The sequence below is a fragment of the Neofelis nebulosa genome, chromosome 3 (assembly GCF_028018385.1).
Source record: "Neofelis nebulosa isolate mNeoNeb1 chromosome 3, mNeoNeb1.pri, whole genome shotgun sequence".
Classification (NCBI taxonomy): Eukaryota; Metazoa; Chordata; class Mammalia; order Carnivora; family Felidae; genus Neofelis; species Neofelis nebulosa.
In genome coordinates, this window is record NC_080784.1 from 96,712,139 (window position 1) to 96,856,317 (window position 144,179).

The following is a 144,179-nucleotide window of genomic DNA, read 5'->3' on the forward strand; positions in this document are numbered from 1 at the left end:
CATTCTTTTTACATTGCTCACTTCAGGGAAAATTAGATTGAAATAGCCATTGTAGACATAGATTTGCCAAAATGTATAAAAATCTTTTAACACTGACCTTCCAAATCAACTACTTTTTTATAAAGAAATGAATGACAATGTACATAAATTCTATGTGCAAAGAAGTTCTTAAAAGTGTTTTTATACATATTCATTTTAGAAAAAAATTAAAATACAGAAGAGTATAAAGAAAAAAGTAAAAATGATAAAAGCTGTCAGCAGCAGGTTTATTTGTTAGTTAACAAGTTAATTTATTTTATTTAACATATCACTGACATTTTCCCATGCCACTAAATATTCTTTTAAAACATGATTTAAATAATATATTGTAGTGGCGTCTGGGTGGCTCAGTGGGTTAAACATCTGGCTCTTGCTTTCAGCTCAGGTCATGATCTCACAGCCCGTGGGGCTGTGTGCTGACAGTGCAGAGCCTGCTTGGAATTCTCTCTCTCTCCCTCCCTCTCTGCTCATCCCCTGCTCTTATGCATGCTCTCTCTCTCTCTTTCCCTCAAAATAAATAAACAACAACAAAATAATAATAATATATTGCATATCTTTGGGATGAGGTTGGGCAATACTAAAAAATAATAATAACAATGGGTCAAACAAAAATATGTTTATTTTTCTAACAAAAAAAAAAATTCCAAAGGTTGATACTTTAAGGTTGTAGAGTAGTTACATAAAGTCAACAGACACTCTGAGCCCCTTCAAGCTCTCTTCTTTACCATTTCTGGGATATGGCCAGCAGCATTATCAACCATGATGGCTCCTAGAACACGAATCACCACATTTATATGCCAGAGAATGAGTTGGCCAAAGGGCAAAAGAGAGGCATGAACCCTCCTTTTTTGCAAGCACTTTCCAGAAGTACCACGTAACACTTTTACATCTCATGGGCAAGAACTTTATCATAACCACCTTGAGGAGACTTTGAGAGATATAGTCTGTTCAACTATATGTTTGTGTCTGCTTAGAATCTGGGATTCAGTTACAAAGAGAAAGGAACTAACAGTCTGTGCCTCAAGAAGTTTTATGTGTAAGGAGTAATTTATTTAACAAAAGCCCTTATTTTGTAATATGTTGCTTTCTTCTAGTTTTTTATAATAAAAATCTTTTGTAACAAATCCAATTTCTAAAAATGTGTTTTCATATCTAAACCACCTGATAATCCTAATTATATTGAAACCCTCAAAATTCAGTATAGATATTAAATTTGTAGAGAGTTCTTTGACAAAATCCAGCACCCTTTCTTAATAAAAACCCTCGAGAAAGTTGGGATAGAAGGAACATACTTAAAGATCATAAAAGCCATTTATGAAAAGCCCACAGCTAACATCATCCTCAATGGGGAAAAACTGAGAGCTTTTTCCCTGAGATCAGGAACACGACAGGGATGTCCACTCTCACCGCTGTTGTTTAACATAGTGTTGGAAGTGCTAGCATCAGCAATCAGACAACAAAAGGAAATCAAAGGCATCAAAATTGGCAAAGATGAAGTCAAGCATTCGCTTTTTGCAGATGACATGATATTATACATGGAAAATCTGATAGACTCCACCAAAAGTCTGCTAGAACTGATACATGAATTTAGCAAAGTTGCAGGATACAAAATCAATGTACAGAAATCAGTTGCATTCTTATACACTAACAATGAAGCAACAGAAAGGCAAATAAAGAAACTGATCCCATTCACAATTGCACCAAGAAGCATAAAATACCTAGGAATAAATCTAACCAAAGATGTAAAAGATCTGTATGCTGAAAACTATAGAAAGCTTATGAAGGTAATTGAAGAAGATTTAAAGAAATGGAAAGACATTCCCTGCTCATGGATTGGAAGAATAAATATTGCCAAAATGTCAATACTACCCAAAGCTATCTACACATTCAATGCAATCCCAATCAAAACTGCACTAGCATTCTTTTCGAAACTAGAACAAGCAATTCTAAAATTCATGTGGAACCACAAAAGGCCCCGAATAGCCAAAGTAATTGTGAAGAAGAAGACCAAAGCAGGAGGCATCACAATCCCAGACTTTAGCCTCTACTACAAAGCTGTCATCATCAAGACACCATGGTATTGGCACAAAAACAGACACATAGACCAATGGAATAGAATAGAAACCCCAGAACTAGACCCACAAACGTATGGCCAACTCATCTTTGACAAAGCAGGAAAGAATATCCAATGGAAAAAAGACAGTCTCTTTAACAAATGGTGCTGGGAAAACTGGACAGCAACATGCAGAAGATTGAAACTAGACCACTTTCTCACACCATTCACAAAAATAAACTCAAAATGGATAAAGGACCTGAATGTGAGACAGGAAACCATCAAAACCCTAGAGGAGAAAGCAGGAAATGACCTCTCTGACCTCAGCCGTAGCAATTTCTTACTCGACACATCCCCAAAGGCAAGGGAATTAAAAGCAAAAATGAACTACTGGGACCTTATGAAGATAAAAAGCTTCTGCACAACAAAGGAAACAACCAACAAAACTAAAAGGCAACCCACGGAATGGGAAAAGATATTTGCAAATGACATATCGGACAAAGGGCTAGTATCCAAAATCTATAAAGAGCTCATCAAACTCCACACCCGAAACACAAATAACCCAGTGAAGAAATGGGCAGAAAACATCAATAGACACTTCTCTAAAGAAGACATCCGGATGGCCAACAGGCACATGAAAAGATGCTCAACGTCGCTCCTCATCAGGGAAATACAAATCAAAACCACACTCAGATATCACCTCACGCCAGTCAGAGTGGCCAAAATGAACAAATCAGGAGACTATAGATGCTGGCGAGGATGTAGAGAAACGGGAACCCTCCTGCACTGTTGGTGGGAATGCCAATTGGTGCAGCCCTTCTGGAAAGCAGTGTGGAGGTTCCTCAGAAAATTAAAAATAGACCTACCCTATAACCCAGCATTAGCACTACTAGGAATTTACCCAAGGGATACAGGAGTACTGATGCATAGGGGCACTTGCACCCCAATGTTTATAGCAGCACTCTCAACAATAGCCAAATTATGGAAAGAGCCAAAATGTCCATCAACTGATGAATGGATAAAGAAATTGTGGTTTATATACACAATGGAGTACTACATGGCAATGAGAAAGAACGAAATATGGCCCTTTGTAGCAACGTGGATGGAAGTGGAGAGTGTGATGCTAAGTGAAATAAGCCATACAGAGAAAGACAGATACCATATGGTTTCACTCTTAGGTGGATCCTGAGAAACTTAACAGAAACCCATGGAGGAGGGGAAGAAAAAAAAAAAAGAGGTTAGAGTGGGAGACAGCCAAAGCATAAGAGACTGTTAAAAACTGAGAACAAACTGAGGGTTGATGGGGGGTGGGAGGGAGGGGAGGGTGGGTGATGGGTATTGAGGAGGGCACCTTTTGGGATGAGCACTAGGTGTTGTATGGAAACCAATTTGACAATAAATTTCATATATTAAAAAAAAAATAAATTTGTAGAGAGTTGTATTCAGTTTTGTTTTGTTTTTGTTTTTTTTTTAGGGGCAATATATATCAAAATGCAGAACCAAATGCAAATTCTACATTTGGTACCACTATATGATGTTTTAATTCTCTGAAGAATTGTGAAACCATCAGTAAATACAGAAATAATTTCTGTCCATAAGTTGTTATATATGTATATATATGTATATATACTTTCCTCACAATTTGTTTAGAATTGTTTTTCAATTCTAAACTGTTTTCTTTTTCTACCTAAGGTGACTGATTGACACTCCTACAAGCAACTATTCTCATCACATTCAATTTTCAGATCCATTTGTCACTCAGATATATATGCACAGTATAATAATAAAACCGACTCTTGCACTAGTACAAGATATTTTCAAAAGTTTACATGTTAATATATTTGAAGATAGACAAAAATAACTGCTAACTAAAACATCAGAGCAAAATAATATATCAACTAAAAATGAAAATCCATCTTCTCCAAGTTTTTGAACAGAAAACAGATAAGCACAAACAACCTCACTTCCCTTGCATAGTAAGGGACATAATTCCATTAGGGAAAAACTCAAATCAAAAACTACTGGTTTTACCCTGTTAATAATGTACAAAAATATAATCTTAAAAAAGACTATAGTTCTGGTTTAGTAGCTGAAATATTAATTTAGATCTCAGGAAAATTCCATTACTCAAACTTTATACAAATACCTAAATTTGTCTTTTCCTCAATTTATTATCTAGTGGTACAGCCTGTCATAACATAAACTGTCCATTTCCATGATGCATTGCTTCTTTGAAGCAGGGTTTGATGTTTAAGGGTATATGGCATGAGTCACTGCCCTTGATTTTGACCTAGTTTGAAGAAATATTTAGTTCTCATTAAGCTTTTTTCATAGGTGAAATTATATTACTAACTCTTAACTTCACTTCTCTCAAGAACTGTGATTTTATATATATATTTAAAGATTGGAATTTCTGATGATAAACATGAAGTCAACATATCACTGTATTTCTTTAGTGTTGGCCACTTGGGAAAGTTCTCATTACAGAGTGACAGCCACAGGCCATTTTCCCTGTTATACTCAGATGAAAACTAAGCTACTTTGATCCAATCCTTTTGAAAAGATAAGACTGGTATTATGGCTAAAACTTCAGCTGACAGATTTCAAATAGGACCATAGTTTGAAGCTATGGGGTTTAAGAGAAAGAACAAAAAGCTTCTGAATCTTCTTACAATGGAGCAGCTTGTTTAACTGCATGGAACCTACACTTTTCTTATCAAACGAGGCATCCTTTACTTTTACTGGACAGTCTTAATTGCTCAAGCCACTTTGTTAGAATATTTTTCAAGCTAATTACCTGTCAGCCATCATTAGAAACATTAATGACACTTTAAAAATCACCTATTCCTCAAAGCTTCCTTTGTGGACTACCTCACAAAATGACATACAAATGCCGACCCACAATAAAATGCTCTGTATAATTGTTGAAGGGTAGGGTTAGTATAACCCAGTCAAAAGAAATTGTTAATACTCAATGTTATACAAAAACATGTAGTTTGAATTGTTAGTGATGTCTCAGGGTCCACTCTTTCTTGCCTGGCCCACCCCCCTTACTGCATGCTAGACAAGATGTAAACCCTCTAGGAAAACGCTCATTCTTTTTCTCCAGCTGGGGTCTCCAATGCTGATGATCTGACTCCAGAAATAGACTAATCATGAAGCTAATACAGCTTAAGCTTTAGGGCTTCTGATCTAATTGTTATTCATAACTTTACTATATTTTTAATAGTGTCTCACCCCTATCATATAATCTTAGAGCCACACAAAACCTGGCTTTACCTGGGGATTCATATGCATGATATGAAAATCAAACCAAACTGAAAATTTTGCTCCTTTAACTTAAGTATAGATTAAAGAAAGTCACGAGAAGTCTCATCCATATCCACACATCTACATAATACATTTATTTTTCTTCTTCCCCATTTCAAAAGTTTTCCCAAATGGGAAAGAGTAGATTTTGTATATTGTCACCACTGAATTCCCAGCATCTAGTATAGCAGTCGCTACATAGGCTAAGGTGACCATATAATTTATTGTCTAAATAGGGACACTTGAGAATAAAAAGGAGCATTATTAACAATTACACCAGGATACCAACTGTAGACTGTGCCAGTTTCAGGAAACTGGAACTAAAGTCACCCTACCCTAGGCCTACATTGAATTTATTGACCCTAAGCAGGAGGAACTGAGAAGAAATGACTTCATATCCAAAACCCTCTTCTTACATATTTTACCCTGAGGTCTGGCCTAAATTGCCTTGTTCTTCTAAGGCTGAGAGGAAACTCTTAAATTGGGAAACTCCCCTTAGTCTATCCTATTCTTCCACTAAATCAGTGCTCTCACCTGGGGGTTATTCACCATTGCCACCACCCCATTCCCACATAAGAATATTGTCGTTGGCAATATCTAAGGATATTTTTGGTTGTCACAATTGAAGGGTGTCATGGGCATCTAATGGATAGAGGCCAACGATGTTGCTAAACATCCTACAGCACGAAAGACAACCCACACCTCTACCAAAGAATTATTTAGCCCCAAATGTCAGTAGTGCTGAAGTCAAGAAACTGTGAAGTTCCAAAGAAGAAAATGGCCCAAGAAAATAATCATTCTTATTCAGTACAATTTTTAATCTCACTTTATAAATATTCTACTCTTTAATATTGTTACATAATTAAGTTTTCTGGAGAGCTCTTTTTTGACCTTGACCCAGGTCAGAACTGCTCTTTCTTTGACAGAGATTTTTGAGGGAATGGAAGAAGACAATAAGGAAAGAGTGGTTTGCAAAGATGAGAAAAGGTTGGGATTATGCCAAATTAAGTTGATTTCCTCAAGGAACCTAGGTGCATATTGAAGAGAGTGTGACCACATTCATATCATACCATACCATACCATACTGCTATTTATGAAATAATGGAAATATAGCAATTTTACCACAATAATAATAATGTACCATATAAGTTCCAGAATATTTACTAGGCTTAAGAATGTTTTGCTGTGCAGTTTCATTTGATCCTCAAAGAAACATTGAGGTATTATGATCCCTTGTAACAAAGGAAGAAATTGAGTGACACAGGAGTGTGATTACTTATCTAGAAAGAGTCAAATCAGTGTAATGACCCAAAAAAGAATAAAGGGGTAGGGAGTAATGAAGTTTTGGGGTGATGGGGGGGTTGTAGGGTCTGGAATCGATGGCCAAGAAAAAATTCTTGAAGATGTCTTTGGTGCAAAACTGTGATTTTATTAAAGCATGGGGACAGGACCCATGGGAAGGAAGAGCTGCACTGGGGTTATAGGGGATGACCCTTTTATGGAGTCTATCTGGGGAGATAAAATCAAGAGGGAGTTTCCAAAGAGATTTTCACATGCTAAAGACTTACTGGAGGCCTAGCTATTGTCAAATTAAGGTTGTTTTTCCCTCTAGCAAAACATTAACATTGAGGCAGTAGGGAGTTCCCAGACTTTAGGCTATGGTGGGATTGCCTTTTTCTGGTAAACTGGTGGAAACTTTTATCAGTTTGACGATTTGTCTTTTTGTCCTTTCTGGTTTTGGGTAGCTGGGAGTGTCCAAGGAATATCATACATTTCCCACTGTGGGGGGAGGGGGGTTGCTGTTAGCCTATACTTTGCCCTCAGCTTGCTCCATGCTTCCTCATCAGGGGGTATAAAGGTTGACCAAAAACTTAGCTATTGGGGCCCTGGGTGGCTCAGTCGGTTAAGCGTGCAACTCTTGATTTCGGCGCAGGTCATGATCTCATGGTTTCATGAGTTCAAGCCCCACGTTGTACTCTGTACTGGCAGCACAGAGCCTGCTTGGGATTCTCTCTCTCCCTCTTTCTCTGCCCCTCCTCCAATCACGCTGTCTCTGTCTCTCTCAAAATAAATAAATAAACTTAGAAAAAAAAGGCTTAACTGTTATCTGTTATCCAGTAGGTGCCACATAGTTCATGTTATTTCACTTAATCCTTAAAACAGTCATATGAGGTATCACCATCCCTATTTTATGAATAAGTGAACAGAGGCTGAGGCTTGTTTATCCTGAGCAAGGTTTAAAAGACTTATCTTACATATCGTATCTAAGGCTTATTCTAGAAAACTATTTATGTGAACTCCTTGCCTCTCTGTTTATGTAAACTCCTTTTGCTTATTTTCATTCACTTATTCACTTATTTAATTCAACATGTATTTATTTTTAGCATATCCACAAAAGGTAAGACACAATCCTAGGCCCAGGAGAAAAAGCCTTGAACAAAACAAAGTGTCTGACTTAAGGGAATTTAATTGCACTGAAAAACAAAACAAAAAACGTGCTTAGATATTCATTTCCTTCTCCCTGGGAACTGAGCCATTACCCAGCCATTCACCCTGAGAGCACCAGCTGGCACATGGCATTGAGAGGTGTTGGGAAATTACTGTGTAACTCTTTACAAATTATTTTTGCTATGTTATGTTGTTTTGAAATGTTATGATGTGAAAAAAGTGAGGTAAACCCTTTTAGAATTTTTCTGTAAGAATCAGACTGGCTTAGGAAACAAAGTTACTGACAGGGCTGCTTCTCTTTCTTGATAGGAAGTAAACTTTAAGGAAGCCCTGATCTGGAAGAATAAGAGGAAAGAGCAAATCTGGCTAAATAAGTATGAATGATCAGGGTAACCTAGAGAAAAATCATGGTAAGAGACATGGAAAAGCAGTCTAAATTTTCAGCAAAAAATAGGAACCACATAATTCTATCAGGTAATTATTTGTTCTTGGGAGTCAACATACCATCTGAAGAACAGGATAAGTATGATGGAAAAGCTTTCAGGCTTTTGCCTTTTTTGAGTCATGTAGAAAGAAACAGAATAAGTCTTCTGAATTCGGAGCATAAATCTAAATTCTAAATTAGAATTATGAATGAATTTATTTATGTGCCTACTATGTGTCTACTATCTAAAGTAAAGAAAAATATATTACAGGTCAAGTGATGATAAGTGCTATGAATTTAAGCTCAGTAGGACAGAGAGTGTTGGAAGATTCTATTTTCAATGAAATATTAACGGATGGACTCTCAGATAAAGTAATACTTGAACATAGACTTAAAAGAGGAATGAGCCATATTAAACATCTGGAAAAGGAGTGTTCCCAGCAAAAAAAAAAAAAAAAAAAAAAAAGCTGACCATGCAAAAGGTTTGAAGTAAGAGCTGTCATGGAGTACTTAACAAAAGCAAAGAGGTCAATGTGGTTGGAGTATATTTTGCCAAGAAGGAAAACATAATAAGTCAGGGGGTGCCTGAGTGGCTCAGTCAGTTAAACATCCAGCTTCAGCTCAGGTCATGATCTCATAGCCTGTGAGTTTGAGCCCCATGTCAGGCTCTGTGCTGATAGCTCAGAGCCTGGAGTCTGCTTCAGATTCTGTGTCTCTCTCTCTGACCCTTCCCTGCTCACACTCCATCTCTCTCTCTCAAAAATAAATAACATTAAAAACATTTTTAAAAATATTAAAAAAAAAGTCAGAAAGGAAGACTGGGGAAAGATCATGCAGAACTTTGAAGGCCATGGTAAGGACAGAATGAGATAAGAAGCCATCAGAGGATTTTGAAAAGAGAGGTAATATGATCTGGCAAACCATTGTGAAAGAAAAATTACTCTGGATGCTGTGCAGAAACTGGCTTTGTGGGATATGGATACAATCAGGGAACTAGTTAGCCTACTTTGCCAGGGTGGAGATGGTTTGGAGTGGTTAAGTTTGGACATACTTCAAATCAGGTCATTTAAGGTTGGGATAGATAGAATGTGGATGTGTGTATTAAGCAACTGGCTGAATTGCATTTACTGAGATGGAACAGACTTCTGGAGGAGCAGATTGAAGAGGAAGTTCAAAAGTCCAGTCTTTGATGTATTACATTTGAGATGACTACTTAGCATTTAAGTACAGATGCCAAGTTGAAAATTGAATAGATGGGACTTTGGTTCTGGACTGGGATAAGGGCTACACATATCAAATGAAGACTCACCAGGCAATAGATGCTTTGTAAAGCCCTGAGATTAGATAAGAACATATAGATATGTAAGAGGTGAAGACTGAGCCCTAGGGTCCCCCAATATTTGATGTTTGAGAAGTGGAGGTAAGTCCAGCAAAAGAGTGAAGAGTTGTGAGGTGAAGAGAACTAAAAGGCCAAAGAAGAAAGAAGATGTCTTTGGTGCAAAAGACATGAATAGAGTCAGCACTCCCAAATAAGATGTACAAGCCACTGGGTTTGGAACAAACAGCTATTAGAGACATTAATAAGAGCAGGTCCTATTGAATGGTGGCAACAAATGCCTCATTGAAATGGGTTAATGGAACACACAAAAGTAGAAAAAACTATAGACACTGTTTTGAGGTGTTTTCTGAAAGAACAGCAGTAGAAATGATATGAGAGCTGAGGGAGAATATCAGAGGCAAAGCAGTTTGTTTGTTTTTTATGAGAATATTACAGATAGAGATCGTGACTCCTGAAGTTAAAACCAAAATTTCTCAAACTGATTCCAATCTCTTTGCCACATAAACCTGTCTCTCAACATGGGTAGCATGTGTGGTGGTCACTGAAGGATTGGAAAACTGGCTATGAACCCTGATGTCTGCATCTTTTTCAATATCCAATTCATTTTAATCATTCACTCATGCAACAAGGTTTTATTGGGCACTTATAATATGACAGGAATAGTACTAGGCACTGAGGATAAAGAATCTTTAAAAAATACAGACAGGGTCCCTGTCCTCATCGAGTCTCTAGTCTAGCATGGAAGATTGTCACTAACCAAGAGCAAATCTAGCTAAGAAAGAGGAACACAGGTGCTCATGCGGTACCATCCCACACCAGGAGATGGGAGTGGGGCTGCCAGTCATGCAAGGTTCCTCTGAGAAAGCTTGAAGAATGAGTCCGAACTAGGCACATAAAAGAGAGAGTGCAATGAGATCATTCTCAGCACCAAAGGAAAGAACTTGTGGGAGGGAGTTAGGGAGAGCTGCACATATGGGGGGGAACCAAAGGAAGCTTCCTATACCATGAATAAAATGATGGAAGAGCCAGAGAAAGATGGGGGCTAGGACAGGTCAGGGGCACAATTCTTCAGTTAAATGCTCTGCCACTGAGCTATACCCCCTAAGGGGCACAATTCTGAAAAGGATTATTAGCCACATTAAGCATTTAGAGGCATAAGTAAGAGGTTTAAGTAGAGATAAATGCAAGCGTAGCTTTTATATTGGCCTTCTGGCAAATTCTTTCCCACTTCAATGCCTTTACATGTTTTCCTTTCTACCTGAAACACTCTTTCCCCACTTTTCACATAACTGATTTATTACCATCCTTGAGATCTCTGTTTAAATATCACTTCCGGGAACACCTTGCTTAATGCTAGACCCTCAATACTTTTATTCACAGCATACCTTTTGAAATATCTATCACAACTTGCTATCTATGACTTATTATCATATTTGTCATCTGCTTCTCCAACTCGACTGTAAGCTCTCAGAAGTCAGGGAGCTGCATGTTTTACTTACTACCAAATCTCAAGCACTTGGCACAAAGTAGGCACTCAATACATACACTGAACTGTGTGTGAATTTATTGGATCTAGTCATAGAAGAAGAAGGAAAAAATCAATGATGTTGCCAAACTTTCTTGTTGGAACAACACGAAAGTAAGAATATGTTGGTGGAGAAATAAGTTTTGAGAGAAAAATGATGTAAATGTTTAAGACATTGGACTTGAAGATGCTGTGTGAAAAATGAGGGAGAACTTGGCTGGAAGCAAAGACTTCACAGAGCCTTTGACATGCAAATAAAAATAGCTAGTCATGAAATTAGATAAGCGTTACCCATAGAAAGTACCGAGAGAGAGTGGGAACAGAGAAGGACCTAGACCAAATAAATACCTAAGAAGAGAAGGCAGTCTGACAAATAGTGGTAATAATTAGACAAACTAGGAAAATATAGCATTGTGAGAAGATGATGTTTCAAATTGTAGGAAATGTTCAAAAGTGGCAGATGCTCTAAAATTGTCAAACAAAGGATGAAAGTGCCCATTGGACATGGGGACACAGAGGTCTTTGGTAACCACTGTTGGGAGCAGTTTGTGTGGACAAGAGGCAGATTGCTCTACCATTTGAGCAGTGAGTGAGTGGCAAGTGTGACCAATTCCTTGAAGGGGGCAATTGTAGGAGTTTCGTGGGAACAGTGGAAGTTCACTGGTTGGTGGATTGGTGGGTCAATCATCGCTCTTTTAAGACTGACAGTAATAGGAGCACCTGGGTGACTCAGTCAGTTAAGCGCTGCACTTTAGCTCAGGTCATGATCTCAGGTTCATGGGTTCAAGCCCTGCATAGGGCTCTGTGCTGACAGCTCAGAGCTTGGAGCCTGCTTTGGATTCTGTGCCTCTTTCTTTCTCCCCCTTCCCTGCTCACACTCCGTCTCTCTCAGTCTCTCAAAAGTAAGTAAATGTTTATTTAAAAAATTTAGAAAAAAAAGACTGACAGTAATAGAGGGGCACCTGGGTGGCTCAGTCAGTTGAGTATCCAACTTTAGCTCAGGTCTCATCTCATGGCTCATGTGTTCAAGCCCCACATTGGGCTCTGTGCTGACAGCTTGGGGCCTGGAGCCTGCTTCAGATTCTATGTCTCCTTCTCTGCCCTCCCCTGCTTGTGCTCTGTCTCTCTCTCTTTCAAAAATAAATAAACATTTAAAAAAAAAGACTGACAGTAATAGAGCATATACAAAATCTCTTGGGAAGGAACTTAAGAAAGAGGAAGAAGAGGAACATTCAGAATACTCAGTGCTGGGGCACCTGGATGGCTCAGTGGGTTAAGTGTCCAACTCTTGATTTGAGCTCAGGTCATGATCTCACAGTTGTGAGATCAAGCCCCAAGTTGGGCTCCATTTGGGTGTGGAACGTGCATGGGATTCTCTCTCATGCTGTCTCTGCCCCTCTCATGCTCACACACTCTCTCTCTCAGAATACTCATTGCTACAAGGCCCATGACAATATGGAGGGTATGGGGGCTAGAGTACAGGTAGACACATTAGCCTTACATAGAAAAAGAGGTATACCTATGCCAGAGAAAAAAAGAAAAAGAAAAAATTAGTCAATACTCAGGTAGTTTTACACATTGAATGGTAGAAATTGAAGGTGTTGCTGTTTGGTTGTTTCTAATTTCTATGTGTAGTCAGTATAAATATTTGCCAACCTCTTTACCTCTTACCTGAACTATTGCAAGTCTCCTAAGCTTTCATGCCCCAAACATGATGCCCTGCAAATCAGTCCTCCCTGCTGCTGCTGAACTGTCTGTAGAACTGGCTGTCATTCTTCCTCCTCCAACCTCTTCCCTGTACTTTGTGTGTGTGTCTCTAAAAATATACTGACCTTATCACATTGTATTGTGCACTACCCTCATTTTGAGGGAGATTAGCTTATTAATTGTACCCTTGTTACCTAGTCAAGTACCTGACATATAATAGTTGCTCAGTTGAGGTGTCTTGAATATATTAACTAACATTGAAGAAATATCACAAAATGAAACATTTACTTGATTAATGGGTATTAGCCTACATGCTTATGTTTCTTTAAATCTTGTTCCAAATAATATTTATATTTGTCTTTATCATCTAGGAACTGCTTATGGAAGTTATACAGTTATATTTTAATAAATTTTAAGAAAGATATTTTAAAATATCTACTTATGCAGTAAATTATCTAGGTCAACCAAGACCGATAAAGTGATTTTAGATCATCTTAGTTACCCAGTGATAACACCGACATCTAGTGGCTGTTCATCTGAAATCTGGCTTCATATTTGTTCCCTTGAAAGACGAAGCTAGTTAAAAACATTTTAAAGTACTGTATAAACATTAGCTCACATATCACAGGGTTTTATTAGTCAAGTTCATAAAAATACATGTGGGATATAGGGCACTTAAAAAATTATTTTCTATAAAGAAACATAAAACGTGATTTAGATTGTGAGCTGCCCAAGGTTCCTGATGGTAGGTCCAACTCAATAATGGTTCCCAAAGTGTTTTCCACAGAAAACACCAGGTCTAGAAGCCTTAATAAGTATTACTTATGTACAATACAGACTCTGTGGTCAAATAAATATTCAACTTTTCCATCTCTACACACATTCCTTCACCTTCTTTCTCTCTCTTTTATTTTAATGTCCATAGCACTTTGCACTATTTGACTTAACTACTTATTTATTTGTTTGTTTGTTTATTATCTGTGGCCTCCACTGGACTGTGACCTCCATAGGGGCAAGGATTTTTACATGCTGTTCGTTTTTTTTCCTTAAAGAACCACTGATGAAGTATTTGTGATTGAATGAAATAAATTTGATAGATATTGGATAAAACAAAGTTAAATAAAATTACCTACTATAGGAATTCTCAAGGTCACTAATATGCTCCCATACATTACAAATTCCAGTGAGAGGCACATAGCATTTCTCAAATATCCTTCCTTCTGCCCACCCCCCACCCACCTGCTTCACACTCCAGGATTAATGTTATACTAAACTCATGTTGGCAAAAGCTGATCTGATTCATGCGCTTAAGACTTAAATTCATTCACATTAAATTCTCTGGTTCCTCCCATATCCTGTGGTACTCATATTTCAAATTAACATACCATATAATAGTGAGACTACACTAAATTGAAGAAAAAACACAGAGAACAAATTTCACCTCTGCTGGTGAGTCAAATAATGCAGAGAGGAAATAAAACCTATTCCAGGGAATGGCCCATGACTGACTCTATTTAAATGATACTTATTTGAATCCCATCTCCTTCTGACCTCAAGGATTATCAAAATGGAAGTCTGAATTACATGGGAAATAAAAGAAAGAGCTTGTAAAGTGGAGAAATAAAGGTTGGATGGAAAAGCATGGCAAAATAATTGCTCACCTTCATCAGAGAAAACACGGGCATGATACCCAAGAAAGGCAAGTCATTTCAACTGCTACCTATTTAAAGCAGCAAAAATCCTGTATGTTAACCTTTAGGGATAAACTTGCAAAAATATATAATGGAAGACCATGACCTCTTAGCATCTGAGTCGCATTTTACTTTAACAAAGCCCTTTCTGTTTTATTCCATTCTTATTTTAGTAGCTGCATTGGGAATAGAGAAGATCCATCCTGAAAATTGACTGCATGGTACTGTCATCACAGCATGCTTGCCATCTTTCATGAGGAGAACAGGTCGTTCACATAGCCATGTACAGTTTGTTAAATCCTTAGGAACATTGGGAAATGCAGCATAAAACTAAGGTGGTACTATCCATTACAACACAGGACCAGAGTCTACACAGCCAAGTTAAATTGCCTGTCATCTTTTTACATATTGAGCTAGTCATATAGACCTTGCATTACTATTAACAGCACTGTATATTTAACAGGTAATTTCTTTAAAAGAGAAATAATTTTTTAAAAAGCAAACTACAAAAAAAGTTGCAGGAACTTCTGAAATATGTCTGCTCGATTGGCAAGAATTAATCACCATCAGTCTGGGCTTGGTTTCAAAATCTTCCTAGGAATCCTAGAAAACAGATTGACCAAAAACAGTTCTTCTCTTCCTTAGGACTCTCTTCTTCTATAATTGGGTATGTGGCAATATGTTCTCATGGAGAGGACACGCTTTCAAGATCAGATTTCTGGATACCTGTGTTGAAGTCCAAGGTCAGCCACTAACTAGCTGCATGGCCTGCCCAATTCCTGTAGCCTCCTTGACCTGTATCCTCATCTATAAAATGGGGATTGTAATTCTGGCCCTATCTTTTTCACAGAGTTGTGAAATAATGGAGATAAAAGTCTCTTTTGAAACTGCAGATACTGTCCAAAGCTCTATAATGATGAGAGGAAAGGAGAGAAAGCCTGTTGTGAAGGAGAACATTAGATTGGCTGCACTGAAATTAGGTAAGGCATCCTAAACAATAATACCACCATATGCCATTTCAAATTAATCTGTAAGCAGTCTCAACAGCTGTTAGAACTTTCTAATAGGAAGCTCCTCTCCTACCTGGAAAATTCCTCAGTTGGCAACCAATGCTAATAAATGCTCCTTAAATTGTTCTCACGTCTCCAAATTGTTAACACATGGACCAACAATATTAGGACACTGGTTTAAAGACTATCAAGCATGAAGCCATTCAATAATCTGGTTTATAACTGACTGACAAAGCTAATTAGGTACCTTGAAAAAATGTTTAAAAACAGAATGGTTACAATGTGACCACATTTCGAGAATAAGGAAAATGTTCTCTTCTGACCTACTCTTCCTTTATTCACCTTGTTCTTTTGGGAAGAGCCAGCCTCTTCCCCACTGAACACCAACACTTTCCCTTTCACACTAATCTTGAGTAAAAGAGACATCACATCTTTCGTATATTGCTGTGCACACAGATCTGGTTTCCTCCTACTTTGCCCCTACAATCTCTGTCAGATGGTGTCCCTCATACTCAGCTTTCTGCAGCATTTGTGACTATATGGAATTACATTTGTTAGCTCCCAAAGCTTCCTATAGCCGTTTTTACATCTGGCTCGCTGTCACAGAAGACTTCTCTGAGAAGCTCTAAGTTGTCTTGAACTTCATGGCAATCTGCTCCTCTGCTACTGGCAAATGTGCAATGTTGCTGCTACACACTGTCTCCTCTTCACAAAAGCAAACAACTAGTCAAAAGGAAAACCATTTGTTTGGCATTTCCTCAATTTTTATAAGGCCTATAGATATCTGGGTGAGTGTGACCAGGAACGGGCATCAGGGCTGTGGGTGACACTAAGGCACGGATGTCCATGGAGATCTCCGACAAGATTGCTCCTAGTGACTGCTTGCTGTGAGAAAGGACTGCATTTGATGGATGTGTGGCAGCTCTCAGCTATGGTTTAGGATGCTCAAGCCGCCCTCGTTCACCTTCCCCATGCCCATAATCCCACTCAAATTAATAGCAATATTAATATTTGATATGGATACCTTATCTTTCATACAGTATAAATAGAGGCATTTCTTTAAGATCTTTGCTACTTTTATTGATAATCTAAGTAAAAAAACAAACAAACAAACAAACAGTGGGCTTGTTCTGTAAAAACAGCTCCAAAACTTCAAACCAATTCTAATGCCCCCTATTCCCCAAATACATCCTGCCAAGTCCATTCTATCTATATATTCATTCTGGAGGTCCCTGTTGATACAGAACTAGCTGTATCCATGACCCTTATGCTTTGACGAAGAATTGAGATAACCTTTCACTTTGTATGGTGTGAGAAAGGTGTCAGGGGCGTGAGGCGTGGAGGGAAGATGTGACTTTACTGGCACTTGAAGCCAAGGTAACAAGTAGAAAAGCCATCGGGACGCCTTTCTCAGGTGTGACCATGCCGGTTCTCTGAATTCCCATCAAGAGAGGTGCAGATCAATCTCTGGGGCCCCCAGGTACCTTTCATATAAAAGAATAGAGTTTTTTTCCTAAAATATAACAGTTGATGTATTAAAAGCTCAGTGAGTTTAGTCACTTTTTATCTTTCCCTTTAAATCTGAATGATTGTACTGAGCTTTTAAGGTCTGTGCCAGCTAACTAGGGCATTTTAGTAATCTATTTTTAATATGTACCAACTTCTGTTCTTTTTAGTTCTGCCTTAAGACATACTTTTATCTTTACTGGTATGCAGAGATCATCAAAAAATATAAGTTCTCTATTACATGACAACTCATAATGAGTCTTAATGAAGCTTGGGAACAGCTGTTTAAAAACTCCCGTTGAATAGCTTCCTAAGCAGCATTCACTTGCGATAGCCTTTCTGCTGCAACATTGCCTGAATCTCAGAACTCACCATACACATGAGAAGGGTGAGAATAAAATCTTTCTCTAGTTTCATTAGGTATTTTATTTTAATCAGAATGCTAATACACTGTTATGAATTAGTGCATTATGAACCATCAGCTCAATGCCTTTCACCCTGTTAATTATATTCCTTCATGGAGCAGAAAAGAAAGTAAATGTTACTATGCAAATTTTTAAAGAATTCATGCCCTCGATGAAAATGAGGGTGGGAGAGAGAACACAGAACAAACTTACTTTTTAATTATATCGGAAACATGTTGCAACTGCAAAATGTTGAAAATTAAGCTAAGCCCAGATGATTTCAAATGAGGTCCACAGTCTGAAATTTAAAAAATTTTAACTTCACTGTGTAGGTTAATATGTGTGAAGAACAAGTAAAACAAACTTCCAGTAGGAACTTAATCTCGTTCTTTTTTTCATTTACACTTTCAAATGAACTCATCTAGCTATCCTATTTTTTTCTCCCTACATGTCAAGAACCTTAGAAGAAAAATTAATGGTCATGATAGTTGCACTATCTTATTTACTCCCCTGGTCTTTATTACTTCAAAGGTCCAGTTTTCCCTTATATGTGTGTGTTGTTTTGTTTTTTTTCTTTATCTTTTTTTTTTAATTCTCATTTTAACTGATTCATTTTACATCAATTACATCTCTAGTTGAAACCATTTCCTCTTGCCTTTGGTAGAGTAGAATGTAATGATATGCTTAATGCTAAGTACTAGAATAAACTGGGACCTAGCACAGTGCCTTATATATATTTTTTACTGATTTACTGAACACGCATCTCTGACCTTTAGAATATTCAAGTCATTCGCATATTTCTTAAATTATCCTTCTGGTTGCTTAAATAATATGAGGAGTTTAATTAACCAACCACACAGGGCTTTGAGGAATTTTCCATGGTGTACAATCACAATAGCACTGTGTGCTTGTTAGACATTTATGAGGCAGTCTGGTGAGAATTTACTGTTCATTCACAGTAGTGACAACTTGCATTTGTATTTCTATCATCTTTACTATTTTACTTAACTATCTTTATTCTTAAAAGTTTTCTGGAAACATACTGCAAAGTAAGAATACAGGATTTTTATTAAAAAATAAATGTTTCATTTTCAAATTTGGGACTAGAATAGGTGTTTTCCTCTTCTCCTTTGAGCAATCTGATAAATACAACTAAGAGAACAAGAAATAGGAACCCAATGTCCACCTTTGATGGAACTAAATGATATTTGTAAGTCAAATGATAATATATGAGTAAAATCTGCAAAATGGGAAAAATCAAAACAAAGATTAGGGACAATCCATAGAATACACCCATGGATGCCGGTCTCAAATAAAAGCATTTGGGCACCATCCTCCAAAGCAAATGACATATACTTGTGAGCAAAATCAACAATCCTTCACATGTATAAATGAAAATGGTATGTGTGCTGATAGCAGAATACTTCTTTGACCAATTTTAGCATTCTCTCTAGAAGCAAGAAATAGAGGGCTAAATGATGAATCTCACACACACACGCGGTATTACTTAAAGAAAGCAGACTGTTTCTGAGGCAAGTTAAACAAGAGACATTGTCCATTGACTGATGAATGGATAAAAAAGATATGGTAAATATGTACAATGGAATATTATTCGACCATGAAAAGAATAAAATCTTGCCATTTGCAATGACGTGGATGGAATTAGAGTGTATTATGCTAAGTGAAATAAGTCCGTCAGAGAAAGAAAAATACCATATGATTTCACTCATGTGGAATTTAAGAAATAAAACAGATGAACACTGGGGAAGGGAAGGAAAAATAAAATGAGATAAAAACAGAGAGGGAGGCAAACCATAAGAGACTCTTAACTATAGAGAACAAACTGAGGGTTCCTGTAAGGGAAGTAGGTAGGGGGATGGACCATATGGGTGATGGACATTAAGGAGGACACTTGTTGTCATAAGCACTGGGTGTTATATGTAAGTAATGATTCACTGAATTTTACTTCTCAAACTAATACTACACTATATGTTAACAAACTTGATTTAAATAAATCTTGGAAATAAATAGATAAATAAATAAATAAATAAATAAATAAATAAATAAGAGGTTGGTGAGGACTTCTTTGCAGTGCTATCTCAATATTCTGAACTAAATAAAAGCTAACAAATTCATTAACAATATTTTGTTTCATTAAAAAGAACTGCTGTTAGCATGAAATGGGGATTGCCAAACTTTTTCTATAAAGGACCAGATAATATTTTTTGCTTTGTGGGCCAAATATAGTCTCTGTGACATTCTCCTCCTCTTCTCCTCCTTCTTCTTCCAATCCCTTAAAAATGTAAAATACTTTCTTAGTTACAGGCTGTTCAAAAAAAGAGTATGGGCCATATTAAATATACAAGTTGGTTTATGGACCCTGGACTAGAATATCCAATATATTTCCCACTACCCCTGCTCCCCCAAAAAATGTACAAATAATTGATCCAGAAGGAATTAATGTTATTCAAAGATGAGTAATAAAAGGGCCTATAATATACACTTGCAAAAGATTATACCACCAAAAAGTAAAAAATTAAAGAAGAAAACAGCAGAAAAATTATACTCAAAAGAATAATTTTGCATGGGTCAGATAAAAATACTGTACTGAATTTTGTAAAATTCAATGAAATGATCACTTATATAAAACAGAATCACAGGGGTGATTCTGGGTGGCTGGGTGGCTCATTCAGTTGAGCGTCCAACTCTTGATTTCAGTTCAAGTCATGATCCCAGGGTTGTGGGATTGAGCCCTGTGTTGGGCTCCATGCTGAGCGTGGAGCTTGCTCAAGATTCTCTCTCTCTCTTTCTTTCTCTGCTCCTCTATCTTGCTCTCCCTCTCTCTCTGTCTCTAAAATAGAATATTAAAAATATATATATAACAGAATCACAGCAGAGGTACAAAACGCAACTCTAATAAATTCTACTAGAGAAGAAATTTTTGTTGTCTTTTATATTTCTCTATCATTAACCCTAAGAATTGTATCTGGAACACATTAGGTTTCATATATATTTTGATTGACAACTAAAGAGAAACAATTTAAGCTGGCACAATTTAGAAAAATGTTGAAAAGAAACTAAGCTTATCACAGAAATGAAAGCCACTTTGATAGTAGCAGGAAGGATGTTAGCTGTAAAAACACAGTAAAAGACATGGAAGAGGCAAAAAATTAGGAAAATAATGAAAAGGAAAATGAATGATATATGTGGAGAAAAAGCAAAAGGTATACAATATTTGAATAGTTGGAGTTCCTAAATAAAATATTTTATAAGATAAAATGAATAATTATACCAAAATAAAATTCAAGTAATTTTCCTGAAAGAAAAGATTTAAATGTATAGGTTCAAAGAGTGCACCCTGTAGGAGTAAAAATAAACAAACAAGTAAATAAATAAATAAATAAATAAATAATAAAGAATGATACTAAGACTCATAGATTTATTGGATATCAAAGATAAAGAAATAATTCTTTGGGCATTCAAAATAAAAGATCAAATCATTTAAGGTCAGAAAACAGTACGACTGGTATCAGACTATCTTCTATATGACATCATTCAATGCTAAGTGTTTGAGGAGATAGGCAAAGTGTGATCCAAGAAATTAATTACCATTCACATTGTTACTCAAGTATAAAGGTAATAGTTGAATAAAGCAAATGTACAATACCTGAGAGAACAGCTCTCATGATGACTTCTTGAAGGAAATTTTAGAATAGCAACTTCAGTCCATTACAGTTTGAGTGAAGAAACAATGGCAAAAGGACTGATGATGAGCACCAAATATGTTTACATATAAGACTAAAACTAGAGCACGAGAGATTTTTTAAATTTTTTTTTAATGTTCATTTATTTTTGAGAGAGAGTGAACATGCTCAAGTGGGGAGGGGCAGAGATAGGGGAACAGATCACCTGAAGCGGGATCTGCACTGACAGCAGCAAACCTGATGTGGGGCTCGAAGTCAGGCCCTTAACTGACTGAGCCACGCAGGTGCCCTGAGAGATTACTATCACAGAAAACAATTAAGTACTAGAAATTCAGTATTGGGCAATGTTATAAATAACAAAAGCTGGAAGAAGAGAAAAGAAGGCAGAAGCTAGTATAAATATACTGACTATACAACTGGAGGTACAAAAGCTATGAGACACACGTACAAAAATATTCAGTGCTGTATTATTTGTAATGCAAAATATTGGCAGCAACATAAATGAGCATCAGTTGAAAACTGGCTGAAGGCATATCTCTAAAAGAAAATACCATGCCCACTTAAAGAATGAGGTCGCTTTATACACTGATAAACAATTTTTAAGACATATGCTAAGTTAAACAAAAGCAAGTTGCAGACTAGCATGTAGAGAATGCTACCATAAATTAATAATAGATAATAGATAGACAGACTCTCTAGAAAATTACACATGAAACTCATGTCAATTACATATTAGTTATAACAGAAACTGCCCTAGTAGAGGAGATATGGGACATTGGAATGTTTTTCAGTGTACACATTTTGATGCTTTTTGAAATTTGCATTAAATATGCATGAATTATCTTGTAAAAAATGCATTAAATAATTAATGTTACATGTATGGCCTGTCTCAGATTAGGTGGACTGGGAAGGTGACAAAGGCAATCCAGAAGTCTCTCCTGAACATAATAAGATTCAAGGAGTCCTGTCTGGATAAAATTGTGTGTTGGGGAGGAGGGGAATATGCAAGTGTCTACACTAGGGCAACATGAAAAAGGTCAAGTAGATTCATCAGACAAACATAAAGCAAAAACAAAATTCAAAGGGACAGAGGATTTCATACAATTTAAGTGGATGAACTGTCCAATTTAACACTTCATTTCATTCTACATGCAGAGCCCAGGGGAGGAACTGAGCAGCTTGAGAGTAACCACAGAAAACTAAAGGAGGCAGGGCATCCTTTGATACTAAAATGAGAACCTTTTCTACTCTCACATATTTTCTCCTGCAAAATAACAATGGAAACCCATGCTGACCAGGCAACCACAACTAGTCAAAGACTAATCCATTCCAATTTATTTGCTGTTTCCTCATATTAAATCTAAAAATATTTCTCTACTCCAAGAGGTAGCTGGGTACTTCCGGATCCCTGAATAGCTATCTCCCCTTTCTTGTTTTGATTGCTGCCATACAGTAAATGGTTTTTGCTTTAAGGGCTTCTGCGTCAAATATTTAATTTGATTGGTTCCATAAAGGTTAGAAGAAAATGATAAATGAGATTCAGGGCTAACTGCTGTAAGTTATCTCAGTAACTCAGACCCAACTGGCCATCTGTTGGAAATTTCTGTAGTCATTTGGGCCCACTCCATCTCTAGAGAGCTATTTAATTCAGGATTTTATGAAGATATGGTAGTGATTGAAATCCTTTTATGAAATGAAAACTATGTATAGTTTACACTTAGCCACTTCACTTTAGCATAATTGCATACAACTAAATATAATGAATATTGAGTAGTAAAATAAATACCCTATCTCCATTCATACAGACCTAATGAAATTCCTTAACTGATCTAAGGAATAGTCTTTCCTTTAGTTTGGCCTTGATTCTTCCACATATACTTATTAATACTTATTTTATTTCTCAACATATTTTTGTCCCATCTTTATCTGCACTAGTATGTTATTTCACTAGTATATCACTGACTTTTTTTTTTTAAATATCCCTTTTTCCGGGGCATCTGGGTGGCTCAGTCAGTTAAGCACCCGACTTTGGGTTAGGTCATGATCTTGTGGTTCATGAGCTCGAACCCCACATCAGGGTCTGTGCTGACAGCTCAGAGCCTGGAGCCTGCTTCGGACTCTGTGTCTCCCTCTCTCTCTGCCCGACTCTCACTGTGTCTCTGTCTCTCTCTTTCTCTCTTTCCAAACGCAATTGCTCATATTCCACTTTAGGTTCTCAGTTTTTGTCTACTGTATTTCTAAGGAGACTTGATTTCCTTCTTTCTGTTCTCAAAAATGACTTCTACTGATTCCTTGTGACCAGTAAGTGACCTTGTAGTTTCTCAAGTCTAGGCTGCACATTCCACATTTCCTGCCTACTTTCCTCAGGGAGATGCTTGGTACTCATTTTGCCCTGGATGTGAAGAAGGGAAACGTTCTATTATGAGTTCAGAACAGAGCTGCTGAATTGAAGTCTGAACTAAAACATATTCCCCACAGGGATGAATCACAGACTCCATGAGGCTTGATGTGTAAAAATATGAAATGTCCTCACTGAGTAGTCAACATAACTGTAATCTGTAAGCAGATACTATGACTATTCTTATTTAGCTATGTATTATTTTGTGCTAGTAAAAAACTTATTAAAATATCTATTTTACTGTCTTAGTTGCCCATTTTACACTATATAAATAGACACAACCCTAGCCAAGAATTTTACATATATATATATAATATATATATAAATATAATATATATTATATATATAATATAATATATTAATATATATTATATTATATATATATTATATATATTAATATATTATATTATATATATAATATATTATATTTATATATATAATATATATTATATTTATATATATATAATATATATTATATATTATATTTATATATATAATATATATTATATTATATTTATATATAATATATATTATATTATATTTATATATATAATATATATATTATATTATATTTATATATATAATATATATATTATATTATATTTATATATAATATATATATTATATTTATATATATGCTATGTAGTATTTCATCTCAAAGGAAACACTCAAAAACATATATAACGTAAATAACAGATATATGCATATATTTACACGTGTGTGTGGGTGTGTGTATATTGGAAGCCAAATTGGAAAACTCATTTTAAGTTTTGGTTATTGGTAACTCTACCATTATGTTTTTTTTTGTTTTTGTTTTTTTTTGTTTTAATTTTTTTTTCAACGTTTTTTATTTATTTTTGCGACAGAGAGAGACAGAGCATGAACGGGAGAGGGGCAGAGAGAGAGGGAGATACAGAATCGGAAACAGGCTCCAGGCTCCGAGCCATCAGCCCAGAGCCTGACGCGGGGCTCGAACTCACGGACCGTGAGATCGTGACCTGGATGAAGTCGGACGCTCAACCGACTGCGCCACCCAGGCGCCCCTACCATTATGTTTTTTATTTAACAAGGGTAAAACGGAAATTCAGGATGGGAAATGGAAAACTCCACTCCACATTTAAGTGTGGTTACTAAGTTTACTCAGTGCAACGTCACTTAAACATAAAGGCGTCATAAAAGGTACTCTCCCCATCTTCAGTCTTTTAGGTGCAAGAAATAGTGGTGGTTTAAAAAAGGAAAAAGGGGCGCCTGGGTAGCTCAGTCGGGTTAAGCATCCAATTTGAGTTCAGGTCATGATCTCGCAGTACATGGGTCGAGCCCCACATCAGGCTCTGTGCTGACACTTCAGCTTCAGATTCTGTGTCTCCCTTTCTCTCTGCCCTTCCCCACTCACGCTTCTCTCTCTCTCTCAAAAGTAAATCAACTTAAAAAAAAAAGAACGAACATGTTCAGTCCTGGTTGCAGATTAAAATGTCTTCATGTCTTCTCATACTTAAAACGAGCATATTATTTCTGGGATGAAAGCACTAAATGATTCCTGAATAACATGTTCAATCTTTGTGATAACTTATTAATATAAATCATACATTTTAAAGTGTTACCTTAAATCTCCATGCTTTTTGTTATTTATTCTTGCTTGTTTTGTACAGGATAAGGCAAAGATTTGGTTACAGGTTTATCTTACTATAAATTATCAGAATGATCAGCATTCTTTACCAACTGAAAGTTCTAAAGTGGGGCAGGGGATCATTTATGTATGTGTATGAAAGAAATTTTAAGTATTAATGTACACAAAATAAAAGATATCTTTAAAGTCAAAATGCTATTGCAATGCAAATGCACTTTGGATTCCAAGAGGATTGCTTGAATATCTTCAAAAAGGAATTCAAACACAAGAGTTATAGTTCCTTGCCTTTGCAAGGAAAATATGGATTATATTAATTTCCATCATAAACCTGTAGTTTTTGATAGCATCATTCACATTGATTTCTTTCCATGAGCACTGCCTTATACATAATAGTCACCTAATATATCTGGTAAATACAACTAAATATAAATTCTTTGATTCGAGGAGCAATCATTAAGGCAAATTCAGGAGAGTATTTGCCTTTCTTTTTCTAAGTCTAGTGACAGTGACAACAAGTACACTGACTCCTAAGAGAAAGAAAGGAAAAAAAGGTGGGGGGGGGGGGGGAGGGAAATTAAGAAGCCAGAAAGAAAGCTAAATCAGAAAAGGACAGTCCTATGAGAAAATATTCATAGTCAGAATCCTAAGGATTAAAACTTTAAAAGTTCATTATCATAGTCATTATCAGTCATTTCAATGATTTGAGAAAATTATAAGATTATTGTGTATATTAAAGGAAAACAAGAAATTCACAATGAAGCAATATAAAAACAATCTCTATGACAGAGAAAGTGTTCTTTGGTTAAGACAAAAAAATGAGTCAACTAAATGAATATTGCTAATAAAATTCAGAATTCAAAACTTGTTTGGGTTCTGCAGTTTCATAATGGGCACTGAAAAAAACCTGACATTATTACATCTATGTGAAACACTTTGGTTCCCATACTTCTTGCAAAGGAGACATGAGCTAATGGGAAGAACAATAAATAGACATTCCACTTACAAATTAAAATTTTGTAATTTTCAGGAATGTTTCAGAAACATTCCATAACGATACCATAATATTGTTGGCTAAAGAGAAAAATAAGAATGAACAATAAATTAATCTTTCTAACATGATGTGGTCCTTGGAGCAGTGGAGATTATTAGAAGACATTTGAAATTTTATTCCTGCCAGATTCTACTGAGGAATAATTTAAGGACTAGAACACTTCAGTTTTAATCTAGGTTTCCATTAAGTCAACTGTGTAACATTGAACCTCACCTCTTTAGACTTCATCTTTTCTAAAATGAACATGTTACACCAGATAATTCTCCAAATACACTTTTATTATACAACTTTCACTACATAAATTCAAAGATGTGGAAATTACAGTAATCATCCAAGTGATCTGATTAGTGTAGTCTGCCTGTCCAGGTGACCTGGGTGAACATAACTCTTTTATCCTAAATAGAATTTTTAAATGCCTGTGTTAGCCATGTAATTCGTGAAATTATCCTTTCAACTAACTCTGGATAGATAGCATCAGACACAAAGCAGTTCACCCCTTCAAGAGATTAAGCTTCTGCCTTGCCTGGAATGGTTGTAGACATATTTTTTAATATATATAAATGTATGGATTATGTGTCCTATGTTACCTATAGTCTTATCTTTACATTCTACCCCAATTTGTTTACTGTTGCCATTGAAACCCATGTGTAAGTAAATATCTTCTACATGAATCATAATGTGCCCAACATATGTATGATTCTCTCTAAAATAGGAGTTTCATCCATAAAAAAGTGCCCAAGGGATAAACAAGCAGCTGTCTTTGGTGAGCTCATTACTAATTTTGTGTTTAATACAGTGACAGAGAATGCATATGTCTATGAGAGTGATAATCAGTGACTTAAAAAATAAATAACCATATATAATCCCCGGCTATAAAATGGAGTTCCAATCATTCAATTGTTTTTATTTGAACTGTGATTTACAAATAGCAGACTCCTGAAGTAATTTGAGTTTATATGGAATAATTAAATGATATAGCCACATAGGCTCTTTATTCCCCAGCACAGGAAAATGTCAAAGTGGAGGAAAGCAGTTATTGGAGCAACTATGGCAGACCATGTAACAGGTATATATCCTTGTCCAAAACACAGAGATGAAACTAGTGAAGGTGTCTGAGCAAAATGGTCAAGACTCATACTTTTTTTTTAATTTTTTTAAGTTTATTTATTTATTGTTGAGAGAGACAGAAAGAGACCATGAGTGGGGGAGGAGCAGAGAGAGAGAGAGAGAGAGAGAGAGAGAGAATCTCAAGTAGGCTCCTTGCTAGTGCAGAGCCTGATGTGGGGCTCAATCCCATGAACCATGAGATCATGATCTGAGCCAAAATCAAGAGTTGGATGCTCAATTGACTGTGCCACCTATTCTTCAATGCCCAATAGAAATAGAATGCAAGCCATACACACAGCCTTAAATTATCTAGTACTCAAAACTGAAACAAACAGATGAAATTAATTCTAACAATATATTTCATTTAAACCAATATATCTAATATATTATCATTTCTACATGCAATCAATATTCTAAAAATTGAGATATTTTACACTTTGGTACTAAGTCTTTGAAACTCATGTGTATTTTATACATAGAGTATATTTCCATTTGGATTATATACCTGTAAAATGCTTAATAGCTACATGAGCTATTAGATATCTGTTCATTAGATACCTGTGAAGTGCTCAGTAGCAGTGTTTATAATGGGCAGCAAAGGTCTAGATACCACAGTCAAGACCACACCTATTAATTATGTTCCCTCCTCATGGAACTATTACATACACACACATTCTTCCTACCTCTACCACCAAAAGTATAAATTCAAAGATTTCTGAAGGTATAAGAAAAATACAGAGTCAACTTTGGAAAGATAGATGTATTGTTGTTATAGCTTCATGAAGTAAATGTATCACATCGGTCCCCAACACAAGGTGGACATAGATACAGAAAAGTTTTCTGCCTTCATTCACTCGCCCTGCCTTACTTCTGATACATAAAGGCAGTGTTATGACTCAATGGTATTATTTCACTCTACAGGAGATAGGAATTCTCCAGCCATCAACTCAGATGTGAAAAAAAAAAAAAGAAAAAGAGTTTTTTTTTTTCTATAATTCATGTCTCTTTTGTATAATCTCATTATTCTTGAGTCATTTGCTTCATTAAGTATTTATTGGGCAACTGCTATTGCTAGATTTTGTTATAAGTAATAAGAATGGTTAAAAATTCCCACTCTCCTAGAGTACATGTTCTAGTGGAAGGGACACAGATAATATGAAATAAATATGTGTAATATATAGTATGCTGTATGACAGAAAGTTAATTCTTTCTCTCTGGGATGGATGGCATCAGAAGGCTTATGTACATCTAGGCACTTTTTGACAGTGCCTAGAACAGTACCAAGAACATAGTAGGCACTAAATAAATGTTTTTCAAATGAATAAATAACAATAGGGGGAGGCTTATCCCCTATCATTGCCTATCTGCAGAGCAGCCAATGAAACATAAACATTATCCCATATGGATGTCTTCTGTTGTCATCCCCCTCCCCCAAATTGGCATCTACTGAGACACCTTCATCCCCATCTATTCCCTGGCTGGCCATAAGGTCCATGTGACCATTCACCACCAAGACCCCATGACAGCCCTGAATTCACTTCAGGTCTACTGCCTATCACTCTGTGGCACCTTTCCAGGAGCGCATGCATATTTATGTATTCTTTCATGACTGTTTGAGGTCACAGGATATGACAGGGTGTCTGAGTTGCCTTTAGACAACTCTACCCCCTTGTTCACATATCATGATGGCTCTAGGTTTCTAAATGGAAACTGGAATACAAATCATTATTATTTGTGTATCCACAGATGTAGCCGGGGGTTCTCCCTTCTCATGAGTTTACCAAGAAGGGAGGGAGTACCAGGCCACAGATCTTCTTAGAACCCTCAACCATATCTAATTTCTTGCCTCCCCATCTTACCCAGTAAGGATTTGTATCTCACCTTCTGTACCGGTTGAATGGGGGAACTGTTGATAAATGAATTATCAAATGAAATATTTCAAAGTTCTTTAAATAATACATGAACTTCCTACACAACCAGTCACATTTAGCTTGGAGAATCTTATGCTTTAGAATATGGTACTGTTTTTCTTTCTTATTCTGATTTAATGCTAATTTGTGATGGTTGAGTTTGTTAATATGCTGAGGATAAATAAGAGATTAAAATCAGCAAAACAGAAAACCATGTTAGTTCATACTGATTTTTCACAAGGTAGAAATCCTTTCTATTTCAAGTAACTCTGAAGGAAAGAGAAAAACACTACCCAGTTGAATATAGTGACCTGTATAAAAGGAATACGCAAACATCCATACAATTCTTCTTTCTTAATCTATTTACCTATATGCATTGGCCTAAGAGGGTATAATATGCTGTAACTTCGAGTTTACACACTTTTCCAGTTAACAATATTAGATAAAGCAATCCAAACATGATAAATAAACATTGGAAACCCTTAGATAATGAGGAGAAATTAAGTTAATAAAACCTTCTGAAAGAAATGAGAGAATATGTGAAAGCTCCAAAGGAACAGGCCTAAGGGAATCCATGGTATGCACTATCAAAGACAAGAGTAGAAACATAACAGAAACGAGAGATGGATGTACTACAGTTATCATTTTTTCCAAGGAGGATTGAATTGTGCTTGAAAAAGATTGAGGGTATGGACCATAATCCACAGGAAGGTACTACCCAGCATCTAGTCTCATTGCGGGCTCGAACAATAGCCATCTGTGTCAACTTTACGGTCACGATCTTTGCCTTAATAATTATGTCCTTCCTTCCATTTCTTCAGGATACCTCAAATACTACATTTCACCACATTCACTCATACCAAGCAAGCTTAATGTTTTTATTTCAAAATCAATTGTAATGCTTAACTATATCTACTGTAATATTACTGTATTTATTTGGAATCTAAGTAAGATGCTTCAAGTAAGTAAGATATGGTAGAATTTTATATTTTTTCAAATATATTTCTTATTAAAAAATAGGATTTGAGTTCCACCCCAATGTTATGTTTATAGCATGAAATTCTAAAATACAGTTAAATAACACACATCTATATTATGGGTTTAAAATTCCTATATATTTTTAATGATTTCCATTTTATCTGCACTTTCCCATTAGTTCTATCCTGTTGTATTATTAAGTTATTTGTCAGTCTAAGGTACTACTACACAGGAAAGCTGTGTTGTTTAAATAATAATTACCTCAGAAAATTCACTTTGTATCAGTAAGACACATGGAATATAGGCCTCAAATGCTGGATATAGAGCATCGAGAATCTATTACCAATCTTTGTCCCTTTATCTTTATATCTACTCTGAAATCAGTCCCTAACTTCTTGATGATAAAGGGATACATAAGCATTTCCTAAAAGTCTTGAGGTTGTTGAGATGATGAAAGTCTTAATCATGCAATGTCTGGGGTACAAAGAAGGATGTAAATAGGAAAGAAGAATGTATAAGGAAAAGCAATAGTCATGGAGAGAGAAAAATAAGAAAAAAAAATATTTGCAACAGTAAGAAAAGAGATTGCCACTGATATCTAACCAGAGTTGTTATCTACTTGAAGTATCAGCAAACTGGGAGAAAGAGGAAACAATGGTGACTCACATCATCTAAGTAATCTGTAAACTAGCATGCAAATATCATGTTAGAGTTTTGTCAAAAGAGTTTGTCAAACATGTTGACATGTTTGTCAAAAGAGTTCATTTGACATTATTTCTTATAATCCTTCCTTAGTTAAATAACATTATCATCATCCCCAATTAACTGATGAGGATACTTGGTGAAGTTCACACAGGTCACACTGCCAAACAGGACTAACTAACCCACATCCATGGACTCCAATCCATGTGCCTTCCATCACTCTACTGTCAAATGGAAATCAGGTGACCAAGTAGAAATGCTCTTCTATTCAGAGTTACAGAGAACACTCCAGGAAAGCAAACAATATCTGAAGTCTAGGAACTTTAGTGTTGACTAGCTAGATCATTTTTCCCTGAAATCCCATCTCTGCTGAGAAACTCTTTGCTATTTCCTTCATTCTAAACAAAACAGTATTCTTTCAACTGAGAGGCACATACTCAGAATTTGTTTTAAAAATATCAAATTATAATTTAAGACCTCCATCAGTGGAAAATAAAATATATATTCTTAAAATCTTAGCAATCCTTTCTACTTAATGAAGATCTACAAATAGGTGTGCTAATTCAGTTTGTGCAGTTAATTCAGCTTTTTACTTTTCATCCAGATATTTGGTATTGGCAAGGTCCACACGTAACAAAACAGTTGATTCAGCCAATCCAGTAGCAAAAATAAGAAGTCATATCGGTCATGAGTCATGCACACCAAATCATAACTAATGAGAATTTTACTAATCAACCAATTGTCAAGGAGCCTTGAAAATACAGCCTAATCAGCACAAGCAAAGTTCCTATATCATAGATGCACTTGCCTATTTCAAAGAATTCTATAGCAATTGTAGGAAAGAGAAGTCTATTTTTGAACTCTAGCATGTATTGGAAAAAAATCCAGAATGATTAAGTCTTCTGGCATGTATTTTAGCTATTACAGCTGTTTGCAATATATATGTGCTACATCTATATTTGAAATCTCTGCTGTTGCCATTCACCATCTGCCTAAAGATGGGTGAAAATGCCTATGTTTTTTGTTCATTGCTTATGAAACTGCACATAGCAATTTGCCAAACCTGTATTATTTTTCCTAGTCTTTTTCAAGCATCTAATCAATACCCTAGAAACGTTGAAGCAAAAACTAAAGTCTCATAAAGCCACAAATGTAACTTGCCTTTTAAATTTGAAGAGGGGTAGGACAGTTCTTACAGTAAATTTAGCTATCTGATTATTATTAACTGTTTAATAATATCCTAATTATCCCTCATTATGAGAAAACTGATTCAAAACCTCTGGAAGATAGTGGAGAAAGGAATGTAGAAACACTAAATGTAACAAATCCTAGAGTGACAAAAGTCCCATATTCATTGACATTTTTCTCCTAAGACAAAATTCTCACACTATTTGTTCTCTGATATCTAGACTTCAGGGGGAAATTAAGATCAAAAGGGAATGGCGATGGCAGAAAAACAGACACTCAGATAGATACAACAGAATGGAGAACCCAGAAATGGACCCACAAACATATGGCCAACTAATCTTTGACAAAGCAAGAAAGAATATCCAATGGAATAAAGACAGTCTCTTCAGCAAGTGGTGCTGGGAAAACTGGACAGCAACTTGCAGAAAAATGAACGTGGACCACTTTCTTACACCATACACAAAAATAAACTCAAAATGGATGAAAGACCTAAATGTAAAACAGAAAACCATCAAAATCCTAGAGGAGAAAGCAGGCAGAAACCTCTTTGACTTTGGCTGCAAAAACTTCTTACTCAACACGTCTCCAGAGTCAGGGGAAACAAAGGCAAAAATGAACTATTAGGACCTCATCAAAATAAAAAGCTTCTGCACAGCGAAGGAAACAATCAGCAAAACTAAAAAACAACTGACGAAATGGAAAAAGATATTTGCAAATGACATATCAGATAAAGGGTTAGTATCCAAAATCTATAAAGAACTTATCAAACTCAACACCCAAAAAAGAAGCCAGTGAACAAATGGGCAAAAGGCATGAATAGACACTTCTCCAAAGAAAACGTCCAGATTGCCAACTGACACATGAAAAAATACTCAACATCACTCACCATCAAGAAAATATAAATCAAAACCACAATGAGATACCACCTCACACCTGTCAGAATGGCTAATATTAACAACTAAGGCAACAACATGTTGGCAAGGATGCAGAGAGAGAGGATCTCTTTTGCACTGCTGGTGGGAATGCAAACTGGTACAGCCACTCTGGAAAACAGTATGGAGGTTCCTCAAAAGATTAAAAATAGAACTACCCTACAACCCAACAATTGCACTACTAGGTATCTATCCAAGGGATAGAAGTGTGCTGTTTCAAAGGGGCACATGCACCCCAATGTTTATAGCAATGCTATCAACAATAGCCAAAGTGTGGAAACAGCCCAAATGTCCATCAATGGATGAATGCATAAAGAAGATGTAGCATACATAGATATAGATATAGATATAGATATAGATATAGATATAGATATAGATATAGATATACACACATACACAATGGAGCATTACTCAGGAATCAAAAAGAATGAAATCTTGCCATTGCAACTATGTGGATGGAACTGGAGGGTATTATGCTAAGCAAAATTAGTCAGAGAAAGACAAATATATGACTTCACTCATATGCGTAATTTAAGATAAAAAACAGATGAACATAAGGGAAGGGAAGCAAAAATAATATTAAAAAAAGGAGGGGGACAAAACATAAAAGACTCTTAAATACAGAGAACAAACTGAGGGTTTGCTGGAGGGTTTGTGGGAGGGGGGATGGGCTAAATGGGTGAGGGGCATTGGGGAGGATGCTTGTTGGGATGAGGATTGGGTATTATATATAGAGGATGAATCACTGGTATCTACTCCTGAAATCCTTATTGTACTATATGCTAACTAACTGGGATGTAAATTTTAAAAAAATAATAATAAAAATAAAGTCAGATAAGTCATAGTAAGTACCTAAAGACAAAAAATATTTATAGATAATTGTGTCAAAACACTGCAATAAACAATAATGATTACTAAGAACTTAACTTTTCTTTCAGGTATAAGTAATTTTTTCAAAAATTATTTGAGAGAATATAAAAAGCAGTTTGGGGTCAAAAATTTAGTGCTAATCAAGCCATTAAATAACGTGGTAATTTTATAGATAGAGATTAAAATTATAATTTTAGCCTTTCTGTACATTATTCTTGAAACAATATGTAGTAAAGGATTTATTAACACACACACACACACACACACACGCACACGAAAGAAAGAAAGAAAGAAAGAAAGAAAGAAAGAAAGAAAGAAAGAAAGAAAGAAAGGGAAGGGCAAACAAAATGAGAGTTGCTGGAGGGGAGTGGGTGGGTGATGGGCTAAATGGATGATAAGCATTAAGGAGGGCACTTGTGGGGAACACTGAGTGTTACCTGTAAGTGATGAATCACTACATTCTACTCCTGAAACCAATACTACACTATATATTAACTAACTTGAATTTAAATAAAATCTTGGAAGAAAAAAAAAGAAAGGGAATGGTATTGTCCTAGAGGAAAATATAATGATATAATGCAATATGAACATCCTATGTTATTTCAGCAAAAAGGGAGACTGAAAAGTTCAAAAAGTTATTATGGATCTGTGAAGTATTATAACCCAATACAATAGTAAATGCTCATAACAATGTTCCTAAATCATTTCTAAAGCCATTATATTCAAGGCCTCTATTTAAAAATGAAAAAACAAATATTTTTTAAATTTTTTTAAACGTTTATTTATTTTTGAGTCCAAGAGAGACCGAGTATGAACAGGGGAGGGTCAGAGAGAGAGAGACACACACACAGAATATGAAACAGGCTCCAGGCTCTGAGCTGTCAGCACAGAGCCCAACGTGGGGCTTGAACTCACAGACCGTGAGATCATGGCCTCAGAGGAAGTTGGACGCTTAATCGACTGTGCCACCCATGCGTTCTGAAAAAACAAATTATTTTAATGTAAGTTTATTTCCACAAGTTATAAATTCCACAAGTTATAAATTTCCAAAATTTATAAACTTGGGGATTTTAAAGGTTAAGCTCCAGTTACCAGTAAAATTTATTCATTTATGTAAAAATGGGGATTAAAGGTATAATTTTAAAGTCACTTTTATAATATAACAATTATGTAAAATAACCTGTTATGTCATTAATATTTATAATTTAAATCCGTGTACACTAAATAAGGGTCCAAAATTCTAATATCAAGAATTCTGCCTAAAATAAAAAAAAATAAAAACTCCCCTATCCATTATCTAAAACAAAGTTCTACTCTAAAAAAGATGGTTCATATGTAGTTTACACACAAATCATAGCTTTATGAGACAACTGAATATGACTGATATTTAAAAATTAGAATTTTGACCACTTAGCTTCTTATATCTCTGTAAAATTGGCTTTTTTTAACACCTACTCTTTTTTTTTTAATATATGAAATTTATTGTCAAATTGGTTTCCATACAACACCCAGTGCTCATCCCAAAAGGTGCCCTCCTCAATACCCATCTCCCACCCTCCCCTCCCTCCCACCCCCCATCAACCCTCAGTTTGTTCTCAGTTTTTAACAGTCTCTTATGCTTTGGCTCTCTCCCACTCTAACCTCTTTTTTCTTTTTTCCTTCCCCTCCCCCATGGGCTTCTGTTACGTCTCTAATCTTAAAGAAGAATGTTTGTCACTACATTAAAAAACAGAAAACAAAAAGCATATACAATTACATATTTGAAGAAAAATGAAATTTTTGTGATAAATGTTGTCTCTGTACAATTTTTTCTGAATAAATGCAGCAATGACATAATTGCTCTGAAACATCTTAAGTTGCTTCTGTGTCTTCAAGATTACTTTTTTTCACATCAGATGAATCATTCTTGAGAATCACTGGCAGACTGGTCAGTAATCCATTCTTCCATTATTCTGTAATTATTCTGTAATAATTCCAATTATTCTGTAATTATTATCCTCTTATTTTTTTTTATTTTTTTAAGTTTATTTATTTATTTTGAGAGGGTGAGAAAGCGAGCAGGGGAGGAGTAGAGAGAGAGGGAGAGAGAGAGAGAATCCCAAGCAGGTTCTGCACTGTCAGCACAGAGCTCAATGAAGGGCTCAAACTCACCCACCATGAGATCATGACCTGAGCCGAAGCCAAGAGTCAGACACTCTCAATCTACTGAGCCACCCAGGCACCCCTATTATCCCTTTATTTAGATATTACCATCCTCTGGTTACTTATAACCATAAACATTTTCTAGGCCTCCATTTGAAAAGAAATGCCAAGACTTGTAACTAAGGACTCAACATGTTTCAATTTAATTTTGTAAGTAGACAAGCCCCTTCTTACCCAAGCATTATAATCATAGTCCTAATTTCCACCTAGCCTACATTCAGAAATATAGTTACACCTTCCAGTAGAAGACAATCAACACTACAGACACATTTTTCTTCCCTGCCAATTTTGTATGGTAGAAGGGCTTACTTGGCAATGAGTTTACTGAGAGTTGTATCTATCTGATAAAATATGTTAAAAACTTGTCCTCCTTTTGAAAATTCAAGGATTTGTTCTTTCAAAGGTCAAGATATATTTGCCCTTTTAAATATGCATTTTTTATAACCATATTGTCTTGATGAACCTTGGGTCTGGAATTATTCAAGATTTGACCAATAAATAAGAGGAAGTTAAAATATGACATTATATATATATTACAACTACATAAAATACTACATATATAAACTACTATATATATTAAAGTATGCATCAAGGGAAGTTAATAAAGAGTTTAGTTTCCTCATATATATTCTTGTTGGGTCTTGCTAGATAACAAACTTAAAAGATTTGAGTCTCTCCTTTACAATAACCCAATGTTTATTATAGGCCTCTATGTCACTTAACATATGATGAGGGGATGCTTGGCACAGTGAAATGGCGACATAAATCTTCACTGAACCAAACTGAAACAAATTGTGATATACACGTAAACAGATCAATGATAATATAGGATAATAACTGGTTAAATAGAGGTCAAATAGATTGTTATGGTAAAATAGATGATGTAGCAGCTAGTGCTGAATGGGGAGTTAAGAAGCTTTCACCAAAGAAGTTGCATTTGAACACATTCATAAAACATTTATTTAGAACCCTGTAGGAATTTTTTTTAACTTTGTAAAATATGACTTCACTGACTGTGTGGGGATTTCTTTTACTTTTCTCCCTTCAAGTTCCTGATTATCTTTACAAACTGCTTTTGAGTTTGTAGCTTTACTTGGTATGGTTAAAATCATAATTATCATATTAACCAAGACAGTGTGCTGTGAGAGAATCTAAGAAACAAGATGAAGGCAAGAAAAGCCTCTACATCTGTAATAGTTGTTACAAAGCCTATGCCCATTATACTTCCACAGAGCCTGCTCATTTTTTATGCTGTATGCCAACTACAAATTAAACACAAATCTCATCACTGACTACACAGAATTCATCAAGGCACTGCCATTGCTTGGATTAAAATCCAAACTCCTGAACAGGGCTTAAAGAGCCAATGATGAAATGGTACTTGTCTCTCCCTACAACCTCTTTGCTTACATCTCCCAGCTTATGCAACTCCAGAAATAACAACTTTCTTTCTGTTTCCTTTTCCCTCTGCCTGTCACATTTTCCTTTTCAGAAATATTCTAGAGCAGAGTCAATAGCCCTAGAGCCAAACTGTTGGGTTGTAAACTTCATTTTACCATCCCCTAGAAGTAGAACCTCTAAATATTTATACAAGCATTCCAGGCCTCAGTTTGCCCTCTCATACAATGGAATCTCATATGATTGTTGTGAGGATTAAATGAGATAATACATGGAAAGCACTTAAAACAATACCTGCCTACATAAGTAAGCACTTTATAGAAGTCAGATGTCATGATTGTTTTATTTTAGAAGGTAATCAAAAATATTTATTGAATGAGTGAATCTAATTACTAGTTAGAAAAATGGACTAGTTAGGAAAAGAGCCTGGGTTTTGGAGGCTGACAAATCTGGATTTGAATCCGAGTTTACATTCCCTTCCCATCTCTCTCAAATACACACACGTGTGTATACACATGTACACACACACAGGAAATCGAAAGTATAGATATCTGAGGCCATTTAGAATAGAGTTAGTGTCCTTCATGAACTCTTAAGAACCCAAACATGTCAATGAAAAAAAAAAGTAGTCATTGTGATCAAAAGTTGCAGGAAGAACCAAGATGGCAGAACAGCATGGAAGTTTTATTTACATCTTGCATCCGTTAAATACAACCAGATCAACACTAAACCATCCAGCACATCTAGAAAACTGATTTGAGAATTAACAGAATGAACCACACAACATGAACCATAGAACTCAGCAGGTAGATGGCATGAAGAGGTAAACTGGGGGAGAGAGAAGCCACTGAGGGCAGGGAGCTGTTTTTGCTTGTGGAGAGAGGATGGAGATGGGGGGAGAGTATGGGGAAAGCAACCCCCAAAAGCAGCTGGAGAGAAAATAGAAAAGTGGCAACAATCACAGAGACTGAACTAAAAAGGGAGAAAAGAGAAAGGAGACGATTTAAATTCCATTAAGACTATAAACAGGGGGAGTACAGAGTCCGAAACTCTGCAGCTCAATACCTGGTGGTGCTCTGGTGAGAAGGGCGAATTCCCAGGAGCAGAAAACGAGGTCTGGGGGGGTTCTCAGGCCACATAGGGAGAAGCGGTTCCCCTGCTGGGAGGACGTTTGGTACAGGCTGTGTGACCGCCCCACAGGCAAAGATCCCAGCAGATTCCAGAGAGCAACCACATTCACTGGTGCTGGAACAAGGTCATTAAGGGTGAAGCCTGGTGCCAGATGTGTGTTGTGATTTTCCATAATCCTTGAAATACTGCTGCTACATGATCATGTGAACTTTTTCTGGGACAGGCTGGCACCCAGCCACAGTCTCTGGGCATCAGTAGCAGCACAGTGCCTCGAACGTCCCTGGGTGCAGCCAGCACCAGGTCATTGCTTGGTGAGACCCTCCCCCAAGGTCTGAATGGGTCAAAGCCGCAGTCACTCAGAAGTGAAGGATTGGGAAACACAACCACATCTGAGATAAAACTCAGGAGGGATAGGCTGCCTAGCAACCTGACTGCTTGGTCACAGACAGTGTAAAAGCCAGGAGTGGATGGAGCCAAAGACAAAGGATGGGTGCATGGTTGCTGATCGGGGAGGCACAGAGTTCTGATACTAGAGACTGGGTAGCTGGGGGGGATGCCATTTTCACCCCTCCCATGCATGCAGATATGCACCTACAACCACCACAACGATCCACCCCAATAAGCTAAGCAGTACTAGTGGAGAATGGAGCCATTAGACTAATCCCCACAAAACTGTGCAAACCTCACCCTTCAGGAACACCACGAGTCTCTCTGCCTGATTAGTTTACGGAGTATAAAGTGCTTCACAGTTTGACTTTTAGGGGAAAATGATGTAGTTTCAATTGTATTCCAGTCTATTCATTGGTCTATCTATTCCATTTCTTTTTTTTCTTTTTTTTCTTTTATTTTTTTCTTGAATACAGAAAGAAAAAATTATTTTTATTTTCAATTATTATTAAAAATATTTTTCTTTAATTTTTTTCTTCTACTATGTTTTTTACTTTTTTGTAAATTTTTCAAATTCTACTTCCATCATTTCACTTTATTCTACTTCATTGTATTCATTTTTACAAATTTTCAAACGTTTTCCTTTTTGTCCCCCCTTTTTCTTCTATCAAGCTTCTTTCAACAACCATACCAAAACACACCTAGGTTCTAGCATCATTTATTTGATTTGTGTGTGTGTGTGTTGTTTTTAATTTTTTGATGTTAATTTTTTTACCTAATTTATTCTTTTTCTTCTCCAAAATGACAAAATGAAGGAATTCACCCCAAAGAAAGAGTAACAAAAATTACAGCTAGAGACTTCATCAACACATATACAAGCAAGGTGTCTGAACCAGAATTTAGAATCATGATAATAAGAATACTAGCTGGGGTTGAAAATAGATTAGAATCCCTTTCTGCAGAGATAAAAGATGTAACAGCTGACTAGCCAGGATGAAATTAAAACATGCTATAACTGAGCTGCAATCTCGAATGGTTGCCACAGCGGCAAGGATGGATAAGGCAAAACAGCAAATAAGTGATATATTAGACAAACTTATGGAGAATAATGAAACAGAAAAGAAGAGGGAGACTAAGGCAAAAGAGCATGATTTGAGAATTAGAGAAATCAGTGACTCATTAAAAAGGAATGACATCAGAATCATAGGGGTCCCAAAAGATGAAGAGAAATAAAAAGTGATAGAAGAGTTATGTGAGAAAATCATAGCATAAAACTTTCCTAACCTGGGAAAAGACACAGACATCAAAATCCAGGAAGCACAGAGGACTCCCATTAGATTTAAGAAAAACTGACCACTAAAAAGGCATATCATCATCAAATTCACCAAATACTCAGGCAAGGAAAGAATAATGAAAGCAGCAAGGGAAAAAAAGTCCTTAACCTACAAGGGAAGACAGATCAGGTTTGCAGCAGACCTGTCTACAGAAACTTGGCAGGCCAGAGAGAAGGTTATATTCAATGTACTGAATCGGAAAAATATGCAGACTAGAATTCTTTATCCAGCAAGGCTGTCATTCAAAATAGAAGGAGAGACTAAAATTTCCCAGACAAACAAAAATTAAAGGAGTTCATGACCACTAAACCAACCCTGCAAGAAATTTTAAGGGGGACTTTCTGGGGGGAGAAAAGACATAAAACAAAAAACAAAAAAACAAAAACAAAAACAAACAAAAAAAAACAGACCAAAAGCAACAAAGATTAGACAGGAACAGAGAACACCAGAAATTCCAACTCTATAAACAACATAATGGCAATAAATTCATATCTTTCAGTACTCACTCTAAACGTCTATGGACTAAATGCTCCAATCAAAAGACATAGGGTAACAGAATGGAAAAGAAAACAAGATTCATCTATATACTATTTACAAGAGACCCACTTTAGACCTAAAGACACCTTCATATTGAAAGTAAGGATATGGAGAACCATCTATCAGGCTAATGGTTGACAAAAGAAAGCCAGAGTAGCCACACTTATATCAGACAATCTAGACTTTAAAATAAAGACCGTATCAAGAGATGCAGAAGGGCATTATATCATAATCAAGGGGCCTATCCACCAAGAAGACCTAACAATTATAAACATTTATGCTCCAAATGTGAAAACACCCAAATATATAAATCAATTAATCACAAACATGAAGAAACTCATTGATAATAATAACATAATAGGAGGGGACTTCAACACCCCATTTATAGCAATGGACAGATCATCTAAATAACAAATCAACAAAGAAACAATGGCATTGAATTACACACTGAACCAGATGGACTTACACATATATTCAGAACATTTCATCCTAAAGCAGCAGAATATACATTCTTCTCCAGTGCACATGGAACGTTCTCCAGAATAGATCACATACTGGATCACAATCATTGTGATCAATAGATCACAATTCAGCCCTCAACAAGTACAAAAAGATCGAGATCATACCTTGCATATTTTCAGACTACAATGCTATGAAACTTGAAATCAGCCACAAGAAAAAATTCGGAAACATAACAAATACTTGGAGACTAATGAACATCCTACTAAGGAATGGGCTAACCAAGAAGTTAAAGAGGAAATTAAAAAATGCATCGAAATCAATGAAAATGATAACACCACAGCCCAAACCCTCTGAGGCACAGCAAAGGTGGTCCTAAGAGGGTACTATACAGCAATCCAGGCCTTCCTAAAGAAGGAAGAAAGGTGTCAGATACACAACCTAACCTTAGACCTTAAAGAGCTGAAAAAAGAACAGCAAATAAACCCCAAAACAGCAGAAGACAGGAAATAGTAAAGAATAGAGCAGAAATCAATGCTATCAAAAAAAAAAATCCAGTAGAACAGATCAATGAAACCAGAAGCTGGCTCTTTGAAAGAATTAAAAAATTGATAAAACCCTAGCCAGTTTGATCAAAAAGAAAAAGGAAAGGACCCAAATAAATAAAATCAAGAATGAAAGAAGAGAGATCACCACCAACACAGCAGAAAAATAAACAATAATACCATATTATGAGCAATTATATGCCAGTAAAATGGGCAATCTGGAAGAAATGGACAAATTCCTAGAAACATATACACTACCAAAACTGAAACAGGAAGAAGTAGAAAATTTGAACAGACCCACAACCCATAAGGAAATCGAATTAGTAATCAAAAATCTTACAAAAACCAAGAGTCTAGAGCCAAATGTCTTTCCGGGGGAATTCCACCAAACATTTAAGGAAGAGTGAACACCTACTCTCTTGAAGCTGTTCCAAAAAATAGAAATGGAAGGAAAACTTCCAAACTCTTTCTATGAAGCAAGCATTACCTTGATTCCAAAACCAGACAAAGACCCCACTAAAAAGGAGAACTATAGACCGATTTCCCTGATGAACATGGATACAAAAATCCTCAACAAGGTATCAGCCAACTGGATTCAACAATACATTAAAAAAAACATATTCACTACAGCCAAGTGGGATTTATACATGGGATGCAAGGTTGGTTCAATATCTGCAAAACAATCAATGTGATGTATCACATCAATAAAAGAAAGGAAAAGAACCATATGATCCTCTCAATAGATGCAGAGAAAGCATTTGACAAAATACAGTGTCCTTTCTTGATAAAAACCCTCAAGAAAGTAGGGATAGAAGTATCATACCTCGAGATCATAAAAGCCATATATGAAAGACCCAACACTAACATCATCCTCAATGATGATGAAAACAGAGAGCTTTCCCCCTAAGGTCAGGAACAAGACAGGGATGGCCAGTCTCACCGCTGTTATTCGACATAGTATTGGGAGTCTTAGCCTCTGCAATCAGAAAACACAAAGAAATAAAAGGCATCCAATTCGGCCAGGAGGAGGTCAAACTTTCACTCTTCGCAGATGACATGATACTCTTTATGGAAAAACCCAAAAGATTCCACCAAAAAACTGCTAGAACTGATTCATGAATTCAGCAAAGTTGCAGGATATAAAATCAATGCACAGAAATCGGTTGCATTCCTATACACCAATAATGAAGCGACAGAAAGAGAAATCAAGGAATTGATCCCATTTACAGTTGTACCAAAACCCATAAAATACCTAGGAATAAATCCAACCAAAGAGGTGAAAAATCTATGCACTGAAAACTATAGAAAGCTTATGAAAGAAATTGAAGACACACAGACAAAAAAACGGAAAACATTCCATGCTCATGGATTGGAAGAACAAATATTGTTAAAATGTTGATACTACCTAAAGCAATGTACATATTCAATGCAATCCCTATCAAAATAACACCAGCATTCTTCACAGAGCTATAACAAACACTCCTAAAATCTGTATGGAACCAGAAAGGACCCTGAATAACCAAAACAATCTTGAAAAAGAAAACCAAAGCAGGAGGCATCACAATTCCAGACTTCAAACTGTATTGCAAAACTATAGTCATCAAGACAGTATGGTACTGGCACAAGAACTGACACTCAGATCAATGGAACAGAATAGAGTACCCAGAAATGGACCCACAAACATATGGCCAACTAATCTTTGACAAAGAAGGAAAGATTATCCAATGGAATAAAGAGAGTGTCTTCAGCAAGTAGTGCTTGAAAACTGGACAGCAACATGCAGAAAAAGGAACCTGGACCACTTTCTTACACCATACACAAAAATAAACTCAAAATGGATTAAAGATCTAATGCAAGACAGGACATCATCAAAATCCTCAAGGAGAAAGGAGGCAAAAATGTCTTTGACCTTGGCCACAGCAACTCTTACTCAACACGTCTGGAGGCAAGGGAAACAAAAGCAAAAATGAACTATTGGGACCACATATAAATAAAAAGCTTCTGCACAGCAAAGGAAACAGTCAGCAAAACTAAAAGGCAACCAATGGAATGGGAGAAGATATTTGCAAATGACATATCAGATAAAGGGTTAGTATCCAAAATCTATAAAGAATTTATCAAACTCGCCAGCCAAAAAAAACAAATAATCCAGTGAAGAAATGGGCAAAAGACATGTATAGACACTTCTCCAAAGAAGACATCCAGATGACCAACTGATACATGAAAAAATGTTCAACATCACTCATCATCAGGGAAATACAAGTCAAAACCACAATGAGATACCACCTTACACCTGTCAGAATGGCTAACATTAACAACTCAGGCAACAACAGATGGCGGTGAGGATGCAAAGAGAAAGGATCTCTTTTGCACTGCTGGTGGTGCAGCCACTCTGGAAAACAGTATGGATGTTCCTCAAAAAAATAAAAATAGAACTACCCTACAACCCAGCAATTGGACTATTAGGTATTTATCCAAGGGATAAAGGTGTGCTGTTTCAAATGGGCACATGCACCCCAATGTTTATAGCAATGCTATCAACAATAGCCAAAGTATGGAAAGAGCCCAAATGACCACCGATGGATGAATGCCTAAGGAAGATGTGGTATACACACACACACACACACACACACACACACACACACACATACAATGGAGTATTACTTGGCATTCAAAAAGAATGAAATCTTGTCATTTGCAACTACATGGATGGAACTAAAGGGTATTAGGCTAAATGAAATTAGTCAGAGAAAGACAAACATCATATGACTTCATTCATATGAGGAATTTAAGATACAAAACAGATGAACATAAGGGAAGGGAAGCAAAAACAATATAAAAACAGAAACGGGGACAAAACATAAGAGACTCTTAGATATGGAGAACAGAGGGTTACTGGAGGGGTTATGGGAGGGTGGATGTGCTAAATGTGTAAGGTGCATTAAGGAATCTACTCCTGAAATCATCGTTGCACTATATGCTAACTAACTTGGATGTAAATTTAAAAAACAAAATGAATTTTTTAAAAGTTGCGTTATTTGGGCCACCTGGGTGGCTCAGTCAGTCAAGCAACCAACTCTTGGTTTTAGCCCAGGTCATGATCTCATTGTTCCTGAGTTCAAGCTCTGTGTGGTTATCTGCACTGGCAGTGCAGAACCTGCTTGGGATTCTCTCTCTTCCTCTCTCTCTATCTTTCCCTTGCTCACATGGTCTCTCTCTCTCTCAAAATAAATAAACTTTAAAAAAAAAGTTGTATTATGTTATATACCCTAAATGCAAGAAGGCATAGGAATGTGTAACACATTTTGGAACTCTATAAAAATGTGTTTTAAATGAATACACTTCAGAACATAAAGCAGTAAGTGTTTTATTCACACAGAACATTTTTGTCACCTTCTCTGCTGTGCAGCCTTCCATGAATTGTCAGACCTTCTCTACACTTCTGCTGCACTATCACGACATCACTTACCATGTTTTATGCATGCACGGTCCTTTCTCCTCTCCTCAAATCCATCCTCCAGCCCCTCCAATCTGGCTTCTAACCAAACCTGTCCACAGATATGGTATTGGTAATACAAATTGCTGAATCCAATGGATTCACATATCTCATTCTTACTTTACAAGACCTTCCAGAAGGATTTCTAGTTTTTGAAATCCTCCAACCTCTTGGCTTCTTTTTTCTCACCACACTCCCTAGGATTTCCCCAAGCCACCCTGACTTTTTTTCTCTTTTGTCCAGCTCTCTGTTCCTAACAACATGTAAATTACTGCTTTCCTCAGAATTCTGCTTTGGCTCTCTTCTTTCCTCTCTTTGTGTGCTCTCCTGAGGTGATCTCATTAATTTCTATGGTGTAAAATACCACAAATATGCTAATCGTTTCCAAATTTGTATCTTCAGGCCAACCAATAAGTCTGTTGACTGCATCAAAAACATGGCAAAATCTACCATGTCCAAAAGCAAATTCTTGATTCCTTCCTCCAGAAATGTGTTCTTCGTCTAGGCTTCCCTTCTATAACAAATGGTATCAGCATTCTTTTGTTGCTTATTACAGAAACCTAGAAGGCATTCTTGGTTCTTTAGCATTCCCTACATTTTCCCACCTTATACCACACTCAACAACTCCTATAAATTCTACCTCTAAGATATCTCTCTGATCCAATCATTCTCTGTCTTCATTTCCACAATCATTCTGGTTCAAGACAAAATCATGTCTCACTAGAATTACTACGATAATAGTATTAAATAAAATAAATAGTATTAGTAAATAGTAATTAGTAAATTAGTAAATAAATAAATAAATAAATAAATAAATAAATAGTATTAAATATTTTGAAGCAGTTTTATCGAGCATAACTGGTGCACTAAAATACTGGACTAATTGAATATTTATAATTGGATCTATATGCCCTTACCTTTGAATCCTTCCTATCCATTCTTCACACTACAGTCACGGTGATATTAATGTGTATTTTATGTTTACTTGGAATTTTCTTACTGATGCCTTCTCCACACTAGTGAAATAACTATGAATTACACTTTTTCTTATTTCCATTTTTCTTCTTGAAATATCTATATTATTTCTAAATATTCCTAATACATTCACAGTTTTCCTCAGAGATCATTAAAACACAGATTGAATTAATAGTGATATTTCAAATTAAGCTTCCCAAAAGAAACTATGATTTAGATTTAATAAGACAGCTATTATTTTACTATCCAAAAATAGAATCCAATCATGTTTACGAAGATATAATTATGCATTTTGTTTATTTATATTGGATGAGTTAACATAAAGGAAATATAATGACATATTTATTTTCTCCTACTAAGTTCTAAATAACTTTTTAATGCTTAAGTGAAAGACACATTTAGAAATAAATATTCTTATAATATGAACTCTTACTGAGAGATGGTCTTTTCCTTTTTGTTTTGAACACCACATATTTTGGCTCATATGAAACCAATATATGTAAAAAAAATCACATTAACTAATAGCAACATTTGTGGTGCATTATTTTATTAAAAAGATAAAGGCAGTTATTTTGGTTTCTGACAGGCCCTGACTCTATTTATATGACGCTTATGAAAGATAAGGATGATCCTGACTCAGCAGCACATTGTTATGGGTGTGCAGAAAAGTCTATAAGACTCTTTTCAAACTTACATACACCTGAATACAAAATATAAATGGATAAATCAAGGGAGAAAATAAATCATTCAAGTTATTTGACATTTCACAGGAATAAAATTGTAACTTTATTCTCTATTTTATTGCTTGATACAAGAATTGTGTTTAGTAGATACAGTGAAATGGAAATAGTGACCTGAGGCAATATAAAGAAAATTATTTTGCTTCTGCACACTCTAAAAATGCTTAATCAATGGTTGCTATAAATCATATATAAACATCATCTTCATCATGTATTTACAAAGCAACTTGTAAATTACCTAAATAATTTCAAACAAATGGCACTTGCATATTCTTCACCTGACTTATCTGTGTTAATCAATCATATTTACCAAATTCATCAAATATTTGCTCAGTTTTCCCATTCTCTGTACACATGGTAACAAGTATAGAAGGTAACTGCAATAATGGTTGTTCAGAAGTCACTTATTTGTCTCTGTTAGCTTAAGCAATATGGTGTGACCTGGTGGAAGTAAAGTAAGGGTTAATCAAAATGGTGGCAACTTCCAGAGATTAGAGTGAGGAAAAAAAGGCTCAAATTTTACTTACTAAAATGGTCAGCAGGAAATCAAGGGCAGAATGAGTTGTTGGTGACCATATAATTTATCATTCAAACCAAAAACACTGCTAAAAATGAAAAAGGATTGTTAGCAATTATGTCAAGACAACAGAAATAAAGTGAGACCTTCCCACACAACACAAGATGTAAGGTCACCCTAGGATAGTTTACCCTAAGGAGATAGAAAGTCAAGATCAAGATAAGAATGTTAAAGAACAAATGAGTATTTCTAAACTGTTGTCAGGCAACAGAGATCTAAATGATGGTCTGTAGTGATAAATGTGACAGGAGATACCACTCTGTAGTAAGGCTGCTAGATAATATACAGGACTCCCGTTAAATCTCGGGATTTTAGATAATCGGCAAATAATTTCTTATAAGTATGTCTCAAAAAGTATCGTATATCTTAAGAAATATTTGAGATATTTTATACTTAAAAATATCTCATTTACCTGAAATTCAAGTTGAATTGTGAGTCTTTATTTTTATTTGCTAAATTTGACAAGCCTATTGAAGGTCCAAGGTCTGTGTTCCTAGATAACTTTCTGTGCATGCAGAGATCACCCAGCAGGGCTAGTGTAGCTCTAAACTCAAGATTCCTTGCAAGAACTCCATTTTTTTCCTAAAATTGGTTTAATTCCTTTGCAAAATAAGTGGGGCCCTCTGAAGTGCTTAGCACAACTCTTAGAGCCTAGAAGCTGCTGGTCAAAATGTAGTTGTATAGCACATGCCTGGGGACTGACTGAGGGATCCTTTCTGAGCCAGTATGAGAATTGCAAATGAAAATAATAATTTGTAAGTGCACCAAATGCATATGAGCAAACCTCAAGAGAATAAGGCCAAGGCAAGAGCCAATACAAACTGGGATTATATTTTGATGGGCTAAATGGGTCAGCATTGAGTCTCCAAGTTCATTCAAGCAATATAAACCCAGGAAGAGGCAAGTCCTATGATGGGAACAGAGACAAAGCTCAAGACCAGAAGGCAGGACTGTATGAAACAGAGTCAAGAAGATTCAGAACCCAGGAAAAAAACAGAGGCAGGTTGGGAACGACCAGGGAGGGAACAGGCATGTCAAGGTTATGTCCTCTATTAGGATTAGAATATCTATAATTTACTTATATCCATCACTGAGTGACAGAAGCATCAATCTTTCTGAATAGTCTTTACTTATCTTCCATTCAATATACTGTGCTTAGAATTGATATAAAAGGAATGGTCAACTTGAATGACATTATTATAGGAATAATAATGTCAATAATAATAACAGTTGTAACATCTAACTGGTATTAAGCTCTTACTATGTCCCAGAAATAAACAAAGATTTCTCTTGGATTAATTCATTTAATTATCACAATCGTATGATGTTAGTACATTGTAATCTTAACTTTACCTTACTGTAAATTATTTTTAGGCATTCCAGGTAAGTTCGTACAACAGGACAAAGACGAAAACTGCAAAAGGTGAAAAACATCTGTAAGACCACAATGCACTGCTCACTTCTCTGCCACTGAGACTACCTGGAGGCCCACTAATTAGGTTTGAGTTTCTCTTTGTTCCATTGCTTCCCAGCAGTATAACTCTGGGCAAGTGCCTTCATCTCTCTAAGTCTTCATTTCATTCTATCTGTAAAGGAGGCAAAAATGTTACAGTGTTCTAAAGGCTAAATGAGATAATATGTGTTTAGCACAACACATGTGTTTAGCACAACACCTTGCATACAGTAAGTATGCAATAAATAACAAATGCTATAATTTAGGAAAGACTTGGTATTAAAAGAGTTGGAAAAGAAACAAAATTTCTTGTTACTGTAGTTTTTACATTAGTTTTCACCATTGTTTTCTATTTCAATATTGTATGAGATTTAATTTATGTGTGCCCAGAGGTTTCCTCCTTTGCGCCTACAATCTGTAGCCTCTGATATTTGTTCAGTGGAAAGTCCTCACTACCACCACATCAGAAGACCGACTAGAGTACCTAAAACTGGGTTTTGACCTGGCCTGCATTATCCCCCCACTTCCTAGCAGAGCAGCTATAATGCTCAAGTCCAATCTGAATGAATCCAAGGAGGGTTTACTTACTTGCCCCATTTCTAGGCTCAATTGAAGAGCCATAACACATGGCATTAAATCTCTCTGACTTCCCAAAGAGGATGTAAAACTAATTTGGAAGTGTAAGGAGGGGTGCCTGAGTGGCTTAGGCGGTTAAGCATCTGACTTTAGCTCAGGTCATGATCTCGTGGTTTATGATTTCAAGCCCCACGTTGGGCTCTGTGCTGACAGCTCAGAGCCTGGAGCTGCTTCATATTCTGTGGCTCCCTCTCTCTCTCTGCCCCACCCCCACCTGTGCTCTGTCTCTCAAAAATGAATAAATGTTAACAAAAAATTAAAAAAGGGAGTGTAAGGAAATTAACAATCAAAAAATAAACTAATATCATTGAGAGACAATGGATAAGAAACAGAAGCCCAAAGATCCAACAACCTCAGTGAACTCAAAACAGAATGAATATAAATACTCCACCCTCAAGAGGCAGAGATAACTCTCTACTCCTTAAGTAGATACAGAACATGGTGAATTTCTTCCAAAAAGTACAACATGGAAATGCAGGTGGGTATCTTCACATTGGAGAAATTGACAAGCACTGACTCAGCCAGGTGTTCAAGGTCAATAGTGACTACTTATGCTGATAACGTATACCCCTTATATGATATGATAAAAATAGCACTTTAGCTCTTTGGTCTTCCTCCCAAAAGTACATATCCCATGTTAATCCTGAGAAAACATCACACAAATATCAACTGAGGAACATTCTACAAAATAAATTAATCATACTCTTCAGAATTGTCAAAGTCAAAAAAAAAAAAAAAGAGGGAAAGAAAGTCAGAAACAAGAGCCTACAGAGACATGATGATTAAATGTATGTGGTATCCTGGAGCCCCCCAAAATGACATTAGGTAAAAAGCAAGGAAATCTGAATAAAGTATGGACTTTAATTATTACTAATATATAAATACTGGTTCATTAATTGTTACGGTGTACCATATCGATCTAGGATCTTAATAATAAAGGAAATTAGGTGAAAGGTATATAAGAACTCTCTGTACAATCTTTACAACTTTTCTATACATTTAAAACTATTCTAAAATCAAAAGTTCACTTAACAGAAAAGGCATTACTCATTGTCATAAAATATCTCCTTTGTTCAAACTTTATAGTCATCATATATGTCGGTATTAAAACTAATGGAGATCTTTATATACTTTTAGAATGTATTTCTCATGCCACACCTACAAATATACTGGTTTATAGCCATTCTGAAAGAACCCATCTTTTTTTTTTTAGGTTTATTTATTCAGTTTGGGAGAGAGAGAGAGAGAGAGAGAGAGAGAGAGAGAGAGCACAAGCAGGGGAGGGGCAGAGAAAGATGGAGAGAGAATCCTGAGTAGGCTCTATGGTGTCAGCATAGAGACAAAGGTAGGGCTTGAACTCATAAACCATGAGGTCATGACCTGAGCTGAAATCAAGAGTTGTATACTTAACTGATTGACCCACCCAGGAGCCCCCAAGAATCCTTCTTTTCAAGTTTTCAGGACATGAATCCCATGTTATTAACTGCTTGGCTCTGATCATAAAGTATTTTAAACAAAAGGAAGAAACAAAGTCTGTATTTGAAACTTACAAGCAATTGTTCTCTCTCTCCAGTAACTCCTAAGTATTTTTGCTACTTCTGGAAGGTTAATGAGGTAATAATTGGAATACTTGAGTCTTCTTTCTCTTTATTCTAGACTGAAGTTGATGACTTTATCACTGAGGCTCTGACCATTTACAACTCTATCACGATCACCACGAGTACATGTAACATATCAGAATAGCACTGTAATGGTGGTCTAGTGTATTGTGATCAATCTTCATTCATTCATTAGACAAATATTTCTTTAGAGCCTATACTAATAATCTCTGTGCTGGGTCATGGGGACAAGAAATATAGCACGTCCATTTTCACGGAGCTCACTTAAAGTTGAGAAGACAAACACGCATAACTGGGTCGTTAAGTGTAAATTTGATAGATGTAAAAACTGCTTTCAAAGGATGCCTTCATTTAAACATGTTCTATATGCATGTCCCATTCAGTGACCAGAAATTCTGAATCAAAATTCACATCTGTGAAGCCAAGAATATAACCTTGCCAAAGAGAGGTCTGGCCTTTTCCTCATTTGAGAAGTAATCTCCAGGGAGACTCTCTTTGTTTACTTGGGGGACTTGGCCACAAGACCATCTAACAATGTGATTTATGATGAGGGCTTTGGACCACAAAATAACCATTCTACTTCCAGAGGGGATGGATACTAAAGGTCAGCCATGTGGGCAGTGAACCATGGGACCCCAATTCACATTTTGAACAAGGTTCAGGTGATACTCCACATGTAGTGTCACACATTGATGCCAAATAGATAACACCATCTATGATTCCATGGGGAGAGGACAACAGAAGCTCTACTTTTGGTTCTGTTCCTCTTTCCTACGCACATTTCCTCTTGGCTGATTCTAATCTGTATTCTTTAGGTGGCATAAACTATAACTGTGACTATAACATCTTTCAGTGATATTTCTGTGAGTCCCTCCAACAAATTACTGAACATGAGGGTGGTTTGGGGAAACCCTCAAATCTGCAATCAGTACCAAAAGTTAAGGTATTCTTATGTAGACTGTATCCCCTAACTTCACAGTTGGGTAACCTCACAGCATTCAGTATAAAGCAATTGTCCTCCCATCCTACAACTGGGACCAACGTGACCTTGGCATAGGGGACCTACCTACCATGGGAGTGGAAAGCATTTTTCTTTCCTCTCTCTTCATGATGCTTCTTGCTCATTCAGTTTGGGAGAGTAAAAAGTGGAAAGGAAACACATGTTTTATGTGACACTGTTGTGATTTACTCCTGTGTGGCAGGCATCCTGTGTGATAAGCATTCTGAGTTGTACAAGTGTATGTTAAATGACCACAGGAGGATCTGTGCCCCGGCAGTATATCACATCATCTCTTATTGTTTGGGTCCCCTTATGCCGTCAGTTCACCTTCAAGACAGCTCTCAAGTCTTGCTCTGCACAGTGTATACATGGCCATAGGAACCTCATGCATTCTTGCCACACCAAATGGAAGTACTTCACACTGCAACACTGCTTCCTTGCCTCCTTCCCCTGCCTTCGTGGGCTGTTACAACCAACATCCTGCCTTCAGAATGTTCCAGGCAAGCAGTAGGCATTGGTCCTTTGTTCATCAATGACCCAAATCTCCAAGAACTATATGATATCCTCACCTAAGCACTCTCTCACTGTGTTCTACTTTGTTGCTTTGGGGGTGAGTTTATATGTAAAATTAGGCAACTATTTAGACAATGAATGAAATGTCAATCTTCCATACTCACAAACCACTCAAACTCCTGATAGGAGTATTAGTATTAGTCAGGGTTCTCCAGAATCAACAGGAGATATAGATGGATAGATGGATGGATGGATGGATGGATGCATGGATGGATAGATAGCTATCTTAATTTATTGCCTTATGTGATTATAGAGGTTGGCAAGTCCAAAATCTGCCCAGTAGACCAGCAGACTAGAGACCCAGCAATGCTGCAGTTCTAGCCCAAAGGCCTACAGGCCAGAGACCCAGGAGAGCTGATGGTGTAGTTCAAGTCTAAGGGCTGTCTGATGGCACAATTTTCTCTTGTTTGGGGGAGGTCAGTCTTTTCTTCTACTGATTGAGTGAGGCCCACTGCATATAGGGGACAATCTGCTTTATTTAAAGTCCACTGATTTAAAAGTTAATCACATCAAAAAGCCAACAACTCACAAAAACAGGCAGAATAATGTTTGAACACATATCTGGCACTGTAGCCAGCCAAATGGACACATAAAATCAACAAGCACACCCTCCTAATTGGCTTAGAGAGAGCCAAACTTCCCTTTCTACTTTTTCCCAAATAAGAGATAAAAATCCATAGCACTTCCTCTGGGTCTATGTCACACTATCTCTCATTGGCTTTTCTGTTTCAACAAATACCTCTGAACTATTTAGACTCTTCTTTATATAGATTGCTTGAATGGTTACTGGGGGATGAGAGTGAGGATGACAGGAAAGTCTGGAAGGCATGATAAAGTTGGAAATAGATTTCTGACACCATTACAAAGCAGGTATGCCTATTTTCTTCAAGTTTGGAAATTTAGCTGATATCCCTGCATAAAGAAGTCCTACTGAACATGCTGTGATGTGAATAACTCAGCAATTGCAAAACACAATGTTAGATACTTATGATAAAGTTAGGGAAGGATGCACTGCGAGTATTTAGAAAGGCTTCTCAGTCAGCCTAGAGGACTTGGGAAAATATGAAGAAAAAACAATAATTAAAAAGCTGATGACTAAAACATACAAAGGTAAAAGACATTGGAAAATAAGGATGAAACAACAGAAGAGAGAGTTCAGAATGAAGAGGTCATCTACATGCCGACACCCAGAAGTGAGGCACAATGTGGGACTTGGGCAGGACTGCAAGTTGTTAAGTCCAGGGGAAACAGAAAGGTTGGAAAATCTGATCAAGAGGCAAGAGATGAAGTTGGAAAGGTAAACAATGATCAAATTTAAAGATCCAAGTGAGCCACATTAAAGAACTTGGATTGTATCCTAAGGGCAATGAGGAGACACTGAATGATGTTTAGTAAAGAAGAGGTTTACTTCTTTATATACAAGAAATGATCACAGTCCGAGAACAGATTAAAAGAGATAAGAGTACCACTGTACCACTAAGTTAATTTCTGGGAATACAAAAATAAGTAAAGTACAGTTCCCAATACCCCAAAGCTCACAACCCAATGACAAAAGTTGGGTATGATCATTGGGAGAACCAAGAAATACTACAATTGCATTTGGGCTTTACTTTCAAATAGGTATTACTCAAAGCATGTTTGGGGATCTATTCTCAAAAACAAACACAAATTTTCCATGCTTATACATACACCTTGTACACATTTATACACATTGATAATTTGGTAATTTTCTGTTCAATAAATAGAAATCTAAAAGGACAGCATCTGCTCAAGAAAACATAATTCTCTCTAGGTATCTTAAACCGAAGGAAGATAATAGAATCAGTTAAGTTGGAAGGGTTGGAAGCACAAAAGGAAAAGGAGGGGCGAACTGAGGACCTGCTAATACTTCTAGGCTGGCACCCACTAGCCTGAACCTGTTAGTCCACTTCAGAGATACTTTTGCAGTCAGGTCCACATCTATCAAACATGTGCCACCCAGACCTGAGAAAGAAGTGCTGAAAAGGTGCTTTCTCTATCCAAGCTACTGCAGTCCAGAACCACCTCATCTCTTTTGCTGCATCAGAAATTGCCAGAGAATTCCAGGGATTGCCAATATCTGCAAGGTTATTGAAGTCGAAAGCAGGAAGCTTTCCCAATTTCTAGCTTCTTTATTTTCAAACAATATCCCTTCTTGATAGAACATAGCAAACTGGCTAGCAAAGGAACATGGAAAATGTAGATTCAAAATCTGAGCCATGCTAGTACAAACAGAAAAGTGTGACAGGAGTGGTGTTGAGAAACTACAGATAAATAATCAGCTCATAGAATGTCACATTTCAATCCCCTGATTTTTGGTCATTTTTATTAAAAGTTTTAATGATAGAAATCCTCCTAGACCTACTTCTTCACGAATATTGTTTTTTCTCAGAAAGAAATTCATGAGGTCCAAGTTGTCCTTTACCAAAAACTGAGTACAGTATCTACTAAAAAAAATCAGGTGATAGATAGCAGAGATATAATTTCATGGATTGTCAGTGGCTATTTTATAAGCATTGAGCTAAGTACAGTACTTATAAAATTTACTTCCATGAAAACAAGTAGACTTGAAGCTATGATCTATGGGCTAGAATTTACTATAATATTGAGATGAAAGAAGAGTAGCACATGCAAGTTTACTTGGCAAAACCCCTTAAACTGATTTATATTTCCATAGAAGTAACCAAGGATCATTGGTCAATAATCAGTGGTTTGAACTAGCCCAGGCTAAGAGCTCCTTAATTTTTTTGGACCTCACCTTAAAAAGACCTGAAGAGACCTAAATTCTATCAGACAGTGCAACATCCATCATTGCCAGCCCTGCATACCAATTAGCACCAATAACCCGATAATCAATGGTAACTGTGGTAGACAAAAGTTAAGTTTAATTTTCAGCAATTTTCCAATAGGAACTATATCCCTGTCCTATCTTACCTCCTTTTATTTTTTTTAAATTTTTTTTTTCAACGTTTTTTATTTATTTTTGGGACAGAGAGAGACAGAGCATGAACGGGGGAGGGGCAGAGAGAGAGAGAGACACAGAATCGGAAACAGGCTCCAGGCTCCAAGCCATCAGCCCAGAGCCTGATGCGGGGCTCGAACTCACGGACCGCGAGATCGTGACCTGGCTGAAGTCGGACGCTTAACCGACTGCGCCACCCAGGCGCCCCCTATCTTACCTCCTTTTAATCAATCAGGCACTGTTTGGGGCACTGTGCTAAGTACTAGCGATGCCCAGATAAAGCGGCCCCTGCCTTCAAAGAGGTCATTGCTTGGTGGTGGAGAAAGATACCTATCAAAAGTAGATATAATTACAAACCAAGTTTTAAGGATGGCACATACTACTGAAGATGCCATGAAATTGTTGGAGAATTGTCAAGATTTATTAGGTTTCCCATTAATCATCATGTCATTCCTTGTTCCACAAGAGCAGTCAGTCCTGTTGAATTTTTAATACTGGCAAAGACTGTCTCTATAAAAAAAAAAAAACTAAATAAAAATTTATAAAATAAACGGAATGTCTTCTGCACACAGGGGAACAAGATCATGAAAAAAAAAAAGAGGACTTGATGTAGTAGCGCCATTTCTTCTGTCCTCAGTGTCGCGTCTTTCACAGAGCTTCTGGCGCTGCTTGTATTGCGGCAGAGTACGCAGAGGCTCACAACCTCTGTGTCTGTAGCAGCCACCAAGAGGAGGGCCCCGGGAAGAATTTGCCACTTCCAGTGGATAACAAGTGGCGTTCTTAATTACGACGACTGTGTACTTGGGATCTGGATTTACTGCACCTTTTTTCAATTATTTTTTAATTTTTTTAATGTTCATTTATTTTTGAGAGAGAGAGAGAAAGAAAGTGAGGGGCGGGAGGCACAGAGAGAGAGGGACACATAGAATCCGAAGCAGGCTCCAGGCTCTGAGCTGTCAGCACAGAGGCTGACATGGGGCTTGAACTCACTAACTGTGACATCATGACCTGAGATGAAGTCAGACACTTAACCAACTGAACCACCCAGGTGCCCCACTGCACCTTTCTTTATAGTAAGACACCCACTGTTTAAGAAATAAGGATATTTTTTGTTCATCCACGAAATAGATATGAAGAGGAACATTTTAAAAGGTGCAGTTTTTCTGAAAAATAAGTCCAACTCTTGAATTCAGCATACTAGATATGTTTTTAAATAAATTTATGGCGTGAATCTTTAAAACCTCTTCTCTGAAAGAAAAAAAAATTAAGTACGTTAAGAAACTGTCTCAATGGCTCCTTCTCTTTGTAACAAATGACTTACTGCTAGGAAGTATAAAGTTCATCCAAAATGACTAAGTTAGACTTAATTCAATTAGACTAAGTTATTCTACATCAAAGACAGAAATTCCAAGATGTAGATGTTAGTGAAGTATCAGTCCCTCAACTAACTCAGGATGCCTTTTTTCCTGAGCATCTATAGTACAACAGAACCACTGGAACTACATCTTTAGAGTTAATTGGTATTGATTTCTTACCTGTACTACCCAAGGATACAATAGGTCCTCAAAGACAGATTTTTCTCTAATTGATAAAAATACTCAAAAGTCATTAAAAAAAAAAAGAAACTAAACCAAGTCTTCACTAGTGTGTGTGTGTGTGTGTGTGTGTGTGTGTGTGTGTATATGTAATCAGGTATTCATTTTCTGATTTCATAGAAAATTACAAACTAAATAGATGTTGTCTCCAGCCAAATCTATACTACAGCTTTATTATATTATTATATTACATTTATATATTTTATAGTATACATTTTACAATACTATCATTCTTTTTAATGTCATGCATTGACACACATACACACACAGAGACTGTGAAGGTATTTTGCTCTTCCCACCTTGGGGTGGTAATTGTTGTTTCCTAGAAAAATGTGACTTACTAATTGGAGTAGCCAAAAATTCATCCATTTATTCATTCATTCATCCAAAACACATTGAGTACATTGTGTTGTCCTAGGTTCTGTGCTTAGAACAGAAGATACTCCCGTACATAAACACAGGCCTGTCTTCAGAAACTCCCAGTGTAATGGAGGAATAGACATGGAGATGGGCAATGTGAGAAGTATGAATAGTGCCAACATTAAAGTTAAGCACAAGATACTAAAGAAGCACTTCAATTTTTTATTTCTACTGTGGATCAAGAGTTTTACTCTTCACAGCTTAAGTAATACCATCGTTACTTCATCCATAACTGTCCCAAAGTAAACTTGATTTTCGTGTATATAAAGGCAGCTGTCTAAATATAGTTCAGTAGTTCCCCCTTATCCACAGGTTTATTTTCCACTGTTTCAGTTACCCACAGTCAACTGCAGTGAGGAAGCAGATGATCCTCTGATCTATTGTCAGCAAGTGAAGAGCAGACCAACACTATATTACAATGCCTACATCATTCACCTCACTTTGTCTCATCACATAGGCATTGTATCATCTTACATCATCACAAGAAGTAGGGTGAGAACAGTACAAAAAGATATTTTGAAAAAAAGAGAGAGCACATTTACATAACTTTTATTACAGTATATTGTTTCTATTTTATTGTTGCTTTAACCTCCCAGTGTGCCTAATTTATAAATAAAACTTTATTATAGGTATGTATGTATAGGAAAAATATAGTATGTAATATAGGGCTGAGTATTACCCACAGTTACAGGCATCCTCTGGGGTTCCACATAACCCCTACAGATAAGTGGGGGACTACTGTGTAACAAATAGCTTTCTAGTGGTATTCTTCCTAGTGGCAATAGAGAGAAGAGAACAACCTGACCTTTTTTACCTTTCAGATTTCTAAAGCATCTGCTATAATCCTCAGGAGAAATAAAGAGCAAAGAAACAGAAAATAGTGTGGGTGGTATAATCATACATAAATAAGTTGTTTATACATGATCTCAAAAGTAGGCTTGTTCACTTGATCTTAGCCAAAAGGCCGAGAAGCGATAAAAGTAGGCTTGTTCAAATAGTTCAAAATTATCTCTGAAGGATTATCTAGCCACAAATGAGACAAAACAAAAATGGTGTAAGTCAAACACTTTTGCAAGATTTTAAAAAAATTAATACTGTATTTTAATGAGCTTCCAAGGCTCAAAAACTAAAAGTGTGTCAAAATTTGAAAAAAAAAATATAACCCCTCTTAGGTCAGTTCAGTAAAATCACTTTAATAAAAAATCTCTTTCTTGGCTTTTTACAAAGACATTGTCACTTCATATTAAAATATCTTAAGTCTTTAGCTTTATTTCATTATGACTCTAAGAAATGAGTCTTTTAAATCATACTGTTTTGTTTTCAAGGGACTTATTAATGCAGCACCAAAGATCCAGATGAAATGTAAAACACTCCAGAAAAACTCAGTGTATTTTAAAAGAGGTAGACATTTGGTATCCATTTCTGATTTTTCTGGACAGCAGAAAAGGACATGAAAGTTTTTTTAATTCACTGACATGTGTCTAAAGCACTCAGAAGTGGGTCAGTTGTGTGCTTAATTACATAGGGTAGGAAGTAAGATGGTACTTCACAATTCTTCCAGGGCTGAGTCCAACTAGAACTACCAAAAAAAGGAACCTGATACAGACATTAAGCAAGTGAACTCGGAAGCTGGATTCCTGCATTCAAATCTCAGCTCTGCCACTACCAAGTTGTGCAGCCTATGGATAATTCCTTAATTTTTTGTGCCTCACTTTCCTCACCTATGAAATGGAAAATTTCAATGTCCATTACATACTTTTTACAAAGACTAATGTTTTTACCAGGTAAAGTACTTAGAAGTGTCTGGCCCCAATACAATTCAGTAAGTATTAGCTATACTAGTATTACCAGAATCTTAGAAAATTGACATATTGCTATTGGAATTTAGGTTGGGTCAGAGATATCTGGGTTTCACTTCATCACCTTGGAGACTTAAAAACTGAGGCTTAGCAGCAGTAAAGGACTTGTTCAAAGTCACACAGGTGGTAAGTGGAAACAGGTAAGACAGGGCTGAAATCAGTGTTCTGTCTAATCAGGACTACAGATCCCACAAAACACAAAAGACTTCCATATATACTGAGGGGGGGGGGGGAAGAGAATATTTTACACTAGAGCATGTATTTAGTAAACAAAAATACCCAATTTAAACAGCAACTCAAATGAACTACGATCCTAACTTAAGGAAACTGCAAAAACAGAAATATTTGGAGCTGCAGAAATTGTTCGTGTTCACAGATTTTATGCTAAAGACAGAGGAAAAGAGGTCTTACAAAAGCAGATATACTATTCTAATACAGTAGTCTAAAAATATATATAATTTGCAGACATTTTAATGAGCTCTCTGGCATTACAGAGAAAGGCACTATAATATTCCTTCTATATTGAAGAAAGAAAGAAAGAAAGAAAGAAAGAAAGAAAGAAAGAAAGAAAGAAAGAAAGAAAGAAAGAAAGAAAACTGAAGGTTAGGTGAATTTTTCCAGACCACAGCATGTTCTGTCTCTTCCCAAACCACTAGAGACCTTTAATCTACTGGCATATAACACACAGTTCCATTTGGTCCATAGGATACATATCTCTATTTGGGGCACTATGGCCAAGTGTCTACAAACTAGAGACATTCCAAATATTTCAAATTATAACTAAATGGCATTAGTCTCTTTTTCATACTGAGACTTAACGTGAAAATATAGTCCAATTTTTGCTTCTATCTTCTTCGCACTCCCCATGCAGTCATATCATTTGCACGATTATAGATGCAGTTAAGTTGTGTCAGCAATTTCCTTTATGCAGCCAGCTTTGCAAATGTTTATAAAACTAGTTTTTGCAGCGGAAAAGTATGTTTTAAGCTGAAACACAGCAAGTAAAAATCCCATCACTTGAGAGCAATTTCTTCTATCTACCTTGCAAAAATGTGATGTGAATATATAAAAAGATACTAGCTAATTTAAGGTATATGACAAGGTAGTATAGAAAAAGAGGATAGAGGGAAGGGTAAAATGTAAATGGACTCCAGAGAAAAATTTCTTTGAAATATGGAATTTCATGATGTATATTTTAAAAAATAATAATGTACATATTATATTAGGGGACATTGAATTTGATAGCATATACACAAAAAGGGTGAACATAATATTTTGGGTCCACAGAGACAAAGAAGCCTACAACATAACTTCCTTCAATAACCAGACAACTAATTGAGGTCCTATAAGAACTGTTAGAAGTCTAACTACATGGCCTAATGTCTATTCACAAGCCTTCACCACATGCAAAAAGAAAGATCCAAGCAGTATCTCTATACTACACACATTTCTTACCACTGCATATATTACCATTCCACATATCTGTTCAGAAATCACATTTAAATGCAATGGTGCATCCCCAATTAATTTAAGCACAATATGAGTGAAGCTATGAGAATTTGTTTTCCAAGGTTGATGGTATTTAGGTATAGCAAAGGGGGAAAATACTATTGCTACAAATTTCTGAGAATTCTTCAAGTGAGACTACAAATAGTTCAAAATTTCTAGGACAATAGCCTGAGATTCTAACTGAAAAGATATTTCAAAAAAGTTGAAGAGAATCAAAACCAAGGTTACGATTAAGTCAGAACATGTTAGATTAATTATTAAGAAAAGTTGAAGGTGCCTTAATAAACCACTAAATATTCACAATTGGTCTTCTTCAATACGATCAGATATTTTTAATATATATAAAAAGAAGTAAGGTATAGCCAAGACAAGGATGAAGACTTGCTAGTTAGACTATGTGATTGGTAAAATAATGGCCTCCAAAAATGTCCGTAACTAATCCCTGGAACCTGTGATAATGTTAACCTTATACTGCAAAAGGAACTTTGCAGGTGTCATCAAATCGAGATGGGGATATTATCCTGGATTATCAAGGTGAATGGATCTAATCACATGAAGACACAGAGAACCTTTTTCTGCCATGATCACAATAATCTGTGACTACAGAGAAAGGTCAAAGAGATGTGATATGAATAGCACCCAATCTGTCGAAGATGGAGTAAGGGAGCCAAAGAATATGAGTTGCTTCAAGAAGCTGGAGTAGACAAAGATTCTCCCCTAGGACTTTCAAAAAGGAATGTAGGCCTGTCTACATCTTGATCTAAGTCCAGTGAGTTCGCTATTCCAAGCCACCAAGTTCTGTGGTAATTTGTTGCAACAACAATAAAAACTAATATAGACTATAACTAAATGAGCTTAGGTGTAAGGAAAATCCTAAGAAGGGGGAGAGGGGAAGAGAACAACTTAAGCTGTGTCTGATTATGAAAAGATAAAAGGAGGAAGTGATGCCAAAATAAATAAATGACAGAAGAATAAGCAAGAGAAGGAGGAAGAAGAGGAGAAATGATATGGGAAACAGAATTAATTGAAAAAATGTAGGCTAAAATGCTTGGTACAATGTAAAGCCCTAGACACATATTAGGCAATGATTTCACAGATTGGGAACTCCTAGAGATCCAGAACTAAGTCTTATTTGTCTAAATAGGGACAACCCTGGACAAATTAGACACTTTTATTTTTAATTTTTTTAATGTTTACTTATTTTTGAGACAGAAAGACAGACTGTGAGTGGGGGAGGGGCAGAGAGAGAGGGAGACACAGAATCCAAAGCAGTCTCCAGGCTCTGAGAGCTGTCAGCACAGAGCCCGACGTGGGGCTCGAACCCATGAACTGTGAGATCCTGACCTGAGCCAAAGTCAGACACTTAACTGACTGAGCCACCCAGGAACCCTGACACTTTCTTATTAAAGAAATGTTCGTGCTGTGTTATACTCCTGACTCCTCTAGCAGACAAAATAACTTCAAAGCAGAAATCACTTTCACAGACTGTTGTCAGTCACAGACTGTTAGATCTTTAAGTCAAAGATCTAAGTAAGTCTACAATTTCTGGCCTGGTTGATTTCCCGGTAGGATACTTAGGGGATAACCCCGAAAGATTTGAACAGAGTAGGAGGAAAGAGCTAGATGGCTAGAGATGGACAAAAATGAGTATAGGTTATAAAAAAAGAAAGTGAAGAAGGTGATTTACACATTATAAACTGATGAGATTAAGGTTAATACCAGAAATGATTCTTGAGGTTACCATTAAAAATGTTTTTGAGGGCTAAAATTTGTAACTTTTAATTATAAGAATCACAAAGTCTAGGGATTAATGGGGATATGCCCCTTTGGAAGGAGATATTTAAAAGGATGTCCACTAGAAAATCCTCATTGACCCTGTCCTAATTAATTCAACATTTTAATAATATGCAAAATCAGGACACTGATGGCAAGTTGATGAGATAAAGCCAGAAGGGATAGCAAATCTAGCCAAAGGCCATATCTAATCGTATGAATCATAATAATCACTATTTATAGAAAGATAATAAGTTATATGGTAAAGAAATAAGATTATTTTTGTTAATAGTGACAGTTCTGTCATTTCTTAGTTATGTTACCCTGGGAAATTTACCTGACCTTTCTTTATCCCAGTTCTCTCAAAAATTTCTGCCATACAAGTTTATTTTGATATTTAAAAAATAACCTGGGTGAAAAATAAATTAAATTTCAAGCACTAAGTATATATATAATTCTTATTAAAGAATTTGGGCTCCATCTACCAAAATAGGTAACGTAATCCCAAAATTTGTTGATGGACCAAAAATGCTTGGCTCAAAGGAGGGAATAGCCCCATTCTAGGCTGGTTAGACATTTCCTTGGGTGCAGTAATTAGTGCCTGACTGGATTTGGAGGAGAAGTTAAATTATGATCAAGCATTCAGGCTCAGGTGACTACAATGATGAAGAGAAAGAAAATATTTGAGGAACACTGAAGCAATGAGGATATTCAGCTTAAGGAAGAGAAAAAACAGCCAACTTCATGTAGTTGGATGGATGTTATGTGGGAGATACTGGTTTTGAGTCTCTAGAAATAGAATGGGAATAATGGGTAGAAGTACTAGGTGGTCAAGATTTCAGGTCAATAGAATGCTAGTAACAAACTTGATGAAAATGATGAATAGAACCAAGTGTTTATACTGTCTAAGGGCCAGAAACTGTTGCAAGCCCTATATAACGAGTCCTTTAATCCTTACAACAATCTTATAAGGAGGTGCTAATATTATCTACAACTTAAAGTTGAGGAGCCTGCAGCATATAAAGGTTACATAGTTTGCCTAAAGTCAGACTAGTGAGGGGCATAGACAGGATTTAAGCCCAGCAGCCTGGCTCCAGAACTCCGGACCTAGGTAGCCTAAATCTTAATTTAATTGAAGTATAGTTGACATACAATGTTATATTAGTTTCAGGTATACCACATAGTGGTTCCACATTTATATACATTATGAAATGTTCAACCCGATTAAGTCTATTACCATCTGTCACCACACAACTTTGTTACAATATTATTAACGATATTCCCTATGCTGCACTTTGCATCTCTGTGACTTATTTATAACTGTAAGTTTGTACCTTTTAATTCCCTTTACCCACTTCACCTATCCACCCTCCACCTCCACTGACAACCACCAGTTTTTTCCCTAAATTTAGGAATCTGTTTCTGTTTTATTTGTTCATTTGTTTTGTTTTGTGGATTCCATATATAAGTGAAATCATACCATATTTTTCTTTCCCTGTCTGACTTACTTCACTTAGCACTACACCCCTTAGATCAATCCGTGTTGTCACAAATCGTAAGATTTTTATTATTATAAACAATATATATTTTTATTATATTATATTTTATATTTTTAAATATGTTATATTATTTATTATTTTTATTATGCTGAGTAATATCCCATTGTGTGTATATTTGTACTCCATTGTGTGTATACACACACACAAATCTTCTTGTTCATCTATCTATGGACACTTAGGTTGCTTGCGTATCTTGGCCATTATAAATTATGCTGCAATTGACATAGGGGTACACGTATCTTTCAAATTAGTGTTTTCTTTTCTTCAGATAAATACCCAGAAGTGAAATTCCTGGATTATATGCTAGTTTTATTTTTTTAATTTTTTGAGGAACCTCCATACTATTTTCCACAGTGGCTGCATTGATTTTCATTGCACGGTGCCCAAGGGTTCTCTTTTCTCCATATCCTCGCCAATACTTATTTCTTGTCTTTTTGATACTACCCATTCTGACTTTATAATAGTCTGAGCTCTATGAAATGCAAAAGATTATCTTTAAAAAGAATTAATTTCCTTTTACTGAAGGTAAGAAGCATATTCTGGACCATATGAACTCCTATTCAGGAAAGTAGACAAAATGGCCTTCAGGTTTTTCCCTTTCATTCACTAACATTCACTAACCTTTCATTCACTAGTTCTTCCTGGGCAATTTGTATGATCCAGGTCCTGTACTGGGTAAATACCAGCATGAACCCATGATTAACTTCCTACTTTCATGTAGTTACAAACAGGTGAAATTTGTAAGCATTAGCAAAATAATTTACTTTAGTTGTGGTTAGTGCTGTTAAGGATGAACTCTTATATCATCTCATGATGATACAAAAACATATCATGGAGGATCTTTTTGTTTTTGTTTTTGGTCTGGAATGTCTAAGGCAATATTCTTTAGGAAATGAATTTTAACCCTTATTTTGCCATCTATTGAAACATGTATCTCTTGACCCCTTATCTTCACTTCCTAATCCCTTAGTATATCATCAGTGTCCACAGAACCCAATTTTAGTTTTTGAGCTTCTCTGAGAAGAAGTTCTAAATATTTCTAAAGATTGGTATTCCATGATATGTATTACTATGTTCTTTATTAAAGCTCTTTGAAAGAGAAAATTTACTTTAAAAAATCCATTCTTGGGGTACTTGGGTGGCTCAGTCAGTTAAGCATCCGACTCTTAATTTTGGTTCAGGTCATGATCTCACAGTTTGTGAGATTGAACCCTGCGTCAGACTCTGCACTGATAGTGTGGAGCCTGCTTGGGATTCTCTCTTCTCTCCCTCTGTCTCTGCCTCTTCCCAGCTCATTCTCTCTCTCTCTCAAAAAAAATAAATAAAAATTTTTTTAAATACATTCTATCTCACAATTACAATATGGGTCGATTCAACTTTTTTATAAATTTAAGATACTTCTTATCTGGAAACAATTTGCTATTTCTCATTCTAAGAATTGTTTCATTGACTTTTATCGACTATTCTCAACAATGCTAAGAAAGATTAAAATAATAACAAAACAAAAATGATGGGATTGTCTAGAAAGTTGATGCAACAGTAAAACAAATCCTCAGTATTGCGTCATCCTTCAATTTTCATATTCAGTTGACCAAAGTATTACATCATTATCTTTTAAAAGAAGATAAAAGAAGATGGGAGACATAGATTTGTGGGCTGCTTTTAGCTTTTACTGAACTCAATTGAGAATACAGAAATTTTATTTGCTATTCACACTGACAAGAGAACAAAATTGACAGAAGACGATGACTCACAATTATTGGATGAATCAGAAGATGAATATCAGTGACAAACAGCAGCTCTACATCAGCATGATGATGAATCTGATGGTATAAGTAAAATCTCCAACCGTGAGCCTTTAGATGACGATACCTTATATAAATTTTCCCAAATTCAAGATCAACGAGTGAACAATATTTTTCAAAAACAAAAGAGAAATATAATGTTCTTACCTGCTTAATCACCTACCAGAAACGACTTCATTGTGTAATATTTTGGGACAAGAACCAAAAATATGTGGTTTGCTGAAAGAACAAGTGAATTGTCACCATCTTTTCATCTTAGAGTTCATAGGTGGACAAATACTGAAGGCATATGCATATACAAATTAACTGGAGGAAATACATTATATAAATGGGAAAAAATGGGGTTTATCATTATACTTTGTGTTTATAAATCTAAAAATAAAAATGCTTTTCAAGTAGGGAACAAAGAAGATGACCATCTCAGCAAAATTACACAGTCTCAAATTTCAAAATGTTCTTCAAGTAATATATTTTGGTTAATTAATGTTTTTTATTTATTTTTGAGAGAGAGAGAGTGTGAGTGGGGGAAGGGCAGAGAGAGGGAGACAGAATCTGAAGCAGGCTCCAGCCTCCGAGCTGACAGCACAGAGCCCAATGCAGGGCTCGAACTCACAAACCGTGAGATCATGACCTGAGCCAAAGTCAATGCTTAACTGACTGAGCACCCAGGTACCCCAAGTAATACATTTTGGCAATGAAACTGTAAGAACAGCCAGATCTAATGATAAACTGGGACCTACTAGGTATGTATTTGAAATGTGAAATCAGTACTTACAAGATAGATATGTTCCTAGTGCATGTGTGACAATTGATAAGCATTAGTTTCATTCAGAGGATAGTATCCATTTCAGGCTTACCTACACTTAAAAGAAAAAAAACAGAAAATATGGAATAAAAATTTGAATTTTCTCTGTTTAAATTGTTATTAAAATTTCATATAAGGTGGTTTTCAGTATTCCTTTATTCTCACTTCCATATTTGCCACATGAACTAAAAAGGTAAAAAGTAAAAAGGATCCATTGGTCTCAGAAAGTAAAATGATGGGAACTCTTAAGTTTAATGTTGAAGACTGAGGGACAGAGGGAGGTCCCAGGCAGCAAGAATAGGGCATGTGATGGCTTCATAAAAGCATCTCTTCCCTTTAAAGCCTGATTCCAAGATTGTGGTGTTCATAGTTCTCTTTGTATACTTCTTTCCAACCTCAGTTAAGATGTGTGTTTTACTCTCTACTCTTACAGTGTTCCTTGAGGAAGTGGCATTGATTTCTCTTGTGATTTTCAGAGTAGGAATTATAGTGGAAATCCAGCTCAAAGAAACAAAGCAGAACATATCAGCAGTCATAATTTAGACTGAATTTTTTTCCATAAGAAGAAAAAGAGAAAAAGCACAAACTTCCCCAAACTATGATTATGTATTAGCTTCCTAGGGCTGTCATAACAAAGAACCTCAATCTAGGTGGCTTAAAACAACAGAATTTTATTCCCTTACAGTTCTGGAGGCCAGAAGTCTGAAATCAAGTGTTGGTAGGGTGGATCCTTTTGGAAGGTTATGAGAGAAAATCTATTCCGTGCCTCTCTCCTAGTTTCTAGGGGTTGCTAGCAATCCTTGGTGTTCCTTGACTCATATAGGCATCACTCCAATCTGCCTCAGTCTTCATATGGCATTTTCCTTTCCATGTCTGTGTCTCTGTGCACAAATTTTCCTCTTCTTATAAGGACACCAGTCCTTTGGATTTAGGACCCATCCTAATCCAGAATGACCTCATCTTAACATAATTACAACTTCAAAGACACTATTTCCAAATACAGTCACATTCACAGATTCCCGGTGAAAATGAATGGGGGGATGGGAGGAGGACAGTATTCAACACAATATAGATTATTTTTTATCAAAATACCCATTAATTCAGGAGATATATGGGTCCTTACATAGAAATGTAAGGATTGTATAGAGAACATTTGGTAATTTACATAAAGGAATAGTCCAATATTTGAATAAAAGCACTTGAAAGTAAATATTGAAAGTAAATAATATCATTTTCTGAAAATTTATTTTTAAGTCTTGGTTAAAGCTTCAAGGGTCTTATGAGAAATCTAAAACAACCTAAAATTGAAATTTCGAGGTTTTTTTCCTTTGCTATCTTTTTTAGTTGTTTTGTTGTTGTTTTTCTGTTTTGTTTTTGTTTTTAATGAATTTTGACTTCATCTTAAATCTCAAAAACAGCATGCTAAATGCTACTCCTTGCTTATTTGTTTTCCTCTACAGGGCCTAAATCACACTCTGGTGGGCAATATTAAATATATCAGATAATGCTCAAGCCTGAGACATTTAAAAGATCAAGGATCCATTTGGTTATCTACCTGTCTGCAGCCTAGACTATATTATTTTGCCCCCAAGTTGCTTCCCTATCAAAATACGGATTGCTTCATGTTAACTTTCATTTCTAATTCTGTTTTACCAATGACCTCCTATTTCTACAATGTGCAAGACCCTGTGGAATAAATTGTCAAAATGCTTTGAATGGAATAACACTCACGATTCCTGTTAACAGTAATGAGACCTATGTGAGGACCCCCAGTCACCAGTGTGAGGCCACACTGCCCTGAAGTGCTCCAAATCACTACTGAAAGCTTTAAAGTTAATGTCATTATCAGAAATGTACTAATGATAATTTTATTTTATATTTTTCTCCTAGTTATTACTCATTTTTTATTGATACTGTATAAATTGGAGAAGAAAACAGAAATTTTCTTTTAGAGAAGCAAGAATTTATTTGTTTGGACTCATATATTGAATGGACAGGCAGGAGGTGATGCAGTCAATGGTGAGTGACACATTATGCTTCCTGGAGCTACCTGTGTGGCATCTCACAATCTTTTGTTACGTTTCCTATGGTTTTTGCAAAATTCACTTCAGAATTATCCCCCGCCTGGATGCATTAAGGGCATGAGGCTTTTCATTTACAAAACCCTTGGTGATCACCCTTTGCAGTCTGCTGGTAAGTAGAAAAGCTGGCTAGATTGAAGTATTTGCTGTTATGTGATTTTCAAGGGAAGCTCTTAGGACTGAGACATGCATTGATTGACATCTCCATTGTATTAGGTTTCTTGTGCCAAAGAAAAGATTACAGAAGTGGTACTTAGCCATTGAGTAATTATGACTCTCTCCCTCTGAATCTTCTAGTCAGAAGAAACCCAAAGCTACTCTCTTTAAACAGAATTGGTGACTTGAGTCATATTCTGGTGGACAAGTAGGTTCTTGTCTTCTTCAGGGAAACAACTGCCCAGATAATGAGTTGAATGAGGCTGTTTTTGGACTTCACCTATTTCTGTTTCAACCAGCATTACATTTAATCAGAAAATAATTATATCAATATATTAGAAAATACAGAGATAATTCTTCATAACTTAGGTGTACACTATAACAATTAAAAAAAGATATAGAAGGGGCCCCTGGGTGGCTCAGTAGGTTGAGCGTCCGACTTCAGCTCAGGTCACGATCTCGTGGTCCGTGAGTTTGAGCCCTGCGTCGGGCTCTGGGCTGATGGCTTGGAGCCTGGTGGCTGCTTCCGATTCTGTGTCTCCTTCTCACTCTGCCCCTCCCCCGTTCATGCTCTGTCTCTCTCTGTCTCAAAAATAAATAAAAACGTTTTAAAAAAAGATATAGAAGAAAAAAAGAATTTCTATGCCCTTCAGTCAAAAATCTTATTTCATAATTTGGTCATTAGGATGAACACAGTCATTGAGCACTTGCTTTAGCTAACAATTTTAGGTCCTGAGATACAAATAGCTTTATTAATTAAATAGTAGATAGCTCTGTAAACACCCTCCTGCCACACACATGTATGCACAACACACACCCACACCCACACCCACACACACACAAATATACACACACAAAGTAAAGGACTACTTTAGACAAGTTACATATTTGAAGGAAAAAGAGGAAAATCTTTTCAAGAGTCACATGTATTTATGATCTTGACCAATAAATTCAAACATGGAAAATCTTAAATATTCAGCTAAAATTGAACATGTACTATGTACTGAAACCTGTGTGAAGTACTTTGCATGTATTAATTCATTTAATCCTCAGAATACCTATAAAATGGGCACTATTCTTATTCCCAATGATCTATGCAGAATTTTTCTTAAGAATATTGCACACATTTCCATTTGATTTATTCAAAATGCAGTTGGCAAATACTATAATTTTCGCATTGATCTCTTCATATTCCCTGAATACCTTAGCCTTCAAAAGTTATTCAAACAGATTTGAATGTTTGGTAATCAGTACACTGAAATGCAAACTTTATAGATAGGAAATATATGGAACCTGGTTTCATGGGAGAAGATAAATATGAAGTGTATACCTTTGTAAATCTCTTGAAATGCTGTGATAAGAATTACCTTCTATTTCCTTTGTTTCATTCCACTTTTCCAAACCTTCTGGTCCCACAGCCAAGTAGATTGTTTCATATTCTAATAATCATCTTGTTCAGTGAAATCTCCATAAGTGATTGTACTTTTCCCACTAATCATGGTGAGTTGTTAAGGCTTGATAAGAAAGTATAAATTATTTTATATGGCTAATTGCCCAAGACTATCATAAACAAAGAAAGATGCCCCATATAATAATGTCACTAATGGGAACCATATTAAAAGAGATTACAAGGAAAGGATAAATTTGAGTAATATTTTGTACTTGAAGCCTTCAAGACTTGATGAATAGTTGGTATGGGGGTTAAAGGCGAAGAGAATCCACTGTGATGCCCAGATTTATAGCTAGGCCAGAGCCATAAACAAAAGGAGAATTGAGACAGAAATTGCCCACCTTTAGGGAAGAGACAACAGAGAGAATATGCAAATATAATGAAATAATTCACATGTATATCTTCATTAGGTTTTTATGTATGCAGCTCTACAGGTTATGAAGTTATAGTATCAGTTATAACATCTAAACAGCTATATCAGACACCTCTAACCACATCAGCCCATTTACATTCTATTGGCTTTACCTCTTAACTCCAGCTCCTACCTCAGAGGTCAGTTCCAAGCAGGTTTCTACCTGCTCCCTACAGGTGCAACCTGACAGGACCCACCTAGCGTACCCTACACCTCTTATGTCCTGTTCCAGGGCTCTTTTGATCCCAAGATTCAGAAAGGCCCAAGAGAACCCATTGGCATTCGCACATGTCTAATCCAGAAATTAGGGAGTTAACTTCTGTCCATGACCTCGCCTTTGACTAATGGGGAATGGGAGTGAATAGATCAATGTTTTCCCTTTGATTACTTGGACAGAGAGTTCTGACCCTCATGTCATAGGCTCCTCAGAAAGTTCTATGGCATAAAAGCAGTGTCATCCCTCCCTGTGGCCAAGCCCATAATCATCTTTGTGCTGTTCCCCCTTCCCTGTTTCACTCTTCTTGCCCCTCCCTCTTGCTCCCTGAAGTCATTTCATGAATAAACTAGCTACATGCTGGGCTCTGCTTCACGTCTCATGCTCTGTTTTCTGGGAAGCCACACTAGGGCAGTGGGCAAGGTGAATTTTAAACTTAAACAGCAAATGAGAAATGTGTAATACTAACTTTTTGCTGCAAACCCAATAGCTTATGGTGGTAAGTCAAATAACTGAAAACTTACAATTCAATTTATTTCAGAATTAATTCTTGTTATTAATAACAAAGAGAATTTGAAAAATTAACAGTACTGCATTATAAGGTACTAAATTCTTGACTTTTATACTGCACTAACAGATATTAGTAATTCAAAAGTGGTTGAGTATAGTATTATTTTAAATATTGGCAAGTCAACAATGCAGCATGAGTAAATATATTATTAGCAAAGTTCCTAATGTGTAATATTGTATTTTCTATACTATAATACAGAAAATGGAAAGGACTTCCATTAAATAATGCAGAAGTCTGTATTCATTATATTGAATCCTGAATGATTTCTGTAGATGCAAATATATGTTTTCCCTCCCTCACAAAGGATAATAAAGAATAAAACTGTAGACATTTGGTAATTTATATCGTTGTTGAGCATATTTGCATCTAGGCATTAGGATATATGTCAAAATAGTCCAGATTAAAAATGTAACAATAAAACTAAAATTATCACATTAAACAATATTTGGATTAATGATGCTATCCTTAATATCTCTAAATAATTATCATTGCTATAATGTTAGAAAAATTTTAGTTATAGATATTAGAGTAGAAAAATAAAAGCCCAGAGACTGCCTGTATTTAGTGAGATTTCCTGACAGTAATCCTGCTTAAAATAGGGCTTTTCTTGCAAGAGCCTATTTATGAAGCCCTTTGATAACCTTTGTATATATTCACAGATTGAATCATGGGTGGAAAGCATGGAATTGTGGTATAAGTCTTTCTAAAAGCAGCTTTCCATTTATATGATAGTTTAGAATGGAAAGCTTAGAAGAAACTAATAAGGATGTAGTGTAAATCAACCAGGCCAGGAGGCATAATGTTACTAACATAAGTGGTTTGCATCAATATGTCACAACCCCTAATACCTTATAGTATGTAACTTCAATTCTGAGTCTTTGAAAAGATTGTCACTTATGCAATTACCATTCCTTCCTCTTAGTAGCAATCAAACCTTTCCTTGAGGATGTTACATAGAACTACCACCTAAATATAAGTGGGTTGCTAAGCATATGCCAACAGACAAGAACAGACACCCAGCAGTGGGACTCCAGAAGCATAATTCTGCACTCTTATTTAAGAGTGCTATACATCAACTTTGTGTTTGGTTTTTATTCAGCACAGAACACAAATGTTCATCCCAAATGCACTTGCTTTGGGGAGAAAATGAGAAAAAGCATTAATTTCCAAAAGCTTGGGGATTTTTAAAAAGTGTCAAAAATGACTAAGTTTGGAGGTAAGAAAGTTTTTCTGTTTGTTTATTTTATTTTGTTTTGTTTTTTTGCTTTTACTATTTTATAAAGCCTCACATATCCCAAGTTAGTTTAGTGGCTAAATACAGAAATGTCAATCTGGCTGTATTTAATGCCTGCTATTTAACTGGAAAAGTTTAAACAGAATTTTGCCTTTACGCTGAGTAGCTCTGCAAAGTCAGTTATTTTAAAAAGTGTGTCTTGCACAGGTCTGCCTCTCCTGAAATAAGAAAATATGGATTATCAGGTTCATTTCCTTAAGTCAAGCCTCAACAAGGTCTTAAATTAAAAAATAACAAATCATTATCACCTAACACCTATTAAGATGGCTTTTGTCAAAAAGACAAGAAATAACATGTGCCAGCAAGAATATGGAGAAAAGAGACCCTTGTACACAGTTGGTGGGAATGTAAATTGGTGCAGCCACTATAGAAAACAGTATTGAAGTTTCCAAAAATTAAGAATATAACTACCACATGGTCCAGCAATCCCACTTCTGGGTAGATATCCAAAGGAGAGGAAATCAATATCTTGAGATCCCTACACTGCCATGTTCACTGCAACATTATTCACAATAGACAAGATATGGAAATAACCTAAGTGCCTGTTTTCAGATGAATGGATAAAGAAGACATGCTACACACACACACACACACACACACACACACACACACACACATTTCCTTCTTTCAGCTGAATAACATTCCATTGTGTGTATATGTATATATGTGTATTATTGTGTGTATGTATATATGTATGCATATATGTATATAATATATATGTATATTATGCATTATATGTATGTGTGTATACATATCTATATACATGCATACATACATACATACACACAATGATATACATATATACACATACATACATACACACAATGAAATGTTATTCAGCAATAAGAATATCCTGCCATTTGCAACACCATGGATGAACCAGAGGACATTATGCTACATGAAATAATCCAGACCAAGAAAGATACTGTATGATCTCTGTATATGTGAAAATTAAGAAAAAAAAGTCAAACTCATAGAAATAGAGAATAGAATTGTGATTAGCAGAGACTGAGGAATGGAGGAAATGGGGAGATGCTGGTCAAAGGGTACAAGTCTTTAATTATAAGAAGAATAAATTCTGGGGATTTAATGAATAGAATGGTGACTATACTTAATAATTCTGTATTGTATCCTTGAAATTTGCCAAGAGTATAGATCTTAAGCATTTTCACTACAAAAAAATAAGAAGTGGTAACTGTGAGGTGATGAATGTGTTAATTAACCTGACTGCGGTAATCATTTCACAACAAATAGGTATATCAAATTATCATGTTGTATACTTTAAATATATACTTTTATTTGTCAGTTATACTTCAATAAAGCTGAAGAAAACTAACAAAATATTTTTAAAGAAAACATTAACTTCTAAATAAATAAAAGTTTCTTTTATAACATGCCTCATGGTTTTCAATAGTTTGGGGGTTTAAATTATTAAATGGAATGAATATTAGGCAGTTATCAAATACTCTATCATCTATTTATCTTTTAAATTTCCAAAAGTTATCTATACTCATATGAAAAAATTAATAAGTAATTCCAAAATATGAACTCTGTGTTGTAATACAGTTTACACTACTAAATTTTTTTAATTCATAAAGTATAGTAGTTAAATATAATCCAGATCTACATAATCATTGAAAATAAATATTTTGAGGAGTTTGTGCAGAGCCACATGCTTCATGAAGAACCAAACAAGATTGTTTAACAGTTCAAGCAGAATCTTCTTCATCTTAAAACCAAATACAATACAAAAACAAGCAAGCAGAAAACAAAAACAAAAACAAAACAAAAACCCAAGAAAACTGTGGCTATGATGCTCTAATAATTTAGTGAGGTCTTTATACATATTGGTTCCATATTTGGAATTTTATGAATATTTGGATCCATCAGTAAAATATTTCCATATATTGTCTTCCTCTTTCCCACACTTCTTATGTGTTTACTGATGCATTACTTAATGAGACATTGACCAACCAAAGTGACTTAATCCTATGTAAAACATGCCCTTTAAAAGACCATCAAAGCCAATGAATAGCTCATATGTACAGGAATGTTTCCCTTCCTGAAAATATCATTCACCCCCACACTCTCCACTTCCAAATCTATATCTCCAACTCTGTTCTCTCTTCCAAGCCCTAGACAAACATTTCCAGCTGCCTGCTTGACATTTCCATCTAAATGTTTTCCTTGGAACTTCAAATACAATGCATTTTAAAGCAAACTCATCTCTCTCTGTCCTTGGATCTTTACACTGTTCTCTTGCCTATTTTTGGAAATAACTCTATCACAATAATATAGGTGGAAAACTTCAGGTTTATATTTAAATTCTCCATCACTAATGCTGGAGACTGTGTGGATATAGGTAAATGGTCAAACTTTTAAAATATGACCTTCCTATTTCCTCTTACACTTATCCCCTACTTTTTATTCCTAGTGTCACCATCCTACCTTAGGCTACTATGATGTCTCACACAATTTACAGAAAACTCTGACACATAGCTTCTTCTCTAGAGCAGGGATAGGCTGGCATCCCTCTCCCATTCAAATCCATTATTCACAGAACTACCAAGTGAATCTTCTTAACATGACATTCAATGGATCCCAACTTACTGAACTAAGTCCAAAATCAAGTCCTTCATGACACTTACCCATCCAGCAAACTATCCCTTTCTCTTTCCAACACTGTCAAGTACATATATATTGTCAAGCCAACATAGATCGCTCACCGTTTAACAACATCACCCATACTCATCTCCTATGAAATTTTATTGGAAAGATTTCATGGGTTTATAAATCTTCCTTTAATACTTCAACTTCTTTAAATCCTAATGGTGCTTCAAGAATCTCTTGGAATACCCAACAATGCTTAATATAGTACTCCATGTAACTCACATGCAATAGGAATTAAATTATGCACCAAAATCCTGAATTGCAATAAGAAAACCTCTCTTAACTTCAGGTCCTACATGGAAAGGTGTTCTGATGTTTGATTGTGGGAAACAATCAGAGAGGCAAATCTTTTGAGTAATGAAGTAAAGTCTCCCAGGTAGAAATCTAATCAGAAGTTATTCTTATTTTCTCCTAACATCAGGGAGGCTGGAAAAAAAAATTCCTCCCATTGCAGCTGCAGTAAACATTTTTTTTTTTCTGGAGGCATTTACATGCATCTTGAAGAGGACATAAAGAACTGTCTCTCCAGCATCGTGCAATTATGTATGATAACAAACAGACACAGAAATAGCTAGTGCAGTAGAAGTTGATGTGTCCTGGAGACCGAACATTAACCAATTGCATGCAAATAAACTAAAAATTCTTCTCAATTAGTGTAGCACTCCGTTCTACAAGAAAGAGACCAGCACAACATGAAAAAGCCTGATTCAGCTTGAGATACAGCAAAAAACTAAAGGATGATGAAGAATCAGGACAAAGGTATTATTCTAGCAATTCCTGTCTAAAGATTTTACTCATAACCTAATGACAAGGGGTTGGTTAACCAGATTTACATTATAGAAATGTATGTTATTTCCAATTACTCAATATAAGTATAGAAAGAGCTGTGGACATATCTACAGATTCTTTAATTTTAGGTCTCAAACTCTAAAGCAGAATCTCATCTTTTATTTTCCTCATCCATGTGGCAAACTATAATATTTCTTATTTAACAGTCTAACATTTCTATATCAATGATTTGTGAAATTCTAAAGTAAAACAAGTTTTACAATGGTTTTATTTGGTTTTTGCTCTGCAGAGCACCGGGTATTTTCAAGATGGAGATGAAAGCACATTTACAACTGGTTTAAATGATAGTAGCAGCAGGATTTTAAAAATGAATTCCAGGTTCCCAATCCTGTATCATTAATTACAACTTTACAGACAATCACGGTATCAGAGAGCCAGGTGCCATTTTGAATTTGGTTTTCTGGAAGGCACATTTTTTCTGTTCTTGTTTTCTGCCTCAGAAATGACATTAACTTGATAAGATAAAACTACATTTGATAAAAGAAGGCACAAGCAGGCATGACAGTCACATCCTTGGTGTCTTAAACTTGGAGAGTTTCCAGTATTTCTATAGGATTACTGCAGGGCATTCAGGGCCTTGGTACTTAAACACTCAAACAGTCAACAGCTGTCAGGCTGCCAACAAACTGTCTTTTTTGGTAGCAGCTGTGTCTACTGTCACTAGCTTCTTTCACAGAATTGTAGTAAACCAATGGCAAGCTTTTTTTTTTTTTTTTTTTTTTTTTTTTTGGCCTGGGTTATTAACAGATCACTGCAGGGGACAAAAGAATGGGAGGGAATGTTCCTTTATTAGACAACTGAAGAAAGCAGGGAGAGTGAAAAATTAAAAGGTATGTTTTATTAACTGCATTAGAAAATTATAACTGATACCCACTTGAGAGTGATTTAGTTCCTAATTCTGTGATTTAGTTTTTACTACAGGCTTACAGGTCAAAATGAAGTATGAATAACCAAATACCTAATTTTTTTTCACGTGGAAGTTGCTTTCTGTCCACAACCAATTCACACTTCACCTCCACTGTCTCCCTTCTCTTCATTTAGAATATGAATCCAATCTTCTCCAAGGCATTGGCAGCTCCTGGCAATGAAGGTCAATAGGTTTAAGAGATCTCTGAGATTCTATTATAAAAATGAAAATGAAGATAGCCAACTTACTTTCTTTGTGGCATTCATTAACAGTTTACCCTATTTTTCATTCCCCTATATCTTTCTCTGTGTCCTCTTCTATCCTGAATGGAACATGGAGAACATTTGATTCACGAAACAGATTGAAAAGGGGGAGAGGATTATAATAGTGTGTACTAGGAAGACATCCAAGTAATGAGGAAAATTCTCCATTTTTAAAGTCTCAAAATAGTCTTGACAACCAAATTCATACTTTGGCAACCAGCTATAAACACATATGGAAAAAGCAAAAGGAAACAATCTTCAGTGGCTCACAAACTATCCTCAGGATCCCCTTCCAAACAGAGGCAGACACAATTATTCCTTGGTTTTTCCTACCTCCTTCTTAATTCTAGTTCTTCTCAGTTCCGGACTATGTTTTATTATGCTTGCCTCCAAAATACCCAACCCTGTCTATGACAAACTCATTTAAAACTACCCATACCCTAATATTAACCCCCTCTCTTCCTGGTCAGTAAGTGAAGTTTAGACACTGAGTTTGATCTCAGCTGACCGACTAGAAATCTAGCTAACCAACTGATGTTAATGTCCTTCAGAGGGAAAAACCACAGGCTTGGCCTGCAAGATGGAAATAGAAGGAACACATTGACCGGACTCTCTCAGCAAGACCAAATCTGTATCAAAGACCTCTAACAGTTAGAAGAACATCTTGCCATGCTGCTTGAATTCAGGGTTAAACCAAAATACTTTCCTACACTGCATGGGAACAAGTGCCTAAACAGGTGGTATATAAGACATTGTCACTCTATTACGATAGGCAAATGCCAGGAGAGATTATTCTGGTGGAAATAATCATCCAGAGAATACCCAAGGGTGCTTATGGCATTTCTAAATGAAATATTCACACAGAGCTTAGACTTTAGCAGAAAATAAAAACCAGGTAAATCATACCAGAGGGAACATTCAGAACAAAACTTAAAGCAAAATATTTTCTAACATCTGCAGTCAAGTGCTCTGCTGGAAAATGTGAAAGATGGATTCCCTCTGGTAGCAAATGAGAAATTCAGTGGAAGTATTTACAACATTCTGTATATATTCATTGGAACATATGGCTCAATGAATTATTCTACATGATAAATCTCCACTGAGGCAGCCTGCTATCCACTCAGGCCCTGAACCTTCTGAAAGTGGCAAAACCTCCTGCCAAGTGGTGTCATTCAGAAGAGCAGAGGGTAAGAGAAAATAATTGCATGCAGCATTGATTATTTGAGAGTTTTCCTGTGATCTGTATAAAGCAAGGGAAGATGATTCTGTTTAACTTCATCTGAGAGTTTGTTGAGATGGGTTGGGGGACAGTATCTATTTTTTTCCTAATCAGTTACTGAAGGGAAAGCAGGTAGTATTTAGTAGGCAGACTCTGGTTTCCAGACATATTCCAATCTGCTTCCATCTATCTGGATTTGGAGACTTCTGGACCTCTTCCAACACATTCTTGGCTCTGTGGCCTGATTATCCTGAGCTGTGTTAATGAACAAGATGCACTGATTTACATAGGAGGCACAATCTTTCAAGGAGAAGCTCCTTTGTGGAAGATTTTCTATACCTGATTTGGGAAGGCAATGATCTCTACTGAATTACATCAGAGCAAGGGATATGCAGAAACTGGATGTGGGCTCTGAAAGAGATACAATTTCCATGGGACTAAAGTGGCAATCAGGTTTGCCCAGAATCCAAGGCCTGATGTTAGATAACTAATGTCTTTATAGTTTTACCATCTGTAAGGAGTTCTCATCTCCTCCTCTACTCCAAACTATGTGAAGTAAATAATATCACTATTCCTATTTCACAGCTCACAGCCAGATGGTCAAGTGTCCCATCCTAAGCAAGAGCTTCCTTTCAGTCCTGTTTCTATGTCTTAAGTCACATTTTATACATACAGTGGATACTTGGACAGAGGGAGATTAAAAGGGCTACTCATGTTTCAGTGCTTGCGAAAGCTACCTCTAGATATAAAGACTTCCCAAAGAGTTACCATCAGGACAATTGTGGAGAAATTGTAAAATTATACATCTACATATACTTATTAACTGCTGAATCTATTTTGAAGAGAAGGAGGTTGGGGCACCTGGGTGGCTCAGTCTGTTGAGCATCCGACTTGGGCTCAAGTCATGATCTTGTGGTTCATGGACTGGAGCCCCACATGTGCTGTCTAAAAGGAGCCCGCTTCCGATCCTCTGTACCCCTCTCTCTCTGCCCTTCCCCCGCTTGTGCTCCCTCTCTCTCTCTCTCTCTCTCTCTCTTTCACCTTCCTTCTCTCAAATATAAACATTAAAAACAAAGAGAGGGAGGTCAAAAACACTACCTTTAGGAACGCCTGGGTGTCTCAGTCGGTTAAGCATCTGAGTTTGGCTCAGGTAATGATATGGTTCGTGAATTTAAGCCCTGCGTTAGGCTCTGGGCTGACTGCTTGGAACCTGGAGCCTGCTGTGGATTCTGGGTCTCCTTCTATGTCTGCCCCTCCCCTGCTCATGCTCTGTCTTGCTCTGTCTCTCTCTGTCTCTCAAAAATAAACATGTTTTAAAAATTTAAAAGAAAACTCTACCTTTAAATATAAACAAAGAAACTGCAGTAGCAAATTAGTGTATCTAGTGATTGTATTTGCAAAAAAAAAAAACTGTGTTCTTTTCTCATTAGAAAACTTTAATATAAATCAAAAAATAATTTTAGACTCATGCTATGCTCTAAAGAGTGGAAAAATTTATGCATTTTTTTAAATTTACAAAACAATTTTTTAAATGGTTAAATTTTCAAGGAACCTAAATTTTGCCTAGGGAACATGACCAGAAAAGTCTGAAAATAAGGCCTGAGGAATAATCTGGTAATGACCGATTCAAAACTCTAATCGAAAAAATAAAGTACAATGTGTCACCCCCTGTAAACTATTCTGTCCTAGCTAACACTATCAAGGATCAGAATTAGCCAGATAATTTTCATTTCACTACACTAGCATCACCCCTACAGATGACAGTTTAACCAATACATCTACGTAGGTGATTTTAAGTGACGTGTGTGTGTAGATGTGTGTGCTACACTTTATGTGATTATAGTAAATTGAGTCTACAGTCTTTGTGGTGGTTGGTCACAAGCCCTGAGCTACTTACTTGATGCCTTTAGAATAGCCTCCACTCCCATGCAGCATCCTGTTGATAAAGTATTAGGGTAAACCAGTGGGGACTGGCTCCTGATGGGTATAGATTTGCTTTGATGATCTAAACTCATTTACAAAGGATATCGGTTCTGAAAGCTTAGATATGTAGCTCAAGAGGAATGAGCTGTTTTTAAGAATCATCCTGAAAATACAATCTAAATAAAGGAACACAAAGAAACCAGTGTAGCTATAGATAGGCCAATGCAGTGAGTTTGGATTTTTAAAAGATGTATAAAAAAAAATGGAAGGAAACTGTCATAGCCAGAAACAAACAAGACACATTATCACAAATGTTGGGTAAGGGGGCAGATTAAGAATACAATTAAGATGGCAAAATCCCTACACTGATGGTATAAATAAAATGCTAAATATTCTAAAATGACTTCACAGAATATATCGCTTATGAGAACAAGATTTTAAGACAGACAGACCTGAATCTAATCCTAGCTTTGTTGCTTCTTCAGTTGTGTGGTCTTGGCATATTTACTTAATACCTCTTGTTTATGGTTTCTGCCTTTGTAAAATGAGAATAACAATACTTCTACACTTCTTTTTAAGGATTGAATAAAATAATATAAGTAAAATACTTAGTTCCATATCTACTACATAGTTAGCACACAATGAACATTTGCTTTAAGTGCTTGGAAAAAGAGAAGGTATAGCCTCAGAGTATGAGATATATGCTATAATGATAACCAGAGGCAGAGAAAGAGCAAAGCTATTCAATTTCCATTTTACTTCCACTTCTTTAATAAAAGGAATGATCCTCAAATCGGAAATGAAAGAACAGACTTGGTTACCAGGGGACAGAGTCTAAAGTAGACAAAGAAATGGCAAGAGAAAGCCAGGTTGCTTTAAATTACCTTTAAATCTCAAGCACAAATGAAACATATGCAAAGGCAATGAGAGAACATCCAGGAGCAATTGTGGAATGGCTATTGGCAAATATCGAGACAATGGGATAAGACTCATAAAAATTGAATGTAGGTCAAAAATCTCCCCAATTCTCAAAAGTGAGAAAAAGTGGACTTTGGAAATTATAGCAGGCTATGCCATATCCACCTTTGCCATCATCTCCCTGCTCCCTGCTCTGCCTTTTTGTTATACTCTGCTCCTCCAGGGAGAACTGAGCAATGAATCTATCAGAGTCAGGCTTCCTTCCAGAACCAATCTTACTGAGACAAGATGTTATGGACTGAGTGTTTGTGCCCCCCCCCAAATTCATGTATGGAGATCTTAGCCCCCAACGTGAAAGTATTAGGAGACAGGGCCTCTCAGAAGTAATTAGGTTATGAGGGTAGTCCCCTAATGAATGGGGTTAGTACCCTTATAAAAAGAGACCCAAGTGCTTTCTCTGTCTCTGCTCTCCACCATGTGAGGATACAAGATGACAGCAATTTGTAAACCGAAAAGCAGACTCTCACCAGACCCCAGATCTACCAGCACCTTGAACTTGCACTTCTCAGCCTCTAGAACTGTGAAGAATAAATGTTTGTTGTTTATGCCATAATAAACAGTCTATAATAATTTGTTATAGCAACTTGAGCTAAGATAAAAGATAGATGTTAAGGGCGCCTGGGTGGCGCAGTCGGTTAAGCGTCCGACTTCAGCCAGGTCACGATCTCGCGGTCCGTGAGTTCGAGCCCCGCGTCAGGCTCTGGGCTGATGGCTCGGAGCCTGGAGCCTGTTTCCGATTCTGTGTCTCCCTCTCTCTCTGCCCCTCCCCCGTTCATGCTCTGTCTCTCTCTGTCCCAAAAATAAATAAAAAACGTTGAAAAAAAAAATTAAAAAAAAAAAAAGATAGATGTTAATCTTTTTTTAACGTTTATTTATTTTTGAAAGAGAGAGTGTGAGCAGGGGAGGGGCAGAGAGAGAGAGAGGGAGACACAGAATCCGAAGCAGGCTCTATGCTGTCAGTGCAAAGCATGACATGGGGCTCAAACCCACAAACCATGAGATCGTGACCTGAGCCGATGTCAGTCATTCAATTGACTAAGCCACTAGCTGATAGATGTTAACCTTGTCCCACAAATGAGAATTAGAATCGAGTCCTTTACGTAGCTCCAATTCTCATGGCCCTTTTTGCTAAGTGTCCTTGTCCCTGCCACCCTCCATGCTTCCTTTTATCCATCTCTGGAAAATTTTTATTTTATTTTTTTTTAATTTTTTTTTTTAACGTTTATTTTTGAGACAGAGAGAGACAGAGCATGAACGGGGGAGGGGCAGACAGAGAGGGAGACACAGAATCAGAAGCAGGCTCCAGGCTCTGAGCCATCAGCCCAGAGCCTGACGCGGGGCTCGAACTCACGGTCTGTGAGATCATGACCTGAGCTGAAGTCAGACGCTTAACCGACCGAGCCACCCAGGCGCCCCTGGAAAATTTTTAAAGTAAACCTTTTAAATGGATATTTTGTGGGCATTTTTCAGATAAAACTAATTGCTAGCAGCTACATTGGCTCCACAGAGAAAAAAAAAAACATGCCAATTTCATTTCCTTTGAAATAGAGTTCCTACATTTGTAAAGAAGAATAACTACACAGAGTAGATGAATTTCAGGAAGAAATATGACCCATTTTCCTATGATTCTCTAGGAGATTTGAAGGCTTGATTATAGTAGAATTCATGTAATTGATAGCTACATGAACTATATACAAACAGTAAATTAATATATTGATACCAGTCTTGAGATGGAGTGCTAACCAACACATATATTTCACCCCGCCCTTTCCAATTTTTATTAGTGATCTTATTAAGCCACATAGGCATTTTTACTAAATGGATAGACATTTTTATTAACTGTATAGGTGATTCTAACCTTAAGGGATGGATCTATTTATTGACAATAATTGACAATAAACTAAACAACCTTGTTGAGTTAGAAGAGTGAATTGTAACTAACAATATGCAACTTGATGGAAATAAATATAAACACTAATGGCTCAACAAGTCAATTGTACAATTTCAGAGAGAGAGACACCTAATATAAAAGTAGTTCTTGTTTTTAAAAAAAATCCCATTATAAAATAATAAAATGTGTCTGCTAAAACAACTTACATTACCTTGAACTATAGATAAATATCAATATCAATAAAAGGAGAAGTATACTGCCATTATATTGTGAGTTTTTCCATACAAATTCAGAATACTGCATTTTGTCTTGGGCTCTACATTTTTAAAATATTGACATACTGGAGCCATCCAGAGGATACCAACAAAAATAGTGAAGGTTCTACAAATTATGTCATTGGAATATTTTTAGAATTAACAAAGATTGGAAATGTGAAGGCATAACAGGAACTTAAAAGCTACATTCAAATATTTGAAAGATTTCAGAAGAAGCATTAGAATGAACTGCAGGGTAGCTCCAAATGTCAGAACTAAGACTACAACTCTAAGTAATAGGAAGACAAATTTTAGCCCAGTACAATTTCCAAATAAATAAAATTGTAATGGTCTTGCTAGAAAGTAAGCTCTTCATCACTGACATGTCCTATCCATAGGTTGAAATGACTATCAGCACTCTTTCAAGCACTATGGAAAAAGCTATACTGTGTAACTTCTAAAGGTCCCTTCTACCCCAAACTCATTGGAACATCAGCATTTCACTTTCAAGAGAGATTTTTTAATGCAATTTTCCCCAATATTTGCACCAAGCCAGGTCTCTTTTAAATTAGTATTTTTTTCTAATAGCCAAAGAGAAGGTGTATGTTTAGAATTAAGAGAGACCTTTTATGGAATTATCAATAGGTTTTCCTAAATACTAGCCCATCTTTGCAGACACCCCAAAGAATGGAGCAGTTGATCATTCATCAGCTGTGACCTCTGGACTGGTTTCTTTACTTGGAGAAAAATTGAAGTTCCACCCCATCACACTTATACTTGCTTGACTTCACAACTGCAATATGCCCCTCTAGAGAGAGGTTCATTGTTGGTGTCATGAGCATCGATCGATTGTACCTAAGCTGCTCTCACAATGATTACACCGTCCCTCACTCCCCTTAAGTTTCACAGCCCAGAGCATGCCCAGGGCTCACTGCAGGCAGACTCATTCTGATCAATGCAACACTAGCATACAGCATGCATTCATAGAGCCAAAGGCAGTCAGGGTCCCAGGGTACTCCAATTGTAGACAGAATTTCAGCTTTATTAGGTAACTGTCAGATTTGCCTTGGTGTCTCTTAAAATTTTAAATGGGTAGAAAATATAAGTGCAGAAAAGCCATGATAAGTTAACTTAGCAATCTGTTGTAATAAACATATGCACTATGAACATACATTATGGAAATCAGATGGAGAGCCCAGAGAGCGATAATAGAGCAAGAAATGTGAGAGTAGTGAGATCATAAAAATCATAAGTGTTATATATCAGAAAGAGTTTTCTTTTTAAAGATCCTGGTCAAGATTTCTGCTTGACATATCTGAGGAGAAACCCACCCCTCTATTTACCACAATGCACTATTCACTCAAAGGGTACAATAATACAAAGAAAGTTTTAAACACAAGAGACCATATATACAATGAAAGTAAAGAAAGGCTTTACTGTAATACTGTAAAGTATTACAGTGTGGGAGATGATACCCATATATATTTATTGTCTCCACCGAGATCCAGACTTGGACTTTATTGTTTTAATTTCTCTGTCATGAATTCATTCCAAGATATCTTTCTTTAACCATGAGTGCCAAAAGAGAAGAGCCTACACATGTAAGTTTCCTTTTGTAGGAGCCTCAGTTTAGGGGGCGGGAAGGGGGCGGAGAACACTACTTTAAAAGCTAGTGGAAAAATTCTTTAGGTAAAAAAAATGTGTTACTTAGCAAATAATAGCCTTAAGAGGCTATTTTATATAGGAACAGATAATCTTTTTGGCATGACTAGAATAGACCTCAAATGAAACAAAGAAAACTCTGCAAAATAAAGGGAAAACTTGAGTTTCCATTAGCTGCCCTATAAAGAAACAGCAACAGCAGTCTCAGAAACCTGGGAAAGCAGAGGGGATGTGAGAGGTAGGAGAGAAAGCCCAGGAAAATGGTTAGAGACAGACATGAGGAGAAGAAACAGCCAGTGGGAAGTTCCTGGAGGTGGTGTGCCCATATTTAAGGATAGGGATGGTTAATGATCAGAATAAATTGTCTCTCTATTGTAAGACATGCAGCCTCCTTTCGGAATGATCCCTCATCTTCAGCAAAAGTCTATTCACATAATTGTCTTTTGAAAATTTCAAAATGAAAATTGTGGCATAGGAGCTATATTGGCCACTTGGATCAACTTAGAACAGACAGATGGAAATGGAAAAGATTATAAATGAAAAAGATCAGTGCAGAATTCATAAGATTCAACAAAGTGGAAATAATAAGTGATCAGAAGAAGTGGATTCTGTCTGAGATTCTTTGGAAATGTTGATTAGTATTCCATAGATGAAGTTGAGATGGATAAGGGATTGAATCATTTTCATTTAAACATTACACAACAGAATGACCCAGATAGGCTGGAAAACTTGGAGACATAGTGGCAGCTGAAGTCTGGATTTAACACACAAAAATTGACTGTTAACATGTGGCTTTTGGTGATATTAAAGTGGAACAGCTGATCCAGCCCTGCTTCTTAGAGATTCTTTAAGGTCTGGCATGGGGTAGGAAATGTGATTAGGGCAGGCTGAATGAGAGAGACTCTGGGTCTCTACATCTACTTCAACCAAAACGGGTCCAATTTTGCATGGTTTCCAAACTGAGATTCTGTATAATATTTCAATTTTAATAAGGGTCCTTATAGTAATATGTACAAATAAATAAACAGTTTTAATGCTATTGTTGAAAATACCTGAACATTGACTGAATCATGCTAGACAGTACTTACAGCTTGTGACAGAATGTAGAATTCTCCAAAGATGAGCAAAATGGAGGAGGAAAGATGGAGAATGAGGCAAAGAGGAGTGGGCTAGTGACTAATCATTAAATTCGTACCTTGTTTAGTCACTTTTTAACTCAAACCAAATTCCACCTTCTTGTCCCAATCCCAGCACTTTTACTTAAAACCCCCATCCCATGACCTAGTTTTGTGGCTATATATGTAGTGTCTAACTATATAAAGTTGTTTTTCTCCCTGGGACCTTATGAATACAGTGCAATATTGTCGCCGAGACTATATGGCAGTTCACCTCTTCTTCCAGGACACACATCTAGACTACAGTTTCCAGCTTCTCTCATTACTGCTGTGACCATGTGACTGAGTGCTAGCTAACAAAACATGAGTGGAAGTAACTTCACACTTTCAGCCCATTCAAGCCATCCATATTCTTTTCTCTACTAACTGCTGGTGGTTAATACACAGAACAACCTTGAAGCTTTAAGCTGAAGATGGCAGTATATTAGCCTGAACGAAGTAAAGCACTTCCAGAAACTGCAAATCTCTGTAACTTTTTGAGCCAGGAAAACATTTTAGGGTTCATTTGTGATAGCAGGAGATGTTGCCTTAACTCATACAGACATGTAAACTCTGAACCTACTTTTTTTTCTTCTTTAACCATTTACCAAATCTTCACAATGCTTCACTAACCACCTCAATTAATGTTTCTCAAGAACTGATAGAGATGACAGTGGAAATGGCATTTATTTATACCAAACATGTAAAATGCTATTCCATTTAGGGCCCACAGAGAAGCTCATGAACACTACCAATTTATCAAAATATATTTGCTGACAAGATTCCTATGTAGCATTAATATGGTATTACGGGGCAGTTGACTATTATCCACTTTCAAAAGTTTTCCAGCTATATTTTCTAGCCAATTATTTACTATTGATCCAAACAGTTTAAAGAAGGTTGAATAATGATAAGCCTGTCCAATAATACTTTGGTGCCTTAGCAATTATGAAACACTAAGCAACTTGAAAAGCAGTGGTAAGTCACTGCTCTTATTTTGCTGCTAGAGATACAGCACAGCAAAATCCTATGTTGGATATTTGAAGTGGTTCAGAAGTTCTGTTTTGGAATTTTTTTAGTTGTCACTCCCAATCACTGCAGCATGCTTATTCTCAAATATCTCTTTCATTTGCAGTAATTCACACTTCTTTAACATGTGAGAACCCTTGCACATAGTCATATATTCTAATTTATATGCTTTTCACTAGGCACATTCAGAATAAACTATGAAATGGTAGGCGACCTTTTGAATTTTTCTTTGCTAATAAACGGGTCTGACTGAAGGGATTAATTGATACTCTGGGTAACATAACATTCTGCAATTTTTTTTTTTTCCTAGAGGACTCAGGAGAGAGGAGTGCAGTAAAAATTTAAATATGGCTTGTCCAAAGGAAGCTGCTACAATATATAGTGTTTACCACAAGTGTAAAATGCAAAATAATGCTTATACATCAGGTTGCCTTTGGTGAGATAGTTATTAAAATCCATTTCAATGTCTGAAAAACTTTATTCCGAGTTTTATCTAATTCTTTTCTTGTGTGGTCCCAGTAACGTAGACACAAAATCAATAAAAATGATGTGAAATGATGAAGCAGGTAAATATGGTTTCAAGCTCTAGTTTATACTATAACCTCAACCTATAGCAGCATTCAGATTTTCCTTATGGGGAGGGAGGTTAAAAAGGGAACCAGAGAAGTGCTGGCTATGAAATTTAACCTCTCCACTTGTCTCAAATGCATAGTGATCATTGAGTAATTTGACTTCCCTTTCTCAGCTTAGTGGCAAAATGTATTTTCATTTCTTTTTGTGCAGAAATACAAATAAAATGCCATCTAAATGGCATTGCTTTTATAGGGATAAGCAGGTGATCTCAGTTCAGACTGATTGTTCTATCTCTTTACTAAAGAAATACACTTAAAAGCAAATTTAGCTTAGAGGAGTCCAGCAATAATGCCTGCCTAATAGAAACAATTTCTTAGTGCCGTCAACAGGCCCTGATAACAAAGTGCATAACAGCTGCAGAAGAAGTAGCCCAATGAGTGTCTTCAGCTGATGGTGATTGATCCAGTCTCATAATGAAGTGAAAGCTTTTTTAGAGCCAAAGCAATTTTTGCCCACATCCTTTATCAGGAGAAACCATAATGAATTGTGTTAGTTGCCAGCATTTATTGAAAATTTCATCTTAGAATGTTGGCCAGATGTCATTATACCAGAATTAAGTGCAGCCTGAGAGCCTTACTGTAATGTACAGAATCTCTCACCATCACTGTTCTGGAATTGGTTTGGGTCTGCCTCCAAATATTGCAGAGAAGTAAAAGAGGCTTTAAACTACAATCGATTAAATGCTTTATGCACATCACGTCTTATTTCTTCTCTTATAAGAAATTTAATTACCTAAATCCTGTATGCAATTTCAATGTATAAATGTTAGTCTAAAAAGTAAAATAAAAATATTTTTAAAACCTTACTGTGACCTCTGATGTTTCTAAAAATTTAAAAACATTGTAACTTGCAAACTATTTTAATAATGCTTTCAGATTATGCTGGGTAAAAAAAAAAAAATTGAAAGGTGTAAGAATTATTTCTCATCCTAAAGAGTAAATGAACACTAAAGTCATTGATACACAGAAAAGCAGTTTCATTGAAAAGATTATATTTAATGGATTATGAAGCCTAATATGTTGAAATCATGTGATATATCCTACTTTTACATTATTTCATGTCATCAGACATAATCACTTTCCTTGACTTGATGAATCTTCTAGAATTACTGTCAAGCTATATTTGGCTGAAAGATCTGTTTATATGAAACTGATTTGTAGTTTTGCAGCTAAGTAAAAAGATAAATCCGTCTGCTGTCTGTCATCTCACCTTTCTTATGAAAGGCTGCAGCATGAAGCCTAGAACATATAAAAAATCTTTCTTGGGCTGCTTTATTTTCATGTATTAGACCAGAGTTTTCAGCATTTTAGATGGAATGTTCTCTCTACTGTGCTGATAAAAGCCATTAATTCTCGTTTCTAAGATCAGTATATATAAATTGACTACAAATATTCAGATGCAAAGTAGGTCACTAGCTTTAGGTAAGAGTCATAGCATGAGAAACATTAGGAGTCAGCCCATAGCATGCAGACTCATTTAGTCTGATGACTTAGAACTCTATTTTCTATAGAGCAGAAAAGAAAGAATGGAGTGAGTCTTCATTTGAAGCGCACTAATATGTTAAGTACGTTTCATCCTCAGGGGTAACAATCCAGGTTATCACAAACAGTTATATTGCAACTAAGAAAGCTCTCAGGTTTGAGTATCAGTAGGAATAGGTTTATCCAAATCAAAATTGTCATTTGTTTTTAAAGCATTCCGTTCCACTTTAACTAACACTGGCCATATGGATTAAGTTAAATGCTTGCAAAAGCATAAAGCTTTGCTTTTGCATATCCTAGTCAATAGCAATTGCCTTTTGGATTAGATTAATAAGCACAAAACCTGAAAATTCCAGAAATGTAAGACATTATGTGCAAGTGTAGTATTTGTATTGAGGGTGGTAGTTATGAAGTTTGAAGTGACCTGTATATCCATGCCAGGTTATGTCTACACAAGGAAATTCTAAATTGCCACTGATTCAACCAGTTCATTAGCTCTATTCTGCTGGTCCAAATAATGTTTGTGGGATTATTACATTGGAATAGGGGGAGATATGGTTTATTATGCAGTATCAATACCTAGATCCATGAATAGGCATGCATCCTAAACTACGCAAAACAAAAACCCTTTCCAAAGTGTAACATTTTAAAACAATTTTGATGTACAACTTTCTACTTAGTGCTTCTACGCAATATCAACAAACCCCCTTAGTACCCCTGAGCACTAGGAGAGTTAAGATTTACAGTTGAATCTTATAGCTTAGAGCATGTTTTGGAGAAAAATGCCTCTCTGCTGAGAATAAGATACTTTCTGATACTATGACTTAAGGGAATTGCTAGTTGGAAATCTCTACAGGATGTTTCTGCCAGGAAAAGGACAGAATGGACTAAAGTACATACTGGTCTTGCTATGAAATGTGAGTCTGTCCCCAAAATAATAAACACCTGGATTTAATACTGTATAAAATATTCTTTCATACAACAAACAACTCTCCTTCTATGGCTTTCCCGAGGGAATGAAACGCTATGAAAGAAATGAATTTCCCACCAACAAACACACACACACACACACACACACACACACACACACACACACACAAGCAGTGCATGTTCTGATGAGTGAACCCACAGACCTATAGACATATGCACAAAAAAAGGAATATTTTTAACAACGCCTCATTATAAGTTAAAAGCATCACCCTAGAGCACTATAGCATCCTTGTACAATTTGGGAGAATGTTTCTCTGCCTGTGGATATGTATTTTTAATAGCAACCAGTGCAGTCTACTTGTCTATTCTGAAAGTTCATTACCATTCTTTTCCCTTCCCTATTTAGAGTATCATATTTCTTGTACTTTTAATTTTGGTATTTCTTAGCACCTATAAAGGGTAGCAGGTGGTCTCTTTTGGAACCCAAATTCTTCTATTCATATGCCAAGTAAATTCAGAGAGCTGTCTTCTCTCTTCTGCAGCCCCTTCTAGAGGGACCTGCTTTCAGTGGTGGTTTAGTGGTGCTTTCAGAGGTTATTTAGTGTCTCTTCTTATTCAGGCATCAGTGACTCCACTGAACATGCCTTTGAGACTGTGAACCCAGAAACAAAGATCCTGTTCATGGGAAATTTTCAAGATGGCCAACTCATTGCCTGTAAGCAATTTGCAGTTCATGAGGACTTCATTTATTTGTGAACCCCATATGTAAAGCAAAGTATAAAATTGAGGCTATCTATTGAAGTTTTACATTATTTTGTATATGAAGACTAAAGATAAGAGATTAAATATTGTTGGTATAAAGCCACTTAAAAGAATGCACTATTACCCTAACTTTAATCTATCTATTCACATGACAGGGAAAAATCCCCATTCTAATCTACCTCACTCCTACATATTTGTATTTCAAAATATCTTTCTAAAATATCAAATCTGAAGAAAAACATTTCTATAATATTTCTCATTTATTTATATAATTGCCAGTATCCTGATGGAATTCGTAATGTAAGATTAGCTACATTATATTTTAAATTTAGATTTTTGGACACTATTTCTCCTTGGTAATGTCTGAATTCTGCCTCTTACTGGCTTGGCTACATCTTACAAAGTTTCAGATCTTAGCAGTATTTTCTCATTTGAAAATAATCCACTTTTTCTGACTCTATCACCCACAAACTATCAGTTTTTATGAATTATAAATTTTATGAATCTATATGACAAATACTAGTATCTAATTTATCAGCTAACCTCATTGGTCATGTTGCAAGCAAGGTCACTACTAACCCACAGAACATTGTGCAAATCAGAAAAAGATTGCCCCTTTTATGAAAACACATCTCTGCCATGGTTTAGATAGCAGGAAGCATACTCAAATAGGTTAAAAAAGCTCAGCTCAGAGGTCATATTGCTGATAAGAATCAGCTACTTTAGGGCACCTGGGTGGCTCAGTCAGTTAAACGTCCAACTCTTGATTTTGGCTCTGGTCACGATCTCATGGTTTATGAGCTCAAGCCCCACGTTGGGCTCTAAGACAACAGTGCTGAGCCTGCTTGGGATTCTGTCCCCCTCTCTGCCCTTCTCCCACTCACAATCTCAATCTCTCTCTCTTTCCCTCAAAGAAATAAATAAACATTTTTAAAATTCAGCTACTTTGGAAATCTTTACCGTTAGTTATGTGAAGACCAAGTGATGAGAGAATATAAATCAGTATAAATGTGTGTGTGTGTGTGTGTGTGTGTGTGTGTGTGTGTGATATGGCATAGAGATATAGAGATACAGATACAGATGTAATGAGGAAATTCAATTCATGTCAGTCATGGAGAAGACCAGGGATGTGTGGTTCAGTGAGAATCAGTGTGTGTGTGTGTATGTGTGTGTGTGTGTGTATACACACGTGTAACAAATATATATATGAATAAACACATACACACATGAAAACTCATTGCTACTTCTAGAAAAATGTCTTAAATCATACTTTCTGGTTTATATCATTTCCATGACATTATTTTTATATATAAGTCATGGTTTCCATTGGAGATTCAGGAAAGAAATTTCTTTCCTTCCTTGGTCCTTAAAGATTGAAGAGCCAATTAATGATAGAGGCATTTGTCACATTGGTAGTGTTATAGAATTTGGTATTATTTGGTCATGGAGAGTGGTATGTGGAAAAGACATTTGCACCCTGTGACCAATAGCTTTTATATTCAATGTAATATTTTTCTTTGTTTAGAAATATTACATTGAATATAAAAGCTATTGATTACAGGCAGAAAATATACTTACCAGTTACTGCCTTAAAGAAGAAGAATATAAAGTGCTCTCTAGCTGAAGTGGTTACAGCTGGTTGCATACAATAAACCACCACACCGGTGTTCCTCAGCTCACATAGTGTATCAGAGAGGTTCCAAATTCTTCTTAAACAAATGCTTGCATGTTTATTTTTTTCTTTTAGCTTAAAATCCATGGTAGAGTTTCAGCAAAAATAAATAGGAAAGCATGCGGCAGGGATGCCTGCCGAGAGATTGGCTGTCTAAAGAGCCTGCTATGTAATCAGCTAAAGCAGTTAGTGGCTTTTTACAGCTTCAAAGCTGCACTTTTTCAGAGGTTGAATTTTTCAGTCCATGTATCCTTCCCATAATTTATAAGAATGCCAGGGACACTGGAATGCTGCTTTGATAAACAATAACTTTAAATACTGCAGTTGATCTAAGCCACCTTTTGGCTTTACATTCAAATGAGCACACACAAATATGCTAGATTAATAGATTTTGTGGTCTATTTACACACCTTCAATCATCTCACCATCTTTGCATTTGGTAATCAGCCTACAAGGAGCCACCTCACCCCTTCTTGCCCTTCTCTTTGGGGGAGAAGAAAAATCTCCTCCCAAACTCCATACCCATCTTATTGATTGCCTTTCCAAGAGGCAGAGAATCCTTTTCTCACTTGGTGTTCCATTTAAACGTTGTATACCATTGGCAGTGCCATCAACAACTCCCCAGAGGGCATGCCATGCCTGAGAGAAGAGTGAGGCTGCCCAAAGAAACGTGAGAATGAATAGTCTAAAGTTACTACTCACCCACCCTGGGGCCAACCAGTGACTAATTTCTAACCAACAAGCAGCTCTTTCAGATTCCACTGTGTCTGTCACACACGGCATTTCAGCCCAGAGATTTCTCTCACTATTCATTTTTTCTCTGGCACAAACTGCTGTATGCAGCAGCCAGACTCTGGCAACTTGCAGGGCACGGAGCTACAGAAAACTAACAGATAATAATAAAGAAGTATTTTTAAAGAAACCATCTTTTCACAGGAACTCTTACCATCACCACACTCCCGTACACATTTGGGACAGCAGTGTTCTACTCCACTCACACTTCCTCAGAAGTAAGGAAGTCCTGTTCTGCCTTGCCGTGGCTAAATAGTAATATATCAGACATGCCCTTATTTGCCATCTGGCTATCTGACAGGCTTTGGGTTTTAAATGAAGCATGAAAAGTTGTAAATATCAAAAATCTGACAAAGCACTCCTTTAATATTTTCAAGTTTCATTTATTTTGAACAATGTGTTGGGTAAATGAAATTAGGACTTCAACACGTCTCCTCTGACATATATTGATGTTTACACCTTTCTCAAGAGTTTCTTTGCTCTTAATTTCTACATTATAAGACCAAAGAAATTTCTCAGGAATTATTGTTCAACTCCAACCACTATGTAAAAACACTCTAGTTCATTAAAAGGCTTATATTTGACATATAAAAAAGAGAAAGGAAAGAAAGAAATAAACTATTACATTTGAACTGGAAAGATAGGCTAGTAACAGGAAGTAGATTTATCCAGGTGTGGGGAAAAAACTAATACACCACAGCAACTAAGCGATATTTATTTTTATGGCATGGTATACAAAATATATAAACCATTCTCTTTGAGATAGAGATTGACCAAAGAAAATATTATCCTCATGGTTTTTCTCTACACAGGCAATAATTTTTAAAGTGAAAAGAACAGATCTATAAACCAGTGGAAATACCAAACTATTTCTCTGAAAACTGCTTTTTAAAAAGGCATCTAAAACCTTACACTGAACCTATCTGAAATACAAACAAGTAACAGGAATTACTTTGTAATCTCTCTCTCTCTCTCTCTCTCTCTCTCTCTCTCTCCCCACACACACACACACACACACACTTTAAGACACACAATTTCATTAAGAAACAATGATACACATATACCAAATATATACAGATATACCAAAGCAATTTTTTTAATGTTTCTATGGCTTTAATGAGTCTCCTAAAGTAGGAGTCTTACATCTCCAAAGAGATTAAGGTTTCAAAATACTTTTATCAACTCTTAAGATTAGAGATGCTATACACATAGACTAGCTTTGGGGTACTGTTCTGAATTTAACTGATTTGAAGAAGGCTCAACTACAGACGGAGAGTGGCTGTTTCCAGAGTTGCAATTGCCTTTTCAGCAATGATTTCTAACCGTTACCTACCATGCACCACTTACTAAATACAAAACCCATTGCCCTGAAGAATCTGTTCACAATCTCTGCAACAGTGGCATCTGCAGAGGGGAGCTCCAGCCACTTGAAACTCATTAAAACATACTTGAAATTGACAATGAGTAGAGAACATCTGTCAGACTTGGCCAAGATTTCAATCAAGTGTGATGTTGCTGTGTTACTTGACTACATTGACTTAATAAATGAGCTGGTTGCTGTCAGCACAAGGAAAGTTTAGTTGTAATTACTATCCTGTCCCTTTTTTTTCTGAAATGTTCTTTCACTTAAATGTTCATGTTCTTACGTGAAATGTATGAAAATGAATCTGATGAAATAATATACCATTTAGAAAAGGAATACATGGTTCGTTCTCAGCTGACTAAAATTAACAAGAAGACCACTTCCTTGGTGAGCTTCCAAGTATATACCCTTGAAAAAGCAGATTAAATCATACTCCTCCCCAACCTATAGAAGTGTCTCCAACTACGTGTCCAGAAGAATGTAGTCTTCACTTTGATCTATAGATTGAATGTTTATAATAAAGAGGTTCGTGTGTGTAAGATTTGGGGGAAAGTAAAAGTTTTTCTCAGTACCAAAGAGCCATAGATTTTCAATAAATAATGTTTACCTTATACAGCATTTCAAGCCTTATGTTTATATTTCACATTTAATCTCAGAACAATCCATTTTGCAGATGATTAAACAGAGTCTCAAAGAGATTCACTCATCTGCCCTAGTGACATAATACTAGGCAACCAAACTGAGATTCCACTCATAGTGGAAGCTTTCCACTACCACTATGTTGCACTTGCTACATATGCCTTTTATAAACATTTATTGAGGGCTCAGACTTAAGTACCAGATGTTGGCTTTGACTGCTATTGTTTCTAGGAGATCAAAAGTAGTAATTTTTCTGTTTACACATAACACCATTGCTTAATGATGGAAGAATGTGAAATCCAGTCTCAGAGGCCAAACAAGTTCAGCAGAATTTAGAAGAAATAACAATCAGTGAGCACCAAGCCAGATCAGAGCAAAAGAACAAATTCACTTTCTTCATCTGATACACTGGAACATCCATTTACCAGACCTTGCAAATTTGAGCTCCCCGACTAGTGTAGTTGAGCCTGCACATGCCAGGGAGAGAGGAAGAGAATACCAGCTATGTGCATCAGTCTGCTGATGGGGTATAGTCCCCCTAGTTTGGTGGCACTAGTGCAAAGGGTGTGTATAGAAGGTATCTTACATTAAAGGGAAGGGTGTCTCTTCACATATTGTTTCCTTCATAGGCTGAGCATTAGCAACTGTACCCAGGAAAAAACCCTACTATTTGTGCATTAATAATACTTTTAATAATTAATAATTAAATTTTCCCTTTGCCATTACCAGTGATTAAAACTCCACACTGGCTCACACTTAATAGGTATGGCCTCCAAATTTGATTAATGTTAAGCTTCCGTTTCTGTTACCGTTACTCATCTAGAGCTTACACCCACTGAAACTCTCCTGCTTCGATGCCATTAGTCTGTCAGCCCACAGACACTCAGTACTTAGACCAAGTTTGTATTATAAATAGGATATTTTGATAAAGACTGTCCCCTACAGAAGGTCAAAGTAGTTGCAAAATTAACATCACCATAGTTGAGATGAGCTGCATAGCTAAGATTATCATAGTGTTAGTAAAAATAGGTCAGCCACACATAAATGTGTGAATTCTGCCTCCTCTGAACTCCCTTAGCATTTTATTTTTATCTCTCATATGGCACTTATCACTTTCCACCTTGTATTATAATTATTTTTATGCAGATTTTATATCTCTTATATTTTTATAAGATCACAAAATTCTTTTTGTTCTCCACAACACATAATACACTGTCTTACACATAGTAGGCACTCATTAAGTGTTAATTGTTTGAAAGAACCCTAAAAATAACTAGGTAAGAAAACATTAATGTTCTAAAAGCTACTTTCATAAAAAGTATTTGACTATTGAACTGAACTTCCTTAGAACATTTAGCCTCTTCTGTTCCATGTTCTCTCTGCATGGGAAGGCATCATCACACATGCACTCACATATACACACACCCACATGCACACATACACAGCCGGCTCCACTGTACTGAATTACTTTTGCTTCTCTGGTGTCTTTTACTTCCAGGTTTCCTTCATTTATCTAAGAGTCTCTCCTTCCTACTGCCTAACTTTTTTTTTCCTGACTGCTAAACTAATTCTTACTTCAAGTCTCAAGTTAATGACCCTTCCTTCTGGAAACATTCCCTAACCCTCTAAACCCATCCCTGTGTATCTTGTTGCTTCCTCTATCATAGCGCATATCGCACTTAATTTCCTCTACACTGGCAGATGGGCAGATGAGAATGTGACTGTGAGACTAGAGCAACAGCTAGGTTCCTTTTCTAGAGAAATCAGGGCAACCAGGCTCAGCCCAGCAATTGGTCCTGAGTATTCTGTGTGAATGACCTCTCTAAAAACTGACAGATATCGTACTTTTTGTGATTCACAGGCCTAATAGCCGACAGCCAATGAACAAATCCTACTGGGTGTGTTCTATAAACATAAGTAACAAGGCACAGATTTTGAATAGAAGTCATTTGATAAAAGTTTTTCAGTTTAAAATAAATAGAATACCCTAAAAAAAACTATAGGCCCAATAGCTTACCTGGTACATGGGGGGAAATGTACTTTATGATTACTTGCTTTTTAGTAACACTCCTCTCTTTATACTGAACATGAAAGAAGACAATCATAACTTCTTTCTGAGGTAAGGAAAAGCGTGGAAGGTAAGCTGCAAGAAAAGGTGACATATTGCTTGAGTTGGGTTTAACCAACTTAAGAAGGGGAGGAAGCTCATGTCAGACAGGTATACAAGCATGAGCACAATTCTAGAGATATGGAAGTGTGTGCATGACTAGAAAATTATGGCTTATTGGTTAAGATTAGTGTGTAAAAAGTAGATTTGAAAGAAGCTGAGTGCATGCAGGAGTTGAGGTTAAAAAGATAAGTTAATTTGACATTATAAATAGACTTGACAACTAATCAAAGGGGTTTGAACAATTCTGTAAGTTGGAAGTTATCCCAAATTTCCAAACAGGAAGACACAGAGCCAATCGTGACTTAGAGAAACATGACAAACTAATGAATGAAAGAGAGAAGAGAAAAGCTGGAGGCAAAAAGATCTAGTTGGGATGTCAGTTCTATGAGTTGAGTAACCAATTTCAATAATTTAAGAACTGCATATCCATAAAGTTCAATATAAATGTTAATTTAAAACTATTATTTCAATACAATTGAATTCAATAACCTTTAAGGCAGCACATATAGGGGCAGGGGGCTTTTGTTTTGTTTTGTTACTTAGCTCCAAGTAATTCAGGTAAAATTAATGTATAATTTGAGCATAATGACCAAATCCACTAATGAGCTGATTGCAGGCGTTGTGTTCCTAACTTTAAGAACATGGATTACAGCTGCAACTAAAGGAAAAAGACCAAAACAATGTTGAACCTGCTGAGATGCAGTACAGATTGTAATTTACTGAAATAAGGTGGTTTTTTTTACTCAAATATATAAAAAGCCACACTTATTAGTCAAAATTGGGATCTAATTGAAATCTACACATGGCAGTTTAATGTTGTTATTGAGATGAAGTTCATGGTCACAAAAGAAATTACAATGGAAAGGAATACAAGTTACAATATTTCTTTTCAAGTCAGTTATAGTATTTGTAACTTCTATTTAACTAAATTAACTTTTTATCAGAATCCCAAAGAAATTTTGATGTGTTTAAATCCATGGGAAATTTTGTGGTGCAAAACAGCTTTCCTTTTCTACCTGCTACCATTGTATGAGCATGGCTATGTTTCCAGAAAGGTTATGTGGTACTGCCCCTCAAGCCAAAGAAAAAGAGACTTTGCAAGCATTATAATGCAGAGGAAATATGCCAAAAGGAGGTCAATCTTGACAAAGCGATCTCCATTCTCCAGTCTCCAGTCTGCAATTCCTAGCACGTTAGCTGGATATGAAGACATTCTTTTCTATTTGGGAATATTATATTTACAGCAGCTATCCCTGCCTGCCTTCTTTTCCTCTTACTTCAAAGTAGATGTTAATGGACATGTAAACCTTCTGCAAAAACATGAAGGGAAGTCACTGTATGCATGAACTAGAAAACTCGTATACCAGCTTTATAAGCTTGCTATTACAGAAGTTTCTGTCAATTTTTAAATAAATGTTACTAAGTTTCACTAGTTGCAGATCCATTTGAGTATGATGTGCATTAGTCTTAAACTATTTGATCCTTGATAATTCAAACACTTTCCACGGTAACTAACTCTTAAATCTGTCTCTTGGTCAGAATGGATGAAAGCAAGGAGGCTTTAAGAAAATTAAATCTTCCACCTCCAAAACATCATTCTAGGATGCTCATCCTCAGAACTACTCACTCCTGACTGGAGGAGGTAAAGAAAGCTGCCATCATGGTATGTCACCCATGTTTCAGATAACAGTCATTAAAGACAAAAGATCAATGCAAACTTATTTCAATGGCTCACAGGCTATAATTGACTAAAGATGTGTCACATTTATTTTTTTCCCGAGTGAACTAAGCCTATGTGTCATATTTTGCTTTAATATTCTCTACCATCTCAGACCCTTAAGAACCATGCTCTAATAAAATGTACTCTTTATACGAGGTATCTAAATCATCATTCCATCATCACCCTCAGGACCAAAGCATTTCTGAGGCAGTACCAACTATAACCATAGCCCATTTATGAGGTACAGTAGCAGCCAATATAATAACCCATTAATAAAATCAAAATTTGTTAATATTTATTGACTAATTCCTATGAGTCAGGCATTGCTCTAGACATTGGGGAATATGACAGTGTCTATACAATGAAGTTCCTACACTGGTGTTTTATGTAACATAACCTCAGCTAATGATAAGGAGTATAAGGAAATAAAAGCTGTATGAGCATGCTGTCTTAGTCTGGAATACCTCTTCTAGGAGATAGCAGTTCACTAGAGACGTGAGATAAATATTTGGAAGAAAAGTGAGCAAAGGGACTAGCAAGTACTGAGACTGAGACAGGATCACATTGGATATACTCAAGGAATTGCAATTGCTCTAAGAGCCAGAAAAGAATGTTCAAGGAAGTGTGGTAAGAAATGAGACTGGAGAGGAAGTTAGGGATAGTATCGTGTTTGGTTGTGCAGATTGTCATGAAGATTAGATTGCATCATTGGTGTGACAGGAAGACATTAGAGGGTTTTAAGCAAGGAAGTGATACCATACACTCCTAAAATTTATTCAGGATAACTCAATTCAGCAGACTTCTCTACCCATTAACATGAAAATGGCCAGTCCTACTTTCAAGGACTCAAAAGGTATATCCACAGAAGGAAAGTGTTACAAATATGACTCTTTTTTCCCCCATCTTCCTTTTTGAATCTGGGCATATATCAAAATCAAAGTTAAGGTGGCGGAACTGGTCGAATAGTAATAATGAGAAGGAGATAGAACCATTGTTTAATTCATATACAGGGATCTCTTGCAAAGTAATCAGCATTGCACTGTGAATGTTCCAATTGTCTTCTAGTTAATCATTGTGATCCAAACTTGTTCCCCCATGGCCCTAGGCTCATCTATAAGAGAAAGCAGATACAATTGAGTCATAAAAAACCAGTACCATAGAAGACTGGTAGAAGAGAGAACTATTTTAAAGAACTAAATGGGTTTCCACCCTACCCACCCCTGAGAAGCCACATGGGAAGACCTCAGCACTGAGATTGAAGTACACTTACACTCTAAGGAACTGAGGGCAATTCTAAAGAATGGAAGGGGTACATTCTGGAACTCCCACATAGGCTCCCACTTCTCCTATCCTGGTTAACCCTGGGCTAAAGAATCATTTCACTGAATTCCCTATGTGTGCTTGACCGGTCAGCCAGCCTAAGATGTGTGATAATGGTCATGTATTAAATGTATATGTACACGTATTAAAGTTATACTCAAATTGAGAACTTAAAACTTTTTTTTTACTCCTTACATTAAAAAAATAAAGAAAGAAAAAGAAAACAAATGCCTAAGAAACCTAAGTGAAAATGTTCCCTGGAGCTATGTAGAGTCAAATTGAGAAATTGATCAGAATAGTGAGCCATACTTAAATGAATGAGGGCTCTTTGTTTGCTTTAACTAATAAAGCTAGATTTCTTGGAAGACAGTTTTGTACCTATAAAGAGTGAGATAGCACTCATTTTAGATATTTAAATAGCAAAGAAAAAGACATTTAGTATAAATTTAAAGGACCAAAAAAAAAAAAAAAAAAAAACCCAGGGGACCAAAAAGAAGTTTGTTTCTTGATGAAAAAAAAAAAACAAACGTCATCAGGAGATAACGCAGATAACATAAACCATGCAGACTAGATGCATTTCTAAAAGAAGAAAGAATTTAGTACCAAAACTAAAATTTGGGGAAATATTTACTGAAAAGAATAACCTGGTTGCATCAGCGAATGCAGTTTAGACAAGTTTTAGAAATTACTTTGTCAGCAAAGCGATTTTGCCTCTTTTCAAAGAAGCAATGCATAAAAAGAAATAGAGGACTCTTGCTGAGGTAAATTGTCACCTAGTTCTAGGATCAAGGCTGAGAAAAGGTAATAAAAATCAAATGTATTTAGAAGGAAAAATATATTGTATTATTTTTCTAAAGTGGGCCAAGACTACACAACACAAATTCACTAGAATATTCTGAATGCTCTAAGAACTCTTCAAGTTGCTCAGTGGTCTCCCTCAGAGAATCACTATGCCTCTGGGAGAATTGTGTTCCAGTGAGTACAATGACTCAACTTACTCAAGACAAATTCTATGGCAGGTTTTTCCAGCCACGTGGATGCATTCTCCAGCAGAAGGACCCACTGGGCCCAAGTGCTCCCATCTGAAGGAAATTTCAACTTCCTGACTTAATTGGGAAAAGGCTTCTGTGGCCACCTGTGGTGACATTCTTACTCCTCTATATTTGAGCCTGGAGCTACTTCTTAACTGGAATTTGAAGAATCCAGTCAAGCATTTTTTTTTTTCTTCATCTTCCAAGTATTGCTATCACCCCAGGGAGCAGATGCCTCTTATTTGGGAATGAAATGGCTTTGATACATCAAGACTGAGTATTTTATTTTAAGAAATTTTAAAAAGTCAGAAATTGTATCCTTCTGTTTTATTACAAACATACACTTAAAACAAATAACTAAAAACTGATTCGAAATCAGAAATAGACAAATAAATATTTGTTCCATGCAGCGAAGATTATAAACAATAGTCAGACCGTCCTTTCAGTAAACTCTGCTCGCATCTATATATCACCCAAGGACCCTATGGACCTTACCACTTCCTTCTCTGTACCATTCTTATTGATAACTCTTGGTTTCTAATAACGCTGATATTCAAATATCCTCTTTTCAAGTGAAAATCAAGAACTTTTTCCGCTCAAGTTTCCAGTATCTTGATTTGTCATTGTTAGGAAATCACCATCTTTCTATCTCCTTTTTAACCATATGTAAAACAAAATTCATAAATTTGGCTAAAGTCAAAGTGCTTTGACAAGGATTGATGACAAAAATCCCTGCAGAGCCTTTCCTCACATAAATTATTATGTAAATTCTTGAAAGTATAAGTTTATATAAATAAATATGTGGAAAGAAGATTTGGATTTCTCAACTCTCGTTCATTATTTATTTATGAAGCATCCAAAATTAGATAAGTTTGATGAATTTAGTGTTCTTGTTCCCTAAATATATGCTATAAAATTGGGTGATTTGGTGGTAAAATACTATGCATGAATTTTTCAATGTAATTTTTAAGCTACCACTGGTTACATATCAGGATTCTTTCTCTCTTTTTTCCCACTACATGAGTTTGCTTCACTTTGAGTTGAATATTTGTTACAAAATTACATGACTCGTCTGATATATAAAAGTCATGATTTATAAAACCTTATGTTAACAGTGCATATGGAGTGAGTACAAATATAATTATAAATGTAATTTCAGTTTTATTCTCTTTACTGGGCTACAGTATCTGTGAGTAATCTATTCTAAAACCAAAGATCAACCCAAATCCCTTCTACCAACTCTGTGCCTATATTCTAAGTATTTATTTAATGTCATTGTTCAGTAAGGGACCTAGAGACCTTTCACTCTAGGTGGAAGGAAAATGCAAATCTGTCAGTTATTTGCTAAGGTTCCTAAGGACACTGAAAACACACAGGCATTTGCAACTGTGAATTTCCCAGCAAATATAAAATCTTTGTCTTCTGGCATATTTGCTTAACTGAACAAAGTTTACACAGCCTGAAGAGGATTAACATTAACAATAATACAAAATTAAACCTTTGACATTCCTCCAGTTCATTTCTATGGCTGTCTCTTCTTTTCCCACATCGATTTCCCCAACTTGATCATAAAAAAGGTGGGGGGAGGTACCTTACAGTGTTCACTAAACTCCTCTTGGTATTATTGATTAGAGTTATATTTTCCCTGCATTCATTTATTTAGGAACATTATTTAGTACCAAAAATGGGTATTGGTGTCACATACTAAAAAGCCAATGATACATTTAAAACATTTTTTAACATTTATTTAATTTTGAGAGACAGAGACAGAGCATGAGAGGGGAAGGGGCAGAGAGAGAGGGAGACACAAGATGTGAAGCAGACTCCAGGCCCAATGCAGGGCTTAGAGTCCAATGCAGGACTCAAACCAACAAACCACAAGAACATGACCTGAGTCCAAGTAGAATGTTTAACCAACTGAGCCACCCAGGAGCCCTGACAATGATTCATTTTTTAAAAAAACATTATTCTAGCCTTTATGATTTTATGTTTTGTAAGAGAGTTGGAGAGAGAAATGGATAAGTTATTGATTGCAAATATAATATTTTAAATGTTATACAAATACCATGGAAGTAGGAAGAAAAGAACTACCATCTCTGGTGGAGAAAGTCCAAGAAGAATTCATGAAGGAGGTAAATCTGAGCTAGTTTTAAAGCATCAGTGGACATTTGGTTATCTAGACTGAGAAAACATTGCAAATAGAACAGCTTACCAAAAAAAAATGAAGGTTTAGTGTAAAAGTATTTGATGTGCCAGAAATAAAGAAGTAATAGACAAATGAATGTAGTGGCAGGAAATGAAGCTATAAATATTTTTTTTGATATCAAAGTTACAAAGTTGAGATTCAATGAATGGCACAGATCCAGCATAATTGACTTAAGCATGTCCCTAATGACTGAGAATCTATAGTATATCCAAATTTTCCCAAATTTTAAGGTATGATGAATACCTTTCCACATATATTTTTGACTACATCTCTAGCTAGTTCTTAAAGATCAGATTATCAGAAACGAAATTAGTAAGTGGTATACCCCTTTTATGTATCTTATAACATTTGCTATATTTATTTCTAAAAAGAGGCCAATTTATTAGCAGCATGTAAGAATATCAGTTTCACTATCCCCTTTGCCAGAACTAAGTATCGTCATTTAAAAAATAATATTCTCTAGTTGCATGAGTGGACACCAGGATTAGATCTTAGAGCATAATGAATACAAGGATCAGGAGTTTGAATTTAGTTCTGAAGTTAATGAGAAACTCATTAAAGATTTTTGATCAAGGAGGCAAACAGCTATGTTTAACAAGGTAAATTTTGGCAGCAAGAAATAGGATAAGATACGATTGGCTTTGCCTGAGAACCCTCACAATTTCATAAGCAGAGAGGCTACTGTAATAGTCTGGGGCAGCACGGTCCAAGAGAACTTTCTGCAATGATGTTCCTTTTGAGTACTTAAAAAGGTAGGTAGAGCAACTGAGGAGCTGAATTTTTTAGTCTTTTTTATTGAATTGAAATGTAAATTGTCACTTACAGCTAATTACTCTCCTATTGGACAGCATAGACTACAGTAATATCTACTTAAGATAGAGATGTCAAGATAGAAAAAAAGCAAAAACAGATTGAGTGAACAAATTCAGTGACTATTTGGATGTGCAAAGTGAGGGAGACAGAATCCTAACTGATATACTAACTGATATCAAGACTTAGAATCAGAGGAAATAAAATATGGTCATGCTACTTATAAAGACTACGATAGAGAAAAGAAAAAGACTCAGACAAGGTTTCTTCTCTCTCTTGTCTCCCCTGCTTTATTCTCCCCTCCTCTCTTCTCTGTCAATAGACAGCTCCTAAACTTGTCAACAGGACATTGGAAATGACAAAAAGATTTAAACCGACCAGGAACCATGGTTTCATGTTTTGCCTAGCTGTATTGATCTATATAAAAATGTGATAAGCTGTTGGAACTTAACTTATATATCAAACCTACAAATACAAGTTGGTACTTCTCACTGTCAGAAACTCTGACAAAAAGAAAACTGTCCTTAACACCATAGAAAACTAACTGAATTCCAAAATAAGAGAGGTTAAATATCCCAGCTCCACAATTTAAAGGCAGTATCTATCTGTCAGACATTACCCATCACACTGTAACAACAACTATATTAATAAAAATGTAAGTATAAATGTAAAAGAACAAAATCTAATGAGGGTCACAGACCCAGCCAAACAAGCAAACATTGTATAAATAAAACCAAACAATGGCATTAGGCTATTAGTTAAATCTATGTTGATGGATCAAGTATGAAAAGGAGTAAAAAAAAAGGAACTAGTTCTTCACTTCCATCTTTGCATAATTTTTCTCAGCTTTCAGATTTCAGTTTAAATTCAGCTCTTCAGAAGAGCGAATTCTATACTCCTCTCTTCCAATGTGTTATTTCCAGTTCTTTGTTTTCATTCATAATACTTGCCACATTATTTATTGATTTGTTTGTTCTTTGTCTGTCTCCATAAATGCTAAGATCCATGAGGATCTGTTTTGGTTTGTCAGTTTACCAGTATTTAAGATAGTATCTGTTACATAGGAGACTCTCAGTAAGTACTTTCAGATGAATAAGTAAATCTTATTCTTTTAAACCTAATTTATTTAGATACCAAGGCGTCTTTTACATAATGAATGGATGATCCAATAGACTAAGAAGAAATTTCCACCAAGATCAAAGTGAGCCTGCTGAAGTCAGTTGACCAAATGAATTCTCAACAAACAAGAATGGGCCTTGAAGTTTCAGTATAGTCAGCCCTCAATCCAGTCTCTGGCATATTATTCAACCAAGAGAGTTTCATCTCACCTCCAGCAAAGTCCCTGTTGATTAGAGTGGTTGTTTAACTCAACAAAAATAGATTAGCTTATGGGATATTTATTTATTATAGTGTGGTAGAGCCTCTCCCTAAGGAATGTAGTGAAAACCGCAAGACAAGGGAAAGCAACCTGGCTATGTGTGCATATGTGACATTCCCCATGACTCTGTAACATAACCACCCATTCAGGCTGTATGTTACCATATATGGGAGACAGAGGAGCAAAAATTATAGAAAAGGCAACTCCCCACTGCACTCAGGGCTTAGCATTTTGGGTCTTGGCTCGCTGAGCCTGTGATGGTATGAATAAAGCTGCTTCCTGGAAAGAAAAGCCTCAGTGTCCCAACTACCTGTGTGTGACTCATTGCTACAATAGGACCTTCATTCCAACATAAAACAAATCCTAAACTAGCTAGTTATCAACCTCAAAACACACTGTTTGATCAAGAATATATGCTAAGCATAAATAAAATATCCCTGAAACTTGTAATTACTTAGGGGCATTTTACTCTTACCACTATGTAAGGTAAAGCTTTTTCCTAATTCATCAATACCATAGTTAATGAGATACTATTGCTATTATGAAAATAAAAGAGAAAGAGAACAAGAATATGTATGTTTGTGTATATATGTCTGAATGGACCCTTCTGGTCTTCTGAAACTATGAATTCCAAAACCATTATTTTGTCCTAAGTCTCTAAAACCTTCATGTTTACACCAGCAATATTTCCCTTATTTTGTAACAAAGTGAAAAGGAAAAAAAAGGAGCTCTCCACATCTGGGAGCTGTTTAGAATTCACAGGTAGGCCTCAATGTCTTTACGATCTGCTCTGATGCTCACAATTAGGTCATTTTGTTCTCCTGTCAGATATAAACAGCCTCCGAAAACATCAGCATCAGAACCAACTGATGGTTACAAGAGGAGAGGCAGGTGGAGTGATGGATTAAATAGGAGTGCACTCATGGTGATGAGCACTGGGAGATTAAAATAAAAACTTTAAAAAACTTCAAAACTTAAAGAAAAAATCAGACTGATTTTAGTCAGTTCTCTTATTACTGTAAAAGGAAGGAAGGAAGGAAGGAAGGAAGGAAGGAAGGAAGAAAGAAAGAAAGAAAGAAAGAAAGAAAGAAAGAAAGAAAGAAAGAAAGAAAGAAAGAAAGAGAAAAAGAAAAAAAATGCACCAATGGAGTTAAATGGGAAAGGAGGATTTTATTCAAGATTATTGCAATAGGGGAGAGAGATTCAACTCAGCTCCACTAAAAACAAAATGCAGGTAAGTATTTAGCCTAGGTCAAGCTAACAGAAAAGTACTGGAGGACATTAATAGGAGGTTGATCAATGTGATTAGACCATCTGTGTTTATAATTGGTGCTTACTGAAGTTAGGCACCTATCTCCCAAAAAGACTGGGAAATAGGGACACAATCTTCCTTGGTGATTCCATTTCAGAGGGATAGCTCCCAGGTCCTTGAGAAATACATTTCTGGTTATAAAACTGGGAAGAGACTGGGAGAAGATTTACATCCAGAGGGCAGAGAAAGAATTTATAAATATATAATAGTGAGTTTTCTAAAGTAAATATTTTAATGAAAGGAAGTCAGGGGCCTATAGTCAGGAAGAAACCTGTCTACACTTTAGCTAAGCTGAGGGAAATGTTAAAGTTGTCTTGGTCAATTCCCTTGATGTCAGTTGTCTCTAGTTTCAGTTAGTTGTAAACCTATCTCATTCAATGATAGATATGTTCTTGGTGATCTTCAGCTGAAGAGCATTAACAAAGGCAAGAAAAAAATAGAAATTCAGTAACTGAATAAGAATCATGGCTTGCATTTCCACTCATGATCGACTTAAATCCATTCTCAAATTAGAGAAAAAAAATCCACTACTAATATTTAGCATAGCTTCTTAGTTCCTTGATAGATCCATTTCAAATAAAATGAAAGGTATGTTTTCATGTACTCAATGTCTGTGTCACATTGATACATTATTTTGTTATTTGCCAAGAGCATATTTAGGGTTTTTGGTTGTTTTTTCTTGTTTGGAATAAGTCTTCAGGTCTGTTATTTATTTATTTATTTTTTTCTTTAACTTGAGAAAGAGAGCACACATGCATGTATGAGCAGGGGAGGGGAGCAGAGAGAGAGAGAGAATCTTAAGCAGGTTCCACGCTTAGCAAGGAGCTCAGTGCAGGGCTTCATCCTACAACCCTGGGATCATGACCTGAGCTGAAATCAATAGTTAGGTGCTCAACCAACTGAGCCATTCAGGAGCCCCTGTCCTTTTTTTGTTAACCAGTTTATTCAGCTATTACTAGCATACAAAATGCTGTACATATTTAATGTATACAACTTGGTGAATTTGGAGATAAATACATGCCTGTAAAAACAATCTATGTCATAAACATTTCTGTCACTACTAAAAGTTTCCTCCTTCCCTCTTCATCATTAGTGTGTGTGTGTGTGTGTGTGTGTGTGTGTGTGTGTGTGTGTGTGTTATAAGAACACTTAATGTTTTGAAAACATGAAATCATCAAATGTCCCAGGGCATCTTTAAAATGTGACAGTACCTACCAGGCTGTGATTCTCTCAAAGTAGTTACTGCCAGGAATATGATGAGCTCCTAACATTCTGAATACTTGTGAAATGCCACATAACTCTAACTTAATAAAGTATCTAATGTTTACCCAATTTTTCCAAAGTCAAGGTCATTAGTATATAAAATTTTAGAAATAGTAGCCAAAAAAATGTTTAGATCTAGCCCAAGAGTCCCCAAATTATAATTTGCAGGCCAAGTCCAGCCCATGCCTGTTTTCATAAATAACGTATAAGTGGGATACAGCCATACCCTCTTATTTATGTACTGTATATGGTGGCCTTTCAGCTACAATGACAGAATTGAGTAATTGTGACAGAGACCATCTGGCATGCACAGTCTAAAATATTTACTCTCCGGTCCTTTACATAAAAGTTTGCCAACCCCAGATCTCATTTAAAAAGAAAAATAGCTTGCCAGAGACCTATTTAAATCTTTTTAAAAATATAAAACCAATTATAATTATTTTTTCTGTATCATGTTGCAGGCTAAAATATCTTCAACTTCTAATTTTGTACTAATAATATACACATTAATGTTTGCAAAATGTTATTAATTCATCTAATTCTACCAAGACTGAGTGAATATTAATGCCATCCATAGATCATTATTTTTTTCTGGTTATACTGAGCAGGGCTAATAAAAAAAGGGAAGAGAGAGGGTGCTTATACACTCTATGCCACCTGTAATGTACTTTTATCAAAACTTTTTCTAGTCTAATACCTTTATTTTTGTTTATCAAACAACTAATTCCCATCAAGTTCTTGAAAACAGCCATGGTTTCTCTCATATCTACAAAAAAATACTTTAAAGACTTCTTTTAATTATTTTTAATGTTTACTTACTTTTTGAGAGAGACAGAGACAGAATATGAGTGGGTTAGGGGCAGAGAGAGAGGGAGACAAAAATCCGAAGCAGGATCCAGGCTCTGAGCTGTCAGCACAGAGCCCGATGAGGGGCTTGAACTTATGAGCCGTGAGATCATGACCTGAGCTGAAGTCGGACACTCAACCGACTGAGCCACCCAGGTGCCCCTAAAGACTTCTATTTTTAAAATTGTACTATGACTTTCAGCATGGCATTTTATGTGACATTACAGACCAAATTCTCGCTCTGGGTTTGCAGGGTTGAATATTCTGATTTCTCACTCAGCAATATGTAAGAAAGAAGCAAATGTCAAACACAGGCTGTAATATTAAAGAGAGGTAGTAAGACAACACCTCTACAAATGAGTATTTCCTATTAAGAATACAAAAGGAGGAAGATGTACTTATCTTCCACAACAGACAACATAACATTAAAGTCAGTAGAAGTAGATGGAAGTTCATGTTTTAGTACTGTTTTCAGGTCTATTTTCTTAGCACAGTCTCAGGGTAGTAGGTTTCCCTGAAAATTTCAGAATGGTTGTGGGTTCTGCCTTCTGACAGTCTTCAATCCAAAGTCAAAGGAATACTACAGATACCCTTCTACTTTACCCCCTGGGAAAAGTGAACCTGTCGCAACAGAGCTCAGCAAAGAAATAAAAGGTGCCTCTCAGGACCACTGTACTGGAGAATGAAACTTTTGTTGAGAGAAGCATAAACGAAAGGTTCAAGGAGAAAGGGGTCCAAAACCGTCTGCTCTAGGCATTCAAGGAGAAGAATAAAAGTTGTTTAATTAAGTCGTTCCCAATGTTCCACCCATGCTACCAGAGCAGGCAAATGTTGGGTGCCAGAAACCTGCCATTTTCCCCTTTGGATTTATGCTCTACCGGGGTCTCCTTAGCTCTAGGAGGCTGATGATATAAACTACATCAAAGAAAGAATGTTGAGGACTAGCCTATGGAAGCAGAAGGGTTTTCGTTAGATGCAAACTCTACTTATAGCCTCAGAGACCACAATATATAAAATGGGAAGTGGGATGCCTGCAGGAGAGAAGTGGAAGAGATCAGATCACGGAATCAGGTATTTGTTCTTCTGGTTCTCTGCTGTGTTGCCTCTGACTGGATTTCAGCTTCAACCTAAGGTCAGAGCTCCTCCTCACAAGGCAGTAATCCCTATGTGACTCTTTCCTTCCAGGTGGAAGGAACTGCCTCCTCCCTCCTCCCTTCAGGCCTTGGTCCACTATAGTCCTCAAGTAGTGTATTGTCCCTTGTTCTTTCCTTGCACACTCCCCACACCTTCACATATAGTACCTTAATTAAACCTTCCTTGAATTATCCTATTTTGAGTGGGCCATCTTGGAGTTAGACTGATACACAAGGCCAAATAACAGAAATAACAGAAAACATTTGCCTGGAAAGTCCCTTTAGGAACATCTTCCTTAAGAAACAGGCAATGTGGCAGCAAGGTGTGACTTGATACACTTGTAATAGAGAGAAGGAAATTGAGCAATCGATAATAATATTCACATTTAGAATATATCAGACCTTGTTCTCTCTACCTCCTTAACAATTTCAGAAGAAGTAACTTAGATGAATAAGGAAGTAGTCAATTCTCCACAGAACCAAGGAGGTTGCTGTGAAGCCCATGATAAGAAAAAGTTGGCAAATGCAAGAATTAGGCACAGAAAGAATACCATGACCCACCAGCTTGAAAGAGATGCCACAAATAGGAATGTTTGGCTCTTCTCTAATGAAAGAAAGCTTTCAGCTCTCTGAAACCTCTCTGACCACCAAGAAGTCAAAGAAAATTCACAGTTTATTTTTTTTAATTAAAAAAATTTTTTTTAACGTTTATTTATTTTTGAGAGAAAGAGAGACAGTGAGAGCAGGGGAGGGGCAGAGAGAGAGGGAGACACAGAATCTGAAGCAGGCTCCAGGCTTCAAACGGTTAGCACAGAGCCTGACGCGGGGCTCGAACTCACAAATTGCAAGATCTTGACTGGAGATGAGGTCAGACACAACCAACTGAGCCACCCAGGCACCTCCCCACAATTTAAAACAATACCTAAGAACACACTCAGAGCATCACAATCATCCCTATTTTAGAACCTGCACAACTCTGGCCAGGTGAAATCAGGAAAAAATATGTCAGTCTGAATTAAAATTACAGAATTATGTTGGCTCAGATTTGGAGGTACTCTCTAAGCCAACCTGTATGCAGGATGTCTCCCACAGCACCTCTAAAAAGGGTCTAACAATTATTGGGAAATCACCAGTGACTGAAATCCACTGATAGAAAGATAGTGATTTACTATCAACTAATTGCTAAAGAAAACTCCTTATGTAACTGCAGCATCTGAAGACACAAATAGGGTATGTAGCTAATATTTTCTACTTCTATATAATGGCCTTTAAATTCTCTCTCCATCAACCCTACTTATCAATACACACGATGCACACACTCATGTACACACACATGCTGCAGTATTCATATCTACTTTACCTGTTCTCTGGGTAAAAATGCTTAGTTCTTTCTCCTCTTTCTCATATAGTACTTTTCTATAATATTTTACTCATCCTGAACTCTGTCCTTTAGATATTTTCTGGTTTATCACTGTCCCTATTAAAGCAGCTAATCCCACCACTATTTTCTATTCAGATAGGGTAGCTATTCTGAGAGTATGTTGAAATGAAAGTGATCTGGATTCTATTATCCTTCATATTATCTATCTGTCCAGGTTCAATCTATTAACTGTCACTCTGTGAACACAGTCATTCTATTAGAGAGAATATCAAATCTAAGAATGAAGAGCCTACTTTCATTATTTCATTTATACACCCAGTAATGTTTAAGCCACTTGAACCAGAAGCAGAAGGGAAGGTAATGCTCCCAACACATGGAAACCATTCCTGAACCCACATGGGAATGCCCCATTATAAAGGTAAAAGAGGGTCTCTCACAGAAGGAAAAGATGCCAGTGAGATTCCCCCTACCCGCCCACACACACACACACATTTAATCTCCCAGTCCAACTGTCACTCAGACACTTTATCTGAATTTTGCCCGATGCCTTTACCAAAGACAGTTGGATTTGCTAAGGTATCTGCATATCATTTTTCTTAAAAAAGTCTTCAAAAATATTTATTTTCAATTGATTCCAAAGAAACCTGGGTTTTTACAGATGTAAGCATTATATAAATGCCACATAGAAGAGTGTCAGACTTTGTGTCTGGTGGTTTGCATGTTACAGGTTCTGAATGCTTTCACAAAAGTTGAGAGTCTATAAGAGCCGGAGCAAAATCCCAGAGAGGTTGTGAGAAAGTCCCTTGCAAGTCCTGCTGCTCTGCTGTGATAAAAGCTAATGGAAGAAATGGTGGAGCATGTTGCCAGCTAGGATTGCAGCTAGCTTTAGGAGAAGGAAGAGAGCTAGAATGAATTCAGTTTTTGAATCTCAAAGGTGAAAAGAAAAAAAACTCCAAGCCAGGAACAAGAACAAGTTTTATAAGGTACAGCCTCCACCCACAATTCTCACCTTTTATCAGCTGTGCCTTCAGGTGACAGGGAGGCCAGCAAACATCTTTAAAATATAGGTGTTAATCTGTGTGTTTACTTGTAGTTTACAAGAAGAATGTGACAGGTTTATTATGCTGCATAAAACAATTATATAATGAGCTTATTATAGATTGTTGGTAAAATTCTTGGTCACAAACCTAGAAATATTTGTAATTATCAAATTATATCTTACCCTTTTCTAACAAGGACTTGAAGCATTTTCTAGAAACAAATGTTTTTCTTACACAATAAAATATTGTTGCTTTTGTTGGTAAAGGTATAGAATTCAGAGGAATGGTATAGTGGGGGTAGAATCATTAGGTCAAGCAGTTTAAGTTAGGCAACTGAAAGCTGAACTACAAATTTGACTCTAGGCTCCTTGGTGTGTGAACCCAAGTGAAAATGCAATAGGTTTGTGGGTGGATTACAGTCTAGCTCAACAGAACCTGAGATTTCCCCCCAAGGCAGTCTCAGGACTTCAAAGACAGGTGGAGTAGATGTATTCAGCTGCTACCTCTGTTTCAAACAGAGGTCTCCTGTTGTTCTGACATGTTTATTTGAAGTCTATATATAATTATGTATGAAAATAAGATACCAAAAAAATTCCCATCAACCATACATTTAAAAACACTCAGTTACTTAGGAGAGATATCATTTTCACGCTGAATTTCATGCTGAAATTCATACAGCTATAAGAGTGAGAGAACTGAAATTATTTTCAACAATATCCCTACAATGTGTGCTATAGAGGTTTGTACATGGCTAAGTCTTACATCTTTTGGTACCAAAGGAGGGCATAATGTCTTAGACTTCTTTGGTAACAACAACTCTAAGAAAAGTCAAAATAATATGACCCAAACATATAGTTCTCAGGTATTCCAGACTTGAGTGAAGACTGCAATTTTAAATATGTGGATTCTGGGGAATATATAACTAGACTGCATTACCTTCCAGCAACTAATATTGTTTCTCATAATTAAACTTTTAGACCAATGTGTTCTAGGCAATATTACCTAGAGAAAGTTTTCTAGATTGTTTATAACCAGTTCATTCTTGGGTAAAGTAGGTTTCACATTCTCTGTTCTAAAAAGTTCAAATTGGAGAGGCACTGATATGCCCCGATTCGAGAGACCCCCCCCGAAAACAAACCATCAGAGTCCAGAGTCAAAGCCAAGCGGCAAGGGTCGTTTATTGCAGGTTCGAAACTGGTCCTCCGTGCACTCGTTGCCGGTGACCCTAAGAGGCCCCGAGCAAGGATCTTACAGCTTCTTTTATAGACAGGCACAAACAAGTTAGGGATTTTTTTGAGGTTACAGAGCTGTTATTGGTTGACATTTAAATTTGAATGCTCAGCAGAACTTGATTGGTTCCCGCCTTTATTTCAAACCACAACTGGGCACGTCCTGGCTGGTTTTGGGAATGGCGGGGGAAGGGGGGGGGGGTCTTTTCTTTGCAGTTGTGAGTACACCTGGTAATTTTTCTCTTAGTCTCTCAGCACCTGGGTGACTCAGTCAGTTAAGCATCAGCCTCTTGGATTCAGCTCAGGTCATAATCTCATGGTTCATGGGTTTGAGCCCTGCATTGACAGTGAGGAGACTGCTTGGGATTCTCTCTCGGCCAGTCTCCCTGCCCTTCCCCAGCTTTCTCTCTCTCTCTCTCTCTCTCTCTCTCTCTCTCTCTCTCAAAATAAATAAATTTTTAAAAGTTCAAATTGGAACATCTTCCTAAATCAATGCTCCCGCCACCCACACACTTCAACAGTGGATGCCAGGTATCCCCAGGCACCCAGTCTTTCACAGGAAATAGTTATAACTCATCTGCTTTGGTCTCTGACTTAGACTGAAATTGACCTGCGAATAAAAATTAAAAAACACATTAACCCATTCTGTGCCATAAAACACACCTTAACGAACAGAAGAACAGAAATTATAGATCTGTTTTCAGAATTCAACAGAATTAATCTAAAATCAGGAACAGAAAGATAACTGGGGGAGATGAATATGTAGAGCAAGGAGGACTTTTAGGGCAGTGAAAATACTCTGTTATGATATTATAATGATGGATATATATCATTGTACGTTTGTCCAAACCCATTGAATGTACAACACCAAAAGGGAGCTATTAGGTAAACTATGGACTTTGGATGATTATGATGTATCAATGTAGGTCAATTCTTGATTAAAAATGTACTATTCTGGTGAGTAATGTTGATAATGGGGGAAGCTATGCATGCATGGGAACATGGAGTATATGGGAAATCTCTATCTTCCTCTCAATTTTATTATAAACCTAAAACTGCCTTAAAAATAAAATCTGAATAAAACCCCTATTAATATTTACTCTAGTTAATTCATTCTATACATTTGGGCCAAGTAGAGTATTGAGTAGAAAATGTGATTTGGTTACTGATAGGATTAGAAGTCAGTAGGGCTTCATGGCTACTCTATAAAGCAAAGGGAAAGAGTACCATCTTAACCTATTACAGTGGATTATGTCCTGAAATCCAAAGCATAGAGAAGTCTTTAAATTATATACAGCTGCATAGTAACATTAATAAACTAACAGGACCACTGACATAAAATATCAGCATAAAATGTCACAGTATAAATGTAATAATGTCTATGAGGTTTGTGAAAACTGGCATAAGGTATTTTTTGGAAATTTAATTAGGAAATTTAGTAGAACCTGTTGTATACTGAATATCCTATCCTTTATTTTCCCTTGATGACAGAACCCCAATTTTGTTCTATGAGTTGCACTAAGAGTTAGCAAACATTTTCTACAAAGGGACAGATAATGAATATTTTCTGCTTTGCTGGTGATATGGTGTTTATCGTAACTACTCAACTTGACAATGTTAGTGTAAAAGTAGCCATAGGCAATAAGTTACTTAGTGCACATGGCTATAACCCAATAAAACTTTATTTACAAAAACATGTAAAAGCTTGGTTTTGACCCACAGCTATAGTTTGCCAATCCTTAATTTAGGAAGCATGACCCTATCCCAACTCTCAGAGTTAAATATTCTTTAGTAGAAGCCCATCAAGCTTATCCCATTCTTTTGCCAGTAGTTGTTTGAGGTGGGCATGTAATTCAGATCTAGTCAAAAAGGTATGAGAAAGAAGTCTTCCTGGAAAAAGGTTTTCTTTCCTAAGAAGAAGACATCAGAAGCCATCATCTCAAAGCTTTTCATTGTTGCCGTAGATGTAAAGCCCAGAATGGCTGCAGTCTGGTAGCAATGCTGCTACTGGGCTGGGCATAAAGCCAGCACATGGAGGAGGCAGGGCTAAGAGCACCTCGGAGAAGTAGAGCTGAGTCCTGACCTACGATGCCTTGAGAAGTCCTGTTTCCTGAATTTTTATTAGTAAGATAATAGCTATCCGCATTGGTGAAACCATTACGAGAGATTACAGCCTAAAACAACATAGCTGATACAAAAAACAGAGAGAGAGAGAGAGAGATAAAAATAGTTACTTTTCTTCCACTGAGAGAATTTCAATATAATACAATTTAGTCACTTATGTAGTCATCATATAGACATTAAAATTAAATATATAAAACATGAATCTCACTTTACAACCTAAGAATTTTACTTAAAAGTTGAGGGTATTCTTCCATCCTGGATATCAAAAAGTATTACTTTAAGTGAGAAAAATAAGAAAAGTAGGAAAATATAACAAAGCATCTTGAGATAAAATTGGTAGATATAAATCATGACAGTGTATAATATCTCTATTACATTACAAGAGAAATTAATTACATGTCTATGAAATTGAAAGTCAATTTTGATGAAAGTTTCTTTATTTCAGGAGAATGTCACTCGATCCAAAATAGCCAAGAAGTTTATTACAAAATAGTTTTTAGCTCTTAGCTGTCTTTCTTTGGGACTTGTGCACTGTTAAAATCTACCATGTCCCTCTCTCTCCCTCTCTCTGTCCCTCCCCAGCTCACACCCTCTCCCTCTCAAAATAAATGAATACATTTAAAATCTACCATGTCCTCTGTTGATCTAGAGTACTCTAGATACTCTAACCACCGCAGCAGATGGTATTTTTCATAAAAGTCTGCAACAATCTATATCGTATCCCATATGCCTTTACAATTGACGTTGATATTCCCTCATCAACAGATGGGATCTGTGTTTCCTCCTCTCGAACCTGAGTGAATCTTTATACCGCTGTGTCAGGGTCCCACAACTCTACTTCGGGACTCGGGAACATTATGGGACACAGGGCTCCTTGCTTACCTTAGGATTTTAAAGGTAAAGGATCACTCTTCCCCTGAGCACAGTCCTCTGCAAGTGTGCATGGTGAGGGCGCAGCTCTTCTGGAAGTGCATACGTAAATAGCTTCTGCTAATTATTTTCACTGCATGAACTTTCAAAAGGCTGTGCCAAGCAAAACGCAGGCAGTTTTCTTTATAGTATTGCCCAAATGCAGGGTTTTTTTTATTTGTTTTCCTGCTTTTAACAGGGCCCTTTCCCCCAACATATGTACTTTGAATTCTCTCTTGCTAAGTTCTTGTTTATCTTCATGACTGTATTTTTAACTCAGCAAGACCCTTCAAGAAACAAAAAGATTTTTCTTTTTTTGTTTGTTTGTTTGTTTGTTTTTAATATATGAAATGTATTGTCAAATTAGTTTCCATACAACACCCAGTGCTCATCCCAAAAGGTGCCCTCTTCAATACCCATCACCCAACCTACCCTCCCTCCCACCCCACATCAACCCTCAGTTTCTTCTCAGTTTTTAACAGTCTCTTATGCTTTGGCTGTCTCCCACTCTAACCTCTTTTTTTTTTTTTTCTTCCCCTCCCCCATGGGTTTCTGCTACGTTTCTCAGGATCCACATAAGAGTGAAACCATATGGTATCTGTCTTTCTCTGTATGGCTTATTTCACTTAGCATCACACTCTCCACTTCCATCCACGTTGCTACAAAGGGCCATATTTCATTTTTTCTCATTGCCATGTAGTATTCCATTGTGTATATAAACCACAATTTCTTTATCCATTCATCAGTTGATGGACATTTAGGCTCTTTCCATAATTTGGCTATTGTTGAGAGTGCTGCTATAAACATTGGGGTACAAGTGCCCCTATGCATCAGTACTCCTGTATCCCTTGGATAAATTCCTAGCAGTGCTATTGCTGGGTCATAGGGTAGGTCTATTTTTAATTTTCTGAGGAACCTCCACACTGCTTTCCAGAGCGGCTGCACCAATTTGCATTCCCACCAACAGTGCAAGAGGGTTCCCGTTTCTCCACATCCTCTCCAGCATCTATAGTCTCCTGATTTGTTCATTTTGGCCACTCTGACTGGCGTGAGGTGATATCTGAGTGTGGTTTTGATTTGTATTTCCCTGATAAGGAGCGACGTTGAACATCTTTTCATGTGCCTGTTGGCCATCCGGATGTCTTCTTTAGAGAAGTGTCTATTCATGTTTTCTGCCCATTTCTTCACTGGGTTATTTGTTTTTCAGGTGTGGAGTTTGGTGAGCTCTTTATAGATTTTGGATACTAGCCCTTTGTCCGATATGTCATTTGCAAATATCTTTTCCCATTCTGTCGGTTGCCTTTTAGTTTTGTTGGTTGTTTCCTTTGCTGAGCAGAAGCTTTTTATCTTCATAAGGTCCCAGTAATTCACTTTTGCTTTTTTAAAAATTTTTTTTCAACGTTTTTTATTTATTTTTGGGACAGAGAGAGACAGAGCATTAACGGGGGAGGGGCAGAGAGAGAGGGAGACACAGAATCGGAAACAGGCTCCAGGCTCCGAGCCATCAGCCCAGAGCCTGACACGGGGCTCGAACTCACGGACCGCGAGATCGTGACCTGGCTGAAGTCGGACGCTTAACTGACTGCGCCACCCAGGCGCCCCTCACTTTTGATTTTAATTCCCTTGCCTTTGGGATTGTGTCAAGTAAGAGATTGCTACAGCTGAGGTCAGAGAGGTCTTTTCCTGCTTTCTCCTCTAGGGTTTTGATGGTTTCCTGTCTCACATTCAGGTCCTTTATCCATTTTGAGTTTATTTTTGTGAATGGTGTGAGAAAGTGGTCTAATTTCAACCTTCTGCATGTTGCTGTCCAGTTCTCCCAGCACCATTTGTTAAAGAGACTGTCTTTTTTCCATTGGATGTTCTTTCCTGCTTTGTCAAAGATGAGTTGGCCATATGTTTGTGGGTCTAGTTCTGGGGTTTCTATTCTATTCCATTGGTCTATGTGTCTGTTTTTGTGCCAATACCATGGTGTCTTGATGATGACAGCTTTGTAGTAGAGGCTAAAGTCTGGGATTGTGATGCCTCCTGCTTTGGTCTTCTTCTTCACAATTACTTTGGCTATTCGGGGCCTTTTGTGGTTCCATATGAATTTTAGGATTGCTTGTTCTAGTTTCGAGAAGAATGCTGGGGCAATTTTGATTGGGATTGCATTGAATGTGTAGATAGCTTTGGGTAGTATTGACATCTTGACAATATTTATTCTTCCAATCCATGAGCAGGGAATGTCTTTCCATTTCTTTAAATCTTCTTCAATTACCTTCATAAGCTTTCTATAGTTTTCAGCATACAGATCTTTTACATCTTTGGTTAGATTTATTCCTAGGTATTTTATGCTTCTTGGTGCAATTGTGAATGGGATCAGTTTCTTTATTTGCCTTTCTGTTGCTTCATTGTTAGTGTATAAGAATGCAACTGATTTCTGTACATTGATTTTGTATCCTGCAACTTTGCTGAATTCATGTATCAGTTCTAGCAGACTTTTGGTGGAGTCTATCAGATTTTCCATGTATAATACCATGTCATCTGCAAAAAGCGAAAGCTTGACTTTATCTTTGCCAATTTTGATGCCTTTGATTTCCTTTTGTTGTCTGATTGCTGATGCTAGAACTTCCAGCACTGTGTTAAACAACAGCGGTGAGAGTGGGCATCCCTGTCGTGTTCCTGATCTCAGGGAAAAAGCTCTCAGTTTTTCCCCATTGAGGATGATGTTAGCTGTGGGCTTTTCATAAATGGCTTTTATGATCTTTAAGTATGTTCCTTCTATCCCGACTTTCTCAAGGGTTTTTATTAAGAAAGGGTGCTGGATTTTGTCAAAGGCCTTTTCTGCATCAATTGACAGGATCATATGGTTCTTATCTTTTTTTTTGTTAATGTGATGTATCACGTTGATCGATTTGCGAATGTTGAACCAGCCCTGCATCCCAGGAATGAATCCCACTTGATCATGGTGAATAATTCTTTTTATATTCCGCTGAATTCGATTTGCTAGTATCTTATTGAGAATTTTTGCATCCATATTCATCAGGGATATTGGCCTGTAGTTCTCTTTTTTTACTGGGTCTCTGTCTGGTTTAGGAATCAAAGTAATACTGGCTTCATAGAATGAGTCTGGAAGTTTTCCTTCCCTTTCTATTTCTTGGAATAGCTTGAGAAGGATAGGTATTATCTCTGCTTTAAATGTCTGGTAGAACTCCCCTGGGAAGCCATCTGGTCCCGGACTCTTATTTGTTGGGAGATTTTTGATAACCGATTCAATTTCTTCGCTGTTATGGGTCTGTTCAAGCTTTCTATTTCCTCCTGATTGAGTTTTGGAAGAGTGTGGGTGTTTAGGAATTTGTCCATTTCTTCCAGGTTGTCCAATTTGTTGGCATATAATTTTTCATAGTATTCCCTGGTAATTGTTTGTATCTCTGAGGGATTGGTTGTAATAATTCCATTTTCATTCATGATTTTATCTATTTGGGTCATCTCCCTTTTCTTTTTGAGAAGCCTGGCTAGAGGTTTGTCAATTTTGTTTATTTTTTCAAAAAACCAACTCTTGGTTTCGTTGATCTGCTCTACCATTTTTTTAGATTCTATATTGTTTATTTCTGCTCTGATCTTTATTATTTCTCTTCTTCTGCTGGGTTTAGGCTGCCTTTGCTGTTCTGCTTCTATTTCCTTTAGGTGTGCTGTTAGATTTTGTATTTGGGATTTTTCTTGTTTCTTGAGATAGGCCTGGATTGCAATGTATTTTCCTCTCAGGACTGCCTTCGCTGCGTCCCAAAGCGTTTGGATTGTTGTATTTTCATTTTCGTTTGTTTCCATATATTTTTTAATTTCTTCTCTAATTGCCTGGTTGACCCATTCATTCGTTAGTAGGGTGTTCTTTAACCTCCATGCTTTTGGAGGTTTTCCAGACTTTTTCCTGTGGTTGATTTCAAGCTTCATAGCATTGTGGTCTGAAAGTATGCATGGTATAATTTCAATTCTTGTAAACTTATGAAGGGCTGTTTTGTGACCCAGTATGTGATCTATCTTGGAGAATGTTCCATGTGCACTCGAGAAGAAAGTATATTCTGTTGCTTTGGGATGCAGAGTTCTAAATAGATCTGTCAAGTCCATCTGATCCAATGTATCATTCAGGGCCCTTGTTTCTTTATTGACCGTGTGTCTAGATGATCTATCCATTTCTGTAAGTGGGGTGTTAAAGTCCCCTGCAATGACCACATTCTTATCAATAATTTGCTTATGTGTGTGAGTAATTGTTTTATATATTTGGGGCTCCTGTATTTGGCACATAGACATTTATAATTGTTAGCTCTTCCTGATGGATAGACCCTGTGATTATTATATAATGCCCTTCTTCATCTCTTGTTACAGCCTGTAATTTAAAGTCTAGTTTGTCTGTTATAAGTATGGCTACTCCAGCTTTCTTTTGGCTTCCAGTAGCATGATAAATAGTTCTCCATCCCCTCACTCTCAATCTAAAGGTGTCCTCAGATCTAAAATGAGTCTCTTGTAGACAGCAAATAGATGGGTCTTGTTTTTTTATCCATTCTGATACCCTATGTCTTTTGGTTGGCGCATTTAATCCATTTACATTCAGTGTTATTATAGAAAGATACAGGTTTAGAGTCATTGTGATATCTGTATGTTTTATGCTTGTAGTGATGTCTCTGGTACTTTGTCTCACAGGATCCCCCTTAGGATCTCTTGTAGGGCTGGTTTAGTGGTGACGAATTCCTTCAGTTTTTGTTTGTTTGGGAAGACTTTATCTCTCCTTCTATTCTAAATGACAGACTTGCTGGATAAAGGATTCTCGGCTGCATATTTTTTCTGTTTAGCACACTGAAGATCTCGTGCCAATCCTTTCTGGCCTGCCAAGTTTCAAAAGAGAGATCAGTCACGAGTCTTATAGGTCTCCCTTTATATGTGAGGGCACGTTTATCCCTTGCTGCTTTCAGAATTTTCTCTTTATCCTTGTATTTTGCCAGTTTCACTATGATATGTCGTGCAGAAGATCGATTCAAGTTACGTCTGAAGGGAGTTCTCTGTGCCTCTTGGATTTCAATGCCTTTTTCCTTCCCCAGTTCAGGGAAGTTCTCAGCTATAATTTCTTCAAGTACCCCTTCAGCACCTTTCCCTCTCTCTTCCTCCTCTGGGATACCAATTATGCGTATATTATTTCTTTTTAGTGTATCACTTAGTTCTCTAATTTTTCCCTCATACTCCTGGATTTTTTTATCTCTCTTTCTCTCAGCTTCCTCTTTTTCCATAACTTTATCTTCTAGTTCACCTATTCTCTCCTCTGCCTCTTCAATCCGAGCTGTCGTCGTTTCCATTTTGTTTTGCATTTCGTTTAAAGCGCTTTTCAGCTCCTCGTGACTGTTCCTTAGTCCCTTGATCTCTGTAGCAAGAGATTCTCTGCTGTCCTGTATACTGTTTTCAAGCCCAGTGATTAATTTTATGACTATTATTCTAAATTCACTTTCTGTTATATTATTTAAATCGTTTTTGGGGCGCCTGGGTGGCTCAGTCGGTTAAGCGTCCGACTTCGGCTCAGGTCATGATCTCGCGGTCTGTGGGTTCGAGCCCCGCGTCGGGCTCTGTGCTGACAGCTCAGAGCCTGGAGCCTGTTTCAGATTCTGTGTGTCCCTCTTTCTCTGACCCTCCCCTGTTCATGCTCTCTCTCTCTCTGTCTCAAAAATAAATAAATGTTAAAAAAATTTAAAAAAAAAAAAAAAAAAAAAAAAAAAATAAATCGTTTTTGATCAGTTCATTAGCTGTTGTTATTTCCTGGAGATTCTTCTGGGGGGAATTCTTCCGTTTGGTCATTTTGGATAGTCCCTGGAGTGGTGAGGACCTGCAGGGCACTTGCCCTGTGCTGTGGTGTATAACTGGAGTTGGTGGGTGGGGCCGCAGTCCGACCTGATGTCTGCCCCAGCCCACCGCTGGGGCCACAGTCAGACTGGTGTGTGCCTTCTCTTCCCCTCTCCTAGGGGCGGGATTCCCTGTGGGTTGGCGTGTCCCATCTGGGCTACTTGCACACTGCCAGGCTTGTGGTGCTGGGGATCTGGCGTATTAGCTGGGGTGGGTAGGCAAGGTGCACGGGGGCAGGAGGGGCAGTCTTAGCTCGCTTCTCCTTAGGTGACCCACTTCAGGAGGGGCCCTGTGGCAGCGAGGGAGTCAGATCCGCTGCCGGAGGTTTGGCTCCGCAGGAGCACAGAGTTGGGTGTTTGCACCGAGCGAGCAAGTTCCCTGGCAGGAACCGGTTCCCTTTGGGATTTTGGCTGGGAGATGGGCGAGGGAGATGGCGCTGGCGAGCGCCTTTGTTCCCCGCCAAGCTGAGCTCTGCCATCCGGGGGCTCAGCAGCTCTCCCTCCCTTTGTCCTCCAGCCTTCCCGCTTTCCGAGCAGAGCTGTTAACTTATGACCTCCCAGACGCTAAGTCGCGCTTGCTGTCGGAACACAGTCCGTCAGGCCCCTCCGCTTTTGCCAGCCAGACTCGGGGGCTCTGGTTGGCCGGCGAGCCGCCCCTCCGCCCCGGCTCCCTCCTGCCAGTCCGTGGAGCGCGCACTGCCTCGCCGCCCTTCCTACCCTCTTCCGTGGGCCTCTCCTCTGCGCTTGGCTCCGGAGACTCCGTTCTGCTAATCCTCTGGTGGTTTTCTGGGTTATTTAGGCAGGTGTAGGTGGAATCTAAGTGATCAGCAGGACCCGCGGTGAGCCCAGCGTCCTCCTACACCGCCATCTTCTGAACCTCACCAAAAGTATTTTTCAAAATAAACCAAAACTGAATTGTAGATTTAGAAATTGGGGGGGGGGGGGGGTGCGGTTTTTTGGTCGTTGTTGCAGTTGTTTGTACACTAGAATTAACACCACATACTCAATTGGCTTTACAGATTCAAAATCTAAATTACCTCTTTGTTTCATTGTTTTGTTACTCTGATAAGCCAGCTTTTCATTCTTTAGGCTTAAGAGGTTTGTGGCCCTATTTTACAGAGAAGTCAGAGATTAAAGCAAAAAGCGATGAGTAGAATATTAATAGAACTGTTTTTACCCTTCCCCAGAGCTAAAATGTTATTATGGCAAGATTTGAATGGAGAAAAGCTGGTATAGGTGAATTAAATGCTAAAAGTAAATGTAAAGAATTTGAAGAGTTAAAGAAAAGGAGCAGGCAAAGGATTGCATTAAATTTAAGTAATTCTTAGGAAAAATAAAATAAAAGAGCAAGCATACAATAATTCACCAAAGTCCTGTGCTTGATTTACTCAACATTTCTGTAGTTACTACTTCTCATTAACTTACCAAAGTCAGCATTGCTCCTTAGGGGAAAAAAGGAAATTCTGGTATATCAAGGAATAAATAGAACATTGCAGCATTATTCACTGAATCATTTTTGGGGCAAATTTAGTGCTGTTTTCATGTCTTTGTATTCTTTCTAAGTCTATGTTTGTCAATGTCAATTCAACCCTCCCTGAAAACAACAGAGCTACAATTAGAGATGTAAAAAGCAGTTTGTGTGTAATTTAAATGCTGCAAACTGGCAATCTTCTCATGAAAACCACAAACAATTACTTCCATTCTCATGCACCAGTGCATCTGGTTTACCACCATTTTTTATCCGGGATTGCATATGAATTGATAGTTAATTTCACAACTTAAAAAATCTACATATTTTTGACAGGGGTGAGTTATTATTTGCTTTTTAGTCACAGCACATTGCCATGCTTATGTGGTTAATGATTTAAATTATACCACTAACTAACCAAATAACAATTCTTTTCTCTGTTTAACTCCGGCAGTTTTCCTGGGTCACCAATATGGGGTGACTCTAATCCTTTCTGCATATAGGCCTAAATCCTGCTGTGTTGAGAACAATCAGCTATCTGGAACACTAGAAGAGAAAGAGCCCTTGAATAATATCAAAAAGGAGAAATTTTGTTTCTATTTGATCTGCACTTTGCCATTTCTGATTAAAAGCAGAATAAAAAACCTTAATGAAAGTAAACCTATCTTTGAACAATCCCCAAATAGGCCTGTTGCACGGAAGGGCACCTTCATTAAAGAAAGATTTACAGACTTCGTAAAACACATGTATTTGCATCTATTTAGTTTATACATGGAGAAATCACATGTGGGGAAAACATTTGAATAAACAAAACCACAGAGATAATGAAAGCCTTTGGTACAACATTGATATGCAAGAACATCCTTCAGGTTCACTCAAGAGGAAGTGAGCTTTAATGCAAAGGCATTAGTAATGGACTTTCTATTTTCTTATTAGAATTAACCTTGATCTGCAAGAAAAAACTTTTTCTTCACTATTGAATACATATTTCTCTCCATCTAATATATTTTACTAAAACCTTTTTAAAAAGTGGCACTTATACTGGAATTTATTATTCGTGAAATGGGCATTGCCAGGAACAAAATAACTGAGAAAAACATTTATTTTTGAAGGAAACAAGTTGTTTCCACAGATCATAATGGCATTATAGGGAATGCTAGAATTTCCTTCGCAGCAGGTATTTTCAAATAGGAGAGATTCTCTCCGCTAAAGAAGAGTTCATCCAAAATCTGCCAAAAACAGAAAAATGAACTAGATTATTCCTTAAAATTCATTCCAAGCCTATTCTTTTATGCCTCTAGTTTCCAATTGCTAGTTCTTAAAATCAGAGCAGCAAGTGGAAAATGTGATTTATTAACAAGCTATAAGCACAGTCTGATTCAGCCTCACATATATTTTAATATTTTAAGTTTGAATTCTACAATTTGAACTCAATACCATATTATAGCATTACTCTGTCTCCTTTTCTCATGAGCTTGGTAGGACATAGTGTGTGAGAAAAATAGACTCACACATATTCCAGAGTTTGTCTAATGCAATACAGTGACTCCTTAGGAGGCATAATATCTGCTGGCTGTTTGACAAGTAAAAATAAAAATACATGAATAAAAAGTTCAATTAAAAACTGGAGCAAAGTGTTGTCATTCCTTAGACTTGATACCTAAAGCAGAAGGGCACCTACCTTTGACATTTTGAGTTAACATGAATATTTATTGGACTATGCTGTTCAGCATGCTAATACAATATGAAGTCCAATTCTTGCACTCACATAACTTCCAGAGCTAAAGTACAAGAGCCTCTACTCACCCCTTCTGCGTATTTCATAGATCTGAGTCCCGGTACCCTCTGAGATATGTATGTATAGTAGGAGTTTAGAGATTCATTCAGAAGAACGAAAAGTACAAATTACATGGGGAAGAACACTAGAATAACTGGAAAAATAGAAGTAACCCAAGTACTCATGCTTCCAAAAGCCCAGCAAAGATTAAGGTCTTCATTCACTATGAGCTCTAATTGTAGTCAGACTAATGTTGGGATGCAAACATTAAACTCTTGCCACTGTTTAAACACCCACCTAATCCTGAGGATATTACTATTCCAAAGGACCCAGGAATTCCAATTTGACTTCACATTTGCACCTGGAATTCAGTTCACTGTGATCTTCCTAAGGACACTAACAAGGTCCTTAAACAGAATTGACTCTCATAATCCCTTAAAGATATTTCAAATCCCTAAAATTGCCCTAGAACTAAATGTGGGAAATAAATGACCAGAGATTCTTCACTGAGGCAAATCCAGCTTTTTGCGTGAGATGCTTTTGTTTTGCAGTGATTTCTTGGTATAAGAGTTGCTAATGAACATCCAATGGATACAACCTCAGTGATTTGAAAAACCTATGAAATATGTCATCTGTGTTGAATATGTAATGTAAAACAGAACATTAAACACAGCCTTTGCCCTTTAGGAGTTGATTTTAATTAACAGTATAAAGTATTTTTTGCTAATCCCTTTCAGTTCTAGAAGTATACACTTGTCAAGAATCAAATGACATCATGTTATGCCTTGTTATACTGTTATTTGCTTACTTGTCTTATTCTTGTTAAATGTATAATTCCTTTATACCACGGCTTATGTTGTGCTTATTTTCTGAAAACTTAGAGAATCTTACACGGTGACTTACTCATAATAGTTGTTCAATAAATATTTGTTGACTTGAATTATTTACTGCCACAGAGATATTGTTAGGGTTATAGAGGGAGAAAATTCAGCTTGCCAGACTCTCTTGTAAACATAAATTCTCTTTATATAGACAACAATATTAAGTGTTTTCAACAGGTCAAACATGGGCATTCAGCCCAGGTTGGAGTCCAGCTTTGTCATTGGATACTATCTCATGTGTTTCTGTTCCTTCAAATACAAGCCTTACTTATATCTTCTTGTTGCTTTTTTAACTCAGGAACAGCTCAGAGTTACTTTGCTGGGATACATTTTTTGCCTATTTTACAGATAAAATTGATCAGTTTCAGGAGGAGGTCAGTAGTTCTGTGGGAGCAGTGTGAAAGCCCATGGTGGGAAATGCAGTGTTGTTGTTTGCTGCTTTTCACACACTGTTTCCTGCCAAAGTTTTTAGTCAGGTTCTGTAATAACACTCAGTCCTTTCTCTGGAAGAAATGATAGCTTTCCTTAAGGATAACAAGATGTGGCTTCTTATCATGAGAAAAACTATTAGCCATCGTGAAAGACGAAAAGTTGCTAGAATTACTTACAAATATGCATTTGATATTTCAACAATATAGGTTTGGAAAGCAAAATAATTAAACATAAACAAGCTCCAAATAATACAAGTCAGATTTCAATGGAGTTTGAGTTAATTAGAGTTTGCAGTGAAGGCTGACTTACACTGTCAAAGTGTAAGTTGTTTGTATTGAGTTGAAATGCTATGCTGACTTTCTTTTCTGACAAAACATAATCCTTTCTACTTCCTCTAAGTTACACAGCCAGGAGGAACCACAGAAGAGCACAGAAGGTTGAGACCTCAATAAGAAATAACTGCATTGACAAAATTTTTTCAACAATCAGTCATCTCCATGGCACTGAGATATAGGAATATCACTCATCCAGCTAAATACCAACACGCACATGCTCTTTCACTCATCTTCAAAAATCACCACAGTAACAAGGACTATATTCCAAGTAAGAAAATGTGAATTTCAAAACCAATAGAAAATGTACTCTGATCTCAGAATGACTCTTTCATTGGCAGTCACAATTTTTTTTTTTAATAACATTCACTCATTGTTCCTCCAGGACGAGAAGATCTGTCTGTGAGATCTCTTCCAATTCTTAAGCACCCATTTCTAGAGAAACCAATTTTTAAGTATAGTTTCTCTTTCATAAGAAGGAGTTATACATGACATTGGTTGTATGGGATGATTCTAAAAGAAGCATAAAATTAGAAACACCTACCTGGACTATTACATGAAAGAAAAATAAACTTCTTTTGAGCTTTTAGATTTTTGCTTTATTTGTTAAGTCAGCTGGCCTGCCCTTACTAGCTGTAGCTGAGCTTTCAGAAAGAGAGTTTATAATGATATATACCATCCCCACTGCTCAGTCTCAGTAACTAATTCAATAGCTTTCTACACAAGATGTGGAGGCCACGGGCAAAGACGTTTGGAGAGTCCACCAATGATAACATATGTGGTATAATGATATTGATGGTCAAATGCTCCAGAAGCCCTTTGGGAGACCAAAATGCCACAATGACAGAAGAGGACAAAAGCAAACTTCAGCACTCCCACTAACTACCTTCAAATCTACAGAAAGAACTTAGATGATCAGAAGTGTTCCAGCAAACAGGCTGGGTTTGACTGACCGTCTTATTGAATCCCCAGTTGAAAATGGATTGTCTTCATTAAACAAACCTATTTTTCCCAATTTTTGCCCTGCCCTTTTGTTTTTCACTTCAACTTTTGCCCAAACTTCATACCAAGCTTTATTTTTTTTAAATTTCTGAACAGTTCTAAACTATTTAAATGGAATGAAAATGAAAACATGAATCAAACACATATACACACACATAACTTTTGAATTATTCTTGATATGCATCTATAAATCACAGAAATAGGACATACATACAGGGCAAAATTATGATGAAAGAGGAAATCTATGGATAGATTTCCTATAGTGCCCGAGGGATCAGCTCTGGCCACTTCTTGTTGACATTATTGACATTATCTCGGTGTATCCTGATAAAACATATCATGCCATTAACAGCCACACATTACCAAAATAAGGATACAGAGAAAAAGCACTCTCCTGCATTCTTTTAAAATTAGTAAAGACTTCATTAAATCAAAACCTAATTGTGAAAGAGTAACATGTAGATTCCCTTTGAAAAACTGACATGGATCCCCACTAATTTAAAAGTTGTCACTTATAAACCCAAAGAAATTGGCTTATTAAAATGGAACGCTAATGGAAGTTTCTGTTGCTCACAGATGACAGGACAGAGGATTGAGGGGAAGAAGGAATGAATGTGTATGTCTTGTGTTGCCTTTCATTATCTGAGAAGAAGCCTCTGACAGCAAGAGCCCCATCAGGAGAACGAAAACAAAATGAGTGTGGCAGGAACCACATTCTCCTAGTTTATTAATATGTATTATCTATAGCTCTAAGCCACCAGGTGCCACAGATAGGTGGATTATTCTATTCAAGTATATTAATTTTAAACAAGTGCATGAAGAGAGGCTCAAGGACAATACTGTTTGGTAGACTTTATTTTATTTTTTATGTGACTGTTTGGAAAGCCCTTTTAGTCTGGCATAAGGCAAGAGAGCAGATTATTCTTTAAACAACTGAAAAATTCAGTGAATGCATTAACCTACCTTTTCAGTGAGTCATCCAAATAACACTTCAGCAGCACACACACACACACACACACACGCATGCACATACACACACACACACACACACACACACTTTCTCATTTTAAAAGTGTGTTTTACCTTATGTTTCTCCATGCTATCCGTGACTAACCTCAGAAAACCTGTGGATGTTAATATAAGATATCCTATGTTCCCCTTTACTCTTAAATAAACATCAGATGAAGCAATCTCCCTCATTCCCCCCCTCAAGACATGTTTAGTAATATCTTCCCAATCTGACTCAAATTAGCTTCTTGACTTGCTCAGCACCTGTCAGTCATAGTGAAGTGAACATTCATACCATGTAGGGTTCATACCTAATTTCTGTCTAAACTCTTATCTTCAGGTCCTAGAAAACTATAGACTATAGTGGCAAATTCCACTGGCTGTGGATGCAAATATCTTGCCTATTTGCCAGTTATGCTGCTTCTTCACTGGGTGAATTTGGGTAAGAAAATTATATTTTCTGGACCTCAGTTTCCTCATCTTTGTCAGATTATTAAAAGTATTTTCTTATAAGTTTTTAGTAAAGAACTTAACACAGTTCCTTCTACATGGTCAAAACTCAGAAAATATTAGCCTTTACTCTTATTATGTCCTATTGAACAAGCCACACAGCTTTGTTCTGATTTTCTTCCTTCTGCTTACCTTCAAGACAATGATATTTTGTCCTCATCTTAGGATTATTGTTTTTTCTTTAAGTTTTTTTTTTTTATTTATTTATTTTGAGAAGGTGGGGAGGAGCAGAGGTGGGGAAGAGAGAGAATCCCAAGCAGGCTCCATGCTGCCAGCACAGAGCCCGATGCAGGGCTTGAAGTCACAAAACCGTGAGATCACAACCTGAGATCATGACCTGAGTCAAAACTAAGAGTCCGACCCTTAACCACCTGAGCCACCCACACACCCCAAATTGTTACTGTTTAGAAATACTTCCTTCCCATTCTGGTAATGCATCCCACTCATTTGTCTAAATTACTTTTCTGGGGCGCCTGGGTGGCGCAGTCGGTTAAGCTTCCGACTTCAGCCAGGTCACGATCTCATGGTCCGTGAGTTCGAGCCCCGCGTCAGGCTCTGGGCTGATGGCTCGGAGCCTGGAGCCTGTTTCCGATTCTGTGTCTCCCTCTCTCTCTGCCCCTCTCCCGTTCATGCTCTGTCTCTCTCTGTCCCAAAAATAAATAAAAAACGTTGGAAAAAAAAAATTTTTTTTAAATAAATAAATTACTTTTCTCTTTATATTAACAAATGGTTTACTGAATCCCTCAAGGATGCAATGGCCTACAAAGCCCTCTATAAAGTAAATTCTATTCATAGCTTGACCTGTCCAAGGCAAGAGATTTAGGAAAGAGAATGAGAGAAGGTAAAGGAAGAAGAAAAGGAGAAAAGTCAACCAAATGAAATTTGGAAAGAAGCTGAAAGGCTTACAAGGGTTTTATCAAGCTTCAATCCAAATATGGTACGTGCAATGGCAGCTCCTATGAAGAGATGTTTAAGGAAGTTATGAAAACATGGTTTGCAGAGAATCTAGACACAGAAACAATCTTAGAGATAACATGCTATGCCCCAAATACTTTACAAATAAAGAAATTAAGGCATAAAAAGTATAAAACATTTTTCTTTTATTGAATGGCATACTCAAAAATTAAACCCTAGTTTAAATTAAAAAGTATTTTTTTGTATTTTAGAGAGAGAAAGAGAGCATGAGCAGGGGTGAAGGGCAGAGGGAGAGAAAGAAAGAATCCTAAGCAGGCTCCAAGTTCAGCACGAGCCCTATGCAAAGCTCAATCCTATGACACTAGGATCATGACCTGAGCTGAAATCAAGAATCAGATGCTCAAACAACTGAGCCACCCAGGAGCCCCAAAAAAGTAACTTAAAAAAAACTCTAGTTGCTTTTGAATTGTTATCCCCTAAATCTTTGTCTCCAGAGTGATTAACCTAAGAAGCCGTTTATCCATCCATTGATAAGAAGTCATCTTTAATTTAAGGCATTGGCCTATCTTCTCAACATTAGATGGACTTTTCCTGGAGTATGATTGTCTGCTGCCTTTCACTAGAATCAGATCTCAATGCCCCCACACATCTTCTGAAGCACTTTAGATGTATACCACGCAAAGCCAGCCCCACTTCCTCACTTCTGTCAGTGGAGTAAGCAGCTAACTTATTATATGCTTGAAAGAGAACAGAAGTTACACAACTCAACACTACCTTCCCAGAAATTTTCATCATCTTTTTGATAACTTTTTAGGGAAATTACTGTTACGTAGACATTACATTATTTCAATCTACCTCTTCTCATATAATCCCTAAACACTAAAAATAGACATAACATGTATTTTTGAAAGAAGGAATAAAATCTGGACACTGTTGTCCACATTTTCATCAAAATAGGACGTAAGTCTTTTAGGATGCAGTTAACATATCCAAAGGCACTAGGCAATGCACCATAAGCCTGGATTCCAACCCAAGTCTCACTGAAATCAAGCCCATTTACTTCACCTTCTACTTCACACCGTGGTAGCCACTTCACTGGGTTAAAGGCATCATCTTCAGGAAGGTTTCTTTACTAATGGACGTTCAAAGTAGAGTAGACACTTACCAATCACTGTACAAAGTGAATATATTAGCGAACATTAGTTGATTGGAGTACCTCATAGAAAAGAAGCATTTAGGGGAAAAGGGCTCAAACAGGTGAGTTTTGATTGCATAGAAGGCTGAGGTGGGCCTTGTCGACAATGCAGGTTGCTGCAGCCATGCAGGAGGAGACCCTGCCAAACAAAGCAAGGCTGTGCATTAAGGATAGACATAGACGGTGAGGCAAAGAATCACTCCAGAACTCTCTCTAGACCAGCCCTGACATCCAACCATCATTTTAAATGTGAAGTGCTACTTGGATCTGATTTTGAGGGTTTTGGTTTTAGGATTTCACTGCTATTTTCTCTCTGAAAGGTCATCAGAGAGTACGTTAGATGGAGATAACTCTGTCTCGGCTCAGTGTGCTGCTTCTATAAGTGTGCCCTCCTGAAAATAAACTACATCTGGCAACCACTCGTGTGAATTACCTAAATAAAAGACTCACACTGTTAATGGAGCACTTTCGTACTAGAAAAAGAAACCATTAGATTTGATGTTAAAAGAAACTGCTACTGTCACTCACTTGATTGATTGCATCTTTTATTAGGTCTTCACTGAATTATTTTATGGTATTTTTCTTTTTAATCTGCTCCCCTTTGTTGAGATATTAAGAATGTATATTCTGAAAGTAGTGGTAAAAAATGTTGAGGAGTATAAAATTCAAGATCATAAAAGCCTTTTCATGGGTGGTATTATGAACATGCTGTCATGTGGAGTCTGGAATGTAGGTGTAAATTTCAGGGAGTGAGGATTATGCTGTAAAGGGAAGTGGAAGCATAAATTGGAGCTTTAAGTTGGTGAAAGAGAGGGAGTGAAGGCAAAAGAGAAGTAAGCCTGGGGCACCTATCACAACCATTAACACTAAGGCTTCCTTTGGTCATGGCCTTCCAACTAATGGTTTCTCAAGTGGTGTTTTTTCAAGGACCAGATGCAAACTCTCTTCAACGGGGTGTGCTCTCTTTGAGCCCCTTGCCCCTTTTATCACCTAGCAGAGCCTGCGATCAGCCTGGCTAACACATCAGAAAATGTCCTTGTTTTAAATACATGTACCTCCATCACTGGGGACCCTGCTGCACTGGGTACAACCTGAGCATCTGTGTATCTGGAGGACAAGGAATTTGGCACATGATGAAACAGACGCAAGTGATACACACAGCAAGAGGAGTGTGAGATAAAGAGTTGTTACAGAACACTGACTGGCTAAATGTGTACATGGGGCTTGGGGCCCATAGGACTCTGAGAGACAGCTAATAATCATCATGACAGGCTGTCAAGCTTCCATTTTTCCCTTTCCTGTTTTGCATATTGACCCTGAACTGGGCAGCATGTTCATTTTCTATGCCTCACCACGTAGCATCAGGGCTGGGCCAGCCTTGGCTGGTATCTGTTACTAACTAACAAGCTGCTGCCTTTGACAGTGTGGCAGAACTGCATGCTTATATTTATAAATGTCATGCACAGAGACTCGCTGGTGGGCAAGGCTGCTGAGGGTGCCATGCTGACGATGTGCAGAGGATTTCAGGTGAGTAGGCAGAATCTCATTAGCAAGGTCTCCCCTGTTCTTCCTGTCTGACTGCCAGAAAGCCAATGAGCCCAACAAGTACAAACATGGGCCCGGTAACAGTCGCCGTCTGCCTGTACTTGGCATGCTGGCCTACACTCCCCTCTGACCGTTCACAATTCATGAACTGAAACAAATCTTGAATTCTGAACATTCGTCATTGTCTTAGGTTGAATTCCCCAAAAGCATACCCTGAGACAAAGTTTTTTGTGAAAGTGATTTATAAGGAAGTCTTACCACAAAAAAAAAAAAAAAAAAAAAAAAAAAAACCAGTAGGGGGAGTGGAAAGTGGATCCACGAGGAGAGGAGTTTGTGGTAGGCACAATAACGCCCCCCTCAAAACAGATGTCTGCTTCCTAAAACACAGAATTTATGACTGTACGTGGCAAAAGGGAAGTAAGAATGCAGATGGAATTAAGGTTACTAATCAGCTGATCATAAACTAGGGAGATTATCCTGGATTATGTGAACAGGCCCGATCTAATTGCGAGAGTCCTTAAATGTGAGTGCCAGAAGAGTAGTCAGGGAGATGGTGGCATGGGTGGGAGCTGAGCTGATGCCCTGTGCTGGCTCTTAGATGTTGGGAGCTACATACAAGGACCAGAAAGAGGCCTCTAGGACCAAAAGGCAGATAGCCCACAAGGAAATGGGACCTCAGCCACATAGAACCGATTTTTTTCAAGGAAAAGATCCTCCCATAGCTCCCACAAAAAGGAACACGATCCTACCAACACCTGGGAGCCTAGCAAGACCCAGACAGCTCTTCTGCAGAACTCTACAATTACAGGTTTTTTGTTGTTTAAGTCACTAAAATTGTGATTTTTACGACAACAATAGAAAGCTTACAAAGTAAAGTAAAGATGTGATATCAAATAAAGTACCGTACAGGGTAATTAACTGAATTTCTAGGAGGAAACCTGGTGGCATATAAAAACCTCAGACTTTTTATATCAGGGACCAGATGCTGAGTATTATACCATGGGGCACCTATCAAGCATTGCTTAAGGGCAAAGAGTATGGAGAGGCAGTGGAAAACCTAATTTTCCAGGAATTTCCTGTTCTCTGCATAAGGACAGATTTCCAATAAAGAGGTGCAGGGGCTGGCTGAAGACAAAGAAAGCAATGAGAGCCAGTGTTGTAGGAAAATAGTGAAGGGATCCAGGGGGTGTGCAGGCAGGTGCTGACACTATCTGCTACAACCATCCATCATAATAAATATGCACTCTCCCAAAATCTATCATGTAAATGAAACCACTAAATAGCTCAGGAGATGCAACACAAGCTTTTAAAGCAACAGAGCATGGTCAAATCCCAACTTTTTTGTGACCTCGTGTGAATTATCTACTCTCTGTAAGTCTTAATTTCTTTGGAAATAAAATAGATATTATTAATGGGCAATTCTCTAACCCAGTTTCCACGAAGACTGAATAAATGATTGACCGGAAAGCACCTTACACAATGCCTGGAAATCAGCGAAAGTTAGTTCTCTTCCTCTTTTCTTCCTTGACCTTGGACTTCAGGACTTACCTCAACTTTATCTGTCATAGGAGGGGAGATCAACATTGAATTTTAATCTGGGTCTCATCATCCTGCATATATTTCTTTTCTTTCAGTTTATGAAAATTTCGGTTTCCTCCTGACTTTACAAAAAGCCCTCTCACTTCTTCAAAACCTCCTCTAGATACTGAGATTTTTTTTATTTTTACAGCCAAATTTATAAAACAATATTCTATACTCCAGTCTCTATCATCTCATCTTCCATTTACTTTTAAATCCAGTAGGGTCTACCTGCTGTTTCTGTCCTCTAATGTGTTTTTCCTTGAAAAGTATCACACTATTTGCCAAACCTACTGTTTCTTGAGCTCACAGTAATATTTGACACTGTTGGCCACTGCTGAAATGGGTTCCCTCCCTCAGTTGTTCATGGCTTACCCCCGGCTCTGCAGCTATTTCTCTTACTCTGTTTCTCTCTGAAGTGTTAAACATCCGGCACCTGCAATCCCCTTTACAGTTCCCACCTTAGACTCTCAATTTAATAACATCTATATTTGGGGATACCTGGGTGGCTCAGTCAGCTAAGGGTCTGACTTTGGCTCACATAATGATCTTGTGGTTCATGAGCTCGAGGCCCATGTCAGGCTCTGTGCTGACAGCTCAGAGCCTGGAGCCTGCTTCAGATTGTGTGTCTCCCTCTCTCTCTCTCTCTGCCCCTCCTTCATTCATGCGTCCTCTCTCTCTCAAAACTAAATAAACATTAAAATAATAAAAATAAATAACATCTATAATTGTAGTCAATATTTATTGGCATTTACCATGTGCCAGGCACTTGACTAAAGACTTCACATGACACAAATGGTAGTTACTATGATTATTCCTATTTTACAGAACAGGAAACTAAGGTTTCCAGAGATAAAGTAACTTGCCCAGAGTTACACAGCCCGTAAATGGTAGAGCAGGATTTGAAACCAGGAAGCCTGATTCATACCCAGTATTTTATTTAGTTTCTATTCTTAGTTATCCTTCCCTGTGTAGCTCTTCAGCTACCAGACATTTGCCAGTGACCAGCAAGTTTCTATCTCTGGGCTAATATCTCTGCTGAATTACAGAACCATGTGGCTCACCTGCCTCCTAGACAGATCCTCTCATAGGTGCCACAAGTATTTCACTCTTTGTTCCTCAACCCCAACCTCACCCCCATCAGATAACCTGCCCCATGCTTCCTGTCCTAGTAAGTAGCACAGATTCAGTTGCTGAATGACATTGCAGTCTGCGGCTTTCTCCATATTCAGCAGTTACCAGGTGCTATCAACTATAACACTACTATAGCTCTGGGACCCCTCTGTAAATCCCCAACTTTCACAGACTTATTTTAAGCCACCAGCATTTCTGTGTAAACCACTACAGCTGATTCTTAACCGAACTGTCTGCCTTCAGTCTCACTGCAAACCCACCCTATTGCCTAGGTTGGTTTTCCAATCTACAAATATGATTACATTAGGCTTTAATAGTTTCCATTAAATTCACAGGGAAGTACAAAATCCAAGTTTGGCTGAGAAGGCTGGCTGAGATCGGGGCTTCCACCACTTTTCTAGTCTTATCTCTTATGTAGGCCCCCATTGCCATACCAAAATATTGCAATTTCCCAAGAGGACATGTCTTCTAACTCCTCTGTGCCACTACATATGCTCTCTCTTCTGCCTGGGGCTTGGTTCCTTGCTTAACTACCTGACCTATGCCTATCTATCCTTAAACACTCACTCAAGCCCAGAAGACTTCTCTGCCCTCATACTGCAAGCGAAATGCAATCTCTTTGTGCTTCCTCTATGATTATTTCAGTATGCATTTTCCAGAGTGATTATCATACCAGGTCATGTAATAATTCACATTCTTATCCATCTCCTCAACTAGACTCTGCTCATGGAGAGCAGGGATTGTGTCTCATTCAGTACATAACCCCAGCACCCAGCCCACAGTAGGAGCTCCCTAAGCATCTACTGAACGAAAAAGGCACACCTAAATTGACAGATAAAGAGTATATTACATTATGGCTGCACACCCAGACCTCTAAGGTTCCCACAAACACTTAACACATGCTTTTCAGGTACTTATTATCTAGAAGATATCAATGCAGATACTCTTGACACCATATGGCAGTCACAAGCCTGAGCACGCATCAGGAAAACCACACCTGAAAATGTTTTATCTGAGACACTGTCTCAAAGAGAAAGGGACACAGCCATCTGTGAGGAAAAATTTCTGTGACTCTACTTACAGTGGCATGTAGCTACTCAAGATATTAGCCAAGACAGTCAAACAATATTTTGCACTTTAAGATTAAGTCTGAGAGGATACTTATTTGAAGAAAAGAGAGATTTCCAGGGGTGGCAGAGGAATCCACTGTATTCTCAGGAAATTGGAACAGGATATTTTTTCCCCAAAATACAAAATTTACAAAGGCAAAGAAGAGGGATTCAAACATCCCTCCTTTTTTTAGATTCTATCCAGGTCTTTCTTGGAGAAAGTCACAAAACAGAAAGGAAAAGAAAAGGAGCGGACAGGGATTTTTCATTCTTCTGTTTGCTAACTGTGCAGTGGAAGGAAATTGCTGTTAGCAACAATGTTATTATATAGAACATAAAGAATAAAGCACCCTGAGAAGTGTCTATTTTTAGAGCAAATACTTGGATATGATTGTGCAGTCTCCTGCCAATGGCAAGGAAATATGCATGGCCTATTGGAAATAGCCCAGAAGGAGACCTGAGTTCCAGAACTAACTCTGACCTTAGCTTCCCCAGCTAGTGTTTCCTAAGATTTCTTTTCTCAGTCTGGAGAAGAGGAGGTGAAGCAGATGGTCCTTAAGTTGGCTTAAAACTCTAACTTTCCAAGATCCTCTCCTTTGATTCTCTGTCAGCAAAGAGATCACTTGCTACAGTGAAGGCTGGAATCCAGCCAGAGGAAGGCAAAGAAATATGATGCCCAGATGACTTAGGCAGTTGTGGCACAGAAACCTCAAGAATGAGATGAGCACGATTTCAGTGACATGCTATGGCCACCCTCGCTGTGATGAGTCAACTAAGGCTCTGCAATGCATGGTAGCAAGAAATGTTAGCAACAGGGTAGGAGAAAGGAAAAAGAATGATCTTGCTTTACAGATCTCCCACTTCCTTCCATTCCAAACTCTTGAATTCTAGATTAGAGAACAGCAAATTGAGGAGAAGTTTGGTATGTGGGCTGGTGAGTGGCTAGCCAGCTCATCTTTCAAACACACCCACTAAGTAAGTTGTTAAACTGAAGCTATTTTTTTTTTAAGTAAAATTCTATGTGCGTGGGAATGAAAGAGGGCCATTCACAGAGAAAGGACAGAAGTTTGATTGTGCTTGGGTTCTGAGAAAAGGAATAGATAAAAAAAAAAAAAAAGTTCATTCAGGTGACCTTCCCAGGTACCAGATTGAAAAATGCCCATTTGTAGCAACTGTACAGCAGAAACAATGGGATGGGTTTTTAAGGAAGCAAATAATAAGTTACTTACACTTTTTAAAAAAGATGTATTAAACTATTTAAAATCAGAACAGTGTGGGGAACTCAGAGAGCTCCGGAACCTGACAGTCTCAGACTGTAAAAAGAGTGAGCAAGTTCACACATTCTCAGCCCTCTCAGCAATATCCAAATAAAAATAAACAGCTCAGGGACCTACAGAAAAGGATGCTGTCAGTGGCACGGTCTTCTTATTGTGTCTTCTTCCCTATTTCTGTGTTTATACTCCTATTTATGCATGTATATCTGATGTATTTAGTTTTACATTTTCTTCTTCAAAGCCTGTCATCTCTATGTTTAACAGATTTTTTTTCTTTCACTGTTTAAACACATGAAAAGGAAGAACACAAAAATCCTAGGCTAAATGGTATATTGTCCCTCCTCAGGGCCATTGTGAAACCTACAGTCACAATGTGCTCTTTTGCATATGGAACATGCGAGGATAAAAATGTCACAATTTGTTCTTCTATCTAACTTTTGTGCTCCAGTCAAGATACCATATTTATGCCTCCTCATTTCACTTTCCCTTCCAGAAAACACAGTGGCTTTCTCTGGGCATCCTCTTACGGTATTTGTGATTATTGTTGATCTTTCTCTGTTGTGTTTCTACTTTATCTTGCTGTTGCTGATCATGTGGTTTGTGGCAGGAAACCTATAAGGTACACCTGGCCTGCGTTGTGTCATTTCATGTTGAGACCTCCTTTTCCTGGCTCATTTCCCTGACATCGGCCTCTATAACAAGGCTGCTGCTGCTTCCCTTCTGCATGGGCCCTGGTCATCTTCCTGGCTCAAGGTTTCTCCCTTGCTTCTTCCCTTTCCCTTGGCTTCTTGGTCCCAGCCACCTAGACACCAAGCCTCTATCCTGACAGTTAGTCCACAGACTAAGTCACTCCCATCCTGATGCCTCCACATAAACTCCAGAATCTTCTTTATTTAAGTAGGGAAAGCACAGCACCTTCATATATATAAGCCTGAATATGAAGCAGTGAGATTGATTCCACAAATTTCATACCAAAATAAAGTCTTACTGCTTTATAGTCATAGTTATATTTGTCTGTTTATATTCCTATTTATATATGCATATAGAGATACTGTATTTAGATTTTTATTTCCTTCCCCTACAACTGTCATTCTATTTTTAACAGATTTTTCGCTCTTCAAATATGGCAAGAAAAGACAGAATGATGCAGGTGAGTTGCTGCTGCTGCAGAACAGGTGGGAACCAAGAGCACATTTAAAACAAAAAATAAAGTGTGATTTCCCTCAAGACTATTCTTCAGGGATTGGATTTTCGAAAATGAGCCCAACAGACCTTCAGAAAATCTATATTCCGCTCAGTTCTGACACTAACGACCTGAAAATGAGGGTTGTGGATTAGGAAATTTAGTTTTTCACACATTTTGGGTGGGACAATGCTGAATCTTGAGGTCATGACCTTCACCCATGATTCAGGCCTTTTGGGTGTCAAATGTTAATGGCAATCCTCAGACATTTCAACTAGGCATACATTAGGACAAATGCTCCCGAGGAGGGCTGGACAACTGGTAACTGAGAAACAATGGATGGACAGTTTGAGTAGAAAGGCATTCATGGAGCAGGGCTTTAGATTCTCACTTTTTGTGAAACAGGAGGACAAAGAGATGGATGGCACAGTGTGGCGATTTCTAAGATATTGATTGATCTTGGAACATTGATTGATTTGATCTTGTCCTACTTGCTTATGATTTTGGCAAACTGTTAATTCATTCCCCCCAAAGCATTCCCCTCTTCCATAAAAACAGGCATTTGTATAGGTTGGCAGAAGAATAAAAATAGAAGAAATCCAGAGATATCAGTGATGTTGAGTATCAGAACCATCCTATAAGAGCCTGGACCAGCCAGACTAATCCTTTCTATACAAGTCATTTTTTGGAATCTCGGTTATACCAACATAACCTTTACTTTGGCTTAGCTTGATACAGAAATTAGGACCTGGGGGCGCCTGGGTGGCTCAGTTGGTTTAAGCCTCTGACTTCAGCTCAGGTCATGATCTCACAATTTGGAAGTTCAAGCCCCACGTTGGGCTCTGTGCTGACAGCTTGGAGCTCTGTCTCCCTCCCTCTCTTCCCCTCCCTTGCTCGCACTCTGTCTCTCTCTCTCTCTCTCTCAAAAAAAAAAAAAAAAAAAAAAAAAAAAAAAAAAAAACTGGCACCTGGAAACAGGATACTAAGTAACAAAACCTAAAAATACTTCTAATCTGGATTAGACATTAGGTGGTAGGCAGCAAAGAACTAGATACTGCCTGCTGGTCTTCTATACCCCATGTTAAGTCTGGTAACTTAAAGCTTTAGCAAAACTTTCACCTGTGTTAACTCAGAAAGCAGACTGCATGCCCAAGGGGCCTATAGGTTCTAGAGGAAGTGGTGGGAAACAACCAGAAGTTTAGAGCTTAGTTGTTCCCTGCCACCTTTAATAAAATACCTAACAAAGAGGTAACCTCAGGCGAGAATTTGCCAGTTTGAAAGCAGACGTGGAAAGAGCTACACATCTGCTAAGTGAGACACTCTATCTGCTTACAGACCGAAATCTGTATCTGTACTTAAGAAACCAGAAACTGGAGACCCAGAGGATTGGAGACACAAACTGGATTGGTTCTACACCCGAGAAGAACAGAAGTCTATTACCTGGAGCCTCTCGCAAATTTCTCCCATGAAGATGTCTTGGCATAATGTGCATCCAGTTTAGAAATCAGTTAAAGAGTGCTATCTTCTGAGCCAAACCTAACTGAAGAAACTGGGGGATGGACTGGGCAGAGATGCCAGCAAATAGAAGAGAATCAGCAGCCATAAGGACTATGCCTAGAAAAAAAATTATTTAAGGTTATCTGTCAATATTAATGGCTGGAAAAAAAAATAGATTGAAGGCTTAAGTTTTTTAGAAAATTGTGTCACCAAAGAAACCACAAGTATGAGAAGCTTCTGGCCTGGTTCAGCCAGAGCAGACTGCAAAAACTTTACCTTTCAATACCCACTTCAAACAGAGAAAAAGTCATTAGTGAGACTATTACACGGGATAAAGTTGGGATCCTCAGGGGAAATGGGAACCCTCCCAGAAAGCAGGAAAAGGGGGAGCAGATGGACTAACTCCACTCTCTTTCTGCTCAGGCAGGAAGTCTTTGTAATAGCTAAGGGCTGTTGTATTTCCAATGTTTCTGTTTTATGAATGGGATTTTGAATTGCAGTTATCATATTTTAGGCTGATAATTTTTCCATTGGGTGTAATGACTAGATCACAAAGAATTTCATCTGGACCTATTAAAGAAAACTATCCATCATCAGCCAGAGTTCCTAAAGTTTGATCTGATGCAGTAATGGATGGGACTTTAGACTGTCTCTCTTGGGACACAGGGAGATGGTAAACAATATATGTACATAGATATTTAGGGGCCATTGTGGCATATTGCTAGCTGTCCCTCAAAATCTGCCCTCACATACCTTCATGGCCATCCAGCTAGAAATGACATTTTCCAACATCCATGTAATATGAGAAGAAGAAATGTTTACATTTTGAAACTTCACTCTTTTTTTAAAGGAAATCTCTTGATCCGGATTTTTCCCTTTCCCGTAAACTAGAACACAGCCATGTTAGCATCCCACATCCTAGCTGAGGCCTTGCCACTTAGGACAGTGATCTAGAGGAGGGTGAATATGCCAGAACAAGACAGAAAAAATACGGGTTCCTTGAGGACTTCATCACCCTGGACTGGCTGAAGTATTACCTAAAAGTAAACTCTATCTTTCTCAAGCCAT